This window comes from Urocampus carinirostris, chromosome 2 (genome assembly GCF_059441175.1).
Source record: "Urocampus carinirostris isolate Australia breed hairy pipefish chromosome 2, RoL_Ucar_1.0, whole genome shotgun sequence".
Classification (NCBI taxonomy): Eukaryota; Metazoa; Chordata; class Actinopteri; order Syngnathiformes; family Syngnathidae; genus Urocampus; species Urocampus carinirostris.
The window spans coordinates 25,922,445-26,039,840 of record NC_142350.1 but is presented as its reverse complement, the minus strand read 5'-3'; the positions used below and the strand labels follow the sequence as shown (position 1 = coordinate 26,039,840).

Sequence of the window (117,396 nt, the reverse complement as noted above, 5' to 3'; positions counted from 1 at the left end):
GTTGATCCCTATTTCCTATCATTGTCCTCCAAGACTTCCCAGAGACCCCAAGAAAAGCAGGCATGTGTGTCCTTGAACGTTCCATTGTACACTAAGAATTATTTCCGGTAAACGAGCAAATTCTGCACGTGACATGTCCAACTGAAGTGTTTACTTGGAGTCTGCGGATCGATCCAATTTTCAATATTATCAGTACTAAGCAAACACTTGTATCAGATCGATACGATTGTCCTGGGATCGATATTTAACTCTTCCAACAAGTTCCTCAATGCGCTCCTTCTATATGTAGAGAGTGCAGTCCATCTCTCTCACCCAGCACCCTCGGCGACTCTCTAAATATATGCTTGTTTTTGCTGCAGGAAGATCGCTTTAAATTATTCATTTGGTTTAGGATTTAATTTGGTGTTTACCGAGTTGCCCAGCGCATGGTGCAATCCTCCAAACATATTGTGTTTTAGCTTTGAATGATTGATTTTGCAGTTCATTGATAATGATTGATTAATCCAAAGGAAAAGTATAGACCCACATATAAATAATGCAACGTGGTTTGATTCTAAACTAACTACAACTTATTTCCACGGCAAGGAAAATTAAATCAATAAAAAAAACAAAGAACATTGTTGATCAATCAACTCATTTCATCCATCCATCCATTATCTGCACCGCTTATCCTCAGTTGGGTTGCGGGGGTTCTGGAGCCCATCCCAGCCATCTGTGGGCAGGGGACACCCTGAACTGGTTGCCAGCCACCCGCAGGGCACACAAGGACAATTTTGACCAGCCAATTAACCTGAAATGCATGTTTTTGGAATGTGGGATGAAACCGGAGGTCTCGGAGGAAGCACGGGGAGAACATGCAAACTCCACACAGGAAGTTCGACAACTCATTTCAATGATCAGGAATTACTTCTATTCATGTCAGAATGATACCAAGAAAGGTTTGTTGCGTTTTTTTTTTCCTCAGGTTATCTCTGTCAGACAAAGCATCACGTAGGGGAATGGTGCCCTATGGAGAAAAACATATTTCTCTCCCATGTAGACTCCTTGCTGCTTTCAGACGATCGAGAGGGAGAGAAAACCCAATGACCATCCCAGCGGTTGGATTCCACCAGGCTTACTCGCCGAGGGGCCAAAGCCCTGGACTTTGCCTTCTTTGTCCCCATTGTCCAAGAGGGCAAAAGGCCAGCCAGTGCCCCCCCTTTGGGCGGATATCCTTTAAACGAGAGCGAAAAAAGAGAGAGAGCAGGCGTCCCAACCTGCCGTTTCAAATGCAGATGAGGTCATCAGTTACCGAGGCGTGTCCTGTGACCGGTCGAAGTTTCCTGTTGACGCAAAATAAAGTTCTGATCTAGCTCCGAATGAAATTTCGCCTGATTGGTTTATAGGCGAAATTTTCATTCGGAAACGAAACGAAATAAATCTCTGGGATGAATCATAATGGCATACGTAGGCACCCAATTCATTTCTTTGCTTACAAATGAACACATTGAATTTATTTTCAACAATAGAAAGGGACAATGCAAAGTGTCATTTGGGTAATGAAGTGGGCCCCTACTGTGGCAAATTCAAGTTCACCCTACTGAGAGCTACGAGCTGCTACCAAAAATGTACACAGGTTACTAATCCTGAACAAAAAAGCGTAAATCCGTCCTCACTCTGGCAATAGAGCTAAAAGAGCTTGTTCGTTATATTGCTGGTTTTTGGTTTTGGTTGTAGAAGTATTTTATTGTTTATACTTTTAATGTTTTTTTAGATTGTATTGTTTAGACTATTTGTGTGAAATGGAAGGGATAGCTGACATGTTAACATTGTTATACTTTGTTACATCGCTAGTTTTTTCATTGACTCTTTGTTCTACAACAGTTTTAATTTTATTTTTTGTGCTGTTAAAGTTTTGGATCGTAGTTATTTAAGAAAACAAATGAAAACTTTTTAGTGCCTAAAATCTTTGTGTTGCGTTTACCGTAAATATACACTGTAGTAACTCGAGGGAGGGTTTGATTATTCAATGATCGTGACATTTCCAAGCAAAAAGTATCTGTATTGGAAACCACCATGTATTTACTTTGATTGAATTGAAACTAAAATTCCCAGTTTTACCATCCCGTTTTGATCTTTGCCGGTAATGCATTTTTTTGTATTTTTTTGTTTATACGACAAGAGCTTTATACCAAGACTCTTAAATAGTAGAAATGTTAACCCAACCTAGTAAAAAATAATAATGTACATTTTTAAAACAGCTCTGCTTATAGTCTAACATATTTGTGTATGGCAAGTTTTTGCTTTATTTATTTTTGTACTGAAAAGGAAATGACTTAACACTTGGATGGGACTAACACGACTTCAAAATTGACAGTATCGCCCGCGGGTGAGCTTTGCTCCGATCCGCCAAAGAAAGGAAGCGAGACTCACTAGAAAAGAGTCTGACAAGGATGAGCCAACGTGTCAAAGTAAAACCTTCCCCTGGGTCAACATTGGTAGGAATAGGTGGTAGTACTCGCCTTTCGGTAGTTAAGGGACTGTCCTGTTCAGGATGTTCAATGCTCATTCGTATGTGTGTGCACGAGTTAAACTAGGGATGGGCAGACTGATCCAATTATCGATATTATCCACACCAAGCAAGTACTTGGATCGGATCAATACAATTGTCCTAGGATTGATACTTTGCTATCGCGCCGATTTTGAAAAAGTGAAGCCCTTCTCTCTCTCCCTCTCACTTAGCACCCTCTGTTACCGTCTAAATCAGGGGTTTACAACCTTTTCAAGCCGAGTTCTACTTTTTGCTACAAATTAGCGCTAAGGACACCTAGTTTGGTATGCATTTCTGAAACGACAAAAACAACAACTTATCTTGTACTACCTAATATGTTGTTACTATGTTATTAAAGAAAAAGATAGAGGGGGGAGAGAACAAGAGGAAGGAAAGAGAGCAAGATAGAAAAACAGAATGAGAGAGAATGAGAGAAAGAGAAAGAAAGGGAGAAAGAAAAAGAGAGTGAGAGAAAAAGGGAGAAAGGAAGCGACAAAAAAAGAAAAGGAAAAGAGAGAGGAGGAGTAGGTTGAGTTAAATTGACTCGGCCGACCACTAAGAAATCATTATACTAGAAAATACCAATGACCCAGCACCACTGGTTAGCTCTTTTCAGATCAGGTAGGTGGGCACTTCAGCTGTCCTTAGGCCGCAGTCACCACACTGGAGACCCCCGGTCTACATCTATGCCTGAGTGGGTGACTGACAGGCACAGTTTTATGACTAGCCCCTCTCCCTACCTGGCCACTGGCCGGCCTGCTGCTACTAGATGAAAGTTGACCTGAAAAAGCAACTCAAATTCCCAGAGTCCATTGCCTTCACAACAAGCCTGGCTTGCTGCTTATCGCTGAGGCCTCCAAACAGAGTGTTCTCTTGGAACTCACTGTACCATGGGAGCACCTTATCAATGAGAGGATGAGAGCAAAATGTGCTGATCTAGGGGAGGAGTGCCCGGAACAACGGATAGAGAGCATGATACCTTGTTTCTGGCTAGTTTCTCTGCAGGGTTTACAAGATCTTTGGCATCACAGGGGCCAGTAAGCGAAGGGCCGTTGCGGAGTCACAGAGGCAGCAGAGGTTGCCTCAAGGTGGCAATGGTTAAGGAGAGAAAAAACAGGGGTGAGGTAGATCTGCCTAGAAACAAGCTAGGGCTTGATTAACCTCAGTTCAGTCACATGGGTGGGAGAGTATGATCCCCGAAAGACCAGAAACCCTCAGTGACCCCAGGTCACATCACTGACTGGAAGAAAGCAGAACGTAAATCAGGGGTTTCGAACTCAATTCTGGTGCCGCTGAGGCCAGGATCCGGTTGAGGTTAGGCCGAACCCCGTTTTTCCACAAAAGAACTTTCCGCTGTTCTTTAAGGGACAGTGTTTTATATTAGTCCACTAGATGGCGCTGTCATGTGTAGTGCAACCAAAAATGAGTTCAAGGAAGACTACAAACTGCAAAGAATGAAAGTGAGCAAAAGGTCCCTTTTTTCAGATTTTTACCCAGTCTTTCTCAAAGAAAGAACGAAAGAAGGTGATAAGATTTTTTTTTGTTTTAAAAAAAGGAATACAAAATAAATAAAAAGAAATAAGAAAAAGAGGCAAGAAATAAAATGGGAATAAAAGGAAAGTTGGGGAGAAAAAACAAAAAAGGAAAGAAGGAAAATATATATTTCTAAAGGGAAGAAATAGGGACAAGAAAATAAAAAAAGGTGAAATAAAGGAAAACAGAATTAACACTAAAAGTAGGGGAATAGAAAGCAAAAAATGAAAATTTAGAAAAGAAAATGGAAAACAAAAAAAGAAAATAAATAAAGAAGAAAAAATACAAAAATGGAAAAAAACCTGCTTTTTCTTTTCATTTCTTATTTTTCTCTTTTAGAATTGTTTCATAATTATTTTCATTTTGTCTTACTCTTTCATTTTTTTCATTTTTTTCTTTTCTTAATATTGCTCTTTTTTTACTTTGTCATTTTTCATTTGCCTTTTTACTTGAGTTATACTTATTGTCATTTCTTCTTTCATTTTTCTCTTTTTTCTTATTTTGCCTTTCCTTTTTTTTAAACTTTTTTTAAAAAAAATATTATTTTCTAATTTTAGGACCAGTCAAGCTTATTTATATAGCCCTTTATTGCAAACTTATTCCTCTTCTTTTCAAAAGTAATGAGATGTGCTCTGGTCACTTCACGTCTTCATATTTTGTTTTCTTCCGTTATGCTTTTAGCACTCGTTTTCAGTGACACGACAATACAGCGCCATCTAGTGGAAAAAAGTAATACACACTGTCCCTTTTACTTTCATATTCAGGCAAGGGGCTTTAACAATCATCCTGGGGGCCGCGAGTTACGTAAATGGTTCACTTAATATTCTCAATCAGGCCAATCCACATGTTTGAACATGGTGTTTTCAGGCTCCTGCTGTTACAAAAATGGCTGTTTTTCATAAGTATGCATCTCGCAGAGGCAGACACGCACACAAACACACAATTCCCAGTTTGTCACAGTGACGGTCCACGGAGAATTGAAAAAATGCTAATGTGTCCGGCAGCTCAACTGCTTGTTACCAAGCCCACTCTGTTATCCTATTTTAGCTCTTTCAAGACACCTCCTACTCTAGAATGCAGAGAAACAAACCAAGAATGAGAAAAGGATTTGTATTATTAAAGACCTTGGAACAGGGGTCTCCAACCTTTTTTGAGCGTTGTGCTACTTTTTGTTACTAAGTAGCGCTGAGTGCACCCAGTTGGATATCCATTCACTCATTATCTGCACCACTTATCCTCAGTAGAGTCCCGGGGGTGCTAGAGCCCATCCCGGCTATTTTTGGGCAGTGGACACCTTGGACTGGTTGCCAGCCAGTCACAGGGCACCAGTTGGATATGAATTTCTAAAACAGGAACTTAGTTAAGGCTTGCTAAATAGCTATAAAGCTAGCCTAGTATTCATCTAGAAAAATTGAATAATTAATAGGGAGCTAGATAGCTACCCAAAAGATAAAATACCATCTAAATAAATAGATAGAAAGGTAAAAACAAAGCTAGATAGTTAGCTAGAAATTTTGCTTTATAACTAGCAAAAAAGGGTCAAATATTAGCTAGATAACATGCAATAAAATGGCTAGAATGGCCTGATAGCTTGCTAAATAGCTAAAAGTGTTGTTGATAGTTAGCTAAAAAGGTAAACAGGTAGAAAAAATAATAGGGAGCTAGATAACTAGCTAACACTGTAAAAAGCCACCTCAATAGAAAACTAAAAACAAAGCTTGATAGCGACCTGGAAAGGAGTCCAAATTTTTCTTGATGGCTAACAAAAAGGTAGAATGTTAGCTAGATAGCATGCATTAATATGACTGAAAATGACTAGGTAGCTCCCTAGATAGCTAAAAATATAGCTTTTTAGCTGTCTGGAAAGATAAACCGTTAAAAAAACAATAGGGAGCTAGATGGCTAGCTAAAAGGGAAAAAAGCCACCTAAATAGTAAACTTAGAGCAAAGCTAGATGGCTAACTTGAAAGGAGCCCGAATCTTTGCTTGGTGACTAGCAAAAAAAGCTAAAATGCTAGCTAGATGGCATGCAATAAAATGCTCGCTAAATAGCTAAAAACGTAGCTTGAGAGTTAGCTAGAAGATAAACAGTTAAAAAAAACGAATAGGGCGTTAGATTGCTAGCTAAAAGACAAAACATCATCTAAATAGGCCGATAGAAAGCTAAAAACAAAGCTAGATGGCTAGCTTGAAAGGAGCTTGAAATTTTTCTTGATGAAGGATTTTATACATTTGACTATAAATAATTTTATACCATTGAATACAAGTTACATTTATTGAGTGCAATGAAGATTTTCACAGAGCAGGCTTAAGTTCAATGACAGGTCACGCTGGTCCAAATGCAGGGAATTTTGATAACAGGAATCTGACAGAGGACGGCAGGCGATGTTCTGAGAACAAGGCCTTGATGACGTAGAAACGCTCGGTGTTGTTTTTGAGTTTTCCAGAGATCGCGACGCCCAGGTTGGGCTTCATTGGCACGCCAATGGGAGGAGCCGGAACACCATCTTGCGGAGAGGCGTGGGCCGAGAGGAGATACGCTGGAAAACTTCAGAGAAGGCTTGACAGAGATGCCAACGACACTAATTCGGCTAAGTAGCCTAGATGGTAGGGCGCCCGCTTTGAGACTGGGAGGTCGCTGGTTCGCGCCTCGGCCGAGTCATACCTAAGACTTATAACATTGGTAAAATGGCGGCGCCCTCTGTTGGCTGCGGCTGCATCGGCTCGCTACAACGGGTCAGGTGTATCGACATTTCGTTCTGTGTACATTTGTTACAAAGAATGACAATACAAAGGAAATTATTATTATTATTATTATTAATTCGGCCATATTCGATGGAGTTCACTTAGTTAAATTGCTAATGAAACGAAATCTGCCCCGGTGTGAAAATGTCAGCTTTTCTTGTTTATCTTTTCCTTCAAGAAACGAGCGCACATTGTTGGTTGAATGTAGGTTGTGTTTGGTTAATGGAGTCAGATAACTCGTTCGGACGATTTGGTAAACGATACATTTTAATATTTGAAACCTAACATTGATGACAAGCAAAAGAGGTAAAATGTTAGCTAGCTGGCTTGCAATAAAATGCATGGATGAATATGATAAAAGAGCTCAAATCTAAATCTCAGTGGAATATGAAAGGCAACATTGAATAGTGCTAACAGCAAAGAGAAGTGGTGGCCTGGAAATAGTACATAGTAGAAAAAGGCTAACAGATAAAGACTGAATCCAATAGTGGGAGCGAGGATGCGAATCCGACCTCGATCCCGACTTGTCATGGCATAGCCTCATCGATGTGACACGCGATATTTGACACGCGTAACTTGCACAAGCTCTCGTCTTTGACTATTGTGCTCTGTTGTGTCAGGCATGCCACTCAACATCACCTTCTTCGCCTTTGAGCCGGGCCCCGTTCAAGCGTTCTCACTTTGTCTTCCTTCGCTGGTGTGAAAACATTACTGTACCGTATACCAGGCGTGTCCAACCTTTTTCAGACGGAGAGCTATTAGGTTGTTACTATGTTATCATACCTGTCAACCTGTACGTTTTTGCCGTACAAAGTACTTTTATTATGCATTTTAAGACCTGTACGACGTACAAGAAAATTTGTATGGAAAAACGCCAATTTGTCAATGATGGGTACCATCCGGTATACACCGACTATCACGAAACGGCAAATCAATCGAGTCAAACGAGTTCGCCGCGGAAGCCTCTATCTCGGTATCGTTTTTTTTCATTGCAAACGAAACGAGCGGTTCGATGTAGTGAAAGGAAGTCCGTCTCTTTTTAGAGAACCGGGCTTTTTCAGCTCAACTCATTAAAGAGAGCCGGCTCTCAAACGGCTCACTTGCTTTGATGCATTCTATTACGAATGATTTTTATAAAGAAGTTAAGAAAAAAAGGAAGTATTAAAGAAGAAAATGAAAAAAGGCAGGTTTGTGGTTATCCCTTTAATCAGTATATGACCAACAATAATTCAATGCAGAACATGAATTCATAATTTGAATGAGAAAATTCTACTTAATTATATTTGCATGTATTTTTTCCTTGTACAGTGAACGTCCAAGCTACTTCATTTTGGAACTTTTGTTATAATAAACCTTATTCATGTCGAGCAACTCAGTATCTCACAACAAAATGTTAATTAACAATATATGTGATATAACGAAACACATGTACAATATAACATGTTAAACTACATTAAAAAAATATGGTGTAGGTTTTTTTTGTATTTTGTAAGGAAAAATACGACAGTTTGTAGGGCATGGAGCTGTGGAGGTTGACAGGTATGTGTTATTACTGGGTTAATCGTTAATAGAAAGAAAGAGAGCGAGGGTAAGAAAGAAGTGGAAAAGTAAGATTGAAAGAAAGAGAGGGAGAGAGAAGAGGGTAAGATTAAAGGGAGAGAAAAAAGAAAGACTGAAAGACATAGAGAAAATGGAGAATGAGAGAGAGCAAGAAAAGGAGAAAGAAAAAGAGGATTTGAAATGAAAAAATGAAGTCTATTTTGGGCACAGCACAAAACAGTATCAACCACGAACTAACAAAATAGAACCACAGAGAATTTGCTCCAAACACACCAAAGAAAATCAGCTGAACAATACAATATGATCATAAACATGTGCCCAAAGGGGGGAGGCTGAAGCCAAGGCTTTTAACTGCCCACCCTTAAATGACGTATAAACATAAGCAGTGTTAAATTGAGCTTATGAAAAAGCTCAACTTGCACACAATGCTGTTAAGAAGTTTAAGATTAAGGATCAAGTTTGACTGTGCTGGCAAAGTCTGAGTGATGAATGTGCCATAATACATACTCATACTGTCTTATCTTATCAGAAAACTGCAAACAATGACAAGCTTCATGATGAGAGAGAGACATCATGCACGCCACAGCAAGCAGCTGTCATCACTGAGGGCATCCTCAACATCATCCTCATTGACATGCTCACATGTGAGTGAGTTGCTGAGCAAGGGTGATATTAGTTAATAGAATAGAATATGCCTTCATTGTCATTGTTACAACATGGGATATGCTGTGACAACGAAATTGGACGACTCCAGGTCCACATTTACAGTGAGGATAAGGAAACAAAGACACAAAGGAGGGGGGGTGGGGTTGGGGGTTGGGTCAAACAGAGTTGCCGGACACAACCGAATGTTTGATCTTACATTACACATAGTCCAGCGTTTTTCCGAATTGCTCAGTCCACAATTGAATGCATTTGAGAGTACAGTCCATAAACATGCCCGATTAAAGTCGCCGTCGACAATAAAGCTCCGTTGGGGTGTGCAAGCTGCTGTTTAGCAGCGGGCAGGAGATTTAGCGCTATGCTAATGTTAGCATCCGGTGAAACTGTTAGCGGTGGAAAGTATACAGCAAACAAAGACCACAGTTAACTCTCCCGGTACATAGCTAGAAACTCCATATAGAGTGAGCAGTGTGTGTCAATGGTTCCGCTATTATTGTAGCGCGTAGTCTCCAACCCCTGTTTTTACCAGATTCTTCGTCTCGTTCGAGCCGGTAATGAAATGCGGTGTCGGGAAAGCCAAGACTCCGTGATGGCAAAAAAAAAGTCCTCCAATTCCGGACGTTGTTGGTGGCGATCCGCAGCTCAATTCACTCATTGTGGACGATAGATCTGGCGTTGGTTGAACATGCTTGGGAGCGCTGGTCTGTGTGGTCGCCTTCTTAGCTCAGCCTTTGCTCCGTCGTTGTCATTGTCGGCAGGCGGGCTAATCTTCCAGGGAGATCCGGTGGTCTCTGTATATCTCTCGGGATGTAGTGGATATTATTGTAAATGCGAAGGGAGTCGAAGGGAAAATAAGAGGGATCAGGGGACACTGAAAAACAAAAGACGAACTGGAGCCCGAGCCGCAGCGTCTGCCCAACGCGCCGCCATCTTGACATCTTTATTTTTGCTTGTTACTGTTGAAAATCATGTTCCTGAGTTTTCAGTTTTGCATTTATTTCTTTTTGGACTTAAAAAAAAACGAAAGTACAGAGTTGCAGGTGTAGAGCATATATCTGTCTGTATTTTGTTTGTTATTTGTTTTTTCAAATTGTTTACTATTGTAGAAGATTCTGTATTGTGCACTTTTATTTGTCCACAAAATGTCAATATCCGAACAAAGAAGAAGAAATGTGTGTGTTTTTTTAACAATCCAATTTATTGAAAAAATGAATCCTCCGATGAATCGATTATAAAAATAATCCTTAGTTGCAGCCCTAATATACATAGGCTCCCTCACACACACTGTAGTTGTTAATTCCTCCACTTTTTTGAATGTAGCTGTGGCCAGGAGGATTTCTTGTCATCAAGTGCTTATCAAGATCTTCAGCTGTTTCAAACCTGAACCACAACCCCTTCCCAAAAGTGCTGGCTAAATCAATGCCTATCTCGGGGGTGTCAAACTCATTTTAACTAGGGGGCCACACGATAGAACAAACATTCTGTCGGGGGCCGGACTAGTAGATTAAAGAGAAAGAAAAAGAGAGATAAAGAAATAACAGAAAGAGGGAGGGAAAAGGAGAGAGGGCAGGAAAAAGAAAGAAAAAGAGGGAGAGGGAGAGCGCGTGAAAAACAAAAGAGATAAAAAGTCGTGAGAAAGCGGGAAAACAAGGGAGAGGAAAAAAGAAATCCAAAGAGAAATAGAAAGACAGAAGGAGAGAAAAGAAAGCATGAAGGGTAGGAAGAGAGAAAGAAAAAAGAAAAAAGGAAAAAAGGAAGTTAGAGCAAAAAAGAAAGAGAGAGAGAGAGAGAGATAAATACAAGTACAGTGTCTTTGTTCGAGGCACCTGGCTTTGGCAACATCAAGTTGACATATTTCAATCTGCAGCTTGTTTTTCTCTTGCGCTTCTCTGAGTGTTGTCTCGCGGGCCGGATTCAATCCCTTAGCGGGCCTGATGTGGCCCGCGGGCCGCCTGTTTGATAGCCGTGGCCTATCTCCTCCTCCTGGCTGTCAATTACATTCCTCCCTTCTGCTCCATAACCAGTAAAGAGCTTTCTGTTGCCTCCTTTGTCCCGCGAGCTGCTATTTTCTTCTCCCTCCCTGTCACTCCCATGGCCGCGAGCATCCTCCACACTGCCTAGGCAGGAAATCCTCTAAAACTGACCTCAAATGGTAACAACCAAGCTTTCTTTTCCTTCCCCCTGCATAATGCAAGAGGCCCTGATATTTGGAACTTTTCCTCCTCACAACTTTCTTCCCATGGGACTGTCAGTTCTATGAGAATGATTTTCTTTGCCTCTTCAGACCACATTACCACATCTGGCCTTAGGGTTGTCTGGACAGCCAGGGGAAATTGCAGTCTTCCCCCCAGGTCGACCTTCATTTCCCACGATCGGGCCTTCTGTAGCAGGTTGCTTCATGTTGTTATTATGGTTGAGGGCTTTTGTCCTTCTCTGACAAATTTGATACATGCCATGGTATTCCCGTTTCTTGCATAGCTCCTGCGCCAAGGTGTAAGCAAGGGTTGTGAGCGCCTTTTAGGTTCTCTAACTTAGAAATGTTTGCATGGACTTGCCCGCTTTAATCTCTCTGATTTGAAAGTATAGTGTTTTTCTGTGGTAACTTTTTAGCATGGTGTTGACTACCACTCTGAGTTTATTTCTCCCCATGTTCCCGCACGGAAAATACTGGTCTATTTGTGACTCAAAGAGCCGAGAAGAAATCTGCAGGCTCGAAAGCGTTCTCCATCAGAGAGCTGCGGAATGCTTCACATCTGGAGATAGGTTCGGAAACATAAGTGGATTTTTTTTTAATCCACGCACAAGACACACTTCTATCCTACGGATTTTGATTGATGCCGACCTCATACTTTTTTTTTCCGGTCCTTTCCGGCAGAGAAGAACGCATCAATATGAGCGAGCGGACCAGCATCTGTACCTGAAGCATGTCAACGTCTGCATGGACCAGCCGGCTAAGAAAATGTGTTGTTGCTGGACAATTTTACAAATGACCTATGTTTTTGTGTATTGTTACCCAATGCAACATCTATTGCAGCCTGGTCATCCTGGAAGGGGGATTACCACTCGTGTGGCCCCATTTCAAGGTTTTGTATTTCCCTCATGTTGAAGTTCTGAGTTTTTCCTTGCCCGCATGTCGGTTTCAGATCAGGGGATTGTGTAATTGTGGCCGGTGCAGCCCTTTGAGACATTATGTTATTAAGGGCCTCACAAATATATGTTACTTGACCTTAACATGGCGCCATCTGTATCTTCCTTGGGTGGGAGCTACTTTACACCCTGACAGGATGTGCGGTACCCTTTCCTCCACAAAGCTTGCAAAAAGGGCTGTCCCTCAAGCCCCACTCCACCAAGTCAGATGGTGTCGGGAGTGTGTCATAAACCAATCTTAGCAGTTAAAAGATGTGAAACGGTTCCAAACTCTTCCAAAATCTTCCCATGTGATCCTCCTCTTGGGTAGGTCCCATTTGACTATTCGCCCTCTGGCCTTCCTCCTAGCTTTGTACACCCTCCAGGAGCCATCGTGGCTCTTAAATCCTTGGTTCCTGCCTTCATCTATTGGCTCTTTATTTATAAAGACGCTCCGCTACTTACAACCATTCGACTTGCAAAAAACGGTAGGTACAAACATTTTCTTTGAGACGTCAAAAATATCCGGACATCGCTGTAAGTTAGATTTTGTTTTCTGAGGACTTTACTGTAGTGCTTCTTTCCACAACTACCAGCGTGTGGCGCTGTGAGAGCTCACCCAGCATCCACCCAGAAGAAATCCGCTTCCTCTTCCTAGTTCATGTGTAAAAAATTCTATACTGTATCTGCAGCGCGCTCAGAACTGTGACATTTTTATTGTTTAATATCTCGTGCATCCATTCGATATGGTGTAAAGTGTAAAGAAGAGGCGAGCTGCTTCTTTTGAAATGAAAGTGGAATAAGAAAGCTTGATGCGATTGAGAAAGTGGTTGGATCGCTTTTTTTCGGCCACTTTCTACCACGAAGGAGGAAGTAGCCTAACTCTTGAAGCTCATCTTTCTAAAGTAAGTTAGACTTCACTTTTTATCTTTATAGAGCATACTCATCATCTCATCATCTCATCAGCTGCACCGCTTATCCTCAGTAGGGTCGCGGGGATGCTGGAGCCCATCCCAGCAATCATCGGGCAGTGGGCAGGGGACACCCTGGACTGGTTGCCAGCCAATCGCAGGGCATATAGAGCATACTATTTTATGAAATGTTTATTTTTTAGTACAAAACAATACAGGGTACTTATACAAACCTTAAACATGTGAAATATTGCACTGAATCAACTTACGAACAAATTCAACTTACAAACGATGGTCTCGTTATAAAACTAGGAGAAAGCTTTTCCATCTGGTATGGATAAAACACACGAGCTACAGCTCACATGCAAAATACTAATATATACATAAACGACCTCATACACTTCTTCACATAGGACACACAAGGGGTAGCCACCTATCCGCGATTACAGCTGTTAACCAATTTAAACAGTTGGAAATACATGCTCAGAGCTGGATTAGAAAGCAACTGAAACAATGACACACGCAGCAACAAAGCCGTGTTTTTTTCCCCCTTTCAAAATAACACAATCCGCTACTGACGTCAAAAGAATTTTAAGGAGCTAATTATAAGCGCTTTAAGACTTCGAGTGTGTTCGAATAATGTGGGCAGAGTGCACACAAGCGCACGCATGCTTTTCCATGAGAACTCTGTAGTTGCCTTGGCCTTATTTTGCAGAAAAGATGCAAAAGTAGGAACAAGATTTCAGTTTCATAAATCACAATTAATTTTTTGGGGGGTCAAATCTTTGAATATGATAAACATTCCCAATATGAAAATGATATATAATATGCTTAAGAATCTGCCCCTTGTGTACAGTTAAACATGTCATTATTATATTTTCTTTTACTTTATTTTTTTAATTTATTTTCAGATTTTTTTTTTCAAAGTACTCCAGAAGCACTTTCTCCCCCCTCGAAAATTTTGTCTCATGGTGAAATAGTCAAACAAGGTTGATATGCGAATGCCAAATATTTTTAGAATGTAAGGTAAGGTCTTGCCGCCCTCTGCTGGACCAAACTAGTAATACAACTCCCACCGTCACAATGGAATTGCGTGCGCTCTTATTTGCATTGATTTAAGGTACTTTGTGACTCATTAATCACGTGATACAACGAGTCGATGATCTAATGAGTAGCCAACGCTTGGAATTTAAGATTAGTTGTAGCAGCCCTAGCTTTGACTACTTCAGAGAGATCAAACAAGAACTAAAAGCTTTGGCAGAAATAAAGAGCAAAGGCAGAATGTCACGCTTTCACTTTACCTCCAGAAACCTTGTAAGAATATGATATGGTGAAATTGTGAATGTGTTTGATTGCTGTTAAAAGTGTCAATAAAATTGTTCAAACCAAAAAAAAACGTCATCATCGTCGCTATTGGCCAATCATGTTGCTGTTATTTGATATCAATATTTCTTTGGTCTTATCTATTTTTGAATCCTTGAAGATTAAATAAAAGAAGAGGTGCCTCAGGAGGAGGGCTTTTGGAAAGGTAAGAATTCTCTCATATAAATGCTCCTCTCCTGGTCCTCCTTACAAGTTCAAAATCCATTGGTGTCTTCTCCTTCTATTTTGAGTGTCTACAAATGCTTAATCCCAACATGTTTTGAACCATAACAATTAACAACACATTAACAATGACATTATTGTTTATTATTCCTCCTTGTGTGAAGAATAAGATGTATTCAGGATGGATTTTCTATCTGTCACAGTCCTGCACTCAGGCTTGTATTCCCCTCTTTCCTTCTCTTCCTAGCTTTAATTTCTACCCCTCTAATCACACCTCTCACACTTCACTATTCAAACACGTTGTTTCCTTGTTTCTGTGCTAGTTTATTGCCCTTATGGCACCATCCAAGCATTTTTGTTCCAGCATCTTGTCATTCTAGTGCAGGGCTCGGCAACCTGTGGCACGCGTGCCAGCAGTGGCACGTGAGGGGTTAACCAGTGACACGCGAGCACGGCAAAGTAATGATTTTTTTTTTAATGCGCATTTTTACCTGAAATTTAGAAATTTTCATTGCGGTGCCTCGCAGGGGAGGAGATATGTGTTTTAACCCTCCCACAGAAACACCGGCGCGCGACAAATGAACGAATCACGACAGCCAAATCATGACGGCTCCCCGAGCGGAAAAACCTCGTTCTTTCCAGCCAGCGTGGACAGGCAAATGGGGCTTTGTGCAAAAAATGACCGTGCTTTTTGTGCATTATGCCTCGAGAGGGTTGTACCTCGCACGTCAAGTGTTAAACGTCATTACGAGACGAAATATGAACATGAATTCAAGGACGAGTCTGAAAAGGCGGCTACATTAAAACGCGCTGTGTCAAACCCTCCCCTGCAAAATCCTCCCCCCCAAGCGTGAACGCGCATTCTGCTGCGCTCCGACAAAAGCGGTCGTATTCTATACAATACGCTTATTGAAACAATAAAGCGAGCTAATTAAAACAATTAAGCGATCGTAGTCTATACAACGCGTTTATCCAAAAAATAAAACGCGATCGTATCTTACAAAATGCGTTTGTTAACGCGGATGAAAAAGTCACCAACGTCAATGTACGCTATGATTTCCGCCCATCACAACTAATTGTACACAAATAGCCTTTATTTGATGTACTATAATAGCCATATGTAATGTATTTTATTGTGAATGAAACCCTGGTTGCATTGGATCTCACGGTGTAAAAAAATAGTTTTTTTTTTCATTTAACATCGGACTTCCCTGCCTATACTGTTTGCAAAGTAAGACACACTTTAAACCTATTATGTTTTTTTGGCTTTGGGATCTAACTACAGAGGAATACCTCCACTTTCTGATGTGTTACTGAGTAGGTGTTCGAACAAATCTAGTTTGTTTCAATACTACTATTATTATCAATAATAGTACAGTAATATTATGAGAAACGTTCTGAAGCTCTTCAAAATCACAGTGCTGACATATCACAGAAGGCTACCCTGGAATTCACTAGTCTCTATCTCAAACAGGGTCCATATTAGCAGGGGAGTCAGATTTTGGCAGGCAAAATGCCTGCCAAAATCTTTTTTTTCTCATTTTGCTTTGCATTTTCCTTTTTAATTCTATTACTGTATTCTCTTTGTTTTTACAGGCTTTTTAATCATTTTTTGCTCCTCCCATTTTTCTCTTATTTCTTTACTTTTGACTTTTTCCTTGCATTATTTTTTGTTGCCACCAAGGTATGATATATATCAAATTTTTGACTCTTTTTCTGGAAGATTGATACGGAAGAGGGGATTCCCAGCCCCTTAGCTCAACCCAACTAATTTGTTGCGAATTCTCATTGGGAGTCATTAGGTGACCAAATCCCCCAATTCCAACCTCTAATGCCGAGCGCCAAGCAGGGATGCAACGGGTCCCAATGATGAGAAAAAAAAGTCATGATTTAGCTGAGGCTCGAACCAGCAACCTCCCAGTCTTGGGGCGGAAACTCTACCCGCAAGGCCACCAAGCTGGTTAAGGCCTGATATAAACCTGCTTTTTGTATTTTTTTTTACGCTTTAGATAAAATAAGCTTCACCTAAAGGGAGCTGACATCATTACCCAACATTTTGCTGCTACAGGTAGCCAAAAACGTTAAATGTTGGGCAAAAAAATAAGTACAATTTTGCGTTTTGGTCACTTTGAATCTCTGTATTATGTATGGTTTCCTGTGCTTTTTAGCACTCATTTTTGGTTGCATTACACCAGGGGTCTCTAACGTGGTGCCTATGGGTAAAAAAAAAAGCTCACTAGTGAAGGTTCATTGTAATTTTCCAGGACATTTGATTTCTAACTGTGAACTATATATCGACTTTGGCCTGGACGGATCTATTGACACTACAAAGATTTTATATAATGAAATTGTGAATATGCTTGATTTTCGAGAAGATTTGTTCAAACCTCACTTTTTATTTGCTGTTAAAAACGTAATATTGGAATATAATATTGTGAATGTTCTTAATTGCTGTTGAGATGTCATGATTGTTTTCTGTTTTTAGTGTCAATAAATTTGTTCAAACCAAAAAAGAACTATATATGATGTTTAAAATGAGGATGGGGTTCTAGATTTGAGAACCAACTGTGGTTCTACTCTTAGGGATCATTTGCATCTCTGAATTTATATCATTGATTATTGCAAACCGGAGATGGAATAAGGGCTTGCTCTGTCCACTCCACGCACCAGCCCGGTATTGCAGTACTTCTGGGAATGGTGCATTCGCAATGATCGCGGCAAGGCTTTAAGGCTAGGGCCTTAGTTAGGCCTTTTGTCTGAGAGTAGGAGTCCCGGCTCCTAGGCTTTGCAGCGTATAACTGACCGATAACAGATAAAGGATAATGAATAAAGAGGACAGAACAATAACCCTTAACACCCCCCCCCCCCCCCCCACTCACTGTCACTTTCTTCTGGCTGAAAGCATCATTGCAGCCGATGCCGACTGAGGTCCTGGAATTGAGTACTTTATAAAAGAGCATGCTTTGCCTTGCCTTATGATGTCACAAAGCTATGATCTTTGATTTTTGCAACTCGGAGATGGCATAGGAGCTTGCTCTGTCCACTCCACGCAACGGCCCGGTATTGCAGTACCTCCGGGAACGGTGCATTCGCAATGATTGCAGCAAGGCTTTAGGGTTAGGACCTTAACTTGGCCTTTTGGCTGAGAGTAAGTGTCCCGGCTCCTAGACTTTGTAGCGTATTATGAACTGACCGATAACGGATAATGGATAATGATTTATGAACAAGCTAAATAACCCTTAAAACCCCTTAAACCCCCCCATTTTGTTGCGCGTGCAATTCTAAGATGGGAGTGAATACTCATCATCTTTTTCGGGGTTTGGTTCGGCATCTGGACTGTATTTGTAAAAGTCCTTTTCTTACGCTTATCATTTTTATGCGACACCAAAAACCGTGGGGATGAGCATGAAATCACTCTCCACCCCCATTCTAGTTTCCTAATGTGTTAAGAATAGTCTGTAACACCTCTTTTAAGAGTAAGGCAAAATAAGATCAACAGTGCTAAAAAAGATATAAAGGCTCTTTGAAATTAGTTGGGCTTTTTTTAAACACATACTTATACATGGGTAGCGTTGTTTGAAGCTTCCTTAAAAAGTTTAGAGTAGATTTTTTTTTCCTAATTGAATATGTGTTAACTGAGTTGAAAGCCTTCATGTTTCTTACATGGCGTCTACCTGTTTTCATCATTTGCGATCCAGTCACGGATCGTATTATGCTGCTGAACAGGAGGCGGGGGAAATAGCGAGGAGTGTAATTTTACATGTGCTGTTTCCCTTTACTTTAGGATGAAAATGGTGAAAAGAAAATGACTGTTCCAAATCCAGTCCAAATGCCAACCCCAACCGAAATTGAGTTAATTCAAGCGCTTCTAATAAATCACAATACTTGCACGTGCAACAAAAATGTCATGACAGAGGCTGCAATGATGATTACAGTCAAAAGGTGGCGTTATAGTAGAAGTTTTTGAAGTTACAGACATCACCTTTGAGAAAATGTTTTTTAAAAATACCGTAGGCTTTTAAGTTCACTGTCATTAACCTCACTCTTAATTGACCCAGAAATCCCATGTAATAATAGACCTGTGATGAACCTACCGTTTTTTCTTAGCTAGAGTACTTGAAAAAGCACAGCAGCTGAATGATTTATGTCTGAGAATAATCTTTGAAAGTATGCAGGCAGGATTCAGGGCTTCTCACTCTACTGAGACAGCCCTGGTTAAGGTAACTAACGATCTCCTGGCAATGGACTGCGGCACTTCATCACTCCTAGGTCTCTCAGGAACTGTCCTCTTATGGTTCAGATCCTACCTCTCAGACATGATGCATTGTGTTAGATATAGGCTCAGAAGTCATTTAACTATAAGTGTTACCTCTGGCGTTCTGCATGGCTTAGTACTTGGTTCCCTTTTCTTCAGTAGTTACAGTATAAGCTTCCAGTCGGTATAATTCACAAGTACATCAGTTTACATTGCTATGTCGATGACACTAAACTGTGTTACCTTTGACCCTTATCTGTAAAACCTCAAAAATATTACAGTAAAATGACCATAGAGTGCACCTAGTTATAAGCAGCACCGAGTACATTTTAAAAGGAAAAAACATTCTCTACATACATAAGCTGCACCTGACTTTAAGCCGCAAGTGCCCATATTGAAACATGAGATATCTACTGAGAAGGTAAACAGGAAAGATAAAACAGTGTCTTTACCGCTGTTGGATTTTTGATAAATACAAGTCAGCAGTCACTGAAAAACGTCACGAAAGCTTTAACTCACGATATAAGTTATACCATTTCAAATTCTACTTATCTGGGAAACCTCACAGTCTGAAACAAGATACCCGAAAACCATAAAGCCGGCGTAACTCAGCAGTTAAGTCCCCTGGGGCCGTCTTCAACTTCTTTGAATGTCCGCGAAAACGGCTTCGTTACATCAAGGACAATCCATAGAATTCAAACATGTAAAATATTTACTCCAAAACACAGATAAGTAAGAATCCGCCTAAAACATTTCTGCATTGTTATACATTCCTTGCGGGAATCCTTTCTTTTCGCCACATTATTTTCGTTTACAAATAAACACTCGTAAAACGATTCCCAATATTCAAGTACAAATAAAGTCCCAAACTGTCCTATGGATCTTGAAAATGACATACAAGGCTGCTTTGTAGAGAAATGTTTTATGCAGTTTCTAGGTACATGGTTATCATTTTGGGTCTTCATGCAATTGCTGCTAGGTAGTCTTTAACTTCTGCTGGGGTTAACCTCTTGAAACCGTCCTCGTTGCAGATGCCAACCTCGATATTCTCCTCAGTCATCTGACCTTCAAAACTCTCCTGTAACCAGACGGTAAGTTTTGTGAAAGTGAAATACAAATTCCCTTCTCGTGAATAGCACAGGGTTCGTACACCTTTTTAATGCCGTACTCAGCGATTTTCAAGCAATTTCAAGGCCAATGTTTTAGTGACTTCAAAGGATAACCAGCAAGATCGGAAGATGGTGTTTTTTTGGTTAACTTTAATGACTGATGAATAAAGTTGCTATCTTGCTGCTAGCATATATTCTGTGCTATTTTGAGCTGTTCCTATGTATGAGCTACGTTCTTTTTGTGTCAATGGGCTGCTATAAACTGAGATGAATTCTGCCATTCTGATTTAACAACGCACATGCAGCTTCAATACATCACTTGTTTACAAACACGGAAAAGGTTCTGTAGGTCTTGGGTAACATAGGAGTTCAATACGGAAGACAAAAATAAAAGCCAGATTTTGACTCACCTGATCATCTCATCTCATTAGCTACACCGCAGCAATCATTGGGCAGTGGGCAGGGGACTCACCTTAATTATATTAAGTCATCTGAAGCAGACTGCATTCCAGCTTAGAGACTGCTGATCTTTTGCCTTTGGTTTTTAATTTTTGCACGTTTTTTAGAGGATCAGTGTCTAAATTGGTTAAAATATAATTGTGAATAGCTATTCTGTTTTGCATTTTATCATATCTTTATAGCAGTGAAGAGTTAATATTTTGAATTTCCATTTTATTCTTTAGCATTTTCAGGGATTTTGTGCGACTTTAAATCAGTGGGTAAAAAGCTAAAATAGTTTGAATTTTCTCTGTAGCACTGTAAATATTTTACTTAGGTCCATTATTTTTTATTATTATCGATAATATATCATTAAAAGAAGAAAACATCCGTGGAGCCGTTTGGGAGCTGAAAGAGCTGGCTCTTTCTCAGTGAGCTCAACCAAAATAGCCAGTTTTCAAAATAGAGTGGTCCTCTTGGGTGCGACCAGTAGGGGGAGCTGACAACACCATATTGAGTGAGAGTGGTTGTTGACGTTATTTACACGCACTTTAAAAAATAAAAATCTGCGGTCTATAGAGTCAGACTGTCAAGAACCATTGCAATGGCAACAACTTCAAGCATATCAAGCACTTCACCCAAAATTCAACCATTTCCCTGACCTTAAAAGTACACATACAAAGTGATATTAATGTTTGAGGAATGGTACCTTTAGTGTCAAGATGGCTGTGTGGATGGCATCTTCCAATTCCAGATCATTGTTATACCTAGAGATTTAAACCCCATCAGTGATTTGAGTTCAATATTCTCAAAAATGAACTGCGTGAGTGTGCGAAGCAAGTTACCTTTTTTCAAGGAATGTTTTTCCATTGACATAGTTTTTTCCCATGGCTGTGGCTTTCCATGCAAAGTATGCCCCCTGGGAAGGGAAGGTTAGAAATTAGAGTGAAAGGGACAATCGACCCAAACACAAATATACCACAAGAAACCATTGCTGAATTAAATGGATACCCCCAACATGTGAGAAAATACTGCATGTTTTTGCATAATTTCTAATATATTATATAATTAAATATATTTAATTTGTATATTCAAATTATTTTCCAAGATAATTTTGAAGACTGCCTGTATCATCTTAGACTTTCCGAGCGGCGACAACGTCAGGGTATCGCCGCACCCCACGCAAGCCAGTCACCATATTGGTTTACATGTTAATTTGTCGCATACGTTTTTGAGTGTTTTGTGGAGGATGCCTCACCGTTGTGTCGCAGGTGGGTGCAGCAATGGTACAACAAATGCCGAGCAGCTAAAAAGGGCCAAACTAGCAAAAATAAAACACAGAGATCTAACGGGGGCTAAACCAGGAGGGACAAGGCCGCCTAACTGGCTGCTAAAAAACAGGCTAACCTGGACAAATTGGCGGAAAATGGGAGCTTGTACGACCAAAAGCATGCAGTATGCAGCAAGGATCACCAGGAGCCAACAACAACAAAAAAAGGCCACGTCAACTAACATGAGCCCGCCGTAAATATACCAAATGATCAGGGTAGGCTTGCCGGGTGCTAAATAGGGCCTACTGGGACCAATTGGCAAAAAAACAGCATGCTGTAAGCAGCCTGACTACCTGGCAAGTTAAAACAAGATTTTTCACATCAGGAATGAATGGGCGCATTTTATCTAAATTGGGAGGCTTGGTCACCATAATAACCAGGGAAGTTTCCCGAGGTGGCCCAAGTGGGTCATTGACCCACAAGAAATTGAACCATGGGCAAAATGATGCTAACGAGTAGATGCTAACAACTTCATGCTAACGAGCCATGCTAAAGGCTACATGCTAACAGTTTCATGCTGACGGCTTCATGCTAATTAGTATATGCTAACTAGCCATGCTAACAACTATATACTAAAGACTAAATACTAATGACTACATGCCAACAATTCATGCTAAAGGCTACAGGCTAATGAGGGAAATTCTCATGAGTAGATGCTAATGACTTCATGCCAACCACCACCCCAGAGCCCAGCCCCCACTCTCAAAATTGCCGCGGGAATTGTCCGGTGTAAAATTGAAATTTGTTTTTCATTTTAGTAAACGCGCAATCAAGAAACATGATCAGCCCCCAAGAGCTTGAATTTGATATTTGTGGTCTGGTGTAGAAAACAGAACATACTGAGGGATCTGACTGGAACAAGTAGGGCTGGTCTTCTTCCCATCCAGCTATCAACAGCGACACCCCGAATGGGCGCACTCCTCTGCAGTTAGGGGGAAGGAAAGACAGGGAAAAATATACACAGAGAGAAAAGAATTACAGTGCAGTCCTATCATGTAAGGTAGCCAAAAATTGTCAACAGGGTTCGAACACCTTTGTCACGGCCGAATAAAAGCATTTTTTTCAACAAGGCCAATTTTTCTTTATCTTAGCACCTTTGAAAGAAGAAATCCAGGGCATATCAAAAGAATGCCTTTTTGGTTGGCTTTGATGACTTAAATAAACTCGCTATTTTGCTGCTAGCATACATTTTTACAACTTGTTTAAATTTGTTTTTCACCGCATCTGTGTCGAAATTGGTTAAAATAGAGTTGTAAATACCATTTTTTTCATGTGTTTTGCAGAGATACCCTGCAAAACATATTGCATTACTAGTTTGGTAATTTGGTGCATGATGCTTTATTATTATTGACAAAATATCAGTAAAAAAGAAACTGAGGAGCCGCTTTAAAAAATTTTCTTTGCTTAAAAGCGTGGTCATAGAGTCCGATTGCTGGGAAACACAGCACTGAAAATCATTTCAAGCAATTTCAACAGGGTTTCTACAGCTAAAGGCCATTCCATTCAAGACCGTTAAAGACTTTTTAGAATGCCTTTTGAAATCAAATTTAAAACCAAGTGGACAAAAAAACATACATATACAGACGCTGCCCTACTTACAAATGAAATAAGTAAGTTGAACCATTTTTTTCCAGACACATCAATCTTTCTTATTCCACTTTAGTTTCAAAAGAAGCGGGTCATCTCTTCTTTACACTTTATTTACACCAACCGTATCGAACGGATGCACGAGATATTAAAAATGTCAAAGTTCTTAGCGCGCTGCTGCAGATACAATATAGAATATTTACACACAAACTAGGAAGAGGAAGCTGGATTTCTGCCTCGGGTGGGTGCAGGGTGAGCTCTCACAGCGCCACACGGCGGTAGTGGCAGAAAGAAGCACTACAGTAATGTACTCTACTCCAAATTCAAAATCTAACTTACAGCAATGTCCGGATATTTTTCGACATCCCGAAAAATATATTTGTATCTACCGTTTTTCGTAAGTCGAATGATCGTAAGTAGGGGAGCGTCTGTATATATTTTTTGCACACAATACATCGTGTCTCATACATATTACCTGGCAGAGCTTTTAGCTATGATAAAAAAAATGTTGGACATCCACTTTTCATGAAATTGACACTATCCGGGGATGGTCCAGAGTAAACCTCTCTTTTCCAATTTGAAATATGGATTGAAGGCAGACCTAAAAGTACATCGCGCTTTTGATAGTTGCTTTATGGTGGTCACGCCAAGTTAACACAAAAATAAATCTGTGAATTATTAAGACAATTGATAAATTTGACTAAATTTTTTTCGTGCAAACAAACGGAAGTATTAGTAATGTCCCACATCTTTAGGACTTTCGAATGCCAACTATGTCCTTATATTAAAAATAATGATTTCAATGCCGTTTAAGACTTTCCGCCGGAACCCTGTTTCCCAGCACTTCACCCAGAATGCAAGCATTTCCCTGACCTTGAAAACACCACGATAAAATTCAAGCAATTTCAAGGATTTCAAGCACCCGTACCAACCCTGTGAAAACGATCAATATCACTCACCCAGACTGTGTGTATTCCTGCATTACAGATGCCACACGCTGGACAAGTTGGCCTGTGGGGATTGGTTCTTGATAAACAAGGAAGTACTGTTGTGCCAACTTTCTGGCTCGTCGGACCAAAACCCTAAAAGATACAACACTTAATACCTTTTGTCAAAACCAGAGGTGGCCAATTATTAATAGTCGGGGATCCCATTGGGTTCAAAGATGGGGCCCGCACTGGAGACATATACAATTATTTCATTTATGAATGAATATGCATGCACACATTTACATGTTTTGTTTTGTTTATACTTGTTTTGAAATAGCTTGCTTTCATCAAATTGGTTTTGAAACGCTCACAATTAAAGAAACATAATATATACGTCCGTTTTAAACAGAAATTTTAGATATTTAGTTTTGTAGTATTACTGTAGTTGTATGTTTTACTATTTTTATAGTATTTTTTGGAGTAATATTGTAGTTTTACTGTTGTAGTATTTTTCAATATTTCTGCAGTATCTCCATAGTAAAACTTCTGTAGTCAATCTGTAGTATTTTTGTTGTGATATTTCCTTTAGTAGTATTTTTGTATTATAGTATTACTGTCATGGTAATATTGAAGTATTTCTGTGGAAGTAATTCTAAAGTACTTCAATAGGATTATGTTTGTAGTATTTTTGCAATCTTGATTTCTGTAGTATTTCTGTAGCATTTAAAGTATTTCCACAGTAAATTTTTTGAAGTAAATTTGTTGTATTTTTGTAATATTTCTGTAATATCCATGTAATATTTTCACTGTATTTCCATACTAGAATTCATGTAATATTTTTTGTAGGATTTTTATGATTTTTCTTTAGTAGTATTGGTGTAATTAAGTATTACTGTAGTGGTAATTTTGTTGTATTTCTTTGGAAGTATTTAAAAAAAAAAAGTTATATTAGTATATCTATGAGTATTTTCCTTCTAGGTGTATCTTGTAATATTTTTGTAGTAGTACTTTGGTAGTAGTTCAGTAGTTTTTATGTAATATTTTGTGGTAGTATTTTGGTAGTAGTTCAGTACTATCTATGTAGTACTTTAAAAGTATTTCCATATTAGATTTTTTTGTAGTATAACTGTAATATAGTATATTACCGCAGTGGCACTTAGGCGGTAGTTTGCCCGCATCCGGTGTAAACACAAGTAACTTGGAAAACATATTTGGCATCAGGAACTTTCTACTATGCCTAGACAAAACAATAAAAATCCTCACCTGTAGTCAGGCCCCATACCGCTGTACACCATACCTATGTGTTTAGTGATAGGCTCAACTTTGTGAACGCTCTGCTCATCGTACAGAATAGACTTCTGTTTCTTTTCTGTCGCTAGGACAACACCATTGGAAGCTGGAATATGATAGAAACACACAACCAGTATAAAATGTACTTGTATTTAGTAATAAATCGAAGTGGCTGATGATTAAGAGAAAGACTTGAATAAAGGGTTCGTACACCCTTTTCATGGCCAAATTCAAGCACTTTCAAGGACATTTTTCCAGTACCTTCAGAGAAGGAAGCACTAATCAAAAGAACCTTTTTTGTTGTCGTCTTTGATGACTAAAATGAAGTTACTATTTGCTGCGAGGACATACTTGTGCTATTTTGAGCTGTATTTTACCTATCTATGATCTACGGTGTTTGTGTGTCAATGGGCTGCTATAAACTGACATGAATTCTGCCATTCTGCTTCAACAATGCACGCGCAGCTTTTATACGTCACACTTGTTTACAAACAGGGAAAAGGTTCTATCGGTGTTGGGTAATAATGAAGTTCAATACGGAAGCCAAAAAATAAGATAGTACTGTGTGTATGAAAACCAGAAAAATGAGCCAAATTTGGACTCATTTTAATGATATTGTTTGCTCCAAAACAGGGTGCATTAAATCTTGCTATCTTAAAGATTGTTGATAATTTGCTTTTTTTACTTATTTTAATTTATATCAGATCTGTGACTAAATTGGTTTAATTAAAATAGTAAATAGTTTTTAACACTGAAGTGATAATATTTTTAACTTATACTTTATTGTTTTGCGTTTTCAAGGTTTTTGTGTTGTTGTTCGACTTTAAATTGTTTCAGTGCGCAAAAAGCTAAAATTGTTTTTGTATTATACATTATCTTTTGTCGAGCTGAGAGTATTTAATTTATATTTTATGTGTTTTGCAGGGATATCCTGAAAAACATAAAATTGCCAATTACTAATGATTTGTTGCATAATGTTTTCTTATTGTTGATAATATATGATCACAAAAATGAAAAATCTGAGATTTTTGGGTAAGGCCATAATGACAAGCCACCAGCAGAGCAGGCATGTCGACGTCATTTTCACTCAATTAAAAAAAACAAATTCTGCCAATAAAGCTGGCGATGGCAACAATTTCAAGCAGTTTCAAGCACTTTACTAAAAATTCTGGTATTTTCCTGACCTTGCAAACAAAACATTAAAATTCAAGCATTTTCAAGGCTTTCAAGAACCGGTTTGAACCCTGACATTGGTTTATTTCAACAGTTGCCTGAATGCATTTTAACACCTGCACCAAGTCACCATGCTATAGAAACTCAAGTGAGAGATATGAAAAAATACAATTTTTGCCTTAATTGTTATACTGGTTTGAAATTAATAAAAAAAAATGAAAAACTAAAGTTTTAGCAGTACATTGGCAGTAAGATCAGACTACATCAGATCTAGGGATCAGGCCTAAAAATCTAACCTTAACCCGGCCAGACCAATTGATTTCAGGGATGGAGCCCAAAACAAACTAGAATTTTCAATTTTATTTGTGAAGACTCACAAAGGAAGAGGAGTGTTTTAAATTTTAAGGTGCTATTGAATTGGACTGTATTATGATTTTTTGTATTGCCTTAAACATCACGTTTGTGATTTTAATTTTGAGTAAAAAAAACATTGGGATGGGTTTCCTCAATGTTCCCTGGCTGATCAATGGTAGTCAGCAATTACAGTTGTAGTAGGTGCTTTGAGAGTGGGGCCTTTCTTTGGCGACACCAAGTGGACGTATTCAAAACTACAAGTCATTGTTGACGCGATGCAGCTAACAGTTTTTCTTGTGCTTCCTCCCAGCATGCTCTCGTGGGCCACATGAAACCATGAGGGGGGCCATATTTGGATCTAGGGCCAACGAGTTTGACAAATGTGCAGTACTCAGAAGAGTACAATTGCGGCTACGATGGGAAATAGTTACCGTTGTGGTGCGAACTGCTGTTTATCGTAAAGTAGACATAATTACCTTTAATGCCGACCGAGGGAGCTCCGGCAGCAACAGCAGCAAGAGCATATTCAATCTGCACCAGTTTACCAGAAGGGCTGCAAAAACAAATGTCAGTGTTTCATTCAAATTTGGACTGAGTACACACGTTTAGATAGGAATATACAACTGGAACAAAGCATTAAGTTACATTTGACAAGTTTACTTTGGGGCTGCAACAATTAGTTGTCGTTGTCGTCTAAAATTGCCACAAGAAATAGTCAACAATGAAATCAATTGTCGACTACTGTCCCCAAACACGTTTTTCCAACGGAGTTAGGCATTTTACAGGATTACAAACTCTTATGCTCAAGAAGATTTGTCTTGAGTGGTAACATACAGAAATAACAACATCAACATAAAGTACACGTACCAAAAACTTCTTGCAAGGTTCGCACACCTTTTAATGGCCAAATTCAAGCAATTTCAAGGCCAATTTTTCCAGTACCATTAAAAGGAAGAAATCCAGCACTGATCTTATTCTTCTTTTTTTCTCTTCATTTATTGCGTGTTCTATCAGATTGCCAAGAACCATGGCAACGGCAAAAATTTCAAGCATTTTCAAGCACTTCCCTAAAGTTCAAGCACTTTCCTGACCATGAAAACACAAGGATAAAATGCAATAATTTTCAAGGATTGTACGCACCTGTGCGAACCCTGAAGTTTGCAAAGCAGACCCTGCACATCGTGTCACAATCTTGTAGATTCAAGTAACATTCAAGCCAAATCGGTTTTGATAAGAATCGTACATTTCATACTTGTTAATTTCACTAATTAAGAGATTTTGAGCATTAAAAACGTATTTGAAATAAAATGCTTACAGTGTAAAGAACAAACATCAGTTGTTAAAATGTCAAAAACTACAAACATCTGTTGTTAAAACCAATAACCATGATGAAAATATTACATGTGGTGATCAATGGTAAGTGAAAAAACATTTTTTATAATATTAAAGGAATATCAGGTGAGAAACAGAAAAGTTTTGTGTTCATATTCGGCCGGCACGAACCATACATGATTCAATTGTTTGTTTGTTTGTACATGATTCAAATTGAATCGTTTCTTCCGGCGCCGTCATGAATGGCAGCCACTCCAGCAGCTCCCGTGTTATTTTCGATTGTTCTCAGCTCAGGGATGCTGCTGGAAATGTGAATTTCCTTAGGGGATGAATAAAGTATCTATCTATCTATCTATCTATCTATCTATTTGATTTCAAACTGTTGAGAATTGCAAAGTTCTTCTTTTCAGTTAACCACTGAACGTTCTTCACACGATGTACATAATATATGTATTATATACTTTCCTGCTGCTAATCATCCCGTTCCCTGTTTTAAACTATTTATTTATTTGCATCCCCCTAAAACAGAAAAATAGTTCAAGTTAACTCTGTTCAAAGACGTTACTACAGATTTGAGAGCCTTCTTCATTCAGGCCCCGGTATTGTGGAATGCTCTGCCCACTGAGATTCGATCTGAAACCTCAGTGGAACTGTTTAAATCTAGGCTTTAAACACAATTCTATAGCTTATGAATGACCTACATTTCATGTTGCCAAAATCTGTGTATTATTTTTTATTGCAACATTCATTGCAGCCTGGTCATCCTGGAAGGGACATGACCTGTGTGGTGGTCCCTTCATCATTTTCAAGGTTTCTTCATTTTCCTCATGTTGAGGTTTTTGAATTTTTCCTTGCCTTCAGGTAAGTTTTAGATCACGGGATTGTATAATAACAGGCTGTGGTCTGTGGAGCCGTTTGAGACGCCTTGCGATTAAGGGCTATACAAATAAACTAGACTGGTATTGGCTCAGAAAAAAACAAAATTCTTTGACACGCAATATTTTAAGTAACAGAAATAGTTTATTTCCCTGGTAATTAGTTACTTTTACTAAACAGTATTTCTGTGACCAACTCGGTTACTTTTTGGAAGAAGTAGTGAGGAAGTATAAGTAATTACTTCAAAAAAGTAACGTTCCCCACACTATTGGAGTAGGGATGTAGGTTAGCGCATAGTGAATACCACAACAAAAGTATCGCGTATTAGATAGGTAGCAACATGTTGATCGTATTTGTAGCTGATTCATTGCAACTCACAGACAGTGACAATGCAATGCCAACGTTAGACGCTTAATACACGAATATTTTGAGCTGTGTGTGTATTTCATCGATTGTATTCATACAATAATAAATATTTTAAGAAAGCGCATTGAACAGATTAATTCAATTCGATAGGAATTTGATAACGTTTACCTAAATGTGGTCAAAGAGAAGCTGTAGCCGCGTTCCGCCATGTTCCTTTTCTTCTTCTATTGTAAGCAGCCTGACGATGTTACGTTGACCACACTGCCACCTAGTCATGTGTAGTAACAGAAGTAGTAATGGGGATTCCGACTCTTTTGAGAGAAATGTTTTTTTTCCGACTCGCCTCACTAGAAAGAGCCAGGTCTTTTGGCTCCTAAATGGCTCTTCAGGTTGTTTTTGTCGCTAAAACAATAAATTACCAATTATTTTGTTACATTTTGCATGAAAAAAACGAAACTGATGAAAAACAAAACAAAACAAACATAAAGGAAAAAAAGAAACAAAAGAAAAAAAAGAAAATGAAAAACAAAAAAGACAACATAAAAATTAGAAAAAGGAAAAAACGGAGAGAAGAGAGAAATAAGGGGAAAAAGCATGAAAATATGTGAAGAAAAAAAAACAGGGAAAACGAAACAAAACATAAAAACTAGAAGAAAAAAGAAATAATAAATGAAAAGGAGAAAAAAAAAGCAGGAAAAAAAGATTAAAATTTATTTTAGAAATAAATGCATATTTAATTAATCCATATATTAACAATTATTATGTTACATTATGCAGGCTTGAAAATTAGGAAAAACATAAAGGGGAAAAAAACAAAAGACAAAAAAAGAAAATATAAAAGGAAAAGAGTAAAAAAGAAGAAAAAAGTTGTTATAAAAATATAAGAATATAACATAATGGGAAAAAATAGGAGGAAAAAAGAGAAAACAAAGACAAAGGTAACAAGATGCAAAAAGCTAGGGGAAAAAAAATATGAAAAAATAAAAAGAAATGAAAAGAAAAAAGAAAAAAAATCAAGAACAAATAAGTGAGAGGCAAGGTAAAAACATAAATAAACTGCAAAAGAAAAACAAATAAAACGCTAGTACAAACAAAACAAAACAAGGAAAAAGAAAAGAAAAAAAGAAAAAGAGAAAGAGGCAGAAAATAAGATAAAATGCTTGGAAAGAAGAAATAAAAAAGAAAAGACTGTTACCAGTACTAATGTAACGTTATCCACAAAATAAGTTATTGATAAAAATAAATAGTATACTAAATTATATAGTGTTTATATCTATATCTATATATATATATATATATATATATATATATATATATATATATATATATATATATATATATATATATATATATATATATATATATATATATGTATATATACGTTCAACTCAATCAAAAGTCTGAAAAACACACAACAAAATGTAATGTTTTCAGTGGGACGACAGATAGACTATTACATATTTAGATTTATCATTTTATGTTAAATAAAGCTGATATGTGAAAAACGTGATCCCTGAAAAACACAGAAAAAAAAATCAATTACATTATTTAAAGATGTACAAAAACAGCACAAAACAACTTTAACCTTATATATGTACTACAACAAATTCAAAGACAACAACATAGAATCTTTGTTGAAAAATGCATGTTTAGCAATAACGAAAGGAAAAAAAAAGCCTCTTTATTGGTGGGGAGCCGGCTTCCTTTGCAAAGAGTCGGTTTCCAGAGCCGTTAAGTTTACGAACGACATACTGGTCGCCCTTGAATGACGTGCATATCAATGACCGTGAGAACCAAGCGTGGTAGACAAAATGAATTTGGCTTCACATATGCACGCTTTAAGATGCTCTTTTATCAAATTCGAAAGTTGGATTTTGCGGGCAGCCGGGGTACAGCAACAGTTGGGTGAGTTAAAGTGACCCAGCAATTTGCAATGTCAATATTCATGATATGCTCTCGCTTACAAAAGAATGCCAGGACATACCTGTAAACTTGTATGTTTTCCCTGTAAGCCTATTTGTTTTTGATCATTTCAACTCGTGTGCGCCGAATACATATTTTTTTACGGAAAGATACAAATTAACGTGCTTACATACCTGTCTACTTCAGCCAAACTCCCCCCTTATTTAATGATTGCAACTCCCCTTATTAACAGTAACTTAACACTATGCGGCACTTACATACGCACAGCAAGGCAGACTTTGTAGAATAACAACAAATATCATTTGTGTTAACAAGTTTATTTATTTAAGTCAAGTCATGTTTATTTGTGGACCCTTTAATCATAAGAAGTCTTAAAGGGCTCTACTGACTATCATTACACCATCCCCTGATCTGAAACCTACAAGGAAAAACTCAAAACCTTTGCATGAGGAAAATAACAAAACCTTGAGAAAGGATCGCACATGAGGTAATCCCCCTTTCAGAATGACCAGGCTGCAACGGATGTTGCGAGACATTGTCAACATGAGACATAGCTCATTCATAAACTATAGAATAGAAGTGTGTTTTAAGACTAGATTTAAACAATGCAACTGAGATTGCAGATTGAACCTCAGAAGGCAGAGGCAAGCACTTGGGCCCGAATGGAGAACACTCTCAAACATGCAGATCTCCTCTTGGCTCTTGGGATCAGGAGTAGACCCGAACTTTCTGATCAAGAATATAGGGGGAGATTCAATTTGAGAGATATGAGGAGGAAAGTCCCTGCATAATTTTGTATAATAACAACAAAACTCTAAAATTACACTTTAAGCTGACAGGGAGCCAATGCAGGTTAGCTAAAATCAGGATAATGCAACAAACTTTCTTGTCTTCGTTAAAAGCTTCGCCTTTTTTACCAAATAAACAACATCAATATTTTGTTTGGCATCTTCTTAGTTCTTTCCCCACTTGCAGTAAAGTAAGTGTTGATAAGGATATGTAAATGTCGCAGACGTCTTTTGTTCTGCAGATGGTTTTACACTGTAACACACATGTGTCAAACTCAAGGCAAGCGGGCCAAACACTGCCCGCCAGGTCATGTTATGTGTCTCGCGAAAGCTAAAATGTCTGGCGCCTATAAAAGTAAGCGGGTCAAAGCAAACTTGATTTCCCACAATGACTCTTAACTGAGATTTCGCCACTAGTCAAGTCAAGTCATTTTTATTTGTATAGCCCTTAATCACTAGACATTAGTATTTTCCTATCAATGTCCCTGAGTGGAATTGAGAAAAAAATTATCCTAAAATGTACAAGAAGAATTTGTTATTTTGTTTTACAGCCTTCAGTGAAAATGAGTTTGACAACCCTTCTGTAACAGAAATGTCACAATTTAGTTTAATTTGCAACGGTTCCTATTTTCTTCCTAAATATGTACTTTCCCGGTGTTAGCGGGGTTTTAAAAACTTGAAAATGCTTAAATTTTAATAACTGCGAATGAAGGCCTTGAATAAGTCTTGAATTTAGTGTACAAGTCTTAAATCTAAATTTCAAATGTCTTAAATGTTCCCTGTCTTATCTGTGTGATAGTGCTAATACCTGTATAAATAAGTAACGAACTAAAGTATGGAACCTTGTGTTATAAATGTATCTTTCATTTTCTTCGACTTTATCGATCTTTGACCGACAAATGCAATGTGGCGATCGGAAAATCCAGGTTAACTCGTTTTCAAAAATTCAGCATTACGTTGGAGCTTTACGTAGAGTCAGTCAGTCTCTAACCAATTCAATTCATTACATCCACTACACAGCATCATCTTCAAATAGAAGAGCAGCTTCAGTGACAGACTGCTGTCACAGTCTTGTTCCACGGACAGACTGAGAAGATCATTTCTCCCTCATGCCATGAGGCTCTTTAACTCCACTCGGGGGAGTAAAGGACCACATTAAACCCCACCCCCACATTTTGCATATTTATATAAGATTTCGTCTAATCTAGCCGCACAAACACACTGCGCACAATTTTGATTTTTAGAGTGTTAAAAGATTGCAGAGGTTCATTGGGCTTTATACTGTATTTGTAGTACTTTTGTATCAGGTGTGTACATGCACACCCTCTATTGTTTTATTAAAAAGTTATTGTTACTTGTCTTATGCAGTTATTCTTCATTATTCTGACGGATTATTTTGCATCATTTCATAATGTATGCCAGAATAGGTGCAAGATTGGTCTTAAATGTCATTGAATCGGGTCTCGAAAGCTCCTACAAAGTCTAAAATTTGAATGTGGTAGAGCGCTCGTCTTGGGATCAAGAGGTCGCATGTTTGAATCCCGGCTCCTCCGTGTTATATGTCAAAGTGTCCTTGGGCAAGAGACTGAATACCTAATGCCCCCAATAAGCAGGTAGGCACCTTGCATGGCTGACAGTGTGTGTGTGTGTGTGTGTGTGTGTGTGTGTGTGTGTGTGAGAGAGAGAGAATGGGGGGAAGGGATTTTTTTGGGGTTATTGTTCTATCTTCGTTATTCATTATCCATTATCCATTATCGGTCAGTTCATAATACGCTACAAAGCCTAGGAGCCGGGACACTTACTCTCAGCCAAAAGGCCAAGCTAAGGTCCTAGCCCTAAAGCCTTGCTGCGATCATTGCGGATGCACCGTTCCCGGAGGTACTGCAACACCGGGCCAATGCGTGGAGTGGACAGAGCAAGCTCTTATTCCATCTCCGGATTGCAAAAATCAATGATCATAGCAAGCTCTTGTTACACATTTTTTTTTTTTTTGGTTTGAACAAATTTATTGACACTAATAACAGAAAACAATCATGACAATCTCAACAGCAATTAAGCACATTCACAATATTATATTTCAATATGACGTTTAACAGGAAACACAATGTGAGGTTTGAACAACCCTTCTCGAAAATCTTAATAGCAATCAAGCATATTCACAATTTCATTATATAACATCTTTGTTAGTGTCAATAGATCCGTTTCTCTTTCCCAACTTTTTTTGGTTTGAACAAATTTATTGACACTAACAACAGAAAACAATCATGACAATCTCAACAGCAATTAAGCACATTCATAATATTATATTCCAATATGACGTTTTTAACAGCAAACACAATGTGATGTTTGATCAACCCTTGGGTAAGTGTGAAGCACATTGTAAAGCGCTTTGGGAGGTCTTCATTGAATTGAAAAACGCTATATAAATGCAGACAATTTACCATTTAAAATCATGGTGATTTCTTCATATGGCTAAAAACTCATTGTCGGCATAACAGTGAAGGAGGCAAAGTGGTACACGGGAAAAAAAAATGCGTGATCACAGATAACATTTGTTAGTTTACCGCAACGATGTGATCAATCTACGATGATGTTGTCATCTGCTAACAGTGACTGGGACGTATAAACATTATTTTACGGCGTACTCAATTTGAAATGATCGAAAAATATATAAAATATGGGGGAAACGTATATGTTGATAGGTACGAGAATTGCGTAGTGAATTAAGGGGGAGCAATTGGCTGAGGTTGACTCTTATTTAATGATGTAAATGCCTCTGTGTACAGTTCCAGCACTGGCAGTCAATGGATCCAGTTTGTTGCCTGAAACTGAGGAGCTGATGAAGGAAGAGGAGCTGGAGCCACGTCCCAGCCTTCTGGACAGCATCTTCTGGATGGCGGCGCCTAAGAAGAGACGCACCATCGAGGTCAACCGAACCAGGAGAAGAGCTGAGAGCAAACTTCTCAAAGTCAATGTATGTGATAAAGTACACATCATTTTGTTTTTCTGATTTAGATATCACCTTTAAATCCGACATTTTAATAATGTCATTAGGAATACACAACTTTGGTCTTAATTTGGCTATTGCTCCAGAATGATGCACTACTTTGACAGCCAGTATTTTGTCGGGGAGGAATTCTTCACCACGTTACTTTAATCCTTGGATGCATGACCTAACAGTGCATACACTCTACCACGAGTGAAGTGGAAAATTAGTGGTGGAAAAAAAAAATAAAAATATTAATGTCATCATGTTCTGTAAGGAATACATGGAAAATGACAATATTACACCTTTTTTCAATCCGTATAGATTTTGAACAATAACAACCTATGGGGTCATTTTTGACCCCTCACATGCATCCAAGGGTTGGTTAGGGCTTGGGCAGTGACGGCTGCAATCAAAATGAGTTGTTTTTTAGCATTAGTGTTTCCTTTGGGGTTTTACGATAAAAAAAATTCCTACCGATAACCAGTGTTGGGCGTGTTATTGAAAAACGATAATTAATTACAGTTATTAGTTACTTCATTAAAAAAAGTAACTCAGTTACTTTACAGATTACTGACACCCAAAAGTAGCGTGTCACTGTAAACCTTACTATCTAGTGACAAATTACCGAATATAATCACATAGAAGCTGAACCCCTAAAATTGCATCAAAATAGTAACTTAATATTATAATAGTAATCAAATAAAATGTGCACACTGACCTGTGGAATCAGTGATGCTTTCATATTTCTTGGCTTTTGCAATCTCGAGAGCTTGCAAACAAACACTTAGCCGGCACTCTAGATCCATTTTGTCTCTGGGCTTCGCAAAATATTGGCCTATTTTTGGAATGCAGTTTGGAAGAAGTGATCTGAGGAATTTCGTAACTGTATTATTAATGTTAAATTCATAGTTTAGTAGAAACTGAAAATAAGGAGAGAAGACATTAATTGAGTTTACACTTATGAGGATAACGGGGGAGATCCTAAACCTCACAAATAAAATCCAACCTGTTCTAAAAGCCCTCCCCTGAGCCCTTTTTATTGAATATCCTAGGTTAGAAACGCAGTTCTGTCATAAAAGGTGTGGATATCAAAGAACAGCAGCACAATTGGCTAAAAGTGAAAATTATGTAAACCACGGGTCTCCAACGTTGTCCCCGTGGGCACCAGGTAGCCTCCTACAAACACCTAAGTAGCCGCTGACAGGTTCTGAAAATAGCTCACTAGTGATGAATCATAGTGATTTTTTTCCAGGAAATTTGAGTTCTAACTGGCATTAGGTTTCAGTGGTTGAGTGAGCCTGTTTTAATTCAACTTTGAACAGTTACAACCTGGTAATAACATAGTATTAACATAAGTAGTCATTTTAGAAATGCTTAAAAACTGGTAGCCCTTTGTCCCAATTTGTAACAAAAAGTAGCTCTCCGCTTCAAAAAGGTTGGTGACTCTTTATGTAAACAGTTCATGATGGTCAAAACAACAAACAGTGTGCAATAATAGTCAAAATAACAAATTGCCATCCTACGCAATCTCCTTTGCAGGTGTCCAATATTAAAAACCGAAAAAAACGAATCCGTTAATATTCTGTTGCCACTATCAATGTAAAGCTTAAACGCTGTCATGTTTGTCAATACTTCATTCTTTTTAAAAATGATCAAGAGTGAATATCCCGTCAGTTTCCTCCGCTAACCCATTTATTCTCCCTTCAGCTGAGCCTCGAGCCCTGTCCAGAATGTGGCCACCTCAAGGAGAAACACGTCCTTTGTGGATTCTGTTACGCTAAAGTTTCCAAGGAGACCGCTCTGATCCGTCAACAGATAAAAGCCATGGAGGGCGGTCCGCTAAAGGCCCCGACTGTGGAGACCGTAGTGTTGTATGAGAATGAGACGCCAAGTGAGCTGGACAAAGGCAAGAGGATAGTGGAGCGGCCCAGGAAAAGACCCAACTGGTTTCGCTATTGATGAAGTACACAATGTAGTTTTAATCTACGCCATCATTTATTGTCTGTATTAATTATTGATGTATTTTTTTTCTACCGGCACATGGCTTGAGCAACGTTTACTTGTTCATGCTTGTAGGTACCGGTGTGTGTGTGTGTGTTTGTGCTTATAAATCCATGATGTTAAATTAGAAAAGCATTAAAAGCATAACACTCAACTTCAGTTGTGCTGCATGAATAATTGGGGAACTGGAGCCCAGTTAATCACAGGATGGTGCACAGTTATGGAGGGCCAATCTTGCGAAATGTAGAAATAAGTGTATAAATAAATGAAAATTACAAATGATTCCCATATGAATAAATGAACGCACAAATCACGTAATACCGAAATATATGCTGTCGTTAAAACGTTGGTATCGTTCAGAAATGACCTTATTTTGGTAGAAAAAGCACTTTTTTTTTTTTTTATTGAAGTATACTTCCAACATTGTTTACGTGGTAAATGACTATTTGATCCGCAAATGCCTGCCACCAACCACCACTCCAACGATCTAATGCATTTAGTTTGCTCATTGCATTAGAATGATAATGGATGATTAGAAAACCCATGTGAAATTATGTTAGCACAGCTATAACACTGATCGTCCTTTGAGCCCGTCGAGAATCTGGGGAATCACATTTGTGGGTGGGATTAAATGTTCCCGAATGGCCAGTAATAGAACTTTTGCAAGAAATGCCAAAACGCTCAAGATTGTCTACAACAATGTGTACTGCTTCCTTCAGAGAAAAGCACAAAAGGGCTGAAAGAGAAGTGGCAAGATGACAAGTACATTAGTCTCTAGTTTGAGAAATAAGCGTCTTACAGTTACTCAACTAGCATCTTGGTTAGATAGTACCTGCAAAACACCAGTGTCAATATCTACAGCAGGGGGCAGGACCCAAAGAGCCATAAAAGCAAAAATATTCGGATTTTTGGGGGGGAGAAAGAGAGCCACACCATTTCTTTTGACACAAAACTTAACAAAACTGCCAAACCCGCTGTCTGGACAAAATTAATTTTTCTGCGCATTTTAGTTCACTGTGTGCATTAGATGATTTGATAAAGTCAATGAAATAATAGTTATGCCAAGCCTGTGTCCCAATAAATATAAATATGTAAATATACCACTTAACATTCGTCTCCCTCCTGCTGTTACCTGCTGCTCATTTTGACTGCCATATTTGTTCTAAATAATTGTTTCAAAACAAGGTGCAAGCAAACCTCTTTTAATTAAATGTCACAAAATACTGCAAACAAGGATACCAATGTATTTTCCTTCAGGCAGACGGCGCTGGGCAAGGAGAAAGAGTTTGCGCCTCCCGTGTATAGCTCTGCCCATTCTTACGGCTCACCCAATTGAATTGCTCTAGATGCTTTGCTAGAGGTTCTGGGTAAAATGTTTGTTTAGAGTTTAAGTTTGTTCTGTGGCTTTTCATCATAAACTGTCTTTACAATGAACATGGATTGTTAAATGAGTTTTTATATAAAAGTTTATTCAGTGATTTACATCCACAACTGGGTCTGTTGGTGTGACACCTTGACTGTAAACTGGAGTTAAAGTTGTGTCCTATATATCTATACTACACCCATTTTCTGTGTGGCATTATTTTCTTTGTAACTGAATGAGTCAGAGGTACAAGTTGATGGTGGACGCATCAGGTTAGCACTGCTCGTTCTATGCGCTTATACTGTCATTGGCGTCGGTTTTAAGAGTATTGTTAATTATTAATTTTACAATTCTAACCATTTTAACATAGTTAGAAGTAAAGCAGCCGAGTCCTGCCATGGCCGGGCATTATACCGGCGGGCGGAGACGTAACTGCGTGAGATTCTTGCTCAAAGATGTTGTGGCAATTTCGGAGGGAATGTCAAGGACGGATTTTATTAACAAGTTTGTTGAAAAGATTCTGAAGTTTAAAAAGGAGGAGGTACATGCTGTCATAAAAATGACTTCTGGCAAAGGCTTTGATGTGAGTTTTGAAACGGCAGCTCTTTATCAAGAGTTTTGGAATCGCTTTGAGGGAGTGAGGTCCCAGTTTTCAGGATTTACAGTGGAGAAGCTGACTGATAATACTAACAAGATTGTCGTTGTTAGAATGTTTAGTGAAATGATCAGTGCTGATGACGTCTGTTATTGGTTGAGTAGATACTGCTCAGTAAAAGGCCAGGCTATGAAGGTGAGGTGTGAGAAAGGCTATTGGAATGGTGCCTGGAGGGTACCAGTCCAACTACGGCAAGATCCTCAGGGCTTTCAGGGAATGAAACAAATTCCGTCGACTATATTCCTGGGGGAAAACCGTGGCTTTATCCACTATCAAGGGCAACCGAAACTCTGTCGCAAATGTGGTGAGCATGGGCATCTGGCTGAGGTATGTGATCGAATTTTTTGTGGAAAGTGCAGAACAATTGGACATTCCTTTGAGGAATGTAGCAATAGCAGAAAATGCAATCTCTGTGGAGAAACGAATCACCTCTTTAGAAACTGCCCGAATTCGTTTGCTAACAAATTGAAAGCTAGGAAGGCAGTTAACAAAGACAACAAAGACAATGAAATGATGTCAGACAACATAGATAATGAAATGAATAAATGTCACAAAGACAATGAAGTGAATAAAGATAACAAAGACAATGAAATTAATAAAGTCATGGAAATACAAAATGAAAATGAACAAGAAATTAATGAAGTTATAGAAATACCCAATGAAGATGAACAGGAAATGAATAAAGTTATGGAAATACCCAATGAAATTGATCAAGAAATGCACAAAGAAATTGGACAAGACAAACAAATTGAAAAAACAGATGTACCTACCAAAACCCCTGGAGCAGAGACCAGAGAATCAAAATTGAAACAGGAAGAACCTGGAAATTCCGATTCGATTTCTCATAAAATACCTGAATTTGGACATGACAAACGAATAGAAAAAGCAACTGACACTCCGAAAACACATATTAATCAGGAAGGGCCTGGAAGAGAGTTCAAATTAGCAAATTTGTTTGCTACGCCATTGCCGGGATTTGGAGAAGTCAAACAAATCGAAAAGGCGAATGACTCTCCAAAAACCCATACGGGCACTGGAAAGAGGAGTAAAAGTAAGACAAAATTGGGAGTGGTGAAAAAACCAGAAACAAAGATAAGAGATTTAGAAGAAAGCCGATTGCCGGTGAATAAGCCCACAAGGGAACTGTATGAAGTTGAGACGGAGGAAGTCGGGGAGGGAAAAAATCTGACCCTTAGTGGGCAAGGAAGTAAGAGACCCTTTGATAGGTCCTCTGGCTCACCCCCTAACCCAGAAAAAAGGGGAAGACCTGGAACCACAGACAGAGAGTCAGAGGGTCCCAGAGTTTTCCCCGGTGAGTCTCAAAATGAGGTACTACTCTTAAGTGATGTGTCTGACACAGGTGACACTCTCGATGATCTCGATGATCACCAAAGAATGGACTCAGATCCCCCGGTTTTGTCTAACTAGTTTAAATACTTTAACAACAATTATGAACATTACATTCTCTACTATCAATGTGAGAAGTGTGAGATCAAAGGTTAAGGCTCACAGTGTTTTATCGTTCTTAAAAACTATCAGAACGGATGTGTTTTTACTACAGGAATGCTGCATCCCCTTTCTAAAAAATTATAAACAGTGGGAAGAGATTTGGCCATATCCGTCATTATGGAGTGGCTCGAATGAAAACCGTAACGATGGGGTAGCCATTTTAATAAACAACCCTCAACTCATCATAAAGGGGAGTACTGTGATGAGAGACGGACGCGCAATCTTAGCAAGACTTTCTTATATAGGGAATGATTTTAACCTCATTAACATATACGGCCATGCCGACAGACAACTCAGGTACGAACTTTTAGAGGACGTCCAGTCGCATATGCTAGGCCATCAACCACTAATCGTGGGAGGAGATTTTAATTGCATCCTAAGTAGGAAGGATAGAAAGAGGAATGATGAGGAGTTTAAAGTAGATAAAACATCAACTTTATTACAAGACATGTGCCGGACATTTAAACTGGTGGACTGTTTCAAATCCATACATCCAGGAGAGGAGGGCTTCACCTGGTTCAGTAGTGACAATGCCAGAGCCTCTCGAATAGACTACATATTTACGAGGGGTTTAGCACAGAGTGATGCAAGATTAATTCCAGTTTTTTTTTCGGATCACTTGCTACTGTCCTGCTCTTTCTCATTTCCTTCAGGTATGACTGTTGGGAAGGGTTTGTGGAAGTTAAACTGCTCCCTGCTGGAGGATGAGGCTCTAGCCGCACAATACAGGGAGCTGTACAAAGACTGGCAGACCCTTCAAGACTTGTATGATTCACGAGCACAATGGTGGGAAATGACAAAGAAACGAACACAGACCTTTTTTAAAAATGCAGGGAAAAACAAGAAACTCAAAGAGATGAAACGCATGTCGGGACTACAAAGAAGACTCCAACGCTATTTCATCCTAACAGAAAAGGGGATGGACTTTAATGATGAAATCAAAGAAATCAAACAAGAACTAAACGCTTTGGCGGAAATAAAGAGCAAAGGCATCATAATAAGAAGCAGAGAAAGAGAAATAGAAGAAGGGGAAAAATGTACACGCTACTTTTTTAAAAAAATTATGGGCAAAAATGAGGGGATTTTTAAACTTCAAAACGAAAACGGGCAAATAACAAAGGAATGTAGTGAAATAACCAGATTGGTCGAAGACTACTACAAAAAATTATTTGAAAAGAAAGAAACATATGAGAATGAAATGGGGCATGTATTAGATCATATTTCAAGATCAGTGCGTCAAGACCCCTTTTTAACATCCGACTTTACCCAAGACCAACTGAATGATTGCATAAAGACTATGAAAAAAGGCAAATCACCCGGGGAGGACGGACTCAACCTCGAATTTTACCGGACTTTTTGGGATATTTTAGCACCAGATCTGTTAACTGTTTTTAACGAATTTTCCAGTCGAGACCATATGCCAGACAGTTTCAGAATCGGGATAGTTACTCTATTGCACAAAAAAGGAGACAAAATTGACTTAAAAAACTGGCGACCCATAACGCTTTTAAACGTGGACTGTAAAATTTTCAGCAAGCTTCTAGCAACACGAATGTCTGTTGTCTTGGGAGACTTGGTTGATCCAGACCAAACCTGTGCCATTGTGGGAAGGAAGATCAGCGACAGTCTCATGCTGATCCGTGACACCATTTGTTATGCAAGAGACAGAAACATGCGACTAGCGGTCCTAAACCTAGACTTTGAAAAAGCCTTTGATCGAGTCTCGCACCAATACCTCTTCAGGGTATTGCAAAAATGTGGTTTTCCCCAAAAATACATCAATTGGGTAGGACTGCTATACCGAGACATCTACAGCAAATTCATGATTAACGGGAATTTATCGGAAGCAATCGAGATCAACTGCGGTGTACGTCAAGGTTGCCCTATGTCTCCCCTTCTCTATGTTCTTTGCATTGAACCTTTGGCACAAATGTTAAGAAAAGATAGATTTGTCGAAGGCATCAATATCCCAGGAAGTGGGGGACAAATTACCAAGTGTGTTTTGTACATGGATGATTTTAATATTTTGTGTACTGACCGCGCATCTGTTGAAAGAGCCCTTGACTTGACTGACCTGTTTGGGAGGGCGTCTGGGTCAAGGCTAAATAGAGAAAAATCACAAGTGAAGTTTTATGGAATGTGGAAAGAGACAGAAAAGGCAGGACTCCCGCTGACGGTGTTGAAGACAGACCAGAAAATCCTAGGGATAAAATTCAATGCGGATGGAGGAGGCGAGACCAACTGGGATGACGTGACAAGGAGAGTTAGGCAAAAACTTGTTTTTTGGTCACTAAGAAAACTGACAATAGAGGGGAAGGTCCTAATCATCAAAGCGATCATCCTCCCAATGCTTTTGTCAATCAGTTTAATTTTTATGTCTAAAAGAAACGTGCTGTTACAAATGGACCGAGCCATCTTTCGCTTTGTCTGGGGCTCAAAGTGGGAAAGGATAAAAAGAGATACAATGAAAAAGAAAAAGGAAAAAGGGGGGAAAGGAGTGCCTGACCTCCAGCTTTTCCTGGGAAGCAAATATGTCTCTCTCCACTTCCAAAACGCTGTGGGCCCACCCAACAACCCGAAAAGTCAAGCAATGACCCGTTTTTGGATGGGCTCATATTTGCGGAAGCTAAAGCTTGTACCAGACAATCGTTTGATTCCAGTTTCGTTTAACTTGCCACCAACACATCTCTTTATCCGGGATTTTTTGAAGAAGTTTGATTTGGAAACACAAGAATGTCACACTTTACAAAACCACAGGGCCCTTATTGCTATTGTGCAAGAGCGAGCTACAGTAAGCCCTGTGCGGGGGCTTGCGTTTGGCGAATCCACAACGGTTTGGAGCAACGTCAATCATCCTGCCCTCCCAAACAGACTACGAGACTTGTCATGGATGGTGGCTCATGAAGTTCTCCCAGTCAGAGCTGTAATGCACCACCGAGGAATGTCAGCGACTTCGACGTGCCCTCGACCTGGCTGTGGCGCCCAGGAGTCGGTGAGGCACCTTTTTTGTGAGTGCAGCGCTGCCAAGGTCTTGTGGACAATGGCCGAACAACTAGGAAAGTTCCCGGACTTGCCAGCAGGAGAGGTCCCTGATGCACAGTACGTGCTTTACGGGGTGAGTCGGTCGAGGAGGCATCGGAACGACTTTGCCAGGGACTGGCTCACTCTCGCCGCCATCAAGGACGCCATCTGGACCTCCAGAAACCTGCTGGTATGGAGGTGCAGGCAGATCCCCCCCGTGGCTGTGCTCCAAATGGCTGCAGATACCATACAATCTGCGAGCGGCGGGCCGAGGACGCAGCCATAAAGAAGACTCGTCTGTACCCACCCGGAGGGGGGAGCCGGAGCTACACTGTGGGAGTCCCGGCAGCAACGGCCTGGGTTGTGGAACCCAGAAGGGAGAGGACCCACGCAGAATGGAAAGGACCCACACAGAGGACTGGAAGAATGCTGCTTGGGAGGGTGGGATGGCAGAGCTATGCCCTTGCACAATAGTATTGCCTTTTACACGCTGGTTAACTACTGTTAAAAGAAAATAACTCTGAAATTGTTTAATTGATGTTGAAAATGTCAGGAAAAAATGTTAAAACGTCATATCGTCACGTCATATTGTCAAATATAAAAAAAATGTGAATATGCTTGATGGCTGTGTTTTGCTGCTGTTGGTGTCAGTGGATTTGTTCAGACCGAGGACAATCGACTTTGGCCTGGACGGATCTATTGACACTAACAAAGATGTTATATAATGAAATTGTGAATATGTTTGATTTTCGAGAAGGTTTGTTCAAACCTCACTTTGTTTTTGCTGTTAAAAACGTAATATTGGAATATAATATTGTGAATGTGCTTAATTGCTGTTGAGATTGTCATGATTGTTTTCTGTTTTTAGTGTCAATAAATTTGTTCAAACCAAAAAAAAAAAAACCTGCTCAGCATGAATCACAATAGTGAAAACATTGCACAGACTGTGTTTTATATCCGAGCCATATGTACTTATTAAAAGAGCGCCCTAGGTAAACTGTCGTGGAGGGTATGCTTTATATATACTGGGCCGGACCACAGTCACTGTTACTTTTACGTCGGCAAAGCGCGCAAAACACTCCTCTCTCTGGTTTTCGGAGTTAGAGTGCAACAGAGGAGATTGCTTGATTATAATTTGATCTCCGCGCAGTGTATGGATCACAAGCCGTAGGTCCCCGACCCTGGCTATAACTCTGTTACATTTCCAAAGAAGTACTTACTATAACAAAGTACTTTTTAAAGTAATGTGCCCAACACTAAAAATAGGTACTTATGTATGGACCAATTTGTATTAAAAAAAAAAAAGCAAGTTTATATGATAGTTAATGTCTCATTTCATTAGCTGCACCGCTTATCCTCAGTTGGGTCGCGAAGGTGCTGGAGCCCATCCCAGCAATCATCGGGCAGTGTGCAGGGGACACCCTGAACTGGATGCCAGCCAATCGCAGGTGATAGTTAATGTATTTTTGCTTATTATTTAAATCAATATTGTTTTTTTTTTTAAATAAATTAGGTTTTTCTACCACTAGGAGGTGCTAAATAATGCACAATGTCTCTTAAGGTAGATCACCACATATTTATAAGCCAGTTATCATTTCATATTGTACATTTGTGAGCAAAATAAAAGTTTTAAAGTAGTTTTTTATCGCCGTTGTCATTCATTTCGGCCAAGTGTTTCATTCGTTCGGTTTTTGGACATTGTTTGCATTGGGTTTTATTTTAGTTTGTTTTTAATACTAAAAAAGGAAACCCATTTGACCAGACCTTCACATGATCTCATTGATCTAATAACGAGGATTTTTGTATGATAAGTGACCACTAGATGACACAAGTGAGTTTTATCTTTTTGTTTGACCCAAAAAGTGGCGACTTGGCGAAGCTGTATAAAAACCAAAATCTGGATATTTTAAATTCCACTGATGGAAAACCAAATCTCAACTGATGCTATCATTCTGGTTGAATTCGATCTCTATAAAAAACGTAATTTTCTTGTTTCCTTCGAGCTCTGGAATGGATGGAACGACGGCGTCCCCTTTTGGACAGTTGGTCAAAACAACAAACAACAGTGTGCGATAATAGTCAAAATAACGAATTGCCATCCTACGCAATCTCCTTTGCAGGTGTCGTACCAATTCACCATGTACCATCATGAAATCTGATTACATGAAGCTTGGAATGTAATTAAAAGATCCAAGGCAATCTAATGATAAAATAATGTTCTCACCGTGCATAATTATGTCGACTGGGTGGGCATTCTCAAGTACAGTGCATTACGCAAATTTCTCACTTCTTTGGCTTTAAGCGACTTCAAACACCGTCATCCGATCCTTGGGGTATCAGATATCTGAGACCACGCCCAAAGGAAATGATCTGGTCAAGCATCCCTGGTCCATATAAAAGAAGTAGCTGATCGATAGCTCACCCTCTTTTCTTCTGCCTGACTGGCTCGCTCGTCTTGCACGACGGCCGTATGGAGCGGCCATGCGGGCCTGCACTGCAGCCTTGAGTTCAGCACGTGGGCCATATTGCGACAATTTGGAGCACGAAACCAAATCTCTCCACAACAACAAGTAAGGTGACAGCTATAGATATAACTCCATGTTTGTGGTTCTTGGGAATATTTTTTTTTCTGTTCAAGGGAATCTTCCCAAATATAATTGCATTATAGCGTAAACTTTCTTTTTGTGCTAGTAACAGCAGTCGAAAACCCTCATAATGTCCGGCGCTTCCCCTCACCGTTTCTTCCTATGAGTAATTCTCCGTGTTAATAAATTGTGTGTCCTATTTCAATTGGCCTGGTTTATTGAATCAATTTTCCTGGGATTAGTAGTTCATATCAGAACTCAAAGAATTCAAAGTAATAACGTAATTTAATTGTTTTATCAGTGTAGGAAATTCTAGCATCCTTTAGAGAAAAAAAAGATTAATGGTGGAGCACAAGCAACACCCAGAGGCAAATTTGTTTACTTATAGCCGGAAAGAACAATTCGTTTCAATCCAAACGATTTTTAAAATTAAAGCTAGAAAAATCCACACACCTATTAAGGCAACATTTTGAAACAACTCGTATAGAAAATTCCAACGCCTAGCTTTTATTGTGTGCAAAATAGTGTTCACTGTCTATGCATCACATGATGTACTTATTTAGGACATTATAAAAACAAAAAATATTGAAAATATACAATCAATACAACCAAATAACCTTTGTTTCATGTTTTTTTTTAAATCACATGATCACCATACACACCCCTTAGTGCAATTTCCAAGAATTTCTGAAATTGATTAGACATACGCATCAAGTCGAATTGTAATCAACTTTCTGACTTTTAACTGATGATTAAGCATTAGCAGATTTCACAAAAATTTAAGATAAAAGACTGACTTGGGCAACATCAAACAAAATGTGTTTAGCCTATTATCAGTTGCTTGTCACATTTTGGTAACTCCTCCAAAACCCCCAAATCTTGTGATACCGCCAAGATTTCATGAGTGGATCATTCAAATTATTTGTGTTGGAAAGATAATCATCTAAATTATGACAGGAGTCTAGACTTCGAAGACTGGATGTCCCAGCCTTGATGTAAGTGCATTTGCATATTAAAGCCTTTAAACTAACGAATCATTTCAGGGTGTTACAAACCATCATTAGTTTGCATTTTAATGGTCAGAACTTACCACAGACTCCAATTGTGCAAGTTTAAGCAAATAAAATTGCCTCATTTCTTAAATAATTTGTTTTCTCCTAAGTGCTTTTCCCTTGGATAGCCGCTTCAACTCTCTTATGTTTCTCAACAGTAACCTGCAGCTGCCAGTACTTGAGATAAACCCACATGAGACTCCCGTTCTTTCTCTTGTCCATATTCAAAACGTTTGCGCAGGATTTATCCCTCTTGAAAATATCTTGAAGATCAACTTCTAAATTCAGTTCATCAGTGATAGGCTCTTTGACTGCTTTCAATAGCATGTTTCTCTCCATCTCTAGCCGCTTTTCTCGAGGCAAGATTAGGGAACAGTAAGCGTTCTGGCGCTCCACTAGTTGGGATTCCAGCTCTCGCAGTGTGGCGTTGGCTTTCTGGAACCACGCGTTCTCTTGCTCCGTGGCTTGACGAAGGATGGCGCTGCCGGTTCCAGACTTGACGTATCTTTGCTTCTCTTCCTCCAACCACATACGCTCCTGGTGAAAATGGTTTTAAGTGAGGAAGACGGGAAGAAAACATAAGGTCTTTTCTGGCTTTGATCAAATGTTTCAAGATACTGTGCCTAGCGAAAGTATTGGCCCTCGAAGAACTTTTCATCATATTGCCAAATTTCAAGTTTCAAACCTAACCCTTGGATGCATAACCTACCAGCAGTGTTAAGCATGTTACTTTGAAAGTCATTGGTTATAGTTACTCACTACTTCTTCCAAAAAGAAACGGAGGTAGTAACAGAATTGCTCTCCAAAGTAACTAGTTACCAGGGAAAGTAACTCTTTCTGTTACTTAAAAGTTTGCAAGTCAAAGAATTTTAAGTTTTTTGAGCAAATACATATCACCACAGTGACGTCTTTGACCAGAGTCAACTTGAAGAAATGAGAATACTGACAATTTTTAAGGAACCGTTTTTTCTCGGCTTGGCTCACTAAAAGGAGTAGGCTTTTTTGGATCTTCAGGTTTTTTTTTTTTTTGTTGCTTTAATCCTTACACTACCAATTATTATGTCACATTATACATGGAATGGCTTAGAAAGGGGAAAAAAGTTAAGAAAAATAGACAAAAAAAAAAGAAAAAGAACAAAAGAAAAAATGCGATAATGTGGTGGCAGAAGCTAAGGTGGTCATGCGCTAGTCTTGGGATCAGGAGGTCGCAGGTTCGACTCGCAGCTACTCCGCGTAACATGTCGAAGTGGCCTTGGGCAAGACACTGAATCCCTAATGCCCCCGATAAGCAGGTAATTGACTTGCATGGCTGACGTTGCTATCAGTGCGTGAATGGGGAAGTGTGAAGCACATTGTAAAGTGTGTTGGGAGGTCTTCAGTGATTTGAAAAGTGATATATGAATACAGATACTTCACCATAACCAAAGGAAAATTTGATGAAATAAGACGCTTTACATTTTTTATGTGAAAAGATGGGAAATATAATTATTTATAAATCTCCAAAAACAACAAAGTACAAATCAATTATAACCTTTTTTTTAAAGTCAACAACACAGAAAAAATGCGTCTCAGAGGAAAACAGCTGTTGACTGGTGGGGAGCCGGGCCTTTTCGTTCACTTTCATTTAGATGTTTTGTTCGCTCTTGCCATGAATCCGGGTGCTCGCATTTTGCGCAAAACGTTCAGCAGCCAAAGCAACCGCCGTTTTCGACCATCAGTAATGGTAACGCTGTTTGAACGGTGGAAATAAAATTTGTCATATTACTCCGTTACTGAAAAAATAATCCCGTTAGTAACAGCAAAAATATTGGCCCATCTGTTCTCTCAGCTCAGCCAACTGACTCCAGAAGTTCCTTGATAACTTCTGAATGATCCTATGTCGAGCTAAATGACAAACAATGGAAAACAAAGTGCCTCTGTGTGTCATTAAGTCTGAGTATGAATGCACCTGTTCTGTGATAGGCTCAGGAGTCTGTGAGAGAAGACACTGGAGTACAGACAGCATTTTGAAGGCCAAAGAGCACAACAGGCAGGTCTGGGATAAAATTGTGGAAAAGATCACAAAAGGAATGGGATACAAAACGAATTCGCAACATTTACATATGTGCCCTTTGCACTTTGAAAGCAACAATATGAAAATGAGAAATCATAAAACCGCTGCAAACCTACCAAAACCTGGCAGTACCTCTAAACCTTTGGCCCAAACAAGGAGAAAACTAATCATGAGGGCCATGATCACATTGGATGACCATCAGGCATACACAGCTGAGGTGGGACAATCTGTGCATAAGACTATTAGTCGTGCTCTGCAAAAATCTGCCCTTTATGGAAGAGTGGAAATAAAGAAGCCCTTTCTGAAAGGATAACATAAAAAGGCCTGTTTGTCGTGTGCAAGAAGACACATGGGAGGCACATATAGCATATGGAACAAGGTGCACTGGTCAGATGAGACCAAAATGTAACTTATTGGATTGAATGCAAAGCGTTACGTTCGGGGCAAAATTAACACCCCTATCAAACATGGTGGTGACAGCATCATGCTCTGGGGTTGCTTTTCTTCAGCAAGGACTGGAAAGATCTTTAGAGTGGATGGGAAGATGGATGGAGCCAAATACAAGGTGATTCTGGCAGAATATCTGTTGGGGTCTGAAGGAGACCTGTGAATGGGGCAGGGGTTCATTTCATTATCTTTTATAATATTTCTGTTCAGAGATGTGCGAATCTTATAAAACATACCCAAAAAGACATGAGGCTGTGATCGCAGCAAAAGGAAGTAGTTCAAAGTGATAACTAAACGGAGGCCAACATTTTTGCAATTTCTATTTTTTTATTTTTTTTTCATTTGTTAACTGATAAAAAGTTGCATAAATTTGCTTTCTTTTCATGATTGTGTCCTACATAGGGGGTTATCATTTTTTTTGTTATGTATTTATTTTAGAAACTTATTCTGATATGTTTTGTACGAGCAAATGATGAAGAAGGGGCGGGGCAAACGCTGGCTGACTGGAAGTGGAGTAAAGGTGAGACGTGTTTGTGGACGCGGCCGACAATAGTGGATATATATTTTTCCCACCCTTACCTTTGGAAATATACACTTTTTTTCCTTGGATTACTTTCAACGGGCACCCGGACTCTGCAGGTCTGCATTAAATCTTAAGTACCGATATCATTTTCCATTCATTTTGCCGGCTGTGTTTTTTGGACTGTAAAGGTCTTGGACTATACCGATATTTGTGGCCTAAGGCTTTGATGCTAGGTCCTTAGCTTGGCCTTTTGGCCGAGTGGCCCTTTGCCATGATCTTTGATTTTTGCAATCCGGAGTTGGAATAAGAGCTTGTTCTGTCCACTCCACGCATCGGCCCGGTATTGCAGTACCTCCGGGAACGGTGCATTCGCAATGATCGCAGCAAGGCTTTAGGGCTAGGACCTTAGCTTGGCCTTTTGGCTGAGAGTAAGTGTCCCGGCTCCTAGGCTTTGTAGCGTATTATGAACTGACCGATAACGGATAATGGATAATGAATAACGAAGATAGATCAATAACCCTTAAAAACCCCAATTTCGTGTTTGTATTGCGTCTATTCAATGTGGGCGCATGTGGCTAATATACAGGTGCGGCTTGTGTTTGTACAAAATCGGTTTTCCTCCCGAAATATGGTGAGTGCGGCTTATATTTAGGTGCGCTCTATAGTCCGGAATTTACGGTAAATTGAAGCCTGAAGTATGGCAATAAGTCAAATAGTTCGTAAAGGCCCAATACTTATGCAAGGAACTTTAGGCAATTTTCAGTCTTACAGTTAATCAAAAGATTACCTGCTGTAAACGTTTCCCTTCTTCTATTAGAAGATGGCTCTGTGAAATCATGGCCTGTTTGTAACCTTTCACCCTTTGTCTCTCCTTCTCCAGCTCAAGCTCCAAAGTTGCCACAGCTCTGCGCCTCTCAGTTAACGTCTCCTCATACCGGGACTCCATTTCACTTTTAACCATCAACACATCGTGGTTATACTTGGATTTCACCTTCTCGATCTCCTTTTGAGATTCACGGGACCAGATCCAACCTAAAAACAAAAAAGGTATTTTAAAGCTTAACAATCACTGTTGGAACGAATGTAAAACAAAACACGTTCCTGGGACTCAATTATTTTTTTTTGTATCGAGTACTGTGACGCGTAATTAACAAAATTGTGTAATTCTCTTGACCTTATTACATATCAGGGGGTGAGCTTATATATACTGGGTTGTGTGTCACCAGTAGTGAATATTAGGGCTCATACAGGAACAACAAACCAACGGGAAAGCAATGGGGTGAATGTGTGCTGAGTTTTGGTCTTTTTATTTGTAGAATTATTTTTGCAATACACCATGCCTGGAGAAAAAAAAGGAAATATTTTGGGCACATGTGAAGATGTAAATGTGAGACTTGGTTCCATCGCTACAACAGCGGTACACACCACTGCGTAGGAGGGAATATATACAATTTGTACTCTAGCAAGTGCTAAAATAAGTTGACATCAATAATAAAAGAAAAATAAAAGACTGTGTTGTACAAGGAAATTACCCTACAGTTCTACCTTGTTTTGGTCTTACTGGAATGCTCATTATAGATCTTATCGATGCCTGTTTCCAACAATGTTCTTTGTAAGTTTTCTATTTAGGCAATTAAATGCTGATTTTCCTTGTAAAAGTTTTCAATTTTACTTTTAGGTAACATTCCTAGAGAGGACTATACTGCCACAAATATATCTCTAGCTGTTCTCACCCACAAACTCTGATGAAACAAGCAGGAACCTCTCAAAACAATTCACAAACCAACATGCCAATGCACACCAGCGCTCACAGACAAACATCTTCCTCACCTACAGGAAGTGACAAGACTCCCCTTCAGTGTTATAAAGATTTGGAACCCTAAAGTGTTAATTTGTAATCAAAAGATTAATGATCTACATATGCGTGTGATGTCTCATGCCAGACGTTTATTTTGTAGCCTGTCCAAATGAAATTTTGCCTCTCATCAATCAATCGACCAGTTTATTTTGAAAAGCATCAACAGGAACTCCAACCGGTCACAGGACATGCCTCCGGTGACCGATGACCCCAGACCCCATCTGCATTTAAAAGTGTAGGTGGGAACACCTGCTCGCCCTCTTTCTTAGTGCTTGCCTCCAGGCCAGACACCCAGAGGCCGGCCTTTGCCCCTTGGACCATGGGGACAAAAAAAGTCAAAAGACCAGGGCCGTGGCCCCTAGGCATGGAAACCTGCGGCACGCCACCTACATGGCCTGGATGGTCCGTGTTTCCATTCCTCACACTCCATCGTCTGAAAGCTTGAGATCTTGGTTTTCTTCATGGGCCCATTGGACGCCCCTGCCCCCACGTTATGCTTTATCTGACCCAAAGGTAACGCAAGAAAGGCTATCACAACAGTGTTTTGGGGCAAATATTTTATTCTGGTACGCTATGAACTGACTCATGATCCTTGAAATAAGTTTGTTATCTTAAAATCAACCTGATTGATCAGTACTTCCAATCGCTACAACATTTTTCCCCACCCCCTTCCCACTTTCCTAACACTCGGTCTACTTTGGTCGTTAGAAATGCAAGTTTCTCCTGCCACAATGTATTTTTATTATTGTTTTATTGGATTTTACTTGCCATGTAAATAAATCTTATTTTGTTTGGAATAAAAATACCTTTTAATCATTTATTTGTCTGTTTAAATGAGTCTAAATTTTTCTTTTGGATCGATCAATCATTATGAATGTCAAGAAACTGCAAAATCGAAAATTTAAAGCTAAAATTACAATATGTTTGGAGGATTGCTTCCTTTAGAATACAATGAGACTGTATTTTGGGGACTAATCTTAGTGGAACGTCAACCCCATCTAATGGCTGACTCGGTAACCATCAAATTAGATTCCAAACCAAAGAAATATAATTTAAAACAATTCTCCCTACAAACCGAAAGGACTTGATTCCACCCTTGTAGTATCCACTTAAGCACTGGACGACTTACGAAATGCAGCCAATCCCAGCATAGGCACAAGCAGGGCATAGTTCCACTGGTTGCTATCTGCACCTCCCTCGCCCCTCTCTTGTGGGTCTGGTTGAATGTTCCATCTAGGGGGATCATTCAGGTTGTTCATGGAGGCTGCTGTCACAACAGACACAAACAAAAACTATGAAAAAATTAGCGACATTATCTACTCCTGGATAAAATTGGGATGGCTGGCAAGCTCAAACAGAAGACTATTAAAAAATACTACATATCACCATGTCAATATACTCAGCTTTGTGACATTTTCAACAGTTGGGTACTATATGATGCATCTGGAGACGAGCCACATCACACAGGGTCTGTAAATCCTTTTCATAGCCAAAATCAATGACTTTTTAAGCACTTTCAAGACCAATTTATGAATTTTCCCAGTACCTTCCAAGGAAGTCCAGCATTAATCACAATAGTTTTTTGTTGACTTTAATGACTAAAATAAGGTCCCGATCTTTCTGCTAGCACATACTTTGTGTTATTTTGAGCTGTTCCCATCTTTGATCAATGATAATTTCGTGTCAATGAGCTGATATAAATTGAAATGAATTCTAGCTATGCCACACTTGTTTACAAACACAGATGGGCTTGAGAGGTCTTATTGGGTAATAATTTAGGTTAATGCAGAAGACAAAACCGAAATTACTGAAAGTGCAGAAAAAAAGTCAGGCAAATTTGGACTCATTTTAAAGATATTGATTGCTCCTAAGCAAAGTGCATTCAATCTTTCAATCTTAAGAGACTTCAGATCTTTGACTTTTTGTTTAAAGATATATGGTTGCTATCTGCTCTTCCCTCGCCCCTTTCTTGTGGGTCTGGTTGAATGTTCCAGCTTGGGAGATCATTCAGGTAGTTTCACTTGTTTTACAAAATGTAGTTGAATCAATTTAGACACGGATACGGATCCTTTGAAAAACATGCAAAATAAATTAATTAAAACGAGTGAAACAAAAAGCAAAAGTTTGAGAGATCTAATGCACTCTGCTTTGGAGCAATCAATATCATTCAAATTAGTCCACGGTAATGTCCTTAAATTGAAGACTGAAATGTTTAATGCATTTCCATCCATAAGAGTATTGTTGATACCTGTATATATATATATATATATATATATATATATATATATATATATATGTATATGTATATGTATAGAGAGAGAGAGACAGAGATACTTTATTCATCCCCTTAGGGAAATTCACATTTACAGCCGTATCCTTGTGTTACAAAATAAAATAAGAGATATAGAATACAGAAATACCCAATATAACATGTGGAATAAAGGGCATTTGAATAGTGTTCCGAAAAATAGACCCTGTAATAAAAATAGGGTAATATGCAAATGTGGCGTGGGGGTTTAATGTGGGCCTTCACTCCCCCGGGTGGAGTTAAAGAGCCCAATGGCATGAGGGAGAAATTATCTCCTCAGTCTGACCATGGAACAAGACTGACAGCTGTCTGTCACTGAAGCTGCTCTTCTGTCTGGAGATGATGCTGTGTAGTGGATGTAATGAATTGTCCATGATTGACATGATATGTTGTTATTCACAGTTTCAAATGAGATTTGGAAATCTCTTTGTTCACCATTTAATGTACGTTCCGCTGTACCACGAGCAGTATCGTATCTATCTTATTGATGAAGAGTGGTTTGTAAAGTACGTAGTGGGTGTTTTTGGGCAGTTTAAAGTTATTTCCAGTGAAAATGGTTAAAATTAGTTATTCTTGGTTAAACTGTAAATGTACCATAAGTGTCCAGCTTTTTACAATGATAAAAAATAAAGAGTAGAAATGCCCATCCCAGCCATCTCCAGGCAGTGGGCAGGGGACACCCTGAACTGGTTGCCAACCAATCGCAGGGCACACAGGGACAGACAACTCATTCGCTCATTCACACCTAGGGACAATTTGGACCGGCCAATCCACCTGAAATGCATGTTTTTGGAATGTGGGAGGAAACCGGAGTGCCCGGAGGAAACCCACGCAAGCACGGGGAGAACATACAAACTCCGCACAGGTTCCCGTGACATGAACTGTGCCGCACAAGCGCTAACCACTGCGCCGCCGTGCTGCCCATTATCCATTATTATTATTATCCTCACTATTTTCTAAACTGAAGCTCTGAGGTGGGAGTTGTAAACATACATTCCCGATCAAAAAATAATAGTGAGATATAGACTTGTAATAAATATATCAAGCAACACAAACGCCACCATGGCACGACAATAATGTATGACGTTTGCAGAATTGACAGTCCAACTGACACCAAATACCTTAGACGCTAGCAAAAAAGTTAGCCTTCAAGCTCCATCTACTGTGCACTACGATAATGAATATAATAATGCAGCCAACGTGGCTTTGATAGTGTGAAAACTCAACATTTGTTTTTAAAGATTCGATCTTGTTGTTTTGTGTCTCACCTTCAAAGAAAAGTCTAGGTCACTTATGCATTAGCTCCAGCCCCGTTTACCTTGCTTATACAATTTTAACGTGTCGGGCTTGTCGACGTGAACGGGCATGTTTATATAGTTTTTAATGAAACATTTTTCATCAAATGACGAAAAGTGAATATCGGCATGGATACTTGTACTACATTTAAATATTTAAGTATTTATATAGGCCTACAAATCTCGATACAAGTTAATAGACGGGTAAAATATAACATTCTATATTATGACACCCCTATCATTCGCAAAGTGGTTCATTCCTGTACCATCGAATACGTCACCCTCCCATGCTACAGAACTAGTTGTTCCTTCCCCGAGTAGCAAAATGGCTGGTGTTCAGGCTGCTTCCCGTGTCCTCTCTAAAAGGTTACTGTCCTCAAGAAATGCTGTGAGTACTAATGCGTACCAAATGTATATGTACATAATTTTATTTATCTAAGTCTCAAAGGAGTCTGTTTTTTGACATTGAAGACTATATGCTGCATTACTTTCATAACACCCTTTCATGGCGCCCTTGCGTAACCAGTGTTATGTATCTGCTTCAGAATAAGCGAACTCCCCAGTAAATAAGGGGTTATCAAAGTGGATTTTATATTGCAATTAATTAGAATAAAAAATGAATTTATATTTTGGCAAGACTTGAATCGAGTTTATTGTATTTCACGAACGCAAGGTGTTTACAGCACTACAATGCCTTGATAAAAGGATTGCTTTTGTTGTTTAGTTTTGTAATCAACTTAACATTTACATTTTCAGGAGACATTGTGTATTATCTGGCGCCTTACATTGGTAATAGAAATAACCTTAATTCATTTAAAAATGATTAATAAATCAATTGATGTTTTTTTGAATAATCATAGGTCTAGAAATTTACATTTATTTTACACAACTTGAGCCTCACCCGTAGGGAGCTGAAAAGATGAACCGCCCCAAATCTCAAAAGATCTGAAAGGCTGGGCAGATAAAGAAACAAAAAAAAATTTTTGCGATTTGGTCACTTTGTCTCTGTAGTTTTTATTATTTCTTGTGCTTCGTAGCACTCATTTTGGTTGCATTACACCAGGGGTCTCCAACGTGATGGCAACTGCAAGCTTTTTTTTACGGCCCTTAGCACGTGACAATCTAAGAGGGCCCTTAAAAAATGCATGACCAATTCGGCTTAAAAATCTTTCGCCAATAGTGACAAATTTAAATGTAGATGGACACATTCGAATTCCCAGCAAATGTATGTATTCATTTATGGTGTGTATTCAAATCGGAGCTGAAGGCTTACCTAAACAAAGCCAATTGTGATTAATTTTTACGCACCACTATGATGCGCAAGTGTGCATAATCATGGATTCATATTTATAAGTCAAACATTTACAACTCTTTCACAATATCTAAAGTGAAGTTTTGACGGGTGTGAACCTGTCATCTCCAAATAGCCACTTTTGGAAACGCCGAGACTTAGCATAAAAAAATGTGCAAAATACTAATGTCTAGTTTTTCAGATTGTGATCAAATTTGACAAAGTACTAGGTAAGGCTTGAAGCTTTTGTTTCCAGCTAAGATTCCCATGCGACACTCTTTTGCAGGCATTTGATGGCAAAAAAAATTGCAGGCGAGAATAAAAACCTTCTATTCCTCTTATGTTTCTTCTCCGATTACTCAATGTTAGTAGCACTTGCAGTGATTATTTTTGTTATGGGACAACATTTTCGAGTGTTACCTCTCAAAACAGACGAAAACCATCCATATTCTCCAAACGGTTCAAGAACAGCATTCAATTTACTTTGGGTACGTCTTGGATTAGGATTTTAGACCAATTTTACAGGAATGGTAAGGGTTTAAGGATGCATTAGATGAATTATATATACATGTAAAACTTCACTTGCATAATTGATCATTATCCATCCATCCATAATCTGGACCACTTATCTATCCTCAGTAGGGCCTCAGGGGTGCTGGAGTGAAATACTAATGGCATCATGTTTTTTGAAGAATACTTGGAATATGACAGTATTACAACTTTTTTATATCGAAAATATTTTGAAGAATAACAACCCTTAGGGTCATTTTTCATCCCACTTATGAATCCAAGGGTTAATAAAACTAGTGGAATGCTTTAACTCGCCTGCGAGCCGTCGAACCGTTAAGAAGCAAATAGGGGTCACCAGTAACTGTTGTATTTGGAGTCTCCACATGGGCACTTTTGGAAACCCCTAGACACGCCCTTAAAATGTGCAAAATACTAATGTTTAGTTTTTTAAGATTTTAATCAAATTTGACCTTGGACCAGGTAAGGCTTTATGCATTTTCCCCAGCTGTTTCCCAGCTAAGGTGCCTATGCTACACTCATCTTGCTTGTGATTGGAAAAATAATAATAATAATAAAAAAATCAGGCGAGAATAAAAGCCTACTATTTCTGTGTGTTCCAACTTAGATTGCTCACGTTAGTAGCACTTGCAGTGATTACATGTTTTTGACAAAACCTCAGAATGTTTGCTTTCAAACAAAACAGAAACCTTCCAGATTCTCCAAACCGTTCAACAGCATTGGATTCAGATTTTAGGTGAATTTTACAGGTTTATTAGGAGGTGAATTTTACGTAAACGGCGTCCTCTTCTAGGGAGCTTTTTTAGGTGCTGTTTATAAATCCTTGAAAAAAACAGTTTTGGGCGATTACACAATCGCACTCACATTGCAACGTTAGATTCTGTAGCCCTACTGTGCACTTCTCTCAGATACTTACAACATGTGGTACCAACCCAGCCTACAGAAATGTATGATTGCTGCACTAATGATCATGTTTTGCTCATTTTGACATGCAAAGAAAAATGATCCCATCTCTAAATTGACAGCATTTGTGCTAATTGTTTAAACCAGGGCCTAAGAATACTATTGTGCTCCAGGGATAATTATTAAATATGAAAAGCGATGGGTGAGTAGTGCTGAACAAAAATAGCAGGTGCCTGCCTCTTTTAAAGTGTCGTGATTCTGTCCGTTATCAGTATCGTCTGGCTTCTAGTGGCAGTTCAAAAACCTAAAAGTAAAGGAATGGTAGATTGCCATTGAATAAATGCATTTTCAAGTAAAAGTTTTGGGGATTTTTAAAGTATTCCTTTTAGAAGCCAATTGAAACCGGTTAATATTTCTTAATGAGAAGCTTAAGATTTCCTGAGGAGTTAAATAATTTCTATTAAAGAAGTTATGATTAAACCATTCTAATTGGAAGTTGTTCTGTGAATTATTCCGTACAATTCTTGCAGTTACTAGGTCCAGTCAAATATGTCGCACCTCCAATCGCCGTGATCACTCTGCGTGTGAATTGAAAATGTTATACTACTCTCTTTGTCTGTGCGGTATGTAGAATAAATCAAATCAATTCAAATAGATTTTTTGTTATTAACATATTTGTTAAGTGTTGTATAAAAACATTCATGTTGAAGACAATATTCATGTTAAAGCACAACTGCTTTAAAAAACAACAATCTCTGAACCATAGACATTGATCCAAACAGATCAGTTATGAGCCGATGCACCAAGTGTCTAAATTTGAATATTACCCAATCCTATTATTTTCTATATTTTGATACAAATCGATCTGTAATTTCATATTTGTTTCTTCTAACAGGCCTCGACAATTGCAGTCCAAGGTTCAAGGAATTTGCACTTCTCCATCTACGGCAAGAAAAATGCAAAAGTTTCTGATGATGTGAGTTGGAATTAAAATCCCAGTTGGGGAATGTCGGGAATCAGAGTCTGCAAGTATCGAATACTAATTTTAACACTGGTCCGAGACATTGTTGGAATATGAAGTAACATTGCGCAAATTTTTTCTCCCTCCAAACAACATCCTTCACCTCATTGTGATTTTGACGCCCCCACCCCCCTGTTCAAATGCCGTTACATCAAATTCGACCTATTTTAATCTTTTCAATCCTGAAGTATATTGAGGTACATATTGCATTGTGTTTTCGTAGCAAAATGTCTTGTTAAGGTAAAACTCATTCACTATTCACAAGTTTATCCAGGCACAGTAAATGTAAAATTGTCATCCCAAAAATAAAAGCATCTTGGCTTTGCTATAACTAAGCCATAAAATGGTCAATGTTTAACCAAACAAAATCTTTCCTCTCTAATCAAACCATCCCTCGTTTTTTTTTCTGAGCAAATGAAAATTGTATGAAATAATCTTCTTTCGACCGATTTAGACCTCAAATATCCACCTTAATAAGAGGTGTACAGTGCTATTTGAACGCACCCAAAATACAAGGTTTATCTAGTTATTGTTTATTTTGTAATATAAGCAAACGAAATACAATAGCACGGATTTGTTCAGTTCAACTTGTTTGTGATATGGGACACTAAACAATATGACAAGTGTGCACATCAGTTTTCTGGACTTCAAAGGTTTTTGCTTGATCTCTTCAGATCTCTAATCAGTACCCAGTGGTCGATCACGAGTTTGATGCTGTGGTTGTTGGCGCTGGAGGTGCAGGACTCCGGGCAGCTTTTGGCCTGTCTGAAGCTGGCTTTAACACCGCCTGTGTCACCAAACTATTTCCCACCAGGTCTCACACTGTTGCAGCACAGGTAAAGTTATTACAATTAATTCTTTTTTTTTTTTACCTTTTTCACGCCAAATCTAAGGTTCATTGAAAAACATTCGCTCCTTCTTACCTCTGAAACAGGACAATAAACTGTTTTGACATATTTATAAATTTGTCACTCTATTTTGTGGACATAGGATGTGCTGACTGAAATTTGTTTAGAGAAATATAGCTGAGTACCTTGAAATCCTTACATCTGCAAATGTTATTCCTCAGTTAGGCTGCAGTGATTGATAGTGAAGCAGTTATTTTTCTTCAGAATCTGACTTTGTTGTCCGAGATTGGAGAAGTTAATCATAGCACTCTCCTTTATTGTCTTACAGTTTATATACAGTCATTCAGCTTACGTCTTGTGACAGAGGTGGTCAAGCTCCTTTTATCTCCTCATATTTGGCTCATTTTTGGTAAGGGCCAAGTGCTCAAAATTCCTCCATTAGCTGCAAGGTTGTAAAGCCAAGCCAGGTTACCTCCAGGAAATTTGACGGAGAGTGAACCAGGAATTTGAGGCAGTGCGTTTGAAATAAAATTTGTTTAGTTAGTGCAAGCGGTAGTAGTCGCCTGACGGCACCTACAACTTTATGTTGAGCCATTGGCGTTCAGCTGTTATTTATCATGAAAAAAATGGCAGTCATCAAAAGAAAGGTAATGCAGTGTAAAACTAAAGTCGTGCAGTAATGTCTATACATATATAGTATCTTACTATGTTCAATTAAAGCTAATACTTTGGAATTATGGATTTCGGATTACTGGTGAGTATTGAAACACCTTGTTTTTCAGGGTGGAATCAATGCAGCTCTCGGAAACATGGAGAATGATGATTGGAGGTGGCATTTTTATGACACAGTGAAGGGTTCTGATTGGCTAGGAGACCAGGATGCCATCCATTACATGACAGAACAGGCTCCTGCAGCTGTAGTGGAGGTAAAGACTGACCCGTTTAAATTCATGGCCAGCATGCATTGATCCTTTCCCAACAACTTGTCACCTCCCTTTTATCTCTCCCCTAGTTGGAGAACTTTGGAATGCCTTTCAGCCGCACAGAGGACGGTAAAATCTATCAGAGGGCTTTTGGAGGTCAGAGTTTGAAATATGGCAAAGGAGGCCAAGCCCACCGCTGCTGCTGTGTCGCCGACAGGACTGGACATTCGCTACTTCACACTTTGTATGGACGGGTATGCTACTCTCTTTAAACAATGGTATACGTATATATTTTTGGACAAGCCCAATGCTGTATGTTAAATTCAGATTATATGTCTTCTTCCTAATATCTACTCAGTCGCTGCGTTATGACACCAGTTACTTTGTGGAGTACTTTGCATTGGACCTGTTGATGGAAGATGGCGAGTGCAAAGGCGTAATCGCCCTCTGTATGGAGGATGGATCCATCCATCGCTTCCGAGCTCAGAATACTGTCATTGCTACCGGGTATGTGCAGTTGATGTATTGTAACATTTGACTATAAACCGCAATTTTTGTCACACAATTTAAATCCTGCGGCTAATGCATGTGTTTATTCTAACCGCCGGCATGGGCGCTCGAGCAGAAAAGGTAAGACAGGTAGTGTTGAGGGAGATGCAATTCACAACCGCCAGTAAACACCATAGAAGAAATTTAACATAAAGTATTGTGCTTTGTACATTAATACAATTAGCATAAAACTGACCCTTATCGTGAATAATGCAAAAAATAAATTACGCAGCTTTCTAGTTAAAAGCTATCCAACCAGCTGAAAAAGGAGGAAACTTAGCTACTGCACGTAAGTTTTTCACTTTGTCATTTGTGGGATGCCTGAAACGGCAGTGCGAGATATGTAAAGAGTAAAAATAAGTCTTCGTTGTTAACAAGACCAGATAGGCCAAAATAGAACGCTTTCTTGAATGCTGGGTGGATGCATAGAGATGGACAAAGTATTTCCACTGTGAAGACTGAAGGCCGTAAAGTCTCTGACTGAACTTTTCCATTAAAAAGTGCAAAACTAAAGTCCAAAAATGAGGTGCCAAGATGAGAAAAAATACTTTAATTTCAACACACACACTTCATGTGAATACAGCAGCAGAGCAGATATGACTCTTTTCAAATTTTAAGATTTCAACACATTTAAAGTGAATGCGGTTAACAGCATCAAAGAAATGTCTTTTCTAGGAGTTTTTTGGGCATTGAAAATAGATTAGTAAACAGTAAAAAGGTATGTAACCCAAGTCATTCACTTTTTTTTTTTTAGAAACTGCAAAAACAAAAAACGCACAATTGCACCGCTTAAGCACCCTTAACATGACATCAACCTGAATATGAACTTGTAAACTTAAAATTGTTTTGCGTGGTGGGTTGAACAGCTTATCAAACTCATACAGCATTATTTTGGAGGCTGGTTTGTCAACCACTTGAACGGCGCCATTTCAGTAGCAATGTTCCGTGTAATTCAACCAATTAGCGTGCCCCATTTTACACTGTCTTGTTTGTATGTCGTGACTTTTGTGTAAACTCCACGTACATCCAAATGACAAGCTGCAACCCCTGGATTGTTTGCCATTCTTCCTTAGCCGATTAGCTCGTCGAATTGTACGTGGTGACTGGAATCCAAGTGCTTCTTGAGATTAGGTGTGTTAGCTCCTTTCACAGGCACCTTCTTGAAACAAAGTTTGTAGACCGCTGCTTCGGTATTTTGGGGCTTGCCGCTGTCATTTAGTGTAAACCCAAAATGTGTCCAAAATACTGAAGTGTGCATGGTTTTGAAACTTAAAATTGACCTGCTATGATGACTACTCACTGAGAGCCGCCGTTGTTTGCTTCCGCGTGTGCGTCGCTGCACGCTGTCTTCATTTCCCTTACATCTCAGTCAAGGGTAGTAACAAAGCAGAGTGAAGAGTAAAAATAAAAAGATCTGTAATCGCGGATGTGAATAATATTCGCAATTTCATAAAATATTTATGATTAGATGAATATGTCATATTCGTGATAGCCTTGCCACTGAAAATAAATTTCAGGATTTCAAGGTAGGACCGCCATGGTGTCTTAGATTTATAAAAAGGAAATGGTCAAACCATTAGGAGACTGACAACTCTCTATCAGCAACTTCCTCTCAACCTAATGGGAAAAATGGAGCAAATTTTTTACCAAATTATTCAAAGAAAAATTGTTAAAAATGTCATCTGACCTGATAACATCATTAATATGTATGGAGTACTTCTGACGTTTGACCTGACACTCTTAGTAAACATCTCATGTTTCCTTGTGGGCACATGTGGCTTATAGTCAGGTGCAGGTTATGTATGTACAAAATGTTTTTTCCTTTAAGCCGTTGGGTTCGGCTTATAGTCATTTGCGGGTTATATTTCGGAGTTGAGTTTTAGAGAGAGTTTGGAGAGACCTTAAGTGTTTTTGATTTTTTTTTTTCATGAACGAGAAGTAATCCATTACCCTCACAAAACGACACGCTACATTGGTGGTAGCCGCGGGATTACGAGCAGGAGAAGGAGAGGTGTTTACATATGGACTAGGAAGAGGAAGTGGATTATTTTCACTTCCGGGTGCATGCTGGGTGATCTTTCACAGCACCACACGCCAGGAGCGGCGGAACTAAGCACTACAGTAATGTCCTCTACTGGGAAAAATGTGCACACTTTACAAAATCTGACTTACAGCAATGTCCGGATATTTTTCGACATCCCGAAAAATATGTTCGCATCTACCGTATTGCGTAAGTCGAATGGTCGTACGTAAGGGAGCGTTCGTACTAAGAACTTTGACAGCTCAGGAATTTAAATACTGTCTGCTGTGTTTACTTGCTACTTAATGGTAAGGTTATCCTGGATGAACTCTTATCAGGAATATTTGGTATACGGGTTTGAGTTCAGATCTTTTAAAATACCAGCAAAAAGTAACTTAATAATGTAAACGATTTACCTTAAACATTTGTGTTGCCAGGGGTTACGGACGAACCTATTTCAGCTGCACATCTGCTCACACCAGCACTGGCGATGGAAATGCTATGGTGACAAGAGCAGGCCTGCCGTGCCAGGATTTGGAGTTCGTACAGTTCCATCCCACTGGTGAGAAAATGATACACTTATTGTGAAAACAATAAATCCAGCATTCATGTACTGGTTAATTCCAAACATTAATAGTTCATCTGTTGGCCTTAACAGTTATATTGTAGCTGTTTCGGTCAAAATGATCTTTCCATTTGGACATAACTTCTACCTTTTATGGCCACATCTTAATTTGTCATAATTAGATAATAATTTTGCCAAAAACATATAGTATAATTAATTGAATTGTCTTTAGTGTCATTGATATAAACGGTCTGAAACATTTATCAACTGTGCCATGTCTAATCTTGTTGCTGGAGTCTAGGGTAAACATATAATTAAGACTTTAAAGAGAAAAATAAGATAAAAGTCGGTCCGGGTGATGGCCAAAAATATTTACAAAATATTACTTAGAGACAGGCCTAAGTTATAATAATAGTGCACATTATAATAGTGTAGCACATTATAACAGTAGTGCAATAACATTTAGCAGTGACAAAAATTCCCAAATAATAAAGATATATATATTGTCATAGTTTTGCGCGCTTGTTTAGGGTGGTTGGGAAGAAACTGTTTCTGAGTCGGTTTGTCCTTGTTTTAAGGCACCTGTAGCGCATACCACCAGGTCCCTGTCTTTATCTGTGGCCTTAAAAGCAACATTTATGCTGATATTTTACATTGCATACAATTGTATGTGTATATCCAAAAGCTGCATTTGAAAAATGTTTTTATTTTTTTAATGTGAATAATCCTTTAATGTGAGTGCGCCGGGCTTAAAATAGACGTGACTTAGTTCTTTTTTATGGCTGTTAAAGCATGCGGCTTAAAGTCCGGTTTGGTTTGCACAAACACAAAAAAAGACTTTCGTTCTTAAATTTGAACGTGCGGCTTTTAATCAGGTGCGCTCTGTAGTCTGGGCTTCATGATACATCTTTTTTTGAGTCATTACCACCTTGCTATCTATCAGGGATCTACGGAGCTGGGTGTCTTATTACTGAGGGTTGTCGTGGCGAGGGCGGCATCCTTATCAACAGCGAGGGCGAACGATTTATGGAGCGCTATGCACCCAACGCCAAGGACCTGGCATCCAGGGATGTGGTGTCCCGCTCCATGACCATTGAGATCAGAGAGGGCAGGTAAGTCCAGAAAAACATTAAGTACATTCGGCACACACTGGTTGCAGTTATTGTAGCTTCTTTGTGTTGATAAAATGTTTGACACCTGCCGATTCCATAACTGCCAAAGAAATCTTTTTTTGTTTTGTCATGTTTGTACCAGTCCTTTTTAGGCCGCAGCATTTGATGGATGATAAAAACATTTTCTGTAAATTGTTCTGTTGCGAACCTAGGACCAAAGGCGCTTAGGACACGCAAATTCGAAAACATGCATAATGTGAGAAAATAGTACGTTTTTTTTTTTTTTGCATAGTATCTATATTTCATCTGTATATTATAATCAGGGAGGGTTAGAAATTACAGTGAAAGGGATGAGTGACTTAAACACAAATATACGATCAGAAACCATTGCTAAATTAAATGGATACCCCAATATGTGAGAAAATAGTACATGTTTTTGTATAATATCTATATATCGATTTCATTTGTATATTGGATATGACCAGGGTAGATAGATATTCAAATTATTTTACAAGATCGTGCATTTGTAAGACATTCGGTCTCATCTTAGAATTCCTGAGCTGTGATGTCATCAGTTAGGGCTGTTGCGAATATTTTTCATATTTGCGTATACATTTCACATTCGTAATTAGTATTTTTCTCTCTCCACCCATTTGTGACCACTCCTGACAAAAATGTCCAGTAAATGTCGTCAATGTGCAGCAATGCCCTCACGGAATCTGACTTTCTTTCACGGGAACTGGGATTTTCCTAAGCTTCTTAGTGCTGCACTTCTGACAGAACGAGTGTCTCCATCATAATTCAAGTCAAGTCTGACTTGTTTATTAAAGAGTATCGATTGGTGCGATTAAAACAAAAAAGTGATCGTTGTCAATATAATGAGTTTATCAAGACATTCACGCCAACGTCATTAACACTGGAGGTGACCAAAAGAGCTAAATGTAATATATTCACGACCAGGGGTGATTTTAGGTTCAGAACTTTGGGGGTGCTAAGCACCCAGAGTGTCATATCCCTTTCCCTTTACACCAACATCCACAAACAAACGAATTCCAATATTGAATTTTTGGACAGATAGAAAAACAGTGCACCAAAAAACAGAATATTCTATAACATGAAACATTGAAAAAAATCCAAGCGTTTGTCAATTAGCTTGACAATAAACAAAAATACATACAAAAATATGCTATACACCTGCAAATATGTAAGATTTTCTTTTCTTACCACCTTTTCGAAGATCACAATACATTTTGACTTCATCATACTAAACAGAAAAGAGTATTACATTTCATTTTATTTGCAGCAAACATTTTTATCCACAAAAGAAATATCAAAATGTAAACCCACTTTTCAAAATTTGTCAACAAATTTGTTTAATTGGTAATATCTTTGAATATGATAAACCTTCCCAATATGAAAAGGATATATGATGGTTAGGAATATGCCCCTTCTGTAGAGTTAAACATGTCATTATTATTTTTACTTTATTTATTCACCTATTTTCTCATTTTTGTACATACTTCCCTAGCACTTTCTGTTCCCTTGAAAATTGTTAACTTTGTTTCATGATAGTCCAACACTTCAAAGTTGACACTTCATGTTCAATAAAAAAAGACTTTGAAAATGTAAGATAACTTTATTATGAAAACGGCCTTGGCGCCCTCGGTCGGACCAAAGTGGTACTTAAACTCTTAGTGTCGTAACTGAATCGCGTGCACTGTTATTTGTATTGTTTTAACGTACTAAGTGGCTCATAAATCACACGAAGTTTCAATGTGGGGACATGCGGCTTTAGGTGCATGTTATGTATTTACAAAATGTTATTTCCTTTAAAAAAATGCTTTCGGAGTGGCTTGTAGTCAGGTGCGTGTCATAGTCTGGAAATTATGGTAATTGTCAACCTATTAAGAATGACTAACACATATTTGCAAAACACAGATAAAAAATGTACACTATAGAAACTGATGCGTTTTACTAAAGCTAATTTATGTACTTTTACAGCAATTATTTAAACACCTTTTTTTCTGAATAGGAGGGATAAAAAAAGGTCTTTATTTGTGTGTTTGTTGCTGCAGGGGTGTGGGACCAGACAAGGACCACGTGTACCTGCAGCTCCACCACCTCCCTCCTCAGCAACTGGCCACAAGGCTGCCCGGCATCTCTGAGACCGCAATGATCTTTGCTGGAGTGGATGTCACCAAAGAGCCCATCCCGGTCCTGCCAACCGTCCACTACAACATGGGAGGCATCCCTACAAACTACAAGGGCCAGGTCAGTCACATTTTGGAAACGCTGCTCGTCTGCTGTCGAGATGGTTCTGAATGTCTACCTGCCAACAGGTGATCACTCACACAAGTGGTGAGGATAAGGTGGTCCGTGGACTGTATGCTTGCGGGGAGGCTGCCTGTGCAAGTGTTCATGGCGCCAACCGCCTGGGTGCCAACTCTCTGTTGGACCTGGTAGTGTTTGGTAGAGCCTGTGCCCTCACCATCGCTGAGGAGCACAAACCTGGTGAGCTATATGGAGGGAACATGACCATGTTCAAATTAGGGTCCAATATAGCATTAACTCTGTGTGCCAGAAGCCAGTTTTCGAAAAGTCTATTTACTAGTGCCAGCTAAATTTTGCGTACATTTACAGATTTTTTAAGGCCTGCAAAAAATGATGTGTTTATAAACACAACAATTTAAAGATGAAACTTTCGTCTTTCTACAAAAAATGTTTCACGATTATTATTTTTCAGTTATTTACCCGAGGAAATATGTTGGTTTTGATCACATCTCTGAAAACAATTGCTTTTTATGAAACACTATTTTCCTCGCAAGTTGAGGGTTAGCTTCATGAACTGTGGCGGTCATAATGCTGTCAGATTGCTAGGCTTTATGATTAGATCATCATGAATGTCAAGTCTGGGAAAAGCAAAATGTTCTTTTTTAAACAGATCATTCCAGATTTAGCATTGCAAATGTCCAAGTGGGTCTCAGAATACTCACCTAAAATATTTGTGATTTTGTGACTACAATAGTCCATCGTTTTTCCTGGGTTTTGCGTTCAAAAAAGGTCTTACTATAGTCAAAACCTGTGAAGTAGAAACCTTTGTTAAATATTCTATTATACATAGAAACCAAAGAACAATCCTTATGACAGGCTCAAGCTTTTGTTTAACTAATAAAAGTACTGTACGTTATAATCGTTTTGTTTTTTTTACAAATAACTTTTGTATTGTGAAATTGTAATTAACAAAAAAGTAACCAATTTCCTTTAATCCTCAAAGAACAACAACAGGCCAGGAACCCCTGCACTATTTATTGATTTAATGTGCTTAGTGGCTCATAAATCGCGCAACAGGACAAATCTATAAGGTAATCCGTTGCCAACGCTTTTAATAATCGATTTTAATTTATTTCATCGATTTGTTGTTGCAGCCCTAGCCTATAACACGTACATGTACGTTAAGTTGTGCTTAACCCTGTACTGATTTTTTAATCCATTTATGTATTTTTAAACAAATGTCTTTATTTTGACCCCATTTCCCATTAGGAGAGTCTCTTTCCCCTCTTAAGTCCAATGCAGGAGAAGAGTCTGTGGCCAACCTGGATAAGATGAGATTTGCCAACGGAAGCTTACGGACCTCTGAAATCAGGCTCCAAATGCAAAAGGTATGGGTCGTAAAATCGACGCTGTAAGCTGGGCCGAAACGGAGCGTTCAGAGAAAGGGCGTATTTGTTAGTCCGGAAACAAAAAAAGACGATCACATTCACTCTCAACGATTCGTTGCTTCTACGAGTACAGTACCCCCTCCACATATAAAACTATTTTACGTACAAAAATTGTTAAACGGCATACAACATTTTAAAGGATCAAAAAGATGGGGAAATCTGGGGAAAACGTAAAAGTTGAGAGGTATGTTACTGTAGCACGCAATTTGTTAGTGATGGGAATTCTGGGTATTTTTAGAGAACCGGCTTTTTCAGCTAGGCTCATCTTTCGGCGCATTATGTAAATATTCTTTTAAATCAAATTGAAATCCTGCAAAGTCATCCTTATTTTGACTAAACGTGCCTGTAACTGCAATGATATAGACATACATTTCTTTGTAACCTAATTACACAATGGCGTTGCATGTATTCCGTTACTCCCAACCCTGTTGACGGGACAACCACATGCAATGTTTGTACACACAGAATGAAAGAGGGCTTATGCAAGATATTTGTCTTTTGCATCTTCACCCAGGCCATGCAGACTCATGCTGCTGTATTCCGCACTGGTTCTGTGCTAAAGGAGGGATGTGACAAAATGGACTCCATTTACCAGACCATGGAAGATATCAAGACATTCGATAGAGGTAGTTTGGATTAGAGGTCGACCGATTATCGGCACTGATCTTTGGGAATTTGACGGACATAGTTATCGGCTTTTTTTTTTTTTTTTTTTTTGACTATCTGTGACTCTATCTTGCTCCTACACACCCTCTTATCTTTACTTCCCTCCCCTCACGCTACTCACCCCGTGCCTTGTGATTGGATAAGCAACAGGGGGCGGAGCCACTAAAGCAGGAACATTAAAGCAATAGCTCTGCTAACTCGCCCTGACATTCCTGTGTTGGTGATATAAAAGCACATTTGTGATTAAGAGATAGTGGAAAAAGGTTAGTTAACTTGTTTCATATAAGAACATTCAGGTGGAGACTGATAAATTTGTTCTTATCATAACATTAGTCCATCAATTAGGCTTTTGTGGTTGAGAGAGAGCTTGCTAGAGTGGAACGCTGAGTGATTAGCTGTAACCATAACATTAGTTAGTCAATCTGGCTTCAAAACAGGAGTGCCCACACTTATCCATTCGCCAGCTTCATTGAAATTTTCATTCACTTTTTCAAGGTAATATAAGTCGTGTTGTTTGTATTGAAAAAAAAAAATCAGGGAGCTATTTTAAGTTTTTTTTTTTTTTTAATGTACCTTTCTACAAGTTAATGCTAAGCCTAATTTTGTTTTCTGCAATTTTAGTTTTTGATTTAAGTGACAGTTAAGTGATGTTAGTTGTGTTGAAATTGTAATTTATTTACTGTAAAAAGTTTTGCCGTACAAAGTACGTTTTTATGCATTTTAAGACGAGTACGAACGTACAAGAAAATCTGTACGGAAAAACGCAAATTTGTCAATCGCATGCGCCTGCCGCCTGGGGATTTCCCATCATGCATCATTCAGAAAAAAAAATATATATATAGTGTACGATGATTTTGTACGGGAAAATATGACAGTTTGTACGGGCATGGAGTCGTGGAGGTCAACGGGTATGGAGTTATTCCTTCTTCTTTTTTTTTAATTCAGTTTTAATCAGTTGACGACGCTTTTAATAATCGGTGTTATGATTTAGTTGTTGCAGCCCTACTTCCGTTAGACCCTTTGTATAGCGTGTACCCAAAGTTTGAGTTCCCTTTAAGGTTTAAAAAAAAAAAATGCACGATATGCTCTAATAAATTATAGCGTGCATGTATTGATAGCAATCCTGTTTACTAACACTCCGACTTTGGTCCTGGTCAGGCATTGTCTGGAACACAGACCTGGTGGAAACCCTGGAGCTGCAGAATCTGATGCTCAACGCTGTCCAAACCATCCACTCGGCTGAGCAGAGGACCGAGAGTCGAGGAGCTCACGCCAGAGAGGACTTCAAGGTCTCTGTTATATTTCTGGAGAGTAAAAGGCATCTGTTTTCTTTCCTCCTCTGACATGAAGTCACTCGGCCCACAGGATCGCATTGATGAGTACGATTACTCCAAGCCGTTGCAGGGTCAGGAGATGAAGCCCTTCGAGCAGCACTGGAGGAAGCACACAATGTCCTATGTTGACCACAAAACCGGCAAGGTACGCAATACCTTCATCCTAAATACAACCATTTTTATAACGAGGCATGAAAAGCTCTCACCTTTCGGCAAAATTTGTTATTTTGAAGTCATTAGGGGTGTGCAAATATTTGTAGTCGGGGGACCTCATTGGGTTGAAAAATAAATTGCCATGGGGCCAATCCTAGAGATCTATCCATTGTTTTCATTTATGAATAAATACATTTTTTATAATTATTTATATTTGTTTTTAAATGCACGGATCCTGTTTTAAGCACTTTATTTCATATTTAGTTTTGAAGTATTTCCGCAGTCAGATTTTTGCAGTACAGACGCTGCCCTACTTATGAACGAGATAGGTTCCCGACAATTGTTTGTAAGTTGAATTTCATGAAATAATATGCTCTATAAAGATAAATGAGGTCAAGTTTAACTTAATTTTGGAAGATGAGCTTCAACAGTTAGGCTACTTCCTCCTCCGTGGTAAAAGGTGGCTGAAAAAAGGCAATTCAACCATCTTCCTTATTCCACTTTAATTTCAGAAGAAACGGCTCAACCTCTTCTTTACACTTTACACCATTGAACGGATGCATGAGATATTGAACAATAAGAATGTCAAAGTTCTTAGCGCGCTGGAGATAATGTATAGTATGTTTACACACAAACTACGAAGCGGAAGCCGAATTTCTTCTTTGGGATGGATGCTGGGTGAGCTCTCACAGCGCCACACGGCGGTAGCGGCAGAAAGAAGCACTACAGTAATGTACTCTACTCGGAATACCAAATCTAACTGACAGTAATGTCCGGATATTTTTTGATATCCTGAAAAAGTTTTTCCTAGGTACCATTTTTCGTAACTCGAATGTTCATAAGTAGGGGAGCGTCTGTATTATTATTATCATTATAGTACTCCCGTAGGTTTTTTTTTTTAAATTTAGGGTAGAATTTCTTTAGAAGTACTTTTGAAGTTTTTCCTATTATGCTATTTTTTGCACCGGATTTCTTTCTATGAAGCTGCTAAAAAATTGGCCTAGAAAGTACTTGTTTTTAAGCAGCAACTATTTCGCCGCCTGATCATTCTTCGGCCATTCACAGGTGACTCTGGAGTACCGTCCCGTCATTGACCATTCTCTAGATGAACAGGACTGCGCTCACGTCCCCCCCGCCATTCGATCTTACTAAGAACATCCCCTGCTCCAATATTTATGAAGACATTGATTCTGCAATTCAGCTCATTTTAAGGGAAGCCTTGCTTTGATTGCATGTGTGTGTGTGGTTTTGTCAACTGTTATTGTCAACAAACAACAGTAATCATCTTCAGATCGAATCCTTGTACACAATCGGCATAATGTAATCGTACTAAGGAAGGAGAGAAAAGGAAACACTTCAATAGATAAGGCGACGAGTGTTTTATTTTGTAAGTCGTGAAGTCTCATCACTCGCGCTTTGCCATCGTGATGGTGGCGTTGTCTCGATGCATTTTACTAGCGACAGACTGAACAATATATATTGTCTTTTGTTCTTATGTGGTTTTAGGAGAGTACAGCTATATCACGTAAAATCACCCTAAGAGTATGTTATATTGCTCATGTTCATCAATAACAGAATGGAACATAAAGAAATGTAAACTTGTCACGTCATTTGTTATATATAATGCTTTGGATTCAGGACCACGTTGTAAGGTTTTTGGTCCCTCGGGACTGAAGGTATGATTGTCAATTCAAAGATAACGGTCATTCTCATGAATATAAGTCGTAAATTAAACATGTAATTGATCATGTTTTAATTAAACATGGTTGATAATAAAGGTTGAAAGGTGTCAAAATTTGGTCGAATCGGCTTGGTGTGAAGTGGTGGTATTTATTTGCCTATCTGTCTGTTGCCTTCTGACTCACGTTTGGTTTCACATCATGAATAAAGCGGTGATTGCATTGAAACAAGCGGACTTGCGTGTCCTGTAAAAGGGTTTTTTTTATGGGTGCTCGAAATTCTGAAAATGCTGGAATTTTAAGGTTGTGTTTACAAAGTCAGGAAAATGATTGAATTTCAGGTGCTTGAAATCGTTGCCATTGCCGTGTTTGTTGGCAGGTTGAAAAAAGTAGAGTGAAAACGCTCCTGACACCTCTGCTCACTGAGAAGTGCCAGCTCTTTCAGCTCCCAAACGCTCCTTAGGCATTTTTTGGTGTTTGTTTTTTTTAATTATATCAATAGTTACATTTTATGCACCAAATTATTAAGTAATTGTATATGTGAAATATGTAATAAAAATTAAATCATTCACAGATAACAGCAGTGCAGTGGTTAGCACGTGCGCGGCACAGTTCTGAAGTCATGGGTTCAAAACTAGCTACCAGCCTTCCTGTGCGGATTTTGCATGTTCTCCCTGTGCTTGTGTGGGTTTCCTCAGTCCACTCCGATTTCCTCCCAAAAAAGAAAATAGAATATTAACTCGTCAGTGCTAGGAATAAATTATAAAAGTAAAAAAATCAACTATTTAGCATTCTATTGTAACTAATTTAGACTCGGATCTTCTGAAAAACACGGAAAAAAAATGAAAAAAGCAAAACCGCTGTCTCTAAGATTGAAGATTGCACTCTGCTTCAAAGTAATTAATACAATTCTAATTTGTTTAAATTTGGCTTATGTTTCAGGTTTTTTTTTTTTTACATACAGTAGTTTTTTTCCGTATTTTGTATTGAACTCAATTATTACTCTATACCCTTAGAGCCCTTTCTGTATTTGTGAACAAGTGTGATGTAGCCAAGCTAGGCACACATTTTTGTGGCAGAATGGCAGAATTCCTGTCAGTTTATAGTAACCCATTGACACAAAAAGAGAGTAACTCAAAAATAGGAACAATGCGAAATAGCACAAAGTATTCTAGCAGCAAGATAGTGCCTTTATTTTGGTAATTAAAGCCAACAAAAAACTTTTTTGATCGGTGCTGGATTATTTCCTTTGAAGTTACTGGAAAAATGAAAAATGGGTCTTGAAAGTTCTTGAAAACTGCTCGACTTCCGCCATAAAAAAGGTAGATAGATAGATACTTTATTCATCCCCTAAGGGAAATTCACATTTCCAGCAGCATTCCTGAGCTGAGAACAGTACAATAATAAAGCCAAAAGAATACAATATACAAATACCCAGTGTGACGTGCAAATGCCCACTGTAGCGTGTTATATAGAGTAACTAAATAGTGCTACACAGAATACATATTGCAGTAAGATTCGGTAATATCCAATGTAGGTGGTGTGGTTTAATGTGGGCCTTTACTCTGCCGGGTGGAGTTAAAGAGCCTCATGGCATGAGGAAGAAAAGATCTCTTCTATATCCACATCCACACCCTGCTTGGTGCTGCAGCCAGTACGAACTCTGTGTAAAATGGGATTGACAAACACTATAAGGGAGCTGTACGGAATTATGAACTTTCTTCCTCTTTGCCGCCATCTCCTGGCTCGTGTCATCATTGCAGCCTCAGCACGTTCATGATGTGCGTGCAAATACATGCATTTCTTAGCTGCGCTTGAATACACTTCCCCCCCATCTTTCGTGGGGTTTGTGAATGCGTTTGGACTCCACTTGAAGCAGTCCTTCTCTTAATTTAACCATTTTCTGGGAATTTATTGAAAATTAAATAATAAAAAAGACGTTTAGGGGTGACATCACTCTCCAGCACTCCATCGATCCCACTTTCCTACTACCTAATGTGTTGTGTCTCGAACAGCTCTGCTAAAAGCAACAGAAAATAATTGAAAAGCACTGTTGTAAAATATTCTCCTTCAGGTTTTGTTTCATTTAAAGTAGATGACGATTTAGCTAATTGATGTTAATCGGCGGACGTAAACGGTATTAGGAATCGAACAAACATTTGAGGGCAGTGTAGTATTTCCGACGCAACGGTGTTCGCATTTTAGATTTGTTTTACTTATTTCATATTTTAGCTAGCGTTTTTTATTATATTTGAGCTTAACCTGTCCTTTATTAAGTCAAGTCAAGTCATTTTTATTTGTATAGCCCTTAATCACAAAGATTCTCAAAGGGCTTCACAGGTTATTACACATGAGAAGTTTAGGTTATTCATATGCTATAGAGTAGAAGTGAGTTTTAAGCTTAGATTTAAACATTTCCACTGAGGTTGCAGATCGGATCTCGGGGGGAAGAGCATTCCACAGCACCGGTGCCCGGATGGAGAACTCTCTCGAACCAGCAGAACACTTCTTTGCTCTTGGGATCACCAGAAGACCGGCACTCTCCGATCGTAGGCTTCGGACCGGGACATAGGGGCAAATCAGATCTGAAAGATAAGAGGGAGCAAGTCCATGTATGATTTTGTATAATAATAGGAGAACCTTGAAATCACATCTTAGGCTAACAGGGAGCCAATGCAGGTTAGCCAAAATCGGTGTTATAAATCGGACTTTTTTGTCCTAGTTAAAAGCCTCGCTGCGGCATTTTGTACCAGCTGAAGACTCTTGAGTCTGGTCATCGGAAGACCGGAGAGTAGTCCATGACAGTAATCGAGACGGGAGGTAACAAACGCATGAATTATAAACTGAGACAGTATAGAACGAATTTTAGCAATGTTACGAAGATGGAAGAAAGCGGTTCTAGTAATTTTCTTCACATGTGTTTGAAAGGACCGATCGGGGTCAAATGTGACACCTACATTTTTAATTTTTTATTAGGGAAAGAGACTTTTAAAAAATGCTTTTATCTTATTATTATGATTATTATTATTGTTTAAGCAATTATTAGCATACTAACATCCACAACGTCCCGGAATTCTGACTTTCAGATTCAAACAAGATGGCTTTGTTCTGGACAGGACCGACCAAGCCTTCATGGGGCCCCAAGCAAAATGAGATTTGGGGCCCCCATTACTTGATAATTTCTGTACCTACTAGAACTTATTACATGTTCTAATCCAAGGGTGGGCAACTATTTGGAGTCAGGAGCCGCATGTGACATGTTATACTTCTTTTGAAATAGATTCGTTTCATGAAATTGGTTTTGAAACGACGACAATTACAGCAAAATAGTATATTAGGTCCCTGTTTCAAGCACTTCATTTGTTCTTTAGTTTTGATGTATTACTGTGTTCTTTTGTTGTTGTTGATGTTTGTTATTTCTGAAGTCGGATTTTTTTTGAAGTTCTGTAGATTTTTGTAGTGTTACTGAAGTTTTATTTTTTTTACTGTTTTTGTAGTATTTCAGAAATATTTTTAAGTAGTATTTCCATAGTAGTATTTTATTTATTTCATTAGTACTTTTGTTGTATTTTGAAAGTAGATTTTTTGGTTTACCTGTAGTATTTCTGCAGTATTTTTGTATTATTACAGCAGTTTTATAATAATGGCATTTTTGTAATTTTAGTCTAGTATTATTTTTGTTTTGTATTTTTCTACTATCTCTTGTATTTTGTAGTATTTCCATTTTCGAACGTTTGTTGTAAATCTAGTATTTTTGTAATTCAGTGTTACTGTAGTTTTATTTTTGTAGAATTTTTGTTATATTTCCATAGGAAAATGTTTTGCTGCAGGTGTGATTTGCAGCATTTCTGTTGTAATCCTCTTAAAGTAATATTTTGTAGTAATATTTCCCTGGTATTTTTTATATTATATATATATATATATATATATATATATATATATATATATATATATATATACTGGACTGTCTCAGAAAATTAGAATATTGTGATAAAGTTCTTTATTTTCTGTAATGCAATTAAAAAAACAAAAATGTCATACATTCTGGATTCATTACACATCAACTGAACTATTTCAAGCCTTTTATTATTTGAATATTGCTGATTTTGGCTTACAGCTGAAAAAAACTCAAAAATCCTATCTCAAAATATTAGAATACTTCCTCAGACCAAGTAAAAAAATAGTTTTATAACAGCAAAACTAAATCAAACATTTGAAAATGTCCATTGATGCACTCAGTACTTGGTTGGGAATCCTTTTGCACGGATTACTGCATCAATCCGGCGTGGCATGGAGGCAATCAGCCTGTGGCATTGCTGAGGTGTTATTGATGCCCAGGATGCTTCGATAGCGGCCTTCAGCTCATTTGCATTTGTAGGTCTGGTGTCTTTCATCTTCTTCTTAACTATACCCCACAAATTCTCGATGGGGTTCAGGTCAGGGGAATTAGCAGGCCAATCAAGGACAGTGATGCCATGGTCAGTGCACCAGTTACTGGTGGTTTTGGCACTGTGGGCAGGTGCCAGATCATGCTGGAAAATGAAATCCTCATCTCCATAGAGCTTTTCAGCAGATGGAAGCATGTAGTGCTCTAAAATCTCTTGGTACACAGTTGCATTTACTCTGGACTTGATGAAACACAGTGGACCAACACCAGCAGCTGACATGGCTCCCCAAACCATTGCTGACTATGGGAACTTCACACTGGATTTCAAGCAACTTGGATTTTGCTCTTCTCCAGCCTTTCTCCAGACTCTGGCGCCTTGACTTCCAAATGAAATGCAAAACTTGTTTTCGTCTGAAAAGAGGACTTTGGACCACTCTGCAACTGTCCAGTGCTTCTTCTCCATAGCCCAAGTCAGACGCTTCTTCCGTTGTCTTGAGTTCAGAAGTGGCTTGACCACGGGAATACGGCTATTGTAGCCCATTTCCCGGACACGTCTGTGAACTGTGGCTTTTGATACCTGGACTCCAGCTTCAGCCCACTGTCTTTGAAGCTCCCCCAAATTCTGGAAGCGGCTCTTCTTCACAATTTTGTTAAGGTTGCGGTCATCTCTCTTGGTTGTGCAGCGTTTCCGGCCACATTTTTCCCTTCCAACAGACTTTTTGTGGATATGCTTTGAAACTGCACTCTGTGAACAGCCTGCTCTTTGAGAAATTTCTTTTTGTGTCTTACCCTCCTGATGGAGGGTATCAATGATGGTCCTCTGGACAGCAGACAGATCAGCAGTCTTCCCATACTTGTGATTTAGTTTACTGAACCAAGCTGAGTGTTTTTAAGGCTCAGGAAACCCTCGCAAGGTGTTTCGAGTTAATTAGATGATTCAGGTGATTAGTTGAATAGCCTACTTGTATAGTTTTTCATGATATTCTAATATTTTGAGATAGGATTTTTGAGTTTTCTTAAGCTGTAAGCCAAATTCAGCAATATTCAAATAATAAAAGGCTTGAAATAGTTCAGTTGATGTGTAATGAATCCAGAATGTATGACATTTTTGTTTTTTAATTGCATTACAGAAAATAAAGAACTTTATCACAATATTCTAATTTTCTGAGACAGTCCAGTATATATATATATAACTTTTTTCTCATTATTTTTTCAGCATTTTTGTAGCATTTCCCTAGAAGTATTTTTGTCATATTTCTTTAGTGTTTTTGTAACATTACTGTAGTTGTCTTTTTGTAGTATTTCTGGAGTAAATCTTGAGTACTTTGTAATATAGAATTACTGTTGTCGTATTTTTGTAGTAATTCTATACTGTTTTTTTAATTTTCAGAATGAAAGCAAAATAATGTATGAGGTCCCTGTTTCTAAGAACTATACTAGATGTTTTGTTTTGTAGTTATTGTGTAGAATTTTGATTGTATTTCTGTAGAAGTATTTTTGGGTGGACACACAGTGACGATGGCGACCAAAAAAGTGAACCACTCTTGGGGGCCCCCTAGTGGTTGCGGAGCACAAAGCAGCCGCTTAACTCGCTTACGCCTAAAGCCGCAACATTTTGAGGGACGTTCTCCCTTTTTCGAAGCATTGTGAATTTGACTGAAGCAAATTGACTGTAACTCGATCCTGACACGTTGACGGTCACCTGCGTGGGATGTCACAACGCTTTGCTTTCGCGGTCCCGTGATTTTACCACCCAACGTGGCACGGATCGTTGTTGGAGTGTGATGTAGTTTGTTTGTGTCAATAAAGTTTGTTAAAACTTTGTTTCTTTGTTCATTGCATCTCCATTTCCGGTTTGTTCTTTGTTTGCCTTGATTGATTGATATTTTATTTTTTGCACTGATCATCATGATTTCAACATCAACAGCTTTGATAAACAATTGACAAAAAAGAAGGGAGCAAAGGGCTGATGGGAAAAAGCTGGAGCATATCTTGGTCCCGTCCCCTTGACAGTTTTACACCATAATCAAATTATGGATTTTTTAAAACAAGGTATTATATGTAACATATGCCAATTTCGTTGTCACAATATGTCAACCCATTTTGTAACAATGACAATAAAGGTATATTCTATTCTATATAGGTCTCATGGAACGGCGACTGGGTGGTTTGCATGAAGCCTTACAATGCGGAGGTTCAGGGGCAGGGGAGATACCATGATCATGAAGGTGCTCTGAGAATCTAGATGAATCGACTTTGAGCCAGGAAGTAAAAGCTGTAATCGTAAGAATGTCAGCACGTGTCCTAAGATTGTGTACAATCGCAGCCACGATCATTGATTTTTGCAATCCGGAGATGGAATAAGAGCTTGTTCTGTCCACTCCACGCATCGGCCCGGTATTGCAGTACCTCCGGGCACGGTGCATTCGCAATGATCGCAGCAAGGCTTTAAGGCTAGGACCTTAGCTTGGCCTTTTGGCTGAGAGTAAGAGTCCCGGCTCCTAGGCTTTGTAGCGTATAATGAACTGACCGATAACGGATAATGAATAACGAAGATAGAACAATAACCCTTAAAAAAATCCCCCCTCAAGTCCAGCTACTGCAGACGCCCCGTGTGGAGTTTGCATGTTCTCCCCGAGTTTGCGTGGGTTTCCTCTGGGCCCCCTGGTTTCCTCCCACATTCCCAAAAAACATGCATGTCACGTTAACTGTCTGTTTGAAATTGTCCCTAGGTGTGAATGAGCGAGTGAGTCGTCTGTCTCTATGTGCCCTGAGACTGGTTGGCAACCAGTTCAGGGTGTTTCCTGCCCACTGCTTGAAGATGACTGAGATGGGCTCCAGGACCCCAGCTGCCCTACTGAGGAAAACCATTAAAGATAATGGATGGATGGATATAAATCTCATCACACAAGAGAAATAATTATAAACACTTAATTAAAACACCAACATACAATATTGATTTCAAAAAATTAATATAATTTCTCATCTCCCATCTCATCTCATTAGCTGCACCGCTTATCCTCAGTTGGGTCACGGGGGTGCTGGAGCCCATCCCAGCAATCATCGGGCAGTGGGCAGGGGACACCCTGAACTGGTTGCCAGCCAATCGCAGTGAATATAATTTATTTTCTTTGATTTGGCTCTTTTTTTCCCCTTGCCATTTCCCTCTCATTCTGGGTCACGTCCCAATTTTGTCTTCGATTAGTTTCCATCAGACAAGCCAAGATAACAAAAAAGTAAAATACAGTATCAAACTATTTTTCGATGAAGTAGTCTAGCTTTTTCTTGATTTTCAACTCTTCTGGTAGAAAAGTCTTCAATTGCACTGAATGCCAAATTTAATGATTCCATTCTGGCAACAGTGTACACCTTTCGTTAGAGGTGAGAAATTGCAAAGCGAGGAAGAAGCGATCATGTCAGCTTTGGACATATTGAAACCTCTTGATTGTTACTTTGATCATTGCATCTCCATTTCTGGTTTGGATCATGTCAGGTTTGTTTTTATTTGGACATTTTGTTTTGAGAACGCTTACTTGTTACTTTGTTACTGGTATTAACAAATACCATCTTTATTTTCGAGCACCCCTGCCTCAGTTCCCGCTTGTTCTTCATTCGGGTCCGTCAGGACCAGAACAGAAGGAGGACCCAGATGTGTAACGTTACTCACAAGTTTATTGAGATATAGGGGAAAGGCAGCGCCAGCGATACAGTGCTCGTTGGACGAAAGAAGCAAGCCGCTCACGGGATCAGAGTGTTTTCTGCTTGCGGAAGTGGATCTTCCAGAGCGGGAGATCGTAGCGTGGTTAGACAAGAAAAACAGGTCGATTGCCGGGACGGAAGATCAGCACGTGGTCGGGGTCAAAAATCGGGTCGTTAGCCGGGACGGGAGATCAGAATGTGGTTGGGGTAAAAAAAACGGGTCGTTAGCCGGGGACAAACGGAGAAATCAGGAACGGACGAGTGGAAAACGGGTGACAAAACGGGACCGTCGGGAGTCAGAGTCAAAAATCCTTGCCTTGTGTAAACTGAGGTTCGTTGACGGACTGACAACGGGCGAGTGAACGCACTGAGCTTAAATAGGAGGGGAAATCTATTACGTAACCAGCAGGAGCTGGCGCCAAACAAGCGGGCACAGGTGAGTGTAATGAGTAATTATGACAGGGTCCACCACCTTCCTCAATAAACTGGCTAGGAAAGCGAGCTCTGTTGTGGGCAAAGAGCTGGACAGCCTAACAACAGTAGCTGAGAGACAGGCACTGAAAAAGCTGAGGTCAATCATGGACAATCCATCGCATCCGCTTCACAGCATTATCTCCGGACAGAAGAGCAGTTTCAGTGACAGACTGCTGTCACTGTCTTGTACCACGGACAGACTGAAGAGATCTTTTCTTCCTCATGCCATGAGGCTCTTTAACTCCACCCGGCAGAGTAAAGGCCCACATTAAACCACACCACCTACATTGGATATTACCGAATCTTACTGCATTTTGTGTTCTGTGTAGCACTATTTAGTTACTCTATATAACATGCTAAAGTGGGCATTTGCACGTCACACTGGGTATTTGTATATTGTATTCTTTTGGCTTTATTATTGTATTGTTCTCAGCTCAGGGATGCTGCTGGAAATGTGAATTTCCCTTAGGGGATGAATAAAGTATCTATCTATCTATCTATCTATCTATCTATCTACCATCAACATCGAACATTGCGCTGAATACATTAGGGGCCAGCTTGTTTGTCCAATATTTTCCTGACACCAATGTTTGGAATTATACCATACCTGATGCTGCCAAAGTAAAAATCAGGAAAAAAAACACAAGAAGCAAGTTTTCCTTATTTTTATTTCAACAATTCTTGTATTGAACTGCGTCTCTGAACAGTGAAAACCCACCACATTGATCAAAAAAGGTACTTAGGGAAATTGAAAGACTATGACAAATTGATAATGATTCATTTAAATAAATGCTTTTTCTAGTTGACTCATGAAACATATGTTCGCCTTTTTACAGCAAGTGGTTATTTTTTTTTTGGAGCTCATTTCCAAACACACAATACATAGTGGTGGTGTTGATAGACAAGTATTATAAAGAACTCTTTTGGAAATTGTTTAACAGTCACTTTACCTCAAATAAGTCATTTATTTAAATTTATTTTTACTAAAATGAAGATTTCCTCATTCCAGAAGTCCATCAATGATTGTGCCATTTGCGCTAATAATGGTGCATAAAAATGAATGAGTGGCGTTACACACGTTTATTTTGTGGTCTAAATTAAATACACAGTGTATATCTGTGTATCGTTCATTCCAGGATTTCCTTGGTTAACCAATGTGTCAAACCTCCTTTGATTGAGTAACTAATGGCTAAAATTATTCTGTTGTTAATAAAGGCACTAGGCTAATGCGAGCTGTGGACCATAAAGACAAGCCTGCAATTGGCCAAGAGTGGTATCAATCAAAATGTCTGAGGCTAACAGCAGTACTGGAAATCATCCGACGAGTTGGTTTATTTTTAAAGGGGAATTATGAAGCAAAACAAAGTGATTATGACAAGGACCCTCAAACGATGCAGGAATGCTTTTAGGTGGATTTTTTTTCCTGTCGGCATTATCTGTTTTGGAGTAAATATTTTACACGGTTGGACGGTCCTGGATATAATGAGTCCATATTTTCAGGGAATGCTAGATCAGCTGACCAAGAAAGCATGGTGAGCTACGCCCGCTCTATAATTTTTAGGTATCTTCTTTCATACTGATCGTGTTGTGTCTGTAATGACTACATCTTGAAACGGTCATCACGTCTTGAATCCTAAAGTTTAAGCTTTTCAATGATAGGGGGCATGATATATTTCAGTGACTGGTGACATCGCGAAGACACCACTTTGTTTTTCAACAGTCTGAGTTAAGGGGTTAAGTACATAGAAAACAACTTTTTATTAAATACATTGATGGGGAACAATTGAGCGTGCACACAACTTTTTAAAAGCAAGCGTGTTTGTGAGCAATGGATAAAAATAGGACACTAAGCCCTCATCGTATAACGGCTTGTTAGTTTCCTAAACAATAGGATTTACGTCACTCTGGTCCCAAATGCCGCTGCTTCCGACTCTCCAACAACAGGATGGCGTGGTGTCTAACAATCACAAGCGCGACCTGCAGACAAAAAGCATGCTGTTTAGCAGTTTTCTAATGGCTTTTTTGCAACTTCACACATATGCATTGCCTTTTTGAAGTTTGCTCAACGTTGGTATTTTGACTTAATCATTCAGGTTTCGTAGACCTTTTTCACTGTCAAATTCAAGCACTTTCGAGGCCAATTTTTCCCAGTACATTCGAAGGGACAAATACAGCGCCGATCAATTAAGTTATTTTGCTGTTGACTTTATATGACTAAAATACAGTCTATCTTGCTGCTAACACATACTTTGTGCCATTTTGAGCTGTTCCGATCTACTATCTATGATGTTTTTGTGTCAATGGGCTGCTAAACTGACATGAATTCTGCCACTCTGCTTCAACAATGTGTGCCTAGCTTGGCTACATAATAATTAATAATAATAATTTCCTTTGTATTGTCATTCTTTGTAACAATGTACACAGAACGAAATGTCGATACATCTGACCCGTTGTAGCGAGTCGATGCAGCCGCAGCCAGAGGGCGCCGCCATTATACCAATTAGGTATGTCTCGGTCGAGGCGCGAACCAGCGACCTCCCAGTCTCAAAGCGGGCACACTACCATCTAGGCTACTGAGCTGGTATCACACCTGTCAACAAACACGGAAAGGGCATAAAGGTGTTGGGTAATAATTGAGTTCAATACGGAAGACAAAAAAAAAGGAATAGAGTACTTTATGTGTAATAAGCAGAAAAATGAGCCAAATTTGGACAGATTTTAATGATATTGATCCCCTGCAAAACATCTATTACTAGATAGTTGGATGCATATTGTTCTAATATTATTGATAACATATTCTTCAAAAAAAGACAAGCAGTAAAGGAGCTGAGTCAAAAGAAATGAAATAGATGAATAAATAATATGAAATAGAGCTGCCCTTTTGGGTGCGGCCAATAGAGGGCGATGGCGCTTCACATGCCAAAGCTAGTCATCAGTCATTTGACTGAGAGCAGGCGTGTTGGAGTCATTTTCACGCATTAATTCGTCTTCATTTATTGCGTGGTCTATAGGGTCAGACTGGCAAGAAACATGGCAATTGCAATAATTTCAAGCATTTTCAAGCACTTCACCCGAAATGTAAGCAACCTTAAACATTAAAATTCAAAAATTTTCAGGGACTTCAAGCACCCGTACGAACCCTGAATCATTGCTAGGCAATATTAAGCTTCTTCCTACATTGCATCAACTCGTACGACATGATTCGTCTGGCAACCAAACCGATAGACAGAGTAAATACAACTTTAGACTTTGGCAGGCTGATAAAAAATGTCAACATTTGAACAATAATGGCAAGTTCTAACTCACAAATGGCTTAGGAATATATAGTGGAGTGCTATTGGGCCAGCAAAGAGTATTCCAGGAAAAACACTGATCAACATTTACGATCCAAGAATTGTATGTTTATTGACTGTATGTTCTAAAAATCCATCTATCCATTATCTTATTCGGGGTCCTGTCGCGGGCATAGCAGCCTTAGCAGGGAAGCCCAGATCTCCCTATCCCGAGGCACTTCATCCAGCTCATCCGACGGGACCTCTAGGCATTCCAAGGCCAGTCTAGAGACGTAGTCTCTCCAGTGTGTCCTGAATCTTCTCCGGGGTCTCCTGTCGTTGGGACATACCCAGGGCGGAGGTGTCCAGGAGGCATGCTTACTTGATGTCTCAGCTAGCTGCTCACAACGCGAAGGAGCCGCGATTTCACACTGAGTCTGTCCCGGATGACGAACTTCTCACCTAACTCATTTCAGCCGCTCGTATCCGGGATCTTGTTATTTCAGTTATGACCACAGTTCTCGACCATAAGTGAGGGTAGCAACATCGATCGAGCAGTAAATGGAGAGCTTTGCCTTTTGGCTCAGTTCCTTCTTCACCACAACAAACTGGTACAGGATCCGCATAACTGCAGACGCTGCGCCGATCTCAGTCAGTCGATCTCCCGTTCCATCCTACCCTCGCTCGTGAGCAAGACTGCTCCACGTTGGTTATCCCAAACCCGAAAAAGGCATGCCAACCTTTTCTGGCTGAAAACCAAGGTTTCGGACTTGGAGGTACTGATCCTCACCACTTGTAGGACAGGCTGGGTGCATGGAGAGCCGGGTGGCAGCCAAGGCAGAGGTCTTTTGTTCACCAATCCCCGGCTACAGAAGCTGGCTTTTGGGACATTCTAAAGATATTTTGCAAAAAGTATAGAGTAATACCTTGCTGTATCGTGGTTTATCCTTTCATCCATTCATTCATTATCTGCACCGCTTATCCTCAGCAGGGTCGCGGGAGTGCTGGAGCCCATCCCAGCTATCTTCGGGGAGTGGGCAGGGGACACCCTGAACTGGTTGCCAGCCAGTCGCAGGGCTGTATTGTGGTTTACTTTTTGCAAAATCATCATGCATTGTGTTCTGCATTCTGATTGGCTAAACAGTAGTCCCTTTTCAGCCTTTGTCTGCCTGTGCATCAATGACGTTACGGTCAGAGTTGTACACGTACACAAAGCAGCTTGGTAAACCTCCATCACGTAAAACGCGAATGAGGGCTGCGGTGAGAACAATGTGAGCCCCATACTTGTAGACAACAGCGCCAGAGCCACCATACTATGGAGAATAGAGCCAGAATGCAACAAAGATGTGAAAAGTCATCTTATTGTGTTGTTTTCATTGGTAGTTGAAGCGGTAATGGACCAAAACTTTATATATATTGAACTGTTGGGTTTTACATTGTACTGTTTAGTTATTTACACTTCATTTACATAACTTTGTGCAATGGAAGACTTTTTTAGTTGTCATGTTGACTGTCTACACTTTTAAGTGCAATATCAAGGTCATGTACAGTTTTACTTTAGATGCTCTTGACTTAATTCTAAAACAGTTATGCAGAAGAAGTATTTTATTGCAGAAAAGTTCTTCATTTATTATGGCACAATTAAAGGTTTTAGATTAAACTGTTTACTTATTTACACTTGACTGCATTTGCATAACTTCGAGCAATGGAAGATTTTTCAGTCGTTTTGATGACTGTTACAATTTTTAGTGCAATTTCACCCTTTTTAAGTACAATATCCCGGTTGTGTATGTTCTTATTTCAGATGTAAATACATTGTACTAGTGGTGAACACATTATTTATACATTTTTTCCTCCATCAGTCTGTTTATTGTAAAAAAAAAAATACCACTGGAAAACTACTGTAATCTAATTGTAGAAAAACAATGAGAATAAAGGTAATTCTGATTCTGAAATTGCAATGACGTGTCCTCGTTCCTTGAGGATTAAAGGAAACTTCAGCAAACTTACATTGACGCTGATCTTACGGAAAGAGAATTGTAGCGTTTTTGATGGATAATTTCCACAACTGTTCAATTCACATGTATGAATTGAGGACTTCAGTTGATGGTGGAAAATCTTGAGTATGTTGTAAATATTGATTAGCGCACCATAGTGTCAAATCTCCCGTTTTGCTCCTGCTATGTATCAGGTGAATAATGTTGGCAAAAACATGGGGTAATTTATCTCAAAGGGCGTCATAAATATTTCCAGACGTCACTGCGGTGTTTTGTATTAAGAGCACATGTGGACATATTCAGGGTTCGCGCCCCCTTTTCATGGCCAAATTCAAGAAGTTTCTAAGATTTTTCAAGGCCAATTTTTCTTTTTTCAATTTTCCAGTCTTCTAAGGAAGAAATCCAGCGCCGATCAAAAGAACGTTTTTTTTCTGTTGACACTAGTGACTACAATTAAGTCGATATCTGCTAGCACGTAGTGTGTTTATGCTATTTTCAAATGTTCCTATCTATGTTCAAAATCTATTTGTGTCAGTGGGCTGCCAGTAAGCCAGAAAGTACTCTGTGTTTAAACAGGAGACAAATGAGCCAAATTTGGACCAATTTTAATGATATTGATTGTTTTGTGTGCATCAATCTTTCAATCTTACAGACTATTGATCTTTAGCTTTTGTTTTACTTGTTTTAATTTACATTTTTTTTTACCTTGAAAACACAACATTAAAATTCAAGCATTTTCAAGGGTTTCAAGCACCCATATGAACTGTGTGGTCTGCTAACTGAGCATAATTTACCTTGGTCGGCAAGCATTGCCTGAGTGTTGCTTCCTGCCCTCCTCCTTCTGAAAAAAGATGAGCAGAGACCTTCAATATTTTGAATTTCAATTGTATTAGCATGTGTGATTCAATATATTACCTTTTGTCCCGTTTGAACTTGCACCTGCAGTGGCCACCTGTGCCCGGAAAAAACAGCGCAAGATTTGACTGATGATAGAGTTTTTTTTATACTCAAATATATTAGAATCTTTTGAAAGATACTGCAACATGGGACCCCACAAACAAAAAACTGCAAGGTACGAGTCGGCAACCCGCGACTCGGGGGCCGCATGTGCCTCTCTAGCGCTGCCAAGTGGCTCCTTGGCGCTTATCAAAAAGGTTTACAAATTGAAAAAGATTGGGGAGGAAATACAGTATGTTTACTTTGAGATACTTTACGATGAAACCCACAGAACAAACTGTTAATAGCCCAAATAATCAGCAATTTGATTGGGTGAGGTGGGCGGATCTCTGCACACTGCGCAAGGCACTCCCTTCTCTCTTTGCGCCGAAGCTGAATACCAAGAACCAAGAATACGGCTGGACTGCACGTAAAATTACATTTTTATGTTACGACGGGAGCCTCAAACTATCCTCCTGTGGGCAGCATGTGGCCCATAGGCTGCACGTTTGAAACCACTGCTCTAAACACAATTTGAAGCCAAAGGCCATGAAATTCAAACTTGAATCAAACCTAGAGATTTGGGCAACAGCCTTTTACAGTCATCTCAAACTGCTTAGGTGTCAGTTTGAGTCACAAACAAAAAGTCTAGTCTGAAATATTTCTAGGCCAGGGGTGTCTAAGCTTTTCAGAAAACGAGTGAGATTGTTTACATTTCCAACTAAATGTGACTTGTATGCGATCCTCTGTGAGTTTTAAGTGTCTCTTGTTTAGACCCGAAAAGCTTCCCCCTTCACAGAAGAGATGTGATGTCACACGCAATGTGTCAGTTGTTTGCAGAAGTACTGACAGAAGCTAAAGCCATAGTGAATCTATAATTTGAAGTTATTATCTTACCGGAGGCTGAACAGAGTTGTCCGCCCAAATATTATCAAATCCAAAACCTCATTTTCCCTCTATTGAATGAATCTCCATGTTTTTGCCAGCCATGGTGTGTTGAAAACATGGAAACCAAGAAGCCGCGAGAGAGTGGAATATTAGTAAATTGATGATTCGCAAGTGGAGGAAGCTGAAAAACGAAGTTTTTATCAGTGAGTTTTACTTTGCATCACTTAAATAAACCCCAACCAAGCTCAGATTTGCTCCTGCTGTATTTTTAAATACGAACACTTGTCTGTGCTGTTGTAAGACGGCCACAGCAAAAGGCACACGCTACTTGTCGTGCAGTGTGCCCTGTGTAGTGTTGAATACAGAAATACAACCAGCTCCGGAAACTGCGCCTTGTAACACGCTGCGCCCTTAGGTTGTAAATGTACGGTACTCAAATTTTCACTTCTCCTGGAAGCGACGGTCCCTCAGAGTCAACTTTTTTTTATGTACAGTCGCCATTTGGGAAATTGGATGGGCTTGTATTCTCACAGAAAGCCAAGGGCAAGGTGGCCAAGGGCTACTACTGCCATTATCTGGTGACGTTTTTTTTTGTTTGTACAAATTCAAGTTATACAGCGGTTAACATTACTGGCGGACCCCATATCATTTACGGAGATAGGTAGCAGGTCAGTAAAATTCGATCACTGGCCGCAACTATTCCCCGGGCCGGACTTTGGACATGCCCGTTTCAGGCAAATTGTTACAAAAAGTACATATTTTTATTACTGTTGTTACCCGTACAAAAGTAATGAGTAAAGTGCATGTGTGTTTTGCATCTTACTTAGCAGGATGGTGATTCCAATAAGACAAAGGACAGCTGCCAGAATAAGACCGCCCACACGCAGTCTGTGGTAGTCTGTTGATCAGAGTTTTTATAAGCTGATTTAATAAGCATATATTCCACTACAAATCTGATGTCATTGAATACATTCGAATTGTTTCCTAGGGCAGAAATAAGGAGAGAAAGCATTCATGTCAAATTGCAGCATATGCAGTATTAACACAGAAAAAAAGGATTTACCGAAAGTGAATTCGTCATCTTCGGCTGTAGAGATAGAAAAAAAAGTTGGTATGAGAATCAGGTAAATAAATAAATAAACAAAGTGTATCAAAGGATAAGCAATATGGCAAAAAGGTTTTTCATTTTTACAATTTTTTAAAATTAAATAACAATGTTTATTTCCTTAAGATTATTTTGTGAACTTTTTTTTGTTTTAAACAAGAATGCTCTATGAAGAGGTTATAATTTTAAGATTAAAATGCACATTTGTATCAAACGAGTAATTGAGCGTAGGCCTCCAACACTGCCAACAATCTACCAATGTATATGCTAAAGTACTTCTCAATAGGTATCACATCACAACTAATAATTATTACTTTAATAATATATTAATAATAATGATGTAATTATTAATTATTTGATATTTTTATATGTGCCTATCCACACCCGTCGCTATGGGTCTTGTGTCGCTACCCTACTAAGGCCTTGTGACCTCCCACTAGAAATCAAAGCTGTTTTTTGTTGGGGTAATAATTATTGTGCCCCCCTGTCCCCAGCATTTGATACGCCCCCCCTTGAGAAGGATGTCTGGCAACGGGTCTGTGCCTGTCCTCTATGCATTTTGTTCACTGTGTGTCGCAGTTGGTATACTATTATGAGGCTAGGTCCCCGTTAACGTCGGAGCTTTCGAGGGGCCTCCTGTTTTGTTTGCTCCCGGTTAGCCACTGTTAGCTGTCCATTAGTATATTCCCAGCTGGCAGAGTTCATACACCTTTTTCATATTCAAGCCTCTTTCAAACACTTTCAAGGCCATTTTTTTTCCCCAGTACCTTTAAGGAAAGAAACCAGAGCCGATCAAAAGAACATTTTATTTTGGTGCCTTTAATGACGTTTATTAAGTTACCATCTTGCTGCTAGCATATACTTTGTGCTATTTTGAGCTGTTCCTATCTATGATCTACAATATTTTTGTGTCAATTGGCTCCTATAACCTGACATAAATTCTGTCGTTCTGCTTTAACAATGCACACACAGCTTCAATATGTCAGACCAGTTTACAAATACAGAAAAGGCTCTATAGAGGTTTGGTAATAATGGAGTTTAATACATAATTCAATGAAAGAAAGTAGTGTATGTATAATTGATAAAAAACTTATGTTCTGACACCTTAAAGTATTTTCACAATAGTACGTTCTCACTATACAGTTCACTTAATTTGGAAATTGAAAACTATTAAGATTGGACTCTTAGTCAGTTTACTAAAACTAGGGAAGAGGTAATATTGCTTGGCTATTCCCTCTGTTAACTTTAATTGTTGTAGAAGTGATGCAATATTGTGAAAATATTATGAGAGTGCATGCAAGTACTGGACATTTGTCATCGCCAGCTGTTACAACTATATTCTATATCTATATTATGTTCCAAAATAAACTAAAATGAGAAGTGAATATACACAAGAAGTCAGGTGACTTACGATTCAGTTCTTCAGCAAACACCAAGGAGACGGCTGTGAAAAACAGGGCAAACACATAAGATACAATCTGATGGTTTTGAACATACACTGTCTTCGGCAAAACTAATAAAAGTGAGGATTTTCTAAAAAGTAAACTGAAGAAATTCTCTTCAAATAAAAGCAGTTGAAATATTAAAACAAACCATCAAAAGCTTAATTTACACTATGGGGTTGGAACCTTCTTGAGTCATAGAGCTATGAGAGCATACTATTGGACTTTTGACTTAATTACTAACCCCCTGCCCAATGTGGCACGCCCCTGATTTACAAAATATATTTACACAGTACAAAAGCTTGCCCTGCGATTGGCTGGCAACCAGTTCAGGGTGTCCCCTGCCCACTGCCCGATGATTGCTGGGATGGGCTCCAGCTGTTGAGACACTTTATGATGAAAACCAGCAGAAAAAGCTTTAAACGCCCAAAAACGGCAACCTAGCACACAGAGTAATTGGATTGGGTGAGCGGTAGGCGTCGGCAGAGCTATAAACACAGAGCACTGCTCTCTGCCTAGCGCCGTCTGCAGCAAAGTATCCTCATTTGCAGTATTTTCTTAGATTTTTTTTTCCAAAAGAACTCTAAACCATTATTTATGAAACAATGAAGATCAAAATGAGCCTCTTATGCAAATATCAGAGGGAGACAACTTAAAAGTATATTTGTTGATATTTCACAAGCTTAATCAAATCATCTAACGTCACACAGTCACACTCTGAACATTTAAATTTTGTATGAAGAGCGTTTTTTTCCTGAAATGTATGGTATGGCTCTCTTTCAAAAAATAAAAGATGAATAAAAACAAATAAATAAATAAAAAATATAAATATTTCGCTATTATGTCTCTTTAGGTCAGACAGGTTCCGAACCCTGGGGTGACTTAATGCTCATTTTGCTTATACATTCCAGAAATCAGGTTACTACTGTTTCTTTCCTGGGAATGCGCCGGGTCACTCTTGATTTCTTCCAGTGAATACGGTGTACACTTATGTCATCTTGGATTAGATATAGTTGGGTTATTTTACTCACTTGTCATAAACACCAAAACAGAGATCCTTGACATCGTCATGGTTTCTGATGTTACCTAAAAAACAAGCACAGATGTGTATATACAGCACAATTTTATCAACAATCATTTACAGAGGGGCAAACGATCATGTGATTGGAGCGAATATATGCATAGAAAACATAGTATTCCTATGTAGATTATTGCTGGCTGGCTGAATGGGTGTACCCTTTAAACACTAGGGTGGTAGGGGCATCATTTCCTGTGGTGTGTCCTGAGCAAGTACAGACTGGTGGTAACCATCTCCAGGCCAAAAACTGTTTCCACCCGTTAGGCGAATGTGCCAACCACTGCACTCCAAAAATGTTTGGGCTGTTTTATATGCTTGAAGAGTTGCTTTTTCAGGTATACACTTGTTTCTCTAATATCCAATTCACTAATGAAGTGTATGCCACAGACTTTAAGTGAATGAAAAGTTCAATTTTCTTTATCCAAGCAAAATGACTGTATTTACACCTGGGAATCATTTTGATTTACCCTTGTGGCATGCAGGTAAATTATTTGTACATTTGTATGTTTTTTGTATTTTCATGTGATTAGGGCAAATATATGGATAGTATATTGTATACATATGTGGATTATAATTCATTTTAAATTCTAGTCTGTATTTCTTATGTTTGACATGTTCCTTTTTTCGGTTAGCGTGTCTGCAGCAGTTTCTAGGTCATGGGTTCAAATCCAGCGACCGGCCTTCCTGTGCGGAGTATGCATGTTATCCCCGTGCCTCTGTGGGGTTCCTCCGGGTACTCTGGGTTCCGCCCACATTCCAAAAACATGCAAGGGAGTTTAATTGGTGACTACAAATTGTCCCCCGGTATTAAGGAGTGTGAGTGGTTGTCTGTCTCTGTGTGCCCTGCGACTGGCTGGCAACTGGTTCAGATTGTCTCCTGCCCACTGCCCAATGATAGCTGGAATGGGCTCCAGCATCTACGCGACCCTAATGAGGATAAGCGTTACATATAATGGAAACATGGATGAGTTCCTTCTTCCAGGTGTACAATTTTGATTTTGTAATATCCAATTAACTCTGTTTAAGTTATACCTGCTACAATAGCAGATCTGTCGTTTGTCAGTACTTTGTCTGTATGCAAGTTACCTTCGCAGATGATATGATCTACCAACGTGTCCTCAAGCAAGTTTACAAACAAACAAAAACTACACCAGAACAAAGTAATATGCGTCTGGTCTTTTAATGAGCATCCTGCAAATTTCTCCAACGCATGTCATAGTAGCGAGCAGCAGGTTCTGTTGAACACAATTGAGAAATACAATTTTGTATGTCATTTTTATTTCAAGGATTGGAAAAAAATAACAATAAAGTTGCCTTATGTGCCCCTTATCTGGCCAAAAAAACAATAGAAATAGAAATAGTAAATAAAATAGCAATCTTTTGAAAAGTAAATAAAATCACATTAACACAGTTAACGTTTGATTTCCGTGCAGTTATTTTCTCTTTTTATATTTGGGTCCATGGCTGATCTCTTTCACACAGACACATCCACACACCTATTATCCTATTTTCAAAAGTCTTCATAATGAATGTATTTATCGAAGCTGTTTTGAGACCAAGGTGATGAGATCCCAGCCCCAGAGATGCTCTGTGCTTACGTAACGATGACAACACAGGAGAAGGTAACGCAATTATCATCAACATCACTGCTGTGATTTTCCATGGCAAGAATTTTCCACTAAGTGCTCTCTTAAGTAAACAGGTCCAGGCCCGTTTACTTGTAACTCTCAAATACTAACATATTTCAGCTTCTAAGATAACATTTGTAAACATGCTCTCACTTTTAGTTCCCTCTGTCATTCCATTCAAGAAAAGTATTTGTAAAATACACCTTAACATGGATTTATGCTGTATGTCTTTCTCTATTGTAAAAAAGTCATGTGTGAAAGATAAGGTTGCAACCATTAGTCGACGGCGTCTGTCTAACTGAGAGAAGGTTTAAGTAAGATTCAAGCAAATATGTTTTTGATGACATGCATTTTACATTTTATACGCATTTGTTTTGCTATAAAAGAGAGCTTGAGCCTTATGCCGGAATGTGCCTGACAATCATAATACAAAAAAAATCAAGCATGGATTCCAAAGGACAAAAATCCGTTGTTAAAACATTTAAAAGGACACATGTCAGATGTTCAAACTGTTTGGTTTCAAACAGTTGAGAATCATTATGTTCTTTTGTCACAAACTTTGCAGTTGGCCACTCAATGTACTTCATAAGATGCACATAATGTTCGTTTTATTTACTGTTCTACTGTTGCCAATAGGGCTGTTGGTTTACAAGGATAAAAAAAATGGACATAGGTTCATTTATGGATATATGTCTCTTCTGACTGAGCGCTTTGCTTAATTGGTTTTAGGTAGTGTGTTTTATTAAATTTTTGTACAAATTTGCAAAATGCTCAATAAAATATTTATTTTTCATCCCACCCATATTTCTTGTGTTAATGTATTTTGCCATAAAATTAAATACATTCTATGCTAAATATGAGACAAAATGAATGTAAAGCTATTGACTTTCGATTACTGTTACCTTGTATATGATGACTAGTGGGAAACAAAAAACTGATTATTTGACAAATCGTATCCAAAAGTTGGTGACTAGTCGACTATTGAAATAGTCTTTAGTTGCAGCCTTAGTGAAAGAGTGTTGGGAAGACTATAATGTTGAAATAAAGATGGTGAGAGAATAGCTCTGCTCTTGGTATTTGAGAACAGCCGTAAAAAAGGGATGAGCAGGGCAAGTGCATCTCCCTTGGTGCTTCACCACAGCAACCCACGAGTAGGCAGCAGGAATTTGCAGCTCAGGAAAGAAGCCAACAACATCAATTGGACACTTTACCTTGGAAAATGAGAGAGTGCACACATGGGGGATCGCGATGAGGAAAGAGGAGACTGAGAGCGAAACAAGACGGGAAGGGAGAAAAGAGGTGGCTCAGGGAGAAAACTGAAGAAAGTACATAGGGTGAGTGGGTCAGAAGTCATAGTGCCTTGCTACTCATTTGCACAGTTGGATCTAACGCTTTACAAAGGAACGTGCTCCTATAATGCAATTACTTTTCTCTGAAAAAACTACTGTAATGCGTTATTTATAAAACTCAGTAACTCAACTGTCATTACTTATGGAGCGTTACTGTGTTACTCGTTAAATGACGATAATAAATTACAATGTTCTCTGACTCCTGAACAATTCAGCTTCACTCATGTAGTCACATGCAATCCAAAATCTGCCGGATGCGATTGGTGGTTGTGTTTATATCTACCTACAAATACTAAAAAATACAGTTACAGTGGCATCATCTAAAGAACAGAGTATAAGAGAATGTAATTTCTCCCTACTGATATTCTCCCTCCCATATATACTCAGATCTAATCAGCTTTTACACACACACACACACACACACACACACACACACACACACACACACACACACACACACGCTACTAGAGGCCCTTTTACAGTAAATTAGAATTTCAACACAACTAACATGACTAATCTTTCACTTAAACCAAAAACAGTGCAGGAATTCAAACTAGGCTCATCAAAAACTACTATAAAAAGGTACACAAAAATGTAAATAGCTCTCTGTTTTTCACCTATAAATAAATGAAAAGTTGCCGCTGTTTGCAGTGTTTGGAGTCGTAAAAAGCTTTTTTCAGTAGCTCGAGATGTAGTGGAGTAGGAGTGAAGGAGAGAGCTCGGCTGTTTTAGCAAGCATGAATAATCGCCCAGTCAAATAAATAAAAATGCTAATACCGATATCAGTCAAATTCATCAATATCGGTGCCGACAATCGGCCCGCCCGATAAGCAGTCTACCTCTATTGGTAGCCCCCGTCTGTCGTGTGAAACACTTTTTAAATCAAAACAACTAAAATAAAGTAGAAGTGAAAACATGTGATACATACCCAATGATGAGACAAAGCACATACAAATGCAGTTAAAGCCTCCAAGATATGGATGTAGATATAGAAATAAATTACATGATTCAACTTTAAACATTTTTAAGGGGGTAAAAATGAAAATGTTTTGAAACTAGGCATAAAAGAAAACAAAAAGAGCATTATAACAGTGGCGGACTGTGCTTTTCACACCTAGAAAGACAAATTTGGCTTTCATCCGTTGTTCTTTGCTTACTGTTCTTGAGCAGCTGGCGCCATTGACCTGACATACAGGGGCAGTTCTACACTTAATCACTACCCGGGGGAGACCCCATCCAAAACGCACTAAAGACAACATTCTGAAAAGAAAAACTAAAACCTAACCTTTCTGGTTTTCCTTAATGTAAAATCATCGATTATATTGTCATAAGCAATCTGCTCCCCTATTTTATGATTAATACTGATGACAGCAAGGCGAGTGAGCCATGCCTGAAACATGGTTGACCTCAGGTAAGACTTTATTCAGTTTTGAAAAACTTCTCTCTGCTTAAGCCACAGTGAGTGCAATCCTGAGGACAGTCCAAATGTTGGGGTAGATTTCAGATAGATCCTGAATGTAAACAGATGCCCATCCCCTGTCACTCACAACAAGCGGTCAAGGCTAATCATACAAGATGAGCTTTTTGACTCTCAAAAAATAAATTTCACACAACTGACATCGTTTTAAATGTTCATGGTTCCTATGCTGAATGGAACGTGTACAATTTCCCAAGTCACATTGTTGATTGGCATTTTTTCGTCACCTTAGCGACCCGCTTTAAAATTGGACTGTTATGTGCATGTGTGTGTGTGCATGCATGGGTGTGGGAGAGCAAGTTTGTATGAACAAGGAGCAGTTGTGAAAGGAAGAAAGTAGGGATAGTGTCGTAGGATAAAGGAAAAGCGGGAAAAGGGAGTGGAGCATACGGAGGCAGTGAGTCACACTATATAATAGTGCAAGCATTGTGTCCTCCTGATGTTCACCAACAGCGTTCCTGGAACGCAACGACTTTTCTCTGTAATGAGTACTGTAATAGAGTTTTGTAACTACTGACGTTACTACATGGTGTGTTGCTGTCTTACTCTGCTACTTATTAAATGCAGTTTATGAAATACAGTGTCCTCTGGTTGCTGAACACTCCTACACCAGTCACATTCAACCCTCGATCCACCTGCAACACAATGGTGGGCATGTTTATATTTACCTACAAAGTAGCATTAAGTTTATGGCAGCGCTGTCTCAAGCACAATATACGAGAACTTTGAATTCCTCCTCATGGAGATAGTCTCCCTCCTGTAGATACTTGCATACAAGCCAAATTTAGAACAACAAAATAAACTGTTAAAATCAGGTTGTCATATTTGGCTGTTTGGTAGTAAATGGCAGCGCATGGTTGTATGGGTGCGGCTTACACAGGAACAACCAACTAATGTGAAATTATGAATTTATGGTAAAAGTGTGCCCAATTTTGGTGTTTTTATTTGTAAAATAATTTTTACAATAAACGACGCGGGGATGAAAAAAAAAGACGTTTTGGACAGTACCAAGAAACAGAGAAGAAGATCTTTTAAGCCCAAGGCAAAATGAATATGGGGTGTCTTGGCTAAGTGTTCGTTTCCAAGCTCTTGAGATTGCCAAGCCAAGAAATTTAAAGGGTTCACTGCTTCAACAGGTTGGCGTACACATTATTTTTCCTATTTCTTGTATTGTGTGGCTATTCTAAAGCTATTTTAGGGGGTATAGTATATACAGTGGTACCTCTACTTAAGAATGTCTCCACATACGAAAGTTTCAGGTTACTAAGGTTAATAACGGAATGACGTTTGAAGTAACTAGTAACCGTAACTAATTACGGTTTTTCAGTAACCAATGTACACACTATGACAGACGTCAAAACAGAAAAATCCTGATACTTGTTTTGTAATGATAAAAGAGTGAAACTGACACCTGAATGTCCATGATCATCGAAACAATAAATCCAGCCTTATTACAGTGCCTTCACTATAATTGTATGTTACAGACTTGTATGTTAGAGGCTTACTGTTGAAAGGTAAACCTTAGCGCCAATCTGAGCCCCTGAGCACCATGGAAAAGGACCACAACCAAAACATTGCTTTAGATGGCTACAGAGTATTCATCTTTTAGTCTACTTTTCAACTTATAGCTGGAAACCATCTTCACGCTTCAACGTAATCAGATGTGCGGCTTCAGATTATGCAATTGCTTGGGGGACCTTAGCCAGCAATGGCTATCATAGGCCGAACATATGTCGCACAACACACAAAAATATTATTTCACTTTAGGATTGCAAATGTGCAATGTCAATTAAAACCACAAAATAGGCCCTGCAGATTTGAAGGGCAAGTCTGAGTCAAAGTTTTAAGTTTATGACCCAAACAAACAAGATAAGTTCAAGTCTTTAGGCTCAATGTTAATCAAAATGAGTAAGTACCTGACCAAGAGTCAAAGCCAAGACATAACAAACCAAGTTGCGCAGTTATGTACATACGGTATGTAACATAAGTGAGTACACCTCTCACATTTTTGCAAACATTTCATTATTATGTTTATTGAACAACACTGAAGAAACATCACGTTGACACAATGTATAGTAGTCTGTTTAAAGCTTATACAGCAGTGTAAATTTATTTTTTCCCCTCAAAAAATCCAAATATAGCTATTAGTAGCTAAACCCCTTGTCAGAAAAGTGGGTAGACCCTAAAGTAAAAGTTCCTGAAGTTCAATATTTTGTGTGGTCCATAAGATTTGGCAGAAGCACCTTAATCCTCCTGGCCATGAATTTCATTATAGCTTCATAAATTGCCACAGGAATGCTCTTCCACTCCTTTATGACAACATGACTAAGCTGTGGGATATTCAAGATCTTGTGCTTTTCCACCTTCCGCTTGAAGATGCCTCAAAGTTGGTCTATTGGATTTAGATCTGAAGACATGCTTGGCCAGTCAGCTGGTACAAAATGCCACAGCGAGGCTTTTAACTAGGACAAAAAAGTCCGATCACATCACCCCAATTTTGGCTAACCTGCATTGGCTCACTGTTAGCCTAAGATGTGATTTCAAGGTTCTCTTATTATTATACAAAATCATACATGGACTTTCCCCCTCATATCTTTCAGATCTGATTTCCCCCTATGTTCCGGCCCGAAGCTTTCGTTCTGAGAGCGCCGGTCTTCTGGTGATCCCAAGAGCCAAGAAGTGTTCCGCAGGTTTGAGAGCGTTCTTCATCCGGGCACCGGTGTTGTGGAATGCTCTTCCCCCTGAGATCCGATCTGCAACCTCTTTGTGATTAAGGGCTATACAAATAAAAATGACTTGACTTGACTTTACCCTTAACCCCTTTGGAAAAACCTTGGTCATCTTACAAGGGTATTTGGGGTCACTGTCAGGCTGGAACATTGCCCTGTGACCCAGTTTCTGGAGGGAGGGTCTAAGTCTCTGTTCCAGTTTTTCACAGAATATGTTTAAATTGGTTTCCCTTAAAGAAATGCAACTCCCCAATTCCAGTTGCACTCATGTGGCCCCAAACTACGACATTCCTAACACCATGCCTGGCTTTAGGCCCGACAGAAACGTGTTTGAACTCCTCACCTGGTTGCCACCATCTGAGTCAAATAAATGAATCTTTCTTCCATTATGCCATGGCCTTTATTTACATACTTCTTTTCATTGTGTCAAAGCGATGTTTATTCAGCTATGTGCTTTTAAACATTATACTGGAATCTCTTCATGAATGTGTGGGGTGTACTCACTTTTGTGACATTCAGTATATGGGTAGGTAGGAATAAAGGACACTAGTCTGCACCAGAATCGCATGCACAGGCAATGGAACATACACACATTAACGGGCGCACGAATACACTTAGTTTCAACAATCTTGGATGAATAAACTTGATCTTTCAATGATAACTTTGGTTAATGATTGAGCCAAGCAAATAAGAAAAGACCTCTGATTCGAGACTTTTTCAACTACATTTATTCAACCACACAGTTATGACATTTTTGGGGGTGGTTTTGGGAATTTTACAAAATAAAAAGGACTGTCAGAAGTGTGTTTTTCAGGGGTACCCTTAGCAGTAAGAGGGCTCCCTCATGTTAGCTCCCTCAGGTGAGCCTCATGCTATGTAAAATAAATACAAATTTCTTGACCTACGAGCATTAAAGATGTACCTTTGAATGTTAGTTCATGTATTTTTGCCCATTATTCAAATCAATATTATTTTTTTCAAATTGATGAAGTGTTTTACTGCTAAGCAGTGCTGAATATGAAGATTCAGATTCAGATTCAGATCTACTTTATTGTCATTCTAGTACACGTGTATACAGAACGAAATGTCGATGCATCTGACCCCCACAGTTTCCTTGAATGTACAGATATAAATAATGTTGTATTGTATTTTGGCTACGTATAGTATTTTACCATAGTGCCGATAGTGCAAGAAGAGTAGCTAACCAGATGTGCAAAATGGGCAGTCAGGTTAACAAGTCAGGTACACAGTAACATTAACACTGTAACAATAACGCTGTAATTACAATAGTGCAGAGAGCAATGTGCAAGGAGTGGCAAGCTATAAAAAAAAACTGCCAGTAGTGCAAAAAGTCAGATTAGCAGCCGTTTAGATTTAAGTCAACTATATGTTAGATTGACCATTTAACAGTCTAATGGCCAGGGGGACTAGACTATTGCGGAGCCTGGTGGTCCTGCACCGCACACTGCAGTACCTCTTCCCAGAGGCTAGCAGAGTGAACAGTCCATGATGGGGGTGAGAGGGGTCCCCGGTAATGTTTTTAGCATGGGATAGGCAGTGCTTCTGGCCAATGTCCTGAATGGAGGGAAGTGTAGTCCCGATTATTTTCTCTGCTGTCCTCGTTACCCTCCTCACACTACCCCAGTCGGTAGCGCTGCAGCCTCCACACCACACAGAGATACAGCTGGTCAGGATACTCTCTATGGTGCCCCTGTAGAATGTAATGAGGGAGGGTGGGGGCAGGTGGGCTCTCCTCATCCTCCGCAGGAAGTACAGGCGCTGCTGTGCCCTCTTAACCAGTGATGCAGTGTTCACGGACCAGGTGAGTTTGTTTGTAATGTGCACCCCTAGGAACTTGATACTGCTGACAACCTCCACAGCCTTGTTGTTGATGCAAAGTGGGGCATGGTTGGGCTGGTTAAAGCGATGTCCCTTTAACATCTGTTTAGCGCAGTTCTCATGTTACATAGAACCATAATGTTATCAACACTGCTTTAATCAGCTGGCCCTTTCACACAACACTGCTTTAATAATAATAATAATAATAATAATAATTTCCTTGTATTGTCATTCTGTGTAACAATGTACACAGAACGAAATGTCGATTGCACCTGACCCGTTGTAGCGAGCCGATGCAGCCGCAGCCAACAGAGGGCGCCGCCGACCACTTTTTAAGTCTTAGGAATGACTCGGCCGGGGCGCGAACCACCGACCTCCCAGTCTCAAAGCGGGCGCCTTACCATCTAGGCTACTGAGCTGGTATCAGCTGGCCCTTTCACACATACCCAAACACACTACTGCAAACAGCATTTATGTCTGTTACAGGATTCTTACAACTTTTTCCAGGCCAAATTCAAGAACTTTTCCACAATTTTAAGGTTAACGTTTTAATAATCCAACGCAGATCAAAAAATGTATTTGTTTGTTCTTGACTTTAATGACTAAAATAAAGTTGCTATCTTTAGAGTTGGGTAGCGTTACTTTAACTTGATTACTTTCAATTACTTTTGGATTACTCCAATACCAAATATGCTCATAAAAGACAAAAGAAACTAAATATGTATAAAATTATGACTCACAACACGTGGTAAGCTTTCTCTCCTGGCTTTGATCTCTTTGATCTCCGGTAAAACTAACATAAAATGCGACAGAAACAAAATGTAAAAATAAATCCAAACAGCTTGCCAACATCATTTTTGCCGTTCCATGTATTCCGTTACTCCCCAAGCCTGCACAAAATGTAGTAATTTTATTTTAGCTTCAAAACGTCACACTTATTTACAAACATGGAAAAGGCTCTGTAGGTCTTGGGTAATAACAAAGAAAGAAATTACTCTATGTGAAAAAAGTAGATCAATCCCCCAAATGTAGACTCATTTTTGAGGTATTCATTGTTCCGAAGCAGAGTGCATTCAATCAATTAGATACAGCTGATCTTGTGATTTTTATTCTACTCGTGTTACAGGTAATTTATATATTTTTTGCATGTTTTTCAGAAGATCTGTGTCTGAATTGGTTAAAATAGAATGGTAAACAGTTCTTTTTGTTGCATTTCATCATTTATTTATAGCACTGAAGTGTTAATATTTTACATCTGTAAATATTTTAATTTGTATTTCATTTGTTTGGCGGGGATACCCTTATATTACTAATTTCAGCGACAGACTGCTGTCACTGTCTTATACTACGGACAGACTGAAAAGATCTTTTCTTCCTCATGCCATGAGGCTCTTTAACTCCACCCGGCAGAGTAAAGGCCCACATTAAACCACACCACCTACATTGGATATTACCGAATCTTACTGCAATATGTATTCTGTGTAGCACTATTTAGTTATGTATTCTGTGTAGCACTATTTAGTTACTCTATATAACACGCTACAGTGGGCATTTGCACGTCACACTGGGTATTTGTATATTGTATTCTTTTGGCTGTATTATTGTACTGTTCTCAGCTCAGGGATGCTGCTGGAAATGTGAATTTCCTTTCGGGGATGAATAAAGTATCTATCTATCCATCCATCTAATTAATAGATATTTTAATGCATAATGTTTCATTAATATTTATGCCACTAAAAAACAAAACATCTGAGGAGCCTTTTAAAAGCAAAAAGCCAGTTCTAAATGAGCTTAGCCGAAAGAGCCGCTTCTTGTCCATGACTAGTCTGATAAACCTGTCCTTTTTAATGCAACAGTAGGTGGCAATAATGCTTCACATGACAACTTGATAATGAGGACTGGAGCCACCATCGGCGTCATTTTTACTTACATTAAAAAAAAGGTTTCTTCGGGTCAGACTGCCAGGAAATATGCCAATGGAAATCATTTCAAGCGTTTTCAAACACTACACCCAAGAGTCAATCATTTTACTGACATTAAAATTCAAACATTTTCAAGGATTTCAAGCACATGTACTTACTATTAAAAATGCCTCGCGCCAATTTTCAAGCTTTTAAAAGAAACAAATATTGGCTCAAAATATCAGTTATCAGTCTCCTAATACTAGTAATTGGCACCTGCCATGAAAAACCCTTTAAATGTTATCACCACTGCCTTCATCACCTTACATCGAAGCGCACAGGGAGCGCAGTTGCTGTGTTTTGCGGAAACGTGGCTCACGTTTAGCATTCCGGACGCTAACGTGTAGCCACCCGGAGCTACCCGGAGCAATCCGGCTTCAACGCCGCTAAACAGAGACACGAAAGCCGGGGAGAATCGGAGAGGAGGTGGACTTGCTAACACGAGGTGGTGTATCCCTGGATTTTCACAAAGAAAAGTTTTCTATCTGCCGCAGGGATGTCGAATTTTTGGACTGGCGTGACGTCATCCACTTCGCTACAAGCACCCCTAGGGCATCATGTTCATCTGTTAATAAACAACAGGGTAGACTGCTGGAAGTGTGAATTTCCCTACGGGGATGAATAAAGTATCTATCTATCTATCTATCTATCTATTGATCAACTGGCCCGCTCACACAAATCCACACACACTACTGCAAACAGCATTTATGTCTGTTAAAAATGACCTTCAACCAGTGATGGAACACAATTACTTTCTTCAGTTACGAGTACTGTAACGCATTATTCATAACAATATTGGAACAGAGCGGTCGTTACAACATGATGCGCTACTCTGCTACTTTTTGAAAACAGACTATAGATTACAATGTCTACTCTACTTACGGGAGTTTCGCCTCCCCTCCAGAAAAAAACATTTAATCCTCATTCCACCAGCAACACAATAATGAACACAAGTAGGGTTGCATCAACTAATCGATGACATTTCTTTAAAACGATCATTAAAAGCCTGGGCAACAGTTGTTGTATCATATGATTTATGAGCCAATAATCAAAACTTCAATCTATGGATAATGAAAAGGAAATTAAAAATGTATTTATATAAATGCAGATCATTTCATTTCAATAAATCTGAAAGATTGAAAAAGAAAAATCATCAACCGATTCATCGATGATGAAAACAATTATTAGTTGAAGCCCTAAACACAAGTCCGCAAGGCTGGCATGTTTATATCTACCGACAAAATACAACTAAGAACCGAGTACAAGAACATGCAATTTCTTCCTACTGATATTCTGATATTTTTTTTTACCTTATTTTCATTCAAGCCGTATTTACATCTATAAAATAAATAACTGAAATCACGTGGTCACTTTGATTGGTACTGTAGGCAGCGCGTGGGGAGGCCATATGGCATATTCAGTAACAACAAAATCAATGGGGCAAACGTGAGCACAGAATATAAGGTAAAAGTGTGCAGTTTTTATTTTGGGTTTTATTTGTAAAATTATTTTTGCAATAAACTATGCCTGAAGAAAAAAAACAATCTTAAGGATTTCCTACAAATCGAAAGGAAGATATTCAAGTGATTTGAAGACAAAATGGATATGGAATGTCTCAACTGTTAGTTTGCAAGCTCTCAAGGTTGCACAAGCAAAGAAATATAAAGGCTACATTGCATCCACAGGTTGGGTTGTCTAATGTGTTCCCCGCGGGTGCCAGGTTGCTACCGATGGACAAGTGAGGACCCCGCGGACCTGTTGTAAAAATAGCTCACCAGTGCTGGGTCGTTGTGATTTTCTATTGAAATTATTTTTTTTAGCGGTTGAGTCCATTTGACCCTATTTCCAATAGTAATAACATGGTAACAACATGGTATTAAAATGATAAGTTTTTATTTTAGAAATGCATATAACTTTGCGCGAATTAGTAACATAAAGTAGATCTCGGCTTAAAAAAAGGTTATAGACTTGTTTTTTAAGGCGACATTTAGTTATATTTAGTACCTACTTGTACCAAAAGAACTTTAATTTAGTAAAAAACAAACATTTATTTGAATACTAGGAAAAAATACATGAACTATCTTCAATTTTGGAAATAACGCCGTAATAAATATGCCGTTACGTAACTGCTTTATCTTTTCGGCCACAGGGTAATCTAAATAATATTTTTTTCCACTGTTACAATGCCGTTACGGTCAAAAGTGTTGCTTTACTTTGCTGCAGAATGCCTACAGCAGTTAGCCCCTGCAAATCGGACGCCTTTTTCAGCGCTGTGGTTTTCCGCTCTCCCCGAGTTGTTTACGGCACGTCTTTTCGGATAATGTCACCATTCAAAATAGCGACTACCATATATCCACCCATCCATTTTCTGCATCGCTTATCCTCAGAAGGTTCAGGGGTGCCGGAACCCATCTCGAGCAGTCGGCAGGGGACATCCTCTACTGGTTGCCAGCCAGTGGCAGGGCACACAGAGACAGACAACTCACTTGCTCATTCACATCTAGGCACAATTTGAACCGGCCAATCAACGTGACGTGCATGTTTTTTTTTTTAATGTGGGAGGCAACCCACACAAGCACGGGAGAAAATGCAAAGTCCGCACAGAATGGCTGGTAGCCAGATTTCAACCCGTGCTAACCACTCTGCTGCCATGCTGCGACTACCATATAGCTAGATAGTATTTACGAAAGCGCAGAAAAAAAGCGCACAAATAATCAGAGCCCTATATTTGACAGCACACCGACTGGCGTTGTTCTCGGAAAAAAAACGGCTCTGTGAGCCGCCTCATAGAAGTGGACAAATAGAACCGGCTTCCCACCAATCAACAGCTGGTTGACTCGTTTTTCTTTTGTGTTTGTCAATATGCAGTGTTAAGCGCAGTATATATTGGTTTTCTTTTGTTGTGTGAAAATACTGGAAGTACAGTAGCATAAGTCTACTTGAGCAGTGTCTGACTGGAGATTGTGATTCATTCTAAAGAGTGAAACTCAATTTATATTCTTTAACATTTGACTTTGGATGTGAACAAAATACTTAAAGTACAGTAGGCTATGTCTACTTGACAAGTTGTCGCAGGTTCTGAGAGTTAGATTTCATTGATTAAACTCACTTTATATTGTTTACTTTTGATTTGTTATTCTTTATGATGTTTATTGTTTTTTTTATTGTCTTGCTTCCAAGTGAAGGATAAATCTGTTACTGGTGAGGTGAAATAAACATGACAACTGCCTGTCTGTTCTTCTCTATTCAACCTACTGGAATATTATTCAGAAAATTTCAAGTTCTTTTGACATACCATTTTTAAAGTAACGGAAATAGTTACTTTCCCTGGTTAGATCAGTTACTTTTCGGGAAAAAGTAGCGAGTAAGTATGAATGATTACTTTTTAACACTGAAAGTGACATGACATGTTCGTAACTTGGTGTAAAACCACTCAATGTTACATCACTAATATCCGCGAATTCCGCGAGGCGTTTTTACAATGTGATGTAATTTGTTAGATATTTTTGAACTGTTTTAAACACGAAACAGAGTGTTTCATAAAACGGATAAGCGCTAATAAGCGACAATATGCCAGCTGCGTTTAAAGACGCTCCCAAGATGGAGATTAGAGATGTATTTGCTCAAGGAGTTAAAATCGCTTCAAACACAAATTTGTTTATCTGTTTAACTTACCTTGGACAGGAAGTCGTCCCCAAAACGAAAAGAAAAATATATTTCTGCCAAGAAAAAGTGGAAAAAGTATGTAATTCAAGCGCTGTGGTAGTGGTGGGCGTCCGCTGGTCGACACCCTTTTCGTCTGAATTGCTCCTCAGGTTGGCCGCAGTTGAGGAACGGGAAGTTAACGTGCAGGAGTCACACACTGATCCCAGATCTGATTTTTTGCAGCAAGTGTTTGAGTGTGTCTAGTGTTTTGGGAGCTGCAAGGCGCGTAGTGCTGATCTCAGGTCAGATTTACCAGGGGGAGTGTCGCTCGACAAGAACGAATTCGTCAAATCCCTCCCCGACTCCTTTCACTCCCGTATGATAGACAATTATATCCAGGACAAATTGTACAAATGAACGTCGCAACTTTTTAGAGCAAATTTTACATTTTACCTTTTGAGTTGCAGAGCGCTTTGGTTTGAAAACATTCTCAAGACTCACTAATGTATTGATTTTTAAAATGTATTTTGCCGATAAGAGATTCGTAAATCCAATACCTCGGCAATAATTAAAGACATGGGCGTAACGAGCCCCTAGCATTTTAAAAACTCATTTTTTCCTTGATACAGGACAGGATAATAAAAAAAAACGGCAGATAAAAAAATAAAAAAATGTGAACAACCCAGCGTATGTCACGTGCGGCAAAGCGGAGGAGTCTGTGGAGGGTTTGGTGTATTAATGTCAGAGTATTTCAAACAGTGGTTGTGTCGAACATCTATTTAACTACCCAATTCCAAGGCTTTGTTGTCATCAACAGATATTAGTCCTCAGTTTAGCTGTATTGAATCACAGCAATAGTGTTTATGTTAACCACAAAGTGTAATGTGAAGTTCACAAATGGGAAGTGACACTCCTACGCAGTGTTGAATAACCCTAAATCACTTTAAGTGAAATGAGAAAAATATAAGCAGCCAGACACTCTGGGCGCTCTGCACCTCCAGAGCTCTGAACCTAAGAAAATACCACAATCTCCTGAAGGCAGTTAGGAGGTTACCCTAGATGTGCAAATGCCCCAAAAAGTTGACTCAGCACTTTTCGTTATGAATTTTGGAAGAGCCACTAATGCCGAAACGCAGAACATAAGAGGCTGGAGACTTTGAGCAGCACAAAATACGATAATTTTTAAGAGAATTATACAAAACAGGGGCGCTAGGGGTGGGCATCAAGTGTAAAGACGTGTTGAGCTTCAATCGGGTTTTTTTATTGAATTTTTTTTTTCTTTTTTCTCCATTTTATCTCTTTATTATTTCCCTTTTTAAAAGTCATTCCCGGCATAATGTTACATGATAATTGTAGGGATTAAAGTGACAAAAACAACCTGAAGAGCCATTTGGGACATGAAATAGCTTTAAATGCGGTCATTCGTATATGCCCAGAAAATGTCAAATTCTTTGACATACTTCTTTTTAAAGTTAATAGGTACTTTCGCTGGTAACTAGTCACTTTTACTATTGAGCAGAGGTCTCAAACCTGCACCCAGGTGGCCAATTGCGGCCATCAAGATGATAGTTTGAGGCCCCCGTTTCAATAAGAAATTTAAACGTAAGTGAGCCCACACCAGTTATAAATTAATTTATATCTAATTTATTTATCATCATGTTAATTCTTAAGTATTTTTAATTTATAATTGTGATTTTGTGTACAATTTATTTGAAAATAGTGGAATGTTTTAATCTGAACTTTTCTTGTGGAATATCTAATCCGGCCCCATTTCACCCAGACCCCAGAGGAAATTTGTCTGAGACCCCTGCTATAGAGTAATTCAGTTACCCACTCAGTTACAATAAGTAGTGAGTAACTCCAACTAGTTATTTCTTTAAAGTAACTTGTCAAACACTGTTCTTTGCATCATTTTCCAATCCATGTCTTTATTACACAACCTTTTGCATTTTGCACACTTACAGGAAGAACTGGTAAAAAAAAGTGAATTCGACCTTATCACAGAGTATTTTCTCCATTAGTGCGATAATACCAAGCTAGGATCCTGTCTTGTTTAACTCCACCCTTTCCCTGACTGCTTCTCTCACACAGAAACCAGTTTGTCAGGTATGATATCAGATTTCACCGTTGTCTTCTTCCACTTTCCTGCAAATGGAGGTTTCAAAGGAAGTGGGACAGCAGTTAGTCAGCTTGTGGTTTTTAAAGGAAAAGAAACTACTGAAATGGTCAAATGTTAAAGAGGATGAAAGCAACGTACTTGGAGCGCCCGGTGCACTTGTTGTCTGTAAAAGAAAGTCACATTTATGCAGTGAGGGCAGGTTATTGATTCTTTTGGGTGATTGAATTAAAAGCATATTGCACAGACGCTGCCCTACTTCCGGACGATCGTTCGTAAGTTTAATTTGTTCGTAAATTGCTTCAGTGCTATCTTTTGTATGTTTAAGGTATGTTTGAGGCTTGTATAACTAACCTGTATTTTTACTAAAAATAAACATTTAATAAAAATAATAGGCTCGATAAAGATAAAGTTGAGTTCAACTTACTTTTGGAAGATGGGCTTCAAGAGTTAGATGACTTCCTCCTCCGTGGTAGAGAGTGGGCGAAAAAAAGCGATCCGAACATTTTCTCAACCACATCAAGCTTTCTTATTCCACTTTCATTTCAAATGAAACAGCTCGCCTCTTCTTTACACTTTACACCAACCATATTGAATGGGTGCACGGGATATAAGTTAATAATTAAGTTTAATAATCAAACAATAAAAATGTCAAAGTTCTTAGCACGCTGGAGATACAGTATAGTATGTTTACATATGGACTAGGAAGAGGAAGCCGGATTTCTTCTTCGGGGAGGATGCTGGGTGAGCTCTCACAGTGCCACACGCCGTTAGTGGCGGAAAGAAGCACTACAGTACGGTCCTGTACTTGGGAAAAGGTGTACAATACAAAATTGAACTTACAGCATGTCCGGATATTTTTTGACATACCGAAAAAGATGTTCGTGTGTACCGTTGTTCTTAACTTGAGTGTTCGCAAGTAGGGGAGCGTCTGCATTTTTACGACCAAAAGGCGCACATAAAAGTCTCGATTTTTTTTCAAATTGCGTGGCGCGCCTTATTGTGCGATGCGCCCTGTGTATTGTTGAATACAGAAAAAGAACCAGCTGAGGAGACTGCACCTTTTAACACGGTGCCCTAGGGTCGTAAAAATATGGAAATTATTTTAAGCCTCCCAAAATCAGGAGCCTTAAACTCGCTGCCTGGGGGCCAATTGGAGCCCTCCGGATAATAGTTTGAGTTCCATATCTTAATATGAAAGTTAAAGGGACAGTGTGTATTACTCAACTACTAGATGTCACTGTATGGTGCGACCAAAAATGAGTGATAAAAAACACAAGTAAGAATACAAACAGAAGATGGCTGCTCCCACTAGATTAGCCTCATGTTAAAATACATGTATCTAAACTTATGAGTATTTAAATAAAATGCACATTCATATAATTTGTGTAGTTTTTGTAAATATTTATCAATTATCAATACAGTAATTCCTTGCTGCCTCGTAGTTTACTTATTGCAGTTTTGCCACTTTGAAGATTTGCTAAACAGAGGAAGGTGTTTTCTAATGCAAGCAAAGTTAAAGTTCTCCTTCCTCCCCTCAAACTTGATTTGGAGCCACATGTGGGTCTTTGGCTTTCCCTTATGGTTCTCTGGCGCTTTTTCAAAAAAATTTGATAATGGAAAAATATTTGCTTACTGTAGTTCTCCAAACCGTCCACATGATGGCAGCAAAGCATCATGTAAAGTAAAGTGAATACTGTTGCGCAATAAAGCAATATGTCGAATGCAAGGTTTGTCACAACATGTTAATTTATCATTTAGGGACTTGGTGTAATATTTGATCACTGCATGGCACTGTATCGTGTAGTATGATCGAAAACGAGTGCTTCAAAGCATAAGGAAGATTACAAACTACGGAAACTAAATGTGATCAAACCACATCATCTTTTCCTTTACTTTTTTCCTTTCATAAGGGTTTTTTAGGGAATAAATGAAGTTCTTTCTTCACTATGAGGAGGCACTGAATAATACACAATGTCCGTTTATATTAAATGGATAAAGTCTCTATGATGGTTTGTTGTACTTACACATTAGAATGCTAACCCCTCCAATGAATAAAAGTCCTGCACAGATTAGACCCACAATTCGAAGTCTCTCATAATCTGTAACAAAAATCACAAGATTAAGGGACTTTTTTTTCCTGTTCATATTAATATGTTTTTAAATCAAACACTTTTGTCTACCCAATAATAATTGATACAATAACATTGTTTTTCAGTAACGGGATAATCGAACTCAATACTTTTTTCGCCCTTACAACAACATTACTGTAACTGAGGGTCAAAGGCGATGCCTTACTTTGAATAAATTGAGACAAGGCGTGTTGTCGTGGATGGGTGTTTACTTTCGTGTCACTTGCAAATAAACCGTAACATACAACTGTAACACTCCACGCATGCTAAGTAACAATGTAGCATAATGGGTAATGTAGTTCTTATGTTATTAAGCACATTACATCACATGGAGAAAGGGATTGGATAGTCACATTATATTGTTTCACTGTTGACATTTGTTGTGAACAAAACATTTGAAGCACAGTAGAATATGTCTACTTGACCAGTTGTCTCAGGTTGTGAGAGTTATTAAACACACTCTATGTTGTTTACTGCTTATTGGTATTTTGTTATATTGTTTACTGTTTTTGCACCTCAAGTCTAGGATAAATAGGTTGCTGGTGAGGTACATAAATCAAGATAGATATTACAAGGTTCTATAACACAACTATCTGTCTGTTCTTCTCTATTCAACTGACTCGATTACTGCTCTTTATGAAGTAACAGAAATAGTAACTGTCCTTGGTAATTAGTTACTTTTACTATATAATCATTAAGTTACTAACTCGGTTACTTTGTGGAAGAAGTAGTGAGTAACTAAAACTAATTACTTTTAAAAAAGAGCATGCTTAACACTGCATACAAATATACACACCGTATATAGAATTTTACCCCATCATTATAAGGCTTGGGCCCAGTACTAATACCTTTTATCACTACATACTCATTCATGCTTCTTTGAATATACAGTATATACTTTTGATTATGTTTGTTGTACGTTTTAAATATGTTCATTTTGCACAACAGCATTTTTTTTCCCAGAATAAACACTTCGTTCATTTACATAATACAATAGTTGAGGACATATACTTACTATAAACAAATGCACCTAGAGGACAAAAACAGGCACAGAAGACACAGAAAAGTAGTCAAAATGAGAGATTATTGCAATCATTTAAACAGCAAGGTTATTGTAAAACGGTAGCATCAATTTTGTGTAATTTTAATACGGTCCACTTCATGGTTGCTCCTCCAAAAACCCATTTGTCGAAAGAGTAAAGAAAAAAACACAAATTTTAGTTTTTCACTTACTTGCTTCAGTTTCATTGAAGAGAGTGAAAAGCACTAGAACAAAATAAAGAGTTTGTTAAATATTCAATTTATAGAAAATACATAAACCAAGAGAAATTGGACTTGTTATTAGTGTTCTAAATGCTTGTTATGCTATACATATTGGTATTCTTTAAAGGGTCATTGTGTATTATTTAGCTCCCCCTACTGCTGAAAAACACTTCATTTATTAAAGAAAATGTAGATTTGAATAATGAGCAAAATTGGCACCTATTTTTTAAATTAATTTTACTTATTTACTGTTAAATGTATTGTCATTATAATTTGACCATTTTCATTTGGCGGGCCTTGTGAAAAAGCTTGGTGGGGCCATTTTTGCCCTTGGGGCATAGTTTGCCCACCCCTGCACTACGACATCTAGTAGTCAAATACTACACAGTGTCCCTTTAAAGAATAAATAAATGCTGTTGAAAGGTAAACGATTACACTACTTTTAAAACCTTAACTTAAGAGAAGCTTAATTTATCGTGAAAGATAAAGAAAGGAGATCTAAAACATTCATTTTTATTTGTTTTTTCTTCAGATTTTTTCATTTGACAGCCCTCATACAATTTCAAAATCCAGCCATCCATTATCCACAACACTTATCCTCAGTAGGGTCGCGGGGGTGCTGGAGCCCATCCCAGCTATCTTCGGCAGTGGGCAGGGGACACCCTGAACTGGGTGCCAGCCAGTCGCATGGGCACACAGAGACAGACAACTCACTCGCTCATTCACACCTAGGGACAATTTGGACTGGCCAATTCACCTGACAGGCATGTTTTTGGGAATGTGCCCGGAGGAAATCCACTCAAGCACAGGGAGAACATGCAAACTCCACATGAGGAGGCTGCAGTAGCCCGACTTGAACCCTGAACCTCTGCACCGTGGGGCTGCGCGCTAACCAGAGACCCGCCGTGCCGCCCAATTTCAAAATCAATTCGTTTAAATACTTCAAAGTGGATTGAATACCTGCAATCAGTGCCATAAGTCCGAAATGTGCCATCTTGAACACTGCTATGAAAGAAAATGGAGGAGTTAAAAGAAATAAGAATCGATACTTCTTTCTTGAATATGTCAGCCCTTTGCCTAGTGGCGGTTACAGAGGCGGGCAGCCGCTAGGCGGCATTTTTACCATGACACATGGGGTGCGGCACGAGATCTTCCCAAAAAATAAAAAACTACCGTATTACAATAATTGTGTGCCGAAAAACCAGCAAAGCAGAGTGGAGCTTTTCAAAACAGAGGTTGATAAAGTTGTACCTGAGGTCAACCATGTCTCAGGAACGGCTCACTGGCCCTGCTGTCTTAGCTTAAATCACAAAACAGGGACGCGGAATGCTCATGACGATTTTATCGATGATTTTGCATTAGGGAGAGCCAGAAAGGTCAGGTTTTAGTCATGGCTCCCTATTGGTGTGTGAGTGTGTGTGTGAATGGGTGTGAAGTGTGAAGCACATTGTAAAGCGCTTTGGGAGGTCTTCATTGACTTGAAAAGCGCTATATACATGCAGACCATTTACCATTTCTTTTAATTATATAAATACATTTTCTTTAGTGTGTTTTCAAGTGTGTGTAATTGTGTGATTTGCTTTATGATAATAAGTCTATTTTATCATTTTATATTATTGTTCTCTTTACATTAAAAAAAGAAGCCAATTTTATGTATGTGCTGTGTTTTCTTTTACTATTTTTTTGATAAATATTAGCAAATTTTATAGATATAGCGCATTTGTATTTATTATTTAAGCATTATTTTATATTTGCCATTTTTATGTCTATAGTATATTTGTATTTATTATTTAAGTATTTGTGCAATTGGGAAATAAATATCCACCTCTTTTATTCGTGTTAAATTTGTGTCATGGCAAAAATGTTTTGGGCGGGTTTGGGGATGGGGCCTGGGGTGGTTGGAGCCCCAGGGGTTGGGGTCATCAAGGTAACTTGTGCACAAAATGGACAACATGCTGTCTGGTTTTTGGGTAGCTGTGTACGCATTGGTTAGGTAAATTTATCCCATTACCCACAACAGTATAGACTCCTGTGTTTCTCTAAGAAATTACAACGTTGCCATCTTTATTCTACTCCAACTCCCTTTCCCCACTCTGTTCATTTTTCTTTTGTAAGTTAGAAATAAGAGTTTCTCTTTAAACAATGCCCTTTGTACTTGCATTTCAATTCATTTATCTGGCCATGTGAATAAATCATAGTTTGTTAAAATCAAGCAGCGTTGCATTGTTTATTTGTGTGTCTACATTTTTTTCTTTTTTTCTTTGGACTCAATCATTATCTATATTCGTGATAAATAGTACAAAGACAAAGAGGCTATTTTGGGAACTCATTTGTGTGGAAATTGTGAGCACCACCTGCTGGACAAATTGGTAACCACCGGATTGCATTCCGAACCAAATAAATATACGGTAATTTTAAGCTTTTCTCTAGATTCAATCGCACACTATCTTGAAAAAGTAAAGCCAGTAAAAGGCCTCTTTGGTTATGTTGCCATAGTGACAAGTCAAGTCAAGCCATGCTTTACAGGTTTTTGTTTAGGAACAGTAATATGTTCACATTTTTGGATGCAGCTCATTGCTTCATTGCTCTCTGTAGAATGAGCTTTTTTCAATTGCATGTACATTTGCTGTGTGGTAACAGTAAAAGACCACCTAACCACAAAAATTACACCTGTAATTGTCCTTTGCTGTAGTTTGCCTCAGTCATTTTTATCTTCTGGTAGTGGTAGGTGCATCCATCTGGTTGTGAAAAACTCTCCATCGCCCTCTCTTCTACCTGGCCAGTGGCCAGGTATGGGAAGGGGGTACATGTGTGCCTGTCAGTCACTACTCAGGCATAGACTTAGAGCAGGGGTCTCCAACGTGGTGCCCCTGAGGACCGCTGAGGTGCCCTCGGACCTGTTCTGAAAATAGCTCACCAGTGCTGGGTAATTTAGTTTCTTTTTAAATAAAATGATTCCTAATTTATCAATTAATTATATTTTGGGCAGATTAAAAAGCCTGCCCGGCCCCATTTGTCAGGTGGGATATAGTTTGCCCCACCCCTGGTCTATAGAATGCTTTTAAGTAGCGTAGAATAAAACGACAGTATAGTAGCTTTCAAACCAGGGGTCTCCAACATGGGGCCCAGGAACACCTGAATAGCTTGCGGACAGGTTCTTAAAACCACTCATCAAGTTTTAGTGGTTGACTCCAATTCCAATAATTACAACCTGGTATTTGCATAGTAAGGACATTGTCATAAGTTGTTATTTCAGAAATTTATAACAAAATGGTTGCCCTTTGAGTGGATCAGTAACAAAAATCCGCCCTCAGCTTAAAAAAAAGATTGCTTACTATAGTGGCCTACTGCTTACCGTGCATCCTTAATGTCACCTTTGAAAATGACCTCTGTCCAGAGGTCAAAGTGACCTTGGGGTATTGCGTCAAATTTCAGAAGGCCCCAAAGAAATTAAACATTCAAATGTACACACGAAGCATACTTGAAGGATTGATAAAGTGATAAACACTGGCTTTTAATCGAAGTCATTTTAGCAAAATGTTTTAATTGTTACATTAGTATTATAACTGTTTGTATGGAATGGCAAAAAACCTTCTGAAATTGGTATATAATCGAGGTTTTTACCCCATGAAAGTAAAACGTTAATATATATCATAAGGTTACTCCATCTTACCTGAAAAGGGTCAGTCCTCAGTTGTTGCACAGATGCAGTCCAGATTTCGATTTTGCTGGATTTTTGTTGTACCTGCTCCTCCCCTTTGTTTAGAGTATAAACTCTTGCTAGGGTGACTTGTTTGTACCTACCCTAACTACCTCATGTTTTCCCATAACATGAAGAGGGTAGACTGATAAATCAGGGGTCTCAAACTCAATTTACTTGGGGGCCGCCAGAGCTTAAGTCTGGGTGAGGTTGAGCCAAATCAGCTTTTCCACATAAAGGTTTTGATAAAAAAAACAAAACAAAACATCCCTCTCTTCTCTAAGAGCTTTTTAAAAACTTGCTACACTAAAGGAGATCCAAAAATGAAAACATAGGGTGTTATTAAGTGCATCCTAGTGGTAAAAGAAATGTCATTCGTCAAAAAGGAGTTTTAATTAAAATGATTAGCAAAAATAAATGAACAATCATAGAAATTGTGCTTATTTTAAAAACATGACCCCAACCTAGAGGTAGACGACATACTGTAAATGTCTGCCATCTTGCTGGTACGGGTACCTGTAAAAACAAAACTTAGCCAAAGGCTGGGCAAAAAAATAGAACGAAAATGATGCTTTATGGTCACTTTTAGTCTCCGTAGTTTGTATTTGTACTTGTGTTTGTTGGTACTTATTTTCAGTTGCAGCACACAATATAGCATCTGGTAGTTAAATAGAACAGACTTTCCCTATGAAACTGTGTGATGCTTTCAGGTATATCTAGGAAATACTATGATACGCTCTTACTTTCTTATATTAAAAAAAGCTAATACGTAAATAGAAATGACAGATTGATGAAATTAAGATCGGAAATACAAGTGTCACGAAACAATCCAACCGCATCTTGTGCTCAAACAACACTATTTGTCCCTTTAACTTTCATATTAGGGCAGCGTCCTCAAGCCATCATCCAGGCCGTGAGATTGAGACCACTGTGTTAAATAGTTGC

General features: G+C 38.9%; 6 protein-coding genes, 1 long non-coding RNA gene and 5 pseudogenes across 8 annotated transcripts; 7 read left to right on the top strand and 5 right to left on the bottom strand.

Annotated features, from left to right (window-relative positions):
• The first annotated feature begins 17,207 nt into the window (after window positions 1–17,207).
• On the top strand, window positions 17,208–17,321 carry LOC148371522 (U2 spliceosomal RNA; annotated as a pseudogene).
• A 289-nt stretch (window positions 17,322–17,610) lies between these two features.
• LOC148371521 (U2 spliceosomal RNA) lies at window positions 17,611–17,700 on the top strand (annotated as a pseudogene).
• A 2,074-nt stretch (window positions 17,701–19,774) lies between these two features.
• Window positions 19,775–29,921, bottom strand: psma2a (proteasome 20S subunit alpha 2a). The gene is made up of 8 exons (XM_088326049.1): window positions 29,822–29,921; window positions 27,556–27,632; window positions 25,526–25,658; window positions 24,293–24,415; window positions 22,587–22,668; window positions 21,261–21,334; window positions 21,125–21,182; window positions 19,775–19,946 (listed from the first exon to the last, which is right to left on the bottom strand). The coding sequence occupies exons 1-8, from the start codon at window positions 29,860–29,862 to the stop codon at window positions 19,830–19,832; spliced, it is 705 nt and encodes a 234-aa protein (XP_088182175.1). The 5' UTR covers window positions 29,863–29,921; the 3' UTR covers window positions 19,775–19,829.
• Window positions 29,922–31,397: 1,476 nt separating this feature from the next.
• On the top strand, window positions 31,398–37,508 carry mrpl32 (mitochondrial ribosomal protein L32). Its single transcript, XM_088326050.1, has 3 exons — window positions 31,398–31,558; window positions 35,151–35,338; window positions 37,061–37,508. Exons 1-3 carry the CDS (start codon window positions 31,465–31,467, stop codon window positions 37,310–37,312), a joined length of 534 nt encoding a protein of 177 aa, XP_088182176.1. The 5' UTR covers window positions 31,398–31,464; the 3' UTR covers window positions 37,313–37,508.
• On the bottom strand, window positions 34,221–34,396 carry LOC148371519 (U2 spliceosomal RNA; annotated as a pseudogene).
• An 8,749-nt stretch (window positions 37,509–46,257) lies between the features above and the next one.
• Window positions 46,258–53,196, top strand: LOC148371516 (uncharacterized). The gene is made up of 3 exons (XR_015849469.1): window positions 46,258–46,472; window positions 51,443–51,609; window positions 52,241–53,196. It is a non-coding gene; the product is annotated as an uncharacterized LOC148371516 (long non-coding RNA).
• Window positions 46,329–56,147, bottom strand: LOC148371515 (coiled-coil domain-containing protein 127-like). 2 transcript variants are annotated; one of them, XM_088326053.1, is made up of 4 exons: window positions 55,997–56,147; window positions 53,550–53,687; window positions 51,350–51,594; window positions 46,329–48,076 (listed from the first exon to the last, which is right to left on the bottom strand). In XM_088326053.1, the coding sequence occupies exons 2-4, from the start codon at window positions 53,677–53,679 to the stop codon at window positions 47,645–47,647; spliced, it is 807 nt and encodes a 268-aa protein (XP_088182179.1). In that variant the 5' UTR covers window positions 53,680–53,687; window positions 55,997–56,147; the 3' UTR covers window positions 46,329–47,644. The 2 variants fall into 2 exon arrangements, with proteins under 2 accessions (XP_088182179.1, XP_088182180.1); XM_088326054.1 differs by having other exon boundaries at window positions 53,550–53,684; window positions 55,997–56,145.
• LOC148371517 (U2 spliceosomal RNA) lies at window positions 50,796–50,936 on the top strand (annotated as a pseudogene).
• A 130-nt stretch (window positions 56,148–56,277) lies between the features above and the next one.
• On the top strand, window positions 56,278–73,464 carry sdha (succinate dehydrogenase complex, subunit A, flavoprotein (Fp)). Its single transcript, XM_088326052.1, has 15 exons — window positions 56,278–56,411; window positions 59,641–59,721; window positions 60,441–60,602; window positions 61,397–61,540; window positions 61,627–61,791; window positions 61,896–62,044; window positions 64,544–64,668; window positions 65,615–65,783; window positions 67,859–68,054; window positions 68,123–68,294; window positions 69,324–69,442; window positions 70,017–70,128; window positions 71,327–71,457; window positions 71,534–71,647; window positions 72,721–73,464. The coding sequence occupies exons 1-15, from the start codon at window positions 56,349–56,351 to the stop codon at window positions 72,805–72,807; spliced, it is 1,989 nt and encodes a 662-aa protein (XP_088182178.1). The 5' UTR covers window positions 56,278–56,348; the 3' UTR covers window positions 72,808–73,464.
• A 6,591-nt stretch (window positions 73,465–80,055) lies between these two features.
• Window positions 80,056–80,145, top strand: LOC148371513 (U2 spliceosomal RNA; annotated as a pseudogene).
• Window positions 80,146–82,544: 2,399 nt separating this feature from the next.
• fxyd3 (FXYD domain containing ion transport regulator 3) lies at window positions 82,545–107,550 on the bottom strand. The gene is made up of 8 exons (XM_088326048.1): window positions 107,271–107,550; window positions 92,566–92,620; window positions 91,504–91,536; window positions 90,051–90,074; window positions 89,811–89,885; window positions 88,079–88,115; window positions 87,958–88,004; window positions 82,545–83,871 (listed from the first exon to the last, which is right to left on the bottom strand). Exons 2-8 carry the CDS (start codon window positions 92,603–92,605, stop codon window positions 83,852–83,854), a joined length of 276 nt encoding a protein of 91 aa, XP_088182174.1. The 5' UTR covers window positions 92,606–92,620; window positions 107,271–107,550; the 3' UTR covers window positions 82,545–83,851.
• Window positions 107,551–109,148: 1,598 nt separating this feature from the next.
• fxyd11 (FXYD domain containing ion transport regulator 11) lies at window positions 109,149–116,516 on the bottom strand. The gene is made up of 7 exons (XM_088326046.1): window positions 116,425–116,516; window positions 113,712–113,756; window positions 112,722–112,754; window positions 112,504–112,518; window positions 111,384–111,458; window positions 109,498–109,522; window positions 109,149–109,385 (listed from the first exon to the last, which is right to left on the bottom strand). The coding sequence occupies exons 2-7, from the start codon at window positions 113,743–113,745 to the stop codon at window positions 109,355–109,357; spliced, it is 213 nt and encodes a 70-aa protein (XP_088182172.1). The 5' UTR covers window positions 113,746–113,756; window positions 116,425–116,516; the 3' UTR covers window positions 109,149–109,354.
• Between the last annotated feature and the right edge of the window lie 880 nt (window positions 116,517–117,396).

Excerpts from the sequence above, each read along its gene's own strand:
- fxyd3 (XM_088326048.1), bottom strand. The coding sequence starts at position 92,605 with ATGACGATGTCAAGGATCTCTGTTTTGGTGTTTATGACAA. Across the intron at positions 89,886-90,050 it reads AGATGACGAATTCACTTTCG|ACTACCACAGACTGCGTGTG; the intron begins GTAAATCCTTTT and ends TCTGATCAACAG. Across the intron at positions 88,116-89,810 it reads TGGAATCACCATCCTGCTAA|GTGGCCACTGCAGGTGCAAG; the intron begins GTAAGATGCAAA and ends TTCCGGGCACAG.
- mrpl32 (XM_088326050.1), top strand. The coding sequence starts at position 31,465 with ATGAATTTGGCTTCACATATGCACGCTTTAAGATGCTCTTTTATCAAA. Across the intron at positions 31,559-35,150 it reads CGGGGTACAGCAACAGTTGG|TTCCAGCACTGGCAGTCAAT; the intron begins GTGAGTTAAAGT and ends CTCTGTGTACAG. Across the intron at positions 35,339-37,060 it reads GCAAACTTCTCAAAGTCAAT|CTGAGCCTCGAGCCCTGTCC; the intron begins GTATGTGATAAA and ends TTCTCCCTTCAG.
- LOC148371515 (XM_088326053.1), bottom strand. The coding sequence starts at position 53,679 with ATGAACAACCTGAATGATCCCCCTAGATGGAACATTCAACCAGACCCA. Across the intron at positions 51,595-53,549 it reads GCTGGGATTGGCTGCATTTC|GTTGGATCTGGTCCCGTGAA; the intron begins GTAAGTCGTCCA and ends TTTTGTTTTTAG. Across the intron at positions 48,077-51,349 it reads AAGGGAAACGTTTACAGCAG|GAGCGTATGTGGTTGGAGGA; the intron begins GTAATCTTTTGA and ends CATTTTCACCAG.
- sdha (XM_088326052.1), top strand. The coding sequence starts at position 56,349 with ATGGCTGGTGTTCAGGCTGCTTCCCGTGTCCTCTCTAAAAGGTTACTG. Across the intron at positions 65,784-67,858 it reads ATTGAGATCAGAGAGGGCAG|GGGTGTGGGACCAGACAAGG; the intron begins GTAAGTCCAGAA and ends TTGTTGCTGCAG. Across the intron at positions 70,129-71,326 it reads TATCAAGACATTCGATAGAG|GCATTGTCTGGAACACAGAC; the intron begins GTAGTTTGGATT and ends GGTCCTGGTCAG.
- fxyd11 (XM_088326046.1), bottom strand. The coding sequence starts at position 113,745 with ATGGCACATTTCGGACTTATGGCACTGATTGCAG. Across the intron at positions 109,523-111,383 it reads AGGGGTTAGCATTCTAATGT|ACAACAAGTGCACCGGGCGC; the intron begins GTAAGTACAACA and ends TTTCTTTTACAG. Across the intron at positions 109,386-109,497 it reads AAGTGCACCGGGCGCTCCAA|GAAAGTGGAAGAAGACAACG; the intron begins GTACGTTGCTTT and ends CTCCATTTGCAG.
- psma2a (XM_088326049.1), bottom strand. The coding sequence starts at position 29,862 with ATGGCGGAACGCGGCTACAGCTTCTCTTTGACCACATTTAG. Across the intron at positions 27,633-29,821 it reads TTCTCTTTGACCACATTTAG|CCCTTCTGGTAAACTGGTGC; the intron begins GTAAACGTTATC and ends TTGTTTTTGCAG. Across the intron at positions 21,335-22,586 it reads TGTTCCAGTCAGATCCCTCA|GGGGCATACTTTGCATGGAA; the intron begins GTATGTTCTGTT and ends TTCCCTTCCCAG.